This window comes from Calypte anna, chromosome 23, assembly GCF_003957555.1.
Source record: "Calypte anna isolate BGI_N300 chromosome 23, bCalAnn1_v1.p, whole genome shotgun sequence".
Classification (NCBI taxonomy): Eukaryota; Metazoa; Chordata; class Aves; order Apodiformes; family Trochilidae; genus Calypte; species Calypte anna.
Window position 1 is genome coordinate 4,919,077 of NC_044268.1, and position 138,820 is coordinate 5,057,896.

The 138,820-nt window shown below is 52.2% G+C and overlaps 3 protein-coding genes across 9 annotated transcripts; 1 reads left to right on the forward strand and 2 right to left on the reverse strand.

Moving 5' to 3' along the window:
• Positions 1 to 4,634: 4,634 nt before the first annotated feature.
• SRSF4 (serine and arginine rich splicing factor 4) lies at positions 4,635 to 15,780 on the reverse strand. 2 transcript variants are annotated; one of them, XM_030464515.1, is made up of 6 exons: positions 15,553 to 15,780; positions 10,277 to 10,419; positions 9,234 to 9,346; positions 7,358 to 7,572; positions 6,432 to 6,515; positions 4,635 to 6,083 (listed from the first exon to the last, which is right to left on the reverse strand). In XM_030464515.1, the coding sequence occupies exons 1-6, from the start codon at positions 15,657 to 15,659 to the stop codon at positions 5,300 to 5,302; spliced, it is 1,446 nt and encodes a 481-aa protein (XP_030320375.1). In that variant the 5' UTR covers positions 15,660 to 15,780; the 3' UTR covers positions 4,635 to 5,299. The 2 variants fall into 2 exon arrangements, with proteins under 2 accessions (XP_030320375.1, XP_030320376.1); XM_030464516.1 differs by having other exon boundaries at positions 10,358 to 10,419; positions 15,553 to 15,747.
• Positions 15,781 to 17,642: 1,862 nt separating this feature from the next.
• Positions 17,643 to 24,988, reverse strand: MECR (mitochondrial trans-2-enoyl-CoA reductase). 3 transcript variants are annotated; one of them, XM_030464529.1, is made up of 10 exons: positions 24,658 to 24,988; positions 23,667 to 23,764; positions 23,412 to 23,543; positions 21,390 to 21,533; positions 21,199 to 21,301; positions 20,856 to 20,958; positions 20,498 to 20,571; positions 19,986 to 20,046; positions 19,512 to 19,584; positions 17,643 to 18,789 (listed from the first exon to the last, which is right to left on the reverse strand). In XM_030464529.1, exons 1-10 carry the CDS (start codon positions 24,789 to 24,791, stop codon positions 18,626 to 18,628), a joined length of 1,086 nt encoding a protein of 361 aa, XP_030320389.1. In that variant the 5' UTR covers positions 24,792 to 24,988; the 3' UTR covers positions 17,643 to 18,625. The 3 variants fall into 3 exon arrangements, with proteins under 3 accessions (XP_030320389.1, XP_030320391.1, XP_030320390.1); XM_030464531.1 differs by having other exon boundaries at positions 24,759 to 24,847; XM_030464530.1 differs by lacking the exon at positions 23,412 to 23,543 and having other exon boundaries at positions 24,658 to 24,849.
• A 7,663-nt stretch (positions 24,989 to 32,651) lies between these two features.
• On the forward strand, positions 32,652 to 87,914 carry PTPRU (protein tyrosine phosphatase receptor type U). 4 transcript variants are annotated; one of them, XM_030464401.1, is made up of 31 exons: positions 32,673 to 32,753; positions 35,918 to 36,041; positions 45,028 to 45,156; positions 49,976 to 50,247; positions 50,700 to 50,781; positions 51,396 to 51,511; positions 52,283 to 52,457; positions 53,081 to 53,374; positions 53,682 to 53,990; positions 56,030 to 56,139; positions 56,850 to 57,051; positions 57,654 to 57,756; positions 57,868 to 58,141; positions 59,759 to 59,795; positions 60,047 to 60,185; positions 63,124 to 63,281; positions 65,522 to 65,712; positions 66,835 to 66,907; positions 67,771 to 67,847; positions 69,107 to 69,143; positions 69,497 to 69,594; positions 69,684 to 69,800; positions 70,273 to 70,427; positions 71,866 to 72,001; positions 72,119 to 72,268; positions 72,414 to 72,587; positions 73,239 to 73,379; positions 78,862 to 78,987; positions 81,096 to 81,253; positions 82,383 to 82,518; positions 84,712 to 87,914. In XM_030464401.1, exons 2-31 carry the CDS (start codon positions 35,960 to 35,962, stop codon positions 84,772 to 84,774), a joined length of 4,314 nt encoding a protein of 1,437 aa, XP_030320261.1. In that variant the 5' UTR covers positions 32,673 to 32,753; positions 35,918 to 35,959; the 3' UTR covers positions 84,775 to 87,914. The 4 variants fall into 4 exon arrangements, with proteins under 4 accessions (XP_030320262.1, XP_030320261.1, XP_030320260.1 ...); XM_030464400.1 differs by lacking the exon at positions 32,673 to 32,753 and adding an exon at positions 35,337 to 35,355; XM_030464402.1 differs by lacking the exon at positions 35,918 to 36,041 and having other exon boundaries at positions 32,652 to 32,753.
• Positions 87,915 to 138,820: the final 50,906 nt, after the last annotated feature.

Here is a 138,820-nt window from a genome sequence, read left to right on the forward strand (position 1 = left end):
GGGATGGGGACAGGGATGGCACTGGGACAGGTGTGGAGCGGGACAGGGATGGGGATGGGGACAGGGATGGCACTGGGACAGGGATGGAGCGGGACAGACTGGCACGGAGACAGGGAGGCAGCGGGATGAGCATGGGATGGGGCTGGGGTTGGGATGGCAATGGGACAGGTGAGCAATGGGATGGGATGGGATGAGAATGGGAAAAGGTGACAATGGGACAGGGTGACAGTGGGACAGGGAGAAAAGGGGACAGGGTGAGAATGGGATAGGGGAACAACGGGACAGACAGGCACTGGGATGAGGGTGACACTAGGACAAGATTGAACTGGGACAGGCACTGGGAGAGGGAGGCACTGGGAGAGGGATGAACTGGACCACGGGGTGGGGATTAACTGGGAGACCTGGTGCTGCTCTGTGACCCAACTGGGAGGGAGCCCGGACACATCCCTGGGACATGGATGAAGATTTAGGGAATGGTGCTGGGAATCGCTGTCCCCTGGCATCCACCTAACGCTGACCGCCCCTCCCTGGTGATGAATACAAAAGCTTTCCCCCTCTGTTAAGCTTGTTTTTCTTCTCATGATGTTATTTTCCTTTGTATTTGGATTTTGAAACAACAAAAGGAGAGGTGGTGAATTTTTTTAATGACACTTTGGGGTTTGTCGGGTTTTTTTGAGGTTTTTTTGTGATGGTGAAGTGAGGAAGGAGCACACACGGGCCCCAAGCTGTGACAACTCAAAGGGAATGGGGTTTCAAGAAAAATAATAAATGTGATTTGAAATGGCTCATTTGAAATACACATCATAATATTCTTCATCCCTTGAGTAAGGCACATAAAATACCCATCTTTAGAATCAGAACACGAGTACATTTCTCACCTCATCGGTGGCAGCGAGTTCCAGATAAACCCCTGGTTCTGCAGAGCTTTCCAGATGATGTTTAGGCACTCACTGGGCCTGGATTTATGGGGACAGTGAGAAGCCAGGGGTTTGCAAATAACTATCTACATTTATTCAGACTTGTATTTTGCTTTTAAATGCAGTAATTGCAATTCTGTTGCGAGGTACCTGTTTCAGAGCCTCTCACACTTTTATCTCACTGCTCTGCTTTCAGAACAGAACCTGCCCTCTGCCACACCAATTCCTCTTTTCCCTCAGAACTCACCTAAAAGTTGCATTTCTTCCATGAGACAGGTTCCCTGGCCCTGAATCAAATTTTAGGACTCTTTTCCAGTGCATCTGGGTGAATATCTCCATCCTAAAGCTGACTTCTCTCTTGTATTTCTCTAATCAAATAGAAACATTGGCTTGGAAATATTGCACAGCTCTTGCAGACTTTCCACTGCTTCTTCCTGACCATGCAATATTGTTGTTGTCATTATTATTATTATTATTATTATTATTATTATTATTATTATTATTATTATTGTGTTGTCAGCAGACAGAACCAAGTCATTATTTCCATCCTACAAGTAGGGAAACTGAGGCACGCTCTGCCAGGCTGAAGTTTCACGTTGTGCCCACCCCTCCAAGGCACCTGGGATTGTGCAGCAGAAGCAGAAGATGAAACGGGAGTGTTGGTGTTCCCAGTTTTTCCCTGCTTTCCAGGCGTGCCTCTGCTGCCCTTTTCTCTTGAACAAAACCCTGAGCGAGGGCAGCACCAGGAAAGAAAAAATCAGAATCGTAGAATGGGCTGGGTTGGAAGGGACCTCTGGGACCATCAAGTCCAACCCTGGGTTTTGCAGAAGACCCTCTCTGACAGGAGGCCAAAGTCTTACTGCAGTTGTAGTGCTTCCCATTGGGTGCTCAAGGTGCTTCCTTCAATACTTCAGTGATCTTTTACAGAGCTGTCTCCACAGGGATAAACCAAATCCTGACACAGAAGCAGAGACTTGGGCACACAGGTGCTGGGCTACAGCTCTCACATGTCATTATTTATTATTTTCTTTTAAATCAAAACTTGGGTTTGTGGTTTTTTTTTTTTTTCTACCCCTTGATAATTAGCCCTCAAAAATGAATCACCTGCTTTGAAAAGGGCAGGAACAAAAGCTGGAAACTCCTAATGAATTGTATCAAAAAGCTCCACTAACAACACCCTGTTTGCTCACAAAATCCTCCCTGCAGAGCTGGGGCTGGCTCTGCACCTTCAGCACCAGCTCAAAAGGTGTTTAGGGAAGAATTGTTTTACCCAAAGGGCTCCCTACAACTGCTCTCACTTCATTAGGGGCAGTTTTGGCAGCCAGACAGCAAAAGCCAGAGTCACTTTTTAAAAACTCAGCCTAGACTGTATCATTTGCAGATTTTCTTAAAGGTATTTTTCAGCTCATTATCCCCTATTAGCAAACATCTTGCCTGGCCTGGTTTGCTTCTGTATTAAGATTAAGCAGCAAAAGGGATTAGAAATGTTATTATGAGAGCCTAAGATGTTAAAGCACTAAATTATATAGCTGAAAAAAAGGCTTTTCCTTCGAAAAGAAATTAAATATCACTTCTGCAGTGCTTTCTCCTGCTGCTTTAGTAATATGACATTTGATAAAGTCTGAGCCACTCACCAACTCTACGGAAATATTTTGTGTTGAAAGCAACTCTTATCATCTATCAGCCTTTCATCTTTCTAATACTGCACTACAAGTTTCAAATGATCAAATTATCCAGACTTCCTTCCAGCTCTGAAGTTAACTTCTAGCTGCCAGAACTGCTGGCAGAAGCATTGTTAGCAGTTGGAAATTTGCTCAAGTTTTTGATGAAACCAGCACTAAGCTTTTTTGTTCTCCAGACCAAGTAAGAACTCTCAAAATATGTTTTGCCTTTTATTTCTCAGAGCAGGGCTGGCTGGGCAAGGTGCTGAGGGGAGCAGTTCTTACCCAAAGCACCCGAGCAACAACAGAGTTGGTGGAAAGCTCAGCCCGAGCAGTTTGCTCATGGCCCAAGTCTGAAATTGGGATATTACTCAGGAATATCCACAAAACTCCTGCTGGAAGCTGCCTGCCTTCCTCCCCACCTCCATGGGGACATGGCAGTGCTGGGACATTCCATTTTTCCAAGCTCAGAGCTCCTCAGGAACACATCCTGCCCTTTTCTGTTTCTTTAGAGAGGTTTCCCCCAGGTGCTGATCACCGAATCATAGAATTGGCTGGGTTGGAAGGGACCTCAGAGCTCATCAAGTCCAACCCTTGATCCACTCCCCCCGTGGTTCCCAGCCCATGGCACTCAGTGCCACATCCAGGCTCTTTGGAAAGATCTCCAGACATGGAGAATCCACTACTTCCCTGGGCAGCCCATTCCAATGCCTGATCACCCTCTCCAGAAAGAAATTCTTTCTCATCTCCAACCTAAACCTCCCCTGGCACAACTTGAGACCCTGCCCTCTTGTCTTGCTGAGAGTTGCCTGGGAAAAGAGCCCAACCCCCCCCTGGCTCCAACCTCCTTTCAGGGAGTTGGAGAGAGTGATGAGGTCTCCCCTGAGCCTCCTCTTCTCCAGCCTCAACACCCCCAGCTCCCTCAGCCCTTCCTCACAGCAATTCTGCTGGATCCCTTCACAGCCTCCTTGCTCTTCCCTGGACCTGCTCCAGCACCTCAATCTCCTTCCTGAGCTGAGGGGCCCAGAACTGGACACAGGACTCAAGCTGTGGCCTCACCAGAGCTGAGCACAGGGGCAGATGTTTTATTAGGAGGAAAAACTCTTGGAAAAGGTGCTGAGATGAGGCAAGCTGAGGATGCAGCCTCAAGTCCCTGTTGCTCTGCTTGTAACTGAAGAAGCCAGACTGGGAAATGGGTGCTGGGGACTTGGGGTGAGATGGCAGAACCCTCCTGGGCACTGCAAGTTCAGAGCAGACAGGATTTGTGTCCAGCAACCCCCTTCTTCCAGGAGAGAGTCTGACATGAACTGAAACTTCAGTCTGTGACTGAAAATCCCCAAGCTCCAATTCCCCCCACAACCACTGCCTGCTACACAGAGCTGCAGGAGCCTGGAACATCCTCATCCTGCCTGGCTCAGCCCCTCCTGGGGAGCCCGTCCTGAAATCCCAACCTGCCAGTCAGGGACTATGAAATCAGAGCAGTACCCAGCTTCTGCTGAGTGTGCCAGACCAGAAAAACACATCTGTAAAACCCTGGTGCTTTCTTTCCCCTTCAGTTCCCAAAGGGACTGGAAGAAAAGGAAACGACTGAACCTGCACGCTGCAGATGAAGAAGGGAAGGTCAGGAGGATTTGTTCCCTGCCAGCCACACTTAACCTCCAGCACCAGCTGTGCATGGTGTGAAACACTGTGGGACAAACAACAATTTACAGGTGACTGGAGTGGAGCAAGGGAAACAGATGAAAAATTTTCTTCCCTGGCTTCTGGAAGCTGAAGCTTCATTTACCCAGAGCGTGATCAGGCTTGCAACCCTCCTAGTGCTTCTCCTTCATCTTCCTGTACTCTCTTTATTGCATTGTTAAAGCACCTAAAAAGTCAGTGTTTCTAGAGAAATGAGTTAGTTTAGTTGGATTGTATTCAATAATTTACAAGAGTGTACATTTAATATTAAGTGGCTTTCCAAGACAAGAACCCATTCTCTGCCAGGAACTCTGCTTACACTGATGGATGTGAACCAGTGACAACCCCAACAAGACTCCATGGAACCACCACCAAGTGTCATCAAGCAAAAATAGTCTTTATTCAAATTTCATGGAAACAGGAATCACTGTACTTTGCAAGACAGGGAAAATAAAATAAAAAAATTTAATATAAAACAAGGATATTGTCACAATAACAGAATATGGAAGTAGACTTCTTTTCCCTACAGATTACTGCAAGTACCATTTTTTTTTTTCCTTTTGACTGTGCTATTCATGACTTTGTAAGTCCAAAAAAAAAAAAAAAAAAAAAGAAACAAAAGTAGTATGAAACTTAAGACTTAGCACTTCCACTAAATGGCATACATCAAAGGGCATCAATTCAAGGGCAAAGACTGCTGAAGCCATCATACCTACCTATCAGTCATCACTGCAGTCTCATAAACCCACCAAGGCACAGTGCTCATTCTCTGCCAGGCTCTTCCTGGAAAACAGGGCAATTTTGGAGCTCTGGGAAGAGTTATATTTAAAGAGAGCCTTTTGAAAAGATAGAAAATGAGCTGAGCAGCCTTGCACCAGCGAGCACTGCAGGGAGGGAGCACTGCAGCTCCCAGTGACAGACCTACCATCAGGGTTGCCAAAAATATACAGCATCCACATGGTTTCTACTTCACTGCTGCTACAACTACTAAACACGTACAAAAGGACTTTTCCAACCACTCCAAGTGTGGGTGCAGCAAGGTTAGGATCTGGAGTGAGACCTTGACCGTGATCTGGAGTGTGACCTAGAGGCAGACCTAGATCTAGACTTGGAATGGGACCTCGGCTTCGAAAGGGATTTGGACCTGGAGCGAGAACCTGATTTGACGTTTGGTTTCAATTTAGAAGTGGACCTAGACCTGGAGCGAGATGCTCGTCGTGTGGCTGCATTCTCACCCTCGCCTTTTCCCTCCTTTTTGTCAGGATCTGATTTGAGATGCCCCTTTTCTTTGGAGGCTGATCTCGACCGTTCATGGCTCTCCTTCCTTTTCTTCTTGCCACTGGCTTTGCTGTCCCTCTTGCTGCGCCTCTTGCTCCTCGCGCTCTTGCTGCGGCTCCTGCTTCTACTTCTGCTCTCATCCCTGCTTCTCTTCCTGCTTTTCCTCTTATCCTTACTGCGGCTCCTGCTCCTGCTCTCATCCCTGCTCCTGCTCCTGCTTCTAGCCTTGCTAATGCTCTTCTCCCTGTCTTTGCTTCTACTCTTCTCCTTGCTCCTACTCCTCACGCTCTCCCTCGTCTCTCCCCTGTCCTTACTCCCACTCCTGCTCCTACTCCTTTCCTTGCTGTGGCTCCTACTCTTTCCTTTCTCATCACTGTTATGGAGAGCACCTTCAGATTTATCTTTACTTTTGTTCCGGGATTTCTCTGCACTCCTGCTGCGGCTCCTACTTTTCTCCTCTTTACTTGGAGTCCTGCTTTTCTCTTTTTGGCCTCTGCTACGGCTCTTGCTTCGACTACAGCTCTTGCTTCTGGAACGGGACACAGACCTGGAAGCACAAAAGCAACACTTCAGTGCAGCTTGGATTCAACCAGCACTTGAATACTGCACATAATATCATAGAATCATAGAACTGGCTGGGTTGGAAGGGACCTCAGAGATCATCAAGTCCAACCCTTGATCCACTCCTGCTGCAGTTCCCAGCCCATGGCACTCAGTGCCACATCCAGGCTCTTTGGAAATATCTCCAGACACGGAGAATCCACTACTTCCCTGGGCAGCCCATTGCAACGCTGGGAAAAATATGGCAGGGAAAAAAAGAAACCCAAACTGTGCTCCTATTGCAAACAGTAGGAGGGTGCTTCTTATTTAAGTGGGTGGCCCCCCCAAGACATACCTGGATCTTGATCTGCTCTTGGAGCGACTGCTACTGGCACTGTGGCTCCTGCTCTTATGAGAATGTCTGCTGCGAGAGCGAGACCTGGAACAGATCAACCAGGTCACTGTCAGCAGGTCCCACAGACAGCCTCTGAGCCCCTTGTCCCCCCCAAGAGGAAAACCCCACAGTACCAAACCAGCTTCCAAGCAGCCGGATGGTGAGCGTTACACAAGTCACTATCAGAGAACCCTCCTCCCCACCACTCATCCCCTGCTGCTGAAGTGAACAGAGTTCCCCATCTGGAAGAAAAGGTGTGGCCTTATTGATTTAAGACAAGGAAGTGAGAATCACTTTCCCAAAGCAAGCTAGAGACTGAATGCAGTGAGACACTTGAATAAAGCTTTGACTTCAGGCTTTGATTTCATGGTCAAGCTGTTCAATGAACAGTTTGCCTGAGATTTCTTGCAACAAGTTCAGAATGGAAAGGGGCAAAGACTCAGTGCTGTGTGCTGAAGCAGCTCTCTCAGTCACACAACCAATGAAGCAAATCCCTGGGAAACAGGGAAGGGGTGGGGGTTTCCATGCTGAGGAAGAACTGTTAGTACCAGGGCTTACAGCTGAACATGGTGTTCAGAGACAAAGTGTTAAAAGCACCTTCAGCTCATCCACAGCTCCACCTGCCACACAGCCCTCTCCTGCAAGCCAGCAAGGACTCGGGACTGGATGGAGCTGGGACAGCTGAAGGCTGCTGGGTGTTGAGCTGGCAGATGGAGACACGTCTGAACAGAGACTTCATTTCCCTTGGTTACTCTCAGGTAACTAATACAATCTCAAAACCTAGACTTCTTTAGAACTCTGAGTACTTCCAAGGTGGTTTGGAACCTGCTGCATGTTCATGGAATTCATGGATTCAGGCTGAGCTGCAGTGCAGACATCAGACATACCTGGAGTGGCTTCGGCTCCTGGAATAAGAGCGGCGCCGTCTGGATCCAGGTCTGTCTTCCACTAATCTGATCTTTCTGCCATTTACTTCTGTCCCGTCCAGCTTTTCAAGGGCTCTTTTCATGTCAGAATAGGATTTGAACTCAATCACACCTTCGTTTTTCCTTCCTTTGTGTGCATCTGCATATGTCACTTCCCCTGCCTGACGCATATAATCCTAGAGGGAGAGGACAGAATAACCATTGCCTGGAATCCAGTGGCAGGCTCCCAGGCTGACCCTGCTCACTTCTGCAACAGTGCTCACTTGACCTCTTCTGATCACACAGATGTCAGCAAGGGTTTGAACCAAAGAGCATTTGCAGTGCTAACACCAAGATTTCTGAGCAAGCCAATTAATGCACTACGATTTCACAGAGTTTGTGCTGTCAGAACCAAGATGGGGTTGATGGGTTTTGAGCCAAAGGATAATTTAATGTCTCCCACCTCAAGTCTAACAATAGCAAATATGCTCTGGACAATGGGAAGTTTCAAATAAAGAAATAAAATGCTTGCTCTCTAAATCACGTTTTAGATAAACTTAAAGGTCAAATATGAGGGGCAAGAAGACCACAGGCAAGCAGATTTCCCTATCCTCCACCTAGGTAGCATCTCATTCTGCTGGAGGAAACCCCCACACAAATAAAAACTCCATTCATTTTTCCACTTCATGCTTCCTGGCTTTGCTGTTTCAATCACTAAACACCTCTGTTTAGCAGGGAGTGCCATTCCTGCCTGATTTCCAGCAAGCTGTCAGACAGGGCCACCTTCCAGCCAAAGATAGAGATGGGGCACAGAACTCCAGCCCAGTCTGTTTCCACCCCAGAACCCCCATCTCAAGCACTCTGACACAAAAAACCATTCAAAAGAAGCAATGTGTCCACTGGAGGATTAATCATGCCATGCTCTGCTTACAGTTTTTAACACCAGAAGCAGAGACAAGGTCCTGCTGGGGTGAAGCATTAACAACAAAAGACATCTGAAGAATCTCAGTATGTACCTGAACTAGTGTCCCAGACTCAATTACAGACCAGTTTCTACTACGTCAAAGTTTGTTTAGAACAAGTTTTACACATCCTTAAAAGAGAAAGTGTTCCCGTAAGAACAAGTGGTTTTAACCATTGCTGCTAAATCTGATGAGGAAACACTCTCTTTTTGTGCCTACTGATGGGATTCTGCTCCCTGTCCTGCCCTCCCCCAGCCATGATGCAGATAAATCATGGGGCAACACTTCACCTCCAGCCTACTGGGAGATCCTGTGGGCTCCGTGGTGTTACCCAGCACTTCCACTGCAGAGAATCACCTTCTACTCCTTCAGACTTTGAGAAAATACTAGCTTGTGGCAAAGGTTTTGCATGGTTGCTCATGCTGGAAGCATCCTTTCCTTGAAAATCTTTTTTAAAACAGCTTTACACAGTGTGGAGATTCTTAACAGAGACAATGCTATCGTTTGGAAATAGCTCTAGCACCTGACAAGCTGATGCCTAAAATCCAAAGTGCCAAGGGTGAACCTCTCTGTCTCCAGCCCATCCTCCCACTGCTTTGATTAAAGATAAGATAAACCACATCTGCACGTGCTGGTGGTTTGTGTTCAGTAAACCAAGGTATTCTCTGAGTCACAGCGAGTCTGCAGGTGCAGCTCCCAGGGTCACATTAATTTCATTTGTGCAAATACACTTCCAGAGTGACTTAATGTGTGCTTCAATCCCCAAATCTGTATGCAGACAACAAGCTGAGCTGAGAACACAGCTGGACGGAGCTTTCCCCTTGCTGAAAAGGAAGCTGACTATTTTTTTTTTACCCCTTGTGCTCTTTAAAAGGGTAAAGAAAGGGGCCTCATACCTTAAGATCTTGCCAACTGCAGCGGCTTGACAAATTTTCCACAATCAATCTGTATTCTGTACGGGTGGGAGGACCATACTTATCTCTTCCACTTCTTCTATAACCATATCCACCTTGAGGAGGTGACAAGCAGACAGCAGAACTTCAACCAGAGAAATGGAGCCCTCGTTCTACAGCCCACACCAAAACTCCTCTGCCCCACACATCCCCGCAGACATCCCAAGCTCACCCACCCACCCACCCACCCCCCCTTTGTCCAAACTCCATCCCCCTTGGGTCAAATGTTACAAAGATCCAAAGCATGATTAAATAAATAAATAAATATAAATAAACAAATTGACTACGAGCACGTAATTAAAGCAGAGCACATAATTAGAGTTACGCCAGGACCAACATGCAATTAAATTTACGTTAATTTTTAAGGGTTTGAAAGCAGAAATGGAACGAAGCCGGTTGACTAATGTTACTTACATTGCTTAAAGGTTTTCTGAATATCTGATAGGAATAAAGCTTTTCAGGCACCTATTTCAGATTAATCTCATCTGTCTCTAACCCTTGGGGTCCTCACCACCCAGGTCTAATGGGGAAAGGTAGCGGTCGTCACATGGCTTCCTTTTGGGTCAGCCAAGGGCCACAAAGGTCAAAGAGCCACTCATGGAAAGGCAAATGGAACGGGCAGTCATCTTAGCCTCAAAGGACTCTTTCAATTAAAACATTGAGGTCTTTGTTAAATCTATGTTCAACAGCACATTGGAAATAAACCATTCAAATAGTTCAACGAAACGATGATCATAAAAACGGTACAAGAAACGGCGTTTATTCATTTATCAGTTAAAAATAGTTTAATACAACAAACAAATCGAGAAATAGATCAACGGTTACATTTACAGTTACAGAACACTACTCACAACTTCACAGCATTTTCTTAGTTAAAATTACTTTTTAAAAGAATAATAAAGGAATTAAAAAAAAAAATAAATAAAATGAGCAAAAGGTGTTTTATTGGAAAGAAATGACAGATCCAAATGCATGGTAGTGCTTACTGCGGCCAGAACCGTAACTGCTGTCGCGCCGGGGGCCTCGGGCATGCTCAACGATCACTCTCTCCCCACAAAGATCTTTACCATTGAGCTCATAAACAGCATCATCTGCATCTCGCAGATCATCAAACTCAACAAAGCCATACCTGGAGAGGGAGAGAGAGACAAAAAGAAAAAGAAAAAAAGAAGAGTTGTCCAGAGAACTGAAGGTGGGTCAGAGCCGCTCGGAGCACTGCCCTGTAGGAAAACATCAGCTACAAGCTCCTGAAGCCACCTAAAGGTTGAAGGGCACCAGCACTACCCCACTGGAAGTGCTGCTATCCCATAAATAATCCATAGGCTCAACAGCTGCCATGGCACGTGACAGCTATGGCAGGGTCTGTGTGCCAGGGATCAGGAGTTCTCCTGGGTTTTGAGGAGCTCGGGTTCATTCCTGGTTCTCTTACGGAGCTACTTGAACTCCTACACTTTGAGTGGAACTATTTGTTCACTGCTGTAAACCCTGCATGGAAGCCCAACAAGAAAGAAAAGACAAAGGCAGGTTAGGAAAAGGGATTTTGCTCTCATCAGGCTCATTTTAGTTTTGACTGTGGGCAGTACTGAGGGTTTGGGTAAGAAAGGCAACGTGCTCGAGCAACAGGACGGACATTCCAGCTGCTGAGATACCTGCAGCTTCTCACACACTGCTGAAAAAAGTGATGCCCACTCTATTTTCCATATCTCAGCATGCTTGAGAGCATGGAGAGTCCAAACCTTCTTAAGGAACTTGAGAAAATGCAGCAAGAAGGAGCAAATTCCTTGGGCAAATCAAGAGCACACCATGCAGGTGGAGAACAGATGAAGTTTTGTGTTTGCAAACAGCTGCTGCACCAGCCTGGCTCAAGAATTGGTGGTCATGGGCAGATCAAGCACAAGAGAAAGGATACAAATAGGGAAGAAAAAAAAAAAAGCAAAAAAAAAAGCTTAATATTAGCATTCCAATGAAGATTTCAGCACTGGTTTCCTATAAGCAAACCCAAACACAACAGAGATAAAAGCCTGCAAACCACTGTTTGCCTGGGAAGTTAAAGGCAGAGCTTGGAGTTTAATCTTCAGGGGTGCCCCAGACATCAGAGCCAACGTGAGGCTGCTGCACTTAAACCTCATGGGCCAGAGATCCCAACAGACCCAGGGTTTTAAATAATTCTTACAGCTGGTGCTCGGGGCCAAGCCAGGGATTTGCTTATGGATGGGAAGCAAACTCACAGCAGCACTGAAGTAAAACTCATCCCTGCCAATTTCTAACCTGGACAGTTAAACAACTATTTAGCCTGGTTTTAAAACACCAAAAGTTGTGTGTTTGCCCACTATCCCTACAGGCCAGGGGGACAGGACAAAAAGCAGAATGCTGTTTATTGGCATTCAAAGTCCACCTGATGTTGAAATGACTTCTTCTGTCACCTGCCAAGAGCAGATCCAGGCTCCAGAGTCCCCCCCAGCAATCACCAGGGATGCTGCAGCCCTGGGCATCTTCTCAGCTGTGATACAGAATCATAGAATCCTAGAATAGGCTGGGTTGGAAGGGACCTCAGAGCTCATCAAGTCCAACCCTTGATCCACTCCCCCCGTGGTTCCCAGCCCATGGCACTCAGTGCCACATCCAGGCTCTTTGGAAAGATCTCCAGACACGGAGAATCCACTACTTCCCTGGGCAGCCCATTCCAATGCCTGATCACCCTCTCCAGAAAGAAATTCTTTCTCATCTCCAACCTAAACCTCCCTGGCACAACTTGAGACCCTGCCCTCTTGTCTTGCTGAGAGTTGCCTGGGAAAAGAGCCCAACCCCCCCCTGGCTCCAACCTCCTTTCAGGGAGTTGGAGAGAGTGATGAGGTCTCCCCTGAGCCTCCTCTTCTCCAGCCTCAACACCCCCAGCTCCCTCAGCCCTTCCTCACAGGAATTCTGCTGGATCCCTTCACAGCCTCCTTGCTCTTCTCTGGACCTGCTCCAGCACCTCAAGCTCCTTCCTGAGGGGCTGAGGGGCCCAGAACTGGACACAGGACTCAAGCTGTGGCCTCCCCAGGGCTGAGCACAGGGGCAGAATCCCTTCCCTGGACCTGCTGGCCACGCTGTTCCTGAGCCAGCCCAGGATGCCATTGGCCTTCTTGGCTACCTGGGCATGGGGGCCACTGGCCTTCTTGGCTACCTTGGTTACCTACATCTGTAGGCAAACACATCGTCATCCTGACCCTGGGGCTGAGCAAGTGTGGGAGTGCTGGTGTTTGAAATAACCCAGGACAACAATGCCCTGAGACAAAAACATTGGCTTCCTCTGTTGGGTTACTTTGTTTTTAAGGTTTCTGTACCAGCAGGTCCAGCTTGGCTGGGTGAGAGCCCCTGTCCCCAGGTCTCAGGAATAACTCCAGACACCACCAAGCAAGGCAGCTGCTTTCTCATTCGAGTGCTGTAGCTGCAGGGAAGGAAGGAGCAGGATTGATTCACAGCAATCGAAGCAATCACAGTCATTACAAAACGATTCCAACTGCAACTTTCTTCCCTTCAATTCCAAAACCAGAGCAAGCCAGCTCCAACCTGTAAATGAGACCTCACCCTCAGAGCAATTACACACAGAGGGAAGTGCCTGGTGGGCACCAGCACTTTCCAGACAATAAATGCAGGGACTTTGAAGCTGGACTAACAAAGAAGTATCTGAACTGGATCAGAACACAGCATTGAGCTGGTTCCTCCCCAAAGTGCACCCAGGAGCTGGTGGGGGGCACTCGGGGTCTCACCCCCCACCCCAAGCACCTTGCAGCTCCAACACTCATGGAAATTTGCTCCCAAGATGGTCCAACAGCACCAGGACCTTTATGGCCAAAGTGGGACAGAAAGCATTTACCCTTTTTCTCCTCTCAGCCCAAAAGGGAATGCTCATTCTTTTCCCTGTGCTGTTTGTCTTTCTTATCTGGGAATATGTAAAGTGCAAGTAGCCCTGGAGTGAGATACTGCTCTGACAGAAGAGGTGGAAGCAAGTTACAAAAAGAAACTTCTGTTCTTTAAGACAAACAAGCAAGCTCAGACAAACCCTGAAATTACCTGCATTACCAAAAATCATACCCCACATCATTCCTGTGAAAGTAGCACTGACCCTCCTCTTAAATATGTATTAATATTGCACCCGATCAGCTAAAACCATGAATCAAAAGCTTTCTGAAGCAGAGTTTTACACCTCAGAAAGCTCTCACTGCTGACACAGCCTTAACTACAGCAATCTGAACCTGCTGGGATATGACAGTAGTGCAGGTAAATCTTCTTTTAAATGTCTACTATTACTACTTCATATGTGGCATAAAAATGCTTACTAAAAATGTCAATGCAATTTACTTCAGCTAATGTGAACCTACACCATTTTCTGGTCATATCAGAAACCAGAAAGAGCTGCAGAAATATCTTCTTATCCCAAGCAATTCCAATAGACTGAAGCTCCTAAAAGGTGGGGGGTTTGTTTGGTCAACGTCAGTTCTTTCACCCAGCCAAGTTGTCTGTGTTGGTTGCCCAACAAAAAGTGATTGGATTTCCCTGAGCCTTTCCCACCAAGTGAAGTTCATGCCCATGAACTGCAAAGGGCAGGGAAAAACAATCAAATTGGTCTCACCACATAGTGGTAGATGATGGTAAGGTGGCCTCCTAATGAACTGCTCTTTAATTCCAGTGGATTTATGGATGTTTTTTCCCCCTTTGCTTATGTTAGGATAAATAAGGTGAGATTTTAATTTCTTTTTGCTTTAAAGATGTTCATTTGTGCTAGAAGTCCAGAGATGCTCAGTGACACTTACCATTAGTCCAGAAACTTAAAGGAATCTCTACCAAATCATAGGTTTAAATGTTCATATACTGAAATCCAGTTATTTTCTGAGGCTGTAGCTTCAGCAACTCATTTAAATGTTTTGTTTCAAGTTCCTGAAGCTGCTTGTCCTTGATAAGGTGTTCCCAGCCTGGCTGCTGCCTCCTCCAAGCAGGAGGGGTGGGCATCACCTGGCTGGGAGCAGCACAGATCACAAAGCATCCAGAAGTTATCTTTTAGGAGCTGGATGTGTGGCATTCTTTATTCCAAATGAAACTGGAGCCCAGAATCAGTTCTTTGGGTGTTTTCTCCTCTGCAGCTGCTCAGCTCACTGCCTGCTTGCCCTGACCTTGCTCACCCAGAGAGGCTGGAGCAGCAAGAGGTGCAGTGAGCTGGTTTTGACAACATCTGTCCAGACAAAGCAGTTGTGCAATCTGAAATTCAGGGAGCTGCCAAACCATCAGCTTGGTTGTGCTTGAGAGGAGAGCCAGGTGAGAGCTGAGCAGCTCTCTCTTTGTTGGGAACCAGCAAAGCAGCTGCTGAATCCACCCCACAGCTGCTGATCATAGAATCCTAGAATGGGCTGGGTTGGAAGGGACCTCAGAGATCATCACTAAAAGATTCCAACACTCCTGAAGCTTTAAGGGTTGGGGGACACCCCCCTCCCCCTTAAAATAACAATTTGTTTTCTTTGGGAAAATCCATACTTGAATGTCCTGGTGGAGCAGGATCCAAACCCTGGAGAGGCAGCTGGTGGGACAGCAGAGGTGAGAACACAGGGGGGGCCTCTGGGGGGGCTGAGGACACTGCCTGTCACCACCCTGCAAAGGGGGCTCTGCCCCCCGCAATGGGGTGCTTTAGTAGGGTTTTTTTGGGGGTACATCCTGGCTCACCCTTAGGTGCTCAGCTTGGGGTGTGGAGAGGACACCCCCCCCCCCACAGAGGGTGCACCCACCCCCCATCCAGCACCCCAACAACTGACGCCGAGGCCCAAGCATCCTGTCCCGTCCCCGTTGCCATAGAAACCCATCCCAGGCATCCCATCCCAGCAGGATGGGGCCGTGACCCGTCCCCCTCCCGGTACCACAGCGACCCAGACACCCCCCCCAGCCCACCTCGTGTCCCCCCCTTCCCGTTGCCAGGGGAACCCCGGCACCCATCCCCCCATCCCATAGAGGCCCAGGCATCCTGCCCCCCGTTCCCATAGCAACCCAGGCGTCCTGACCCCCCCTCCCGTTCCATAGCAACCCAGGCGTCCTCCCCCCCCCCTTCCCCACACAGGCCCAGGCGCCCTCCCCCCCCCTCCCGGCCCGGCCCGGGCCTCCTCCCCCCCCCCCATCACCTCAGAGCCGCCCGGGGGGAACCCCTCAGAGCCGGTGGTGATGGGGAAGGGGAGGAAAGGGTCAGAAAGTGCCGGTCCGGTTCGGTTCGGTTCGGTTCGGCCCGGTGGGCGCTCACCCGTTCTTGAGATCCACCTCCAGGATCTTGCCGTAGCCCTTGAAGAACCGCTCCACGTCGCGCTCCCGCGCTTGGTAGCTGAGGCGGCCGATGTAGACCCGCGGCATGGCGCCCCGAGAGGCACCGGGGGGAAGGGGGTGAGGGGGGGGGGGGAAAGGTTCGGGGTTCGGTTCGGCCCGGGCCGGGCCGGGCCAAGGGGAGGGGGCGGCCCGCGAGGGGCGGGGCTGAACCGGCGGCGGAAAGGGGCGGGGCGGGGGCGGCGTGACGTCACGGCGCGGGGAAGAGCGGAGTGGGGGTGACGTCATAAACAAACCCCGCCCCCTCCACACCGGGCCTCGCGCCTCTTAAAGGGGCCGCGGCTGAGGGGATGGGGGGGGCATCTTCCTCTTCCTCCTCCTCCTCCTCCTCCTCCTCCTCCTCCTCCTCCTCCTCCTCTTCTTCTTCCTCTTCTTCTTCTTCTTCCTCTTCTTCTTCCTCTTCTTCTTCCTCTTCTTCTTCCTCTTCCTCTTCTTCTTCTTCTTCTTCTTCTTCTTCCTCTTCTTCTTCCTCTTCTCTTCCTCTTCTCTTCCTCTTCCTTCTTCTTCTTCTTCTTCTTCTTCTTCTTTTCTTCTTCTTCTTCTTTCTTCTTCTTCTTCTTCTTCTTCTATTCTTCTTCTTCTTCTTCTTCTTCTTCTTCTTCTTCTTCTTCTTCCTCTTCTTCTTCTTCTTCTTCCTTCTTCTTCTTCTTCTTCTTCTGCTTCTTCTTTCTTCTTCCTTCTCTTCTTCTTCTTCTTCTTTCTTCTTCTTCCTCTTCTTCTTCTCTTCTTCCTTCTCTCCTTCTTTCTTCTTCTTCTCTTCTTCCTCTTCTTCCTTTTCTTCTTCCTTTTCTTCTTCTTCTTCTTCTTCCTTCTTCTTCTTCTTCTTCTTCTTTCTTCTTCTTCTCTTGTTCTTCTTCTTCTTCCTTCTTCTTCTTCTTCTTCTTCTTCTTCTCTTCTTCTTCTTCTTCTTCTTTCTTCTTCTTCTTCTTCTTCTTCTTCTTCTTCTTCTTCTTCTTCTTTTCTTCTTCTTCTTCTTCTTCTTCTTTCTTTCTTCTTCTTCTTCTTCTTCTTTCTTTTTCTTCTTCCTTCTTCTTCTTCTTCTTCTTCTTCTTCTTCTTCTTCTTCTTCTTCTTCTTCTTCTTCTTTCTTCTTCTTCTTCTTCTTCTTCTTCTTCTTCTTCTTCTTCTTCTTCCTTCTCTTCCTCTTCCTCTTCCTCTTCTTCTTCTTCTTCCTCTTCCTCTTCCTCTTCTTCTTCCTCTTCTTCCTCTTCTTCCTCTTCTTCCTCTTCTTCCTCTTCTTCCTCTTCTTCCTCTTCCTCTTCTTCCTCTTCCTCTCCCTCCTCTTCCTATAATAAGTCCCCCTCAGCCACCTCTCCAGCTCCCTCTCCAGAACATTCCAAGCCTCCAGCCCCCCCACCCAGCTCCGTGTCCATCCACAACCTGACTCAGAGCTGCTTCCTGGCTCCAGATCATGGAAGTGACCCCAAAAATGGAAGTGGCCCCAACACAGCCCTGGGGACACCACTGGTCCTGCAGGTGACTCCATCCACAACCCTTTGGCCTCAGCCTGGCTTTTTACCCAGCAAAACTCACAACTGGCCAAGCCCTGAGCAGCCAGGTTGTCCAAATCCCACCCCAAGTTGTCCCAAATCGATGGATTTGCTGCCCTTGTCTCTGCTGTCTAATAGGGTTGAGTGGCCAGCACTGCACTGAAATGGCTTTTGAATGGACTTCTGGCTTTTGTCCCCAGCCCTGCTGCCCTCAGGAACAGCTCCCACTGCAGTAACTGGGAGGAACAAAGTGTTTGTGTGCCTTGGGAAAGAGATTTGGGGTAAGAAATGCTACTTTTGGTGTCTGCTGAGCCAGCCCCACCTCCCTTACAGTCACCCAAACCCACGCCCATCCTGCAGCTGCTTTTAGCAGGACACAAACTTCTGCCATGAGATTTTAATTTAAGCTTCACAAGGTGGAAAATCCCCAGGACTGAGGACAGGGAGAGGGCTGGGCTGCCCAGGGTGTTTGGTTTACCCCCTCCCTGCCACCCACCCCAGTCCCAAGTGAGCACAGGAAGAGCTGTTGGCACATCTTAAAAAAATAACTGTGTGTGTATTAAACATTGATTTCCAAGAGGTTCTCATCACAATCAGCAGTGGCAGCAGGAACAGCAGCAGAACTGAGTTCAAGTATTCAATTCAGGTATTGCAATAAGCACCCCCTGCTCTGCCCCCAGGCTGGTGCCTCCTGTCCCCACCTCCAATGCCACCACCCCAGAGCTGTCCCCAAGGGGACAATGACACCTGTGGTGTCTTACAGCTCCTGCTGGTGTGGCCCTTGGTAACTTGGCTTTTTTTGTTTTTTTGCTGTTTAAACTCATTTTTGAGATGGAGTGATGCCAAGGGCTAGAAAATCCCTTTGTACCTTTGTCCCCCAGCCTGCACAGGTGTCCCCTGTCCCTGTCCTCCTCCCAGCACTGCACGGGCTGGGGAGGGAAAAATGAAAAAAAAAATAATAGAAAAAAAATTACATTTGATTCTTTGCAGTGCAATGTGGGGATTGTCCCAACCTGTGCACTTGGCTGCTGAACATGGAGGAGGGGACAGGGAGGTGGCTCAGGCTGCAGGAGGTTTGTGCTGGCTGGGAGGGCAGTGACCAGCCCTGTGCTGCTCTGCAGACAACCTACAAGCAGCCAAAAATCACCTGGAGGGGCAGCAGGCAGCAGAACAACACTGGGAGCTGCTAAGCCAGGCAGGAGGAGGTGGTGCAGCTCCCCCCAGACACAAAACCTTGCACCCAAACTCACCCCAGCTAAAGCACGAGGGCAGCCTCCCTCCAGAAGCAATTTCACACACTGCCATCCCTGCAGGGGCTTGCAAACCCTTCAGTGGACACCCAAAGGTTTTAAAAAAAAAAAAAAAAATTTAAAATTAACTCTCTGGAGTTTTTTTTACCTCCCCCCCCTCTCTAAGCATCTCCCATCTGCAGAAACAGCAGCGAGGGAGAGCTTGGCCGTGGTAGAGCAGCTCAGGGCTGAGCCCATTGCCAGGCAGGAGCTGCTGGTCAGAGGAGGAGGATCTGCTTGGAGGAGATGAAGGGCTTCATGGCAGCTTCCAGGGCTGCCTGATAATCCTGGAGAGGAACCTCAGTGCAGGCTGGAGCAGTGAGCTGCCCTCTGCGGATCAGCTGGCACAGGGAGTCCATCATGCTGGTCAGGGCTGCTGGGTCTGCAAGGGAAGAATCACAGAATCATGGAGTGTTTCAGGCATCAAGGGACCCCAAAGCTCCCCCAGTGCCACCCCTGCCATGGTCAGGGACACCTCCCCCAGCCCAGGGTGCTCCAAGCCCCATCCAACCTTGGACACTGCCAGGAATGGGGCAGCCACAGCTTCTGGGGGAACCTGGGGCTCAGCACCCTCACCCCAAAGAATTTCTTCCTTATGTCCATCCTCAGTTTCCCCTCTGCCAGTTTAAAGCCATCACCTCTTGTCCCATCCGTCCAGGCCCCTGTCCCAAGTCCCTCCCCAGCTTTCCTGGAGCCCCTTCAGGCACTGGAAGGTGCTCTGAGGTCTCCCCATTGCTCCCCTCTCTTCTCCAGGCTGAACACCCCCAACTCTCAGCCTGGCTCCAGAGCTGCTCCAAGGAGAGAGCTCTCACCACTGCCCTTCCCAGGCCATGCCAGGGCCACCACCCATGGCAAACACTCACCTGAAGCCACAGAGTGTCCCTGGGACACCAGGGTGCCCTGTGCTCCAAGCTCAGACACTTGGGATGGAGCAAGGTGCCACACCATGGTCCCTGCCCAAGCCACACTGCCCAGCACCTGCAGTTCAGCTGCCCTGAGGACTCTCAGCACTCATGACACAAATAAGAGCAAAGAGGACAGCACCAGAATGGTGGTGGTTTGGCTCCTGCTCCCATGCCAACCCTCAGCACCCACTGGGCTCACCCTGTGCATGGTCCTTCCTCCACTGGGTCATCCAGAACCCCCGGAGCCTCACGTCCCGGAAGATGAAGGCACTCTGTGGGAAGAGGGAGCAGTGCTGGGACCCCTGTGTCCCCTCCCCATGTGGCAGAGGATGGCAAGGAGACTCCCCATTGCTTTGTCTGTGCTCCCACTTGTGGGTCAGGGGACAGTGGGGTGTGGGGATGTGACTCCCAGGTGTGGAGTCAGGGTGGGTTTGATGCTTGGGACCTGCAGCCCAAATCCTCCATAAGTCAAGCCAAGAGACTGCTCTGGGATGCAGAGCAGCTCATCCCATAACAGACCCCAGGGCTTAAATAAAAAGAAGGTTGGAGGCTCTCAGGGTGCAGGCAGGGAGAGCCAAGCTCTGGGAGAGCCAAGCCCTGGGGACAGGGACATCCCCAGTGGAGCACGGGGGACAATGCCCCAAGGGGAACCAAGAGCATCCCCAGAACTCACCACAGGCACCATCACAGGCTGCTTTGCCATCCCCCCATAGGTGACCATGGTCCCTTTGGGCCTGCAGAAGGAAGGGGGTAGCTGGGGATGTGGCTGCCAACCACACAGCTTTGGCCCTGCAACTTCTGCCCCCACCATGCCCAAGCTCAGTGCTGTACCCAACCCCAGCGTGGCACCAGGGGGGCTGTTCTGACACCAAGTCACCCCTCAGACCCCACCTCCCAGAGCTCCCCTCGTGCTCCCACACCCCGTTAGCTGAATTTGCAATTAAATACATCAGCTGCACCAAGCCAGGACCAGGGGGACCTTCAGAGCTGCATCTCAGCTGCCTCCAGCCCCTGGCAGAGCTTGGGACAGGCAGTGCTGATGGGTCAACTTGAAGTCACTTCTTCCCCGCTCAACCCTGCTCTCCAAAACTTCATCTCCAGCCATCTCTTGCTCTGCAGGGCCTCTGAAGGTCCCTCTGATGCTGTCCCCAAGCCCATGCCCAAGCCAGCCCCAGCCAAACTTACTGCAGGTGCCTCAGCATCTCCGTTGTGCTTTTGCCTCCGACGCAGTTCAGGGCAAGCCGAGGCTTTGGGATGCTCTGCAAGAGTTTATTGAGAAGGTCCCCAAACTTTAGGGCCCCTTTAGAGGACCCTGATTCTTGAGGGAGCAACTGCCTTAAGCTCAACATTTACCTGCAGGCAGCTAAGAGCCAAAGAGCTAAAACTCTGTGATCTCTTGTAGCAAAAGCCTTCAAGTTCTGGGGCTAAATCCTGATCTAGAGAGAGCTTTGTCCTTCCCACCATCCCTGCACTTTCCTCTGCAGTTGCTGAGCTGCAGGGATGGCCCTGGATGGGCTCTCCAGTGGGATCAGCATGGAGGTACCTTAAATAAATCTTTCATCTCTGGCTTTCTCAGCATCTCCTCTGTGATGACGTGGTCTGCACCCAAGGCCATCAGCGTCTCCACCAGCTTTGGGAGATCAGGTCTGAGGGAGGAGTAAAAAAATAAATGAACACCATGAGCCAGAAAGCAGAGTGTCACCTTCTCCACCCTGCTGGGGGGACAACAGGACAGAGCCTGCAGGAGCAACCAGAAGAAAGTCCTGGGATGGGTGGGCAGGATGATCATCAGCTCCAGCTCCCAAACCTCCTGCCAAACTCCAGCCCACACCCAGGGCATCTCCCACCCCCCCAGGAGACCTTCTCCTCTCCCAGGTGGGACCTACCTGTCCCTCACCACGTTGATGGTCTTGATGCCAGAGGCTTTGGCAATCTGGATGACAGCCTGGCCCACGCCGCTGTTGGCTGCGTTCTGGATGATGGAGTCACCTGGAGAGAGAGACAAACCCAGGCTTTTCCCTGCAGAACCCAGCAGCAAACCCCACCTGGGATTTCTTCCCAGCAGGCAGGGCCATACCTGGGGCCAGGCTCTCGAAGTCGCTCAGCATGCGGAACGCCGTGCAGGGGTTGACACTCAGGGTGGCAGCACACAGCACTGGGATGTCCCTGGGCACTTTCAGCAGCATCTCCTCAGGAAACACTCCCCGAGTCCTCCAGGTCCCTGGGGTACCAGCAGGATGGCAGGAAGGGGGGCAAGGCAAGGAAAATGGGATGAGAGCTCAAGCCACGCCATAGCCTGAGTGCTGGGGGCAGCTGCACTGCCACTGAGATCCTGGGGAGTGAATGAGGGGGTTTCTTCTATATGGGTACGGCCAAAACATGGCAAGAGGCCAGGGATGGATCCCCTGCTGCCTGCTGAGCAGTCTCAGCAATCAATATCAACAGAAAAATCTAATCATTTCCCAGAGGGATAATGGGGCTGGAGCTGCCTGGATGCAGGGAGTGTGTGCAGAGCTAATGGGAACACTGCCCACACCAGGGACCAGCCCATACATCCAAACCCCATTCAGTCAGATTCACTCCCTCTATATTTTTATATCCAATTTAAACCCCTGTCACCCATTTACTGTTTGGTTTTTTAGTTCCAATGTTTAAAAATATCACTTTTGGAACTTAACTAGATGGCTTTCCTCCTTCCATTAAGCTAAAAAGCTTTTTAAGAAGAAACAGGCAAAGAACAAGCTATTGCACTAAACCCAGAACTGACAATTTTTTCTGGCCATTGGCACTTTGGAGAAGCACAAGAGACATTTGTTAGAAAAGAAATTCCCCTGCTTTCCTGTCAAAGCACTATTAAGGAGAAAACTGTAATGAGATAGAACTGTGACCTTGCCTGGGTTAAATGCTTCATCCTGGGTCCTGAAAAAACCTCTAAGGAGATGGCAGCAAATGTGGTTGTTTCCAGATTGCTGCAATGCTTTCCAAGAGTGCAGAAACCCAAGAATAAAGTTTTGCTCTATGCTACAGAAAAGTAGATTATTTCTAAACTCAAGTTTTACACAAGCAATGGCACAGCTAGAGCTGCTCTGGGCTTTTGCATTGCTTGTGTCCCCTCTCCCAGAGCCCTCCTGCATCTGCAGAGGACCAGCAGCAGGGAACCCCAGAGTCATCGTGGTTGGAAAGGACCCTCAGGATCATTGAGTCCAACCACCAGGTCTCCAGCACCTTCTCCACATCACTGCTTGGGGCTGGGCATCAGGTTCTGAGCTTGTTTTAAGGAAAAATGAAACCCGAACCCAACATTAAAACTAAAAATACAGGACAGAAAAGAGTAATCCTGAGACTGTAAGAAACGAAGATGCCTTCGTGCAGCTCCAGTGGTTTTCCTGATGCTTCTTGCCTGAGACAATCCAGCCCATTAGACCTATGATGATGCTAACACAGCACTAAGTGGGTTCCAACTGCTGCTTCCCTCACCTGAAACCTTCCCTAATGGAGCTTTTATTCATTTATTTTTTTATTTGAAGTCCTATCTGACTAGATGTAATCGCTGTAACTGGAAGAGGCCCATGGCTTTACCCAGACCCTGCAAAGCTTTGGAGAGGAGCAGATGAGCTCCAGGACCCCCCCAGATCCCCCCCACCCTCTCCCAAAGGAGGGGAAGCACATCCCTGGGTTCACTCCATCCACACTTCAGCATCTCCTGGGGGGCTTCAGCATCCCCAAAATCCCCTGGGAAGGGAGATGCTCTGGAAGTGAGGGGTGCAGAGGAGGACCCAGTGACTGCTCCAGGCCCTGGCGGTACTGGGGGTGCTGGGGGTACTGGGAGTGCTGGGGATAGTGAGGGTACTGGGAGTACTGGGGGTGATGGGAGTGCTAAGGGTGCTGGGGGTGCTGGGGGTACTGGGGGTGCTGGGAGTACTGGGGGTACTGGGGGTGCTGGGTGTGCTGGGGGTGCTGGGGGTACTGGGGATAGTGGGGGTGCTGGGGGTGCTGGGAGTACTGGGGGTGCTGGGGGTGCTGGGAGCACTGGGGATGCTGGGGATACTGGGAATACTGGAGGTGCTGGGGGCACTGGGGATACTGGGGGTGCACTCACCGAGGCCGGTGCTCGCCGGGATGACCCAGTCCCCAGGTTTCAGAGCCACCACGTGCTGCCCAACCTCCAGCACCTCCCCGACCCCTTCATTCCCTCCCACAGCTGGAAGTGGGGAGAGGATGGGATAGGTGCCTGCAGGGAAGCTGGAGGTGAGTGGAGGAGCCCAGCAGGACCCAAACCTCCATCCAAAGCCTCCCAGACATCCCAGCAGGAGCCTCCAGGAGGATGAAGGTGCAGGGGAGCTGGGTGGGTTACCTTGGATCACGTTGATGTCAGCAGGATTAATGGGGGCTGCCAACATCTTGACATGGACATCAGAGCCCCCCAGCTTGGCTTCCTCGAGGTCCTTTAGTCTGAATAAGGGCCAAAAAGAAGTCTCTTCAGTAAAAGAACAGTAAAAAAACATCAGTAAAGAAGCAGCAGTAGAGGCTGGGCTGACACCTTCTGCACCTGGGTTTGAAGCTGGGAGGAGAGTGCCCAGTGTCACTTCTGACACTTCAAATAAACCCCTTGGGCTCAGAGCCACTTGCTCAGGTTTACACCACACTAAAAACTCAGGTTTACATCAGGCAGACAGGTTTGGGATGGTGGCTGCTAAAAGCCTGACAGCATCCAAGCAAAGCCACGCTCACAACTCTCAATAAATCAGCAACTTGCACAAAAAACTGAGGTTTTCCCCCATTTCAGCCAGCCCGGGGGCTTGGGGCTGATCCTGCCCTGCTTTAACCTAACTGGGGATATTTTGAGCAATCTGCAAAAAGGATCCACAGGACCGGCCCTGCACAAGGATTGGGGTGAGGGCAGGAGACCTGGGGAGCTGTCTTGGGCTCTGGATGCACCCCCACCCCATTCCTGCACCCCCTGCAATGCATCCCTATTTTTACCCCCACCCTACTACTGCACTCCCTTCGCTGCACCCCAGCACAGCCCTCACCCCATTCCTGCACCCCAATATTTGCCCCATCCCCTCCTGCACCTCCTCTCAGCACACCCCAGCCCAGCCCCCCCACCCCATTCCTGCACCCCAAGTTTTGCCCCCCCTATAGCTTCACCCCTTACTCCCATATACTCCACACCGCCCCCCGCCCCTTTTCTGCACCCCCTTTTTCCTGCACCCTCATTTTCCCCCCCACCCCTGCACCCCCTTTCAACGCACCCCAGCACAGCCCCCCCATTCCCGCACCCCCATATTGCACCGCACCCCAACAACCCGCACCCTATCCCCGCACCCCCTTTCCTCCCTTACTGCACCACCGCCGAGGGCTCCCCGTGCTGCCCATACACCAGACCCCGGGGGGGGCTCCGCGCTGTGCCCGAACGCGAACGCGTTTTTGGGGGGTTCCGCACCCCGCGCAGCACCCATCCTGCCGCCCGATGCATTCGGATCGCTTCGGCGCCGATCGGTGACCTTCGGCCCAGTTCGGCTCCTCTCGGCACCGCTCGGTGACCTTCGGCCCGGTTCGGCGTCTCTCGGTATCGCTCGGTGACGTTCGGCCCGGTTCGGCGTCTCTCGGTAACGTTCGGCCCTGTTCGGCGCCTCTCGGCACCGCTCGGCTGCGTGACGAAGGCAGCATCGCCCCGCCCGGGTCGTTCCCTCCTGATGGCGGCGGCAGTGGGGGGGGGGGGGTTTGGGTCTCTCGGTGTTACCGGGTGTGGGGTCTGGCTGTAGGGCTGGTGTATCCCAACACTACGGAAAGTGTGTCTGTTAAAAATAATAAAAAATTAAATTATTAAATGTGTGAGTGTCATGCCAGCTCCCGGAGCCCAGCCAGCCAGGCGGCACAGCCTGAGGACCTGGGCAGTGGTTTCTGGATCTCGGTGTGGGGTGCTGAGAGGTTTTTGGGGATAAAACCCCCTTTTCTCTGATTTAACAAGGCTGTGGGGACCACGCGTGTCTGCTGTGGGCAGGGGCAGCTGGGCACAGGATGGGTGCTTAACACAGGGAGGGGGAAAAAAAGGGGGAAAAGAATTCGTAATAGTCATTTAATTTATTGTTTAATTACCTTGAAGGAAAGGTCTCGTTTATTGTTCCAATTAAAGCTGATCAGACCGGAGGGAGGGAAGCGGAGGTGCCCGGAGGCTGCTCGGTCACTGCAGAGCAAACTGCAAAGTTTTAAAGTAATTTCTGCTTTCTGGGGGAGGTTGAACATCACCCAGGGGTGTCAGGAGCTGCTGGGGCAGTCCCAGGTTGGTGATCACCCTGCTCTTTGGTAGAACCATGGAATGGGTTGGGTTGGAAGGGACCTCAGAGATCATCAAGTCCAACCCTTGATCCACTCCCCCCGTGGTTCCCAGCCCATGGCACTCAGTGCCACATCCAGGCTCTTCCTAAAAACCTCCAGGGATGGAGAATCCACCCCCTCCCTGGGCATTCCAGTGTCTGATCACCCTCGCTGCTAAGAATCCTTTCCTAATATCCAACCTAAACCTCCCCTGGCAGAGCTTCAGCTCTGCCAGGGGAGGTTTAGGTTGGATATTAGGAAAAAATTCTTTAGTCTGTGCCCCCTTATCCCACTGATACCTCCCCGACCCCCCCCTGGCTCCAACCTCCTTTCAGGGAGTTGCAGAGAGTGATGAGGTCTCCCCTGAGCCTCCTCTTCTCCAGCCTCAACACCCCCAGCTCCCTCAGCCTCTCCTCACAGGATCTCTGCTGGATCCCTTCACCAGCCTATGGGGCTTGCAATGGGAAAATGACAGCTGAGCTCCTCCTGAGCTTCATAAAAACCAAGTGGTAGGGATGAGTCCAGCCTTGGGACCTTGCAAGGGACACAAGAGGACGGGACAGTGGCTGTGGTGACCAGGGAAAAAGAGGGAGAAGTGGGATGGTGCATCCCTTCCCCCAGGGGCTGGTTCTAAGCATCCCTTCTTCTGCCTAAAAAAAAAAGAGGATCCTTTTGCAGATAGTTTTACAAGCCTTGTCCTGTTGGTGCATCCCAGCCCTGAGATCCCAGCCCAGCATCCCAACCCAATCCATTTGGGGGGTAGGAGGATATTTGGGTCTCCAGCAGGTCCAGCAGTGCTCAGACCACATCTGGCTGCCAAGATGTGACACCGAGCACCACCCAAAAGAAAAATCCCATTAGAGCAAGATCTCCAGTCTCCACTTGCTTAATTACTCCTAGGAGAAGCAGACACATCTTCAATTTCCCCACCAAAAAGGAAAAAAGGCAATAGATTATTATTCTCTTTAATTAAAAAGCATGTCGATCTTGTAAGCAGTTAATTAATAATTCCACATTAACTTGATTAAGTGCCAGGACAACTCGGCACACAGGAGGCTCCTGGTGAAGCCTTGTAATCCAGGGGGACAAATCCTCTGTCCCCACCAGTTTTTGAGGTTTTAAGGATAAAATCCCAGCAAAATGTCACCGTGGGGTCACCCCGGTCTCTCCACCCATTGCCCCCATCACACCCAGCTCCAGGCCAGGGTGTCCCCACGTCTGCAAGTCCAAACCCCCCTTCTTGGCTGCATTTTTGCTTTCCAGCCATGAACAAGTAGCAGTAAGATTAATCAATGGCTGTGATAAATCATAGCTCATTAACAAGAACAAGGTTTTAAGGCAGAGGGGAGCAGAGAGCATCATTCCTTCCCTCTGGCCAGAGCACACATCACTGAGCTGGGTGCTCAGCAATCACCTCCCCTTCCTCTTCTCCCCACGCACTCCAAAACCCTCAGGTCCAAAGTGGGTTTTCAGGCATCTCACAAAAAAAAGGAAAAAAAAAAAAAAAAAGGAAAGAAAAGAAAGGTTTTTTAAAAGAAATGCAATTTCAGGAGATGAAGTAGTCATTAATCACAAGGAAATTGTGCTTGTTACAGGAGAAACATTAACAAAATAATCATAAAATTGTCTGCCAGCCCTGATTTGCCAATGCCTGAATTCAGAAGGGGATGGAGAGGTTCCTCGTTAGGGTGCTGTAATTAGTAATTAACCCATTGCCAGGCACCCGTGGGCACCCGTGTCTCACCAGCAGCACCAGCACCCTCCTCCCTGCCCCAAGCCACCCCACCACGGGAAAAAATAAGCCCAGTGGGAAGCTCCTGCTTTGGAGGCTGTTAAATCCCCATCATTCCCAAATCACAGGATTTTCCTCCTGTGATCAGATTCAAACGTTGATTTAAAGCAGACAGACGTGCCGGGGGCAGCTGCAGCTTCCTGAAGTTCCTTCCCAGAGGAAAAGATGCTGCTGGGATGTGCAGGGATGATCCAAGGGCTGGAGCAGCTCTGGAGCCAGACTGGGAGAGTTAGGGGTTTTCATCCTGGAGAAGAGAAGGTTCTGGGGAGACCTTGGAGCACCTTCCAGTGCCTGAAGGGGCTCCAGGAAAGCTGGGGAGGGACTTGGGACAAGGGCCTGGAGGGATGGGATGAGGGGTTATGGCTTTAAACTGGCAGAGAGGAGTTGTAAAAATGGATTAGAAATAATATTAAATAAATGCTGGGCACAATGTTGTCCCCTCTTTTCCTTCCAGTTGGATTTGAAAGGAGTGGGAAGGTGGGGTTCATGCCCTGCTCCACACTCAGGCTCCAGCCTCTCAGCACTGAGAGGTGATGATGAGAAATCTGAGCAATATCCAACCCAGGTCTGCAGATAAAGAGCTTTTGTGATTTGGGATGTGATCAGAGCCCCAACACATTCCAGCAGATCCACAGCCCCCCTCCTGCAACACAAAACCCTGGAGGTGATCCTGGAGGAGGGGGCATGGAGAGATTGGGTATAGATCTGCTTGGGTTGAGTGCCTTTATTCTTATATTTTTTTGCTTCTTCTTATTATTAATTCTTTTTTTTAATCGTGGTCATTTCATTGCAATGTTCAGGGATGGCCAAATCCACACAGCCAGGACAGGAGCTGCTCTGGGTTAGGTGCTGAGCAGACAGACAGATGGATGGTGCAGGGTGCTCTGGAATCATAGAATCATAGAATCATAGAATAGGCTGGGTTGGAAGGGACCTCAGAGATCATAGAGTCCAACCCTTGATCAACTACCCCCACAGTCACTAGACCATGGCACTGAGTGCCACATCGAGTCGCTTTTTAAATGTCTCCAGGGACGAAGAGTCCACCACCTCCCCAGGCAGCCCGTTCCAATGTCTGATCACCCTTTCCGTGAAAAAATTCTTTCTAATAGCCAATCTGAACTTCCCCTGGCACAATTTAAGACCCTGCCCTCTTGTCTTTTTGAGAGTTGCCTGGGAAAAGAGACCAACCCCTGCCTGGCTCCAACCTCCTTTCAGGTAGTTGTAGAGAGTGATGAGGTCTCCCCTGAGCCTCCTCTTCTTCAGGCTGAACAGCCCCAGCTCCCTCAGCCTCTCCTCATAGGATCTGTGTTCGAGTCCCTTCACCAGCTTGGTTGCCCTCCTTTGGACCTGTTCAAGGACCTCAATATCCTTCTTGAACTGAGGGGCCCAAAACTGAACACAGTACTCAAGGTGTGGCCTTACCAGCGCTGAGTACAGGGGCAGAATCACCTCCTTGGACCTGCTGGTGACGCTGTTTCTGATACATGCCAGGATGCCATTGGCCTTCTTGGCCACCTGGGCACACTGCTGGCTCATGTTCAGCTTCCTGTCAATCCAGACTCCCAGGTCCCTTTCTGCCTGGCTGCTCTCCAACCACTCTGTCCCCAGCTTGTAGCGCTGCATAGGGTTGTTGTGGCCAAAGTGGAGGACCCGGTACTTGGCCTTGTTGAAGCTCATCCCATTGGAGTCAGCCCATCTCTCCAGTCTGTCCAGGTCCCTCTGCAGAGCCCTCCTGCCTTCCAGCTGATCAACACTTCTCCCCAGCTTGGTGTCATCGGCAAACTTGCTGATGATGGACTCAATCCCCTCATCCAAGTCATCAATGAAGATATTGAATATTTGATTTCTCAAAATCCCAGGAGCAGTTGGGATGCTGCCTGCAAATCTGAGGAGATGTTGTGCAGCTCACAGGGAGTGCTTGAAAAGCTCCTTCTGAGAGGGAGAACAACTTTTCCCCTCACCATCCGTGGCTGGGCTGAAAAAAAACCCTCCAGTTTTCTGCCTGGCTCTGGTCCTCAAACTCAGCATCTGGGGCTGCTCTGCCCCGGAGAGCTCAAACCCCCCCAGCCTGTTGGAGCAGCACCAGGGTAAGGATTTATCTCTGGGTGCTGGGTGCTGCCCTTTGGCCTTCCCAATTCTGCACGGAGAAACCCCAGCACGGCCTGGGAGGTGTGTGGGGTCAGATCTCCAGTAACATCTCCTGACATTTTCCTGGTTTTTTTTTTCCCTGCAGGAACACTTGTTTGTTCCTTGCGTTGGACAAGACTGGGGAGGTTGATTTGGATGAAGATACAGAAGTTATTTCATCCTTTCAGGCTGGGATAACTCATCTAATAGCCCCATTACATCCGGCCACGGCACCGTCTGACCGCTCGGGGCTGGAGGGGTGGGAGGAGAGCTGAGGGATGAGATAATTTATTTTGTCTGTTAGGAAAGAAAAAGGCATTTTGGCATTAGGAAAAGGCAGGTGATTCGGGGAAAATAGCTTATGAGAGAGGGCAAAGTGGGTGAGGGTGGAGGGATAAAACAAGTGGGATGGGGGGGAAGAGGGAGAGAGATTGGTGAAAAGGGGGGGGAATAAAAGCAGAAGATAAAAATGTAGGGGGTGAAATTGCCTAAATTTTAGTGCAGGCTGCTGAGGGTTGTGTCCCTATAGCTCTGCAAGAGCTGTTTGCTGTGGGGAGGGCACTGCTGGGAGCAATGCCCTGGGGGTTTGATGGGCAGAAATGGGGGGTTACTGTGCTGACAGAGAAAATCAGCATTCTACAGAGAAATTAAAAACTGAAGGGTTTCAGTGTGGAAAGAGCCCTGGTCGGGGTGGAGGTGTGCATCCAGCTGGTTGGGGTGAGGGTGGTGGGTGCTGGTGGGGCTGGGGCTGCAGGGAGAGGGTGCATGGAGGAGATGAGGGGGGATGCATGGAGGGGACACAGGAAAGGGACCCAGGGGGATATGGAGATGCCTGGATGGACAGAGGGGATGCAGGAATGCATGGAAGGGATGCAGAGAGGGGCTGTGTGCATGGGTGGAGGGGCAATAACTGCTTCAAGAATTCCCCTAAATTGGGTCTTAAAAATCCTAGTAATCCCCTCAATATTCCCCAACAATTACCCCCAAATCTGGAGGAAAAAAAAAATAAATTTCCCTCGATATTCCCCAAGAACTGCCTCAAAATGTGCAATAAACCCCCTCCAGTATTCCCTCCATCATCCCTTCCTTCTTCCCAATTTTCACCCCACGCGGGGCTGGGTGACCCCCGCACGGCTCATGCCGGGAAAGCTGCTGTTTGTTAAAGCTCCCCCATCCCCCTCTTCTCCCCGAACCTCTGGAAAAACATTTTCCTCCAGGAATCATCCGGAGAGGATGTGGGGAACAAGGCTCCTTTCATCCCCTCTGGCACCGCGGGGCACACGCGGGGGCTGCCAGCGCCTTGGGCACCCACGGCCCCACTCGGGCAAGGGCTGGGTGGAGATTTCCCCCTTTTTCCACCCATTTTTTTTCTTTCTGGGGGGGTTTTCTCCCTTCTCTCTCCCTCCTTCCCACCCCAGGGTTTGGTGGCTGTGCTGGGTGTCACTGAAGTCCCCTGTCACCGTCTCACCGTTCCAGGCTGAGCATCGTGTCCCTGTCCCTTGGGGACACCCAGCAGGACACGGCAGAGGACGGAGAGGGGGTGTCTGGGGGTCTAAGGCCCCCCCAGGGTGGCAGGGGTCCCTGTCCCCAAGGAGCAGCAGGACCTTTATCCCCAGATAAAGATATGCCCCAATTCTGCCTCGGGCACAGCCCCGATGTTGGGGGCTGGAGGACCCCCCCAGGGAGCCCCCCCCCCGAGATGGGTGTCACCCCCTTGCTCAGCTCTGTGAGGTGCGGGAGCAGCACAGGGTGAGGGACACCCCCCCCATCCCGGCACCCCCTACCCAGCTTCCTCCCAGTGGACTCCCCCCTGCCTGGGGACACCCCAGGGTCGTGCTTGGTGGGATCCTCCCAGATGAGGACCCCCAGAGGGTCGTGCTTGGTGGGGACCCCCCCGGGCACCCCCAGAATGGTGCTTTGTGGGACCCTCCTGCTGGGGACCCCAAGGGTCATGCTTGGTGGGACCCTCCCCACCTAAGGACCCCCCAGGGTCATCCTTGATGGGAACCCCCCCACCTGAGGACCCCCCACCCCCTAAAGCTTTGCACCCTTTGCAAGCAGAGACCCCCAACTCCCTCCCACAGCTGAGGACCCCCCTGCAGCCGGGACCCCCCCTGTGCAACCGGATCCTCCCTCTGCAGCCGCGCACCCCTCCGCAACGGGCCCCCCCGTGTTACCGGCATCCCATAGAGCCCCCCCCCTCGCAACGGGACCCTCCTGTAGCCCCCCCCGTCGCAGCGGGCCCCCCCTACAGCCCCCCGTCCGCAATGGGACTCCCCGTGCTACCAGCACCCCCATAGAGCCTCCCCTTCGCAACAGGGCCCCTCTACAGCCCCCCATTTGCAACGGGACCCCCCATGCTACCGGCACCCCCATAGAGCCCCCCCTTCTCAACGGGACCCCCCTGTAGCCCCCCACCCCCCTCGCAACGGGACCCCCCTACAGCCCCCGTCCGCAACGGGACGCCCCTGCACTCTCCCATCCGCAACGGGACCCCCCGTGCTACCGGCACCCCCATTAATACCATCCTTGGCAACGGGACCCCCCCTACAGCCCCCCCTCTGCAACGGGACCCTCCTGCAGCCCCCCCCACTTCGTGTCGGTAGCACGGAGGGACCCCCCGACAGCCCCCCATCCGCAACGGGACCCCCCCGTGCTACCGACACCCCCATACAGCCCCTCACCTCTCCATAACCCCCCCCCTCCCCTCCGTTCCCCTGCCCCCCCCATGGGGTATTGGGGGGAGAGGGGGGGGGCGGTGCCGGTGCTGCGGGTGCTCCCGGGGCCGGCAGGGGGCGCTCTCTGCCCGCGCGGGGCCGCGGCGGGGCCCTGCCGGTGCTGACGTCACGGCGGAGCGAGCCGCCGCCGCGCGGCCGCCGGTATTTGAGGCGCGGGGCGGGCGCGCGTGCCCCGCTGTGCCGCCGCCTCCGAAACCGCGGGGCCGAACCGCGGGGCCCGAACCCCCGGGGCCGAACCGCGGGGCCCAACCCCCGGGGCCGAACCCCCGGGGCCCGCAGGCGGCGGCTTCCCCCCCGGCCCCCATCCCGGCCCCGCCGCGCCCCCCACTTCTCCCCCCTCCCTAGCTCCCCCCCCTCCCGCCCCCTTTTTTCCGCCCCGGCCGCACCATGCGAAGCGCCCGGGCGCTGCTGCTCGCCCTCGCCCTTCGGGTTTACGCTCTGGACACCGAAACCCCCGCCGGTAAGAACGGAGCGGGAGCACTGGGTGCGGGATGGGTGCGGGGGGTGTGTGTGTTGCTCGCTGTCTCGGAGCTTGAGAACGCCGGGCGGGGATGGGGCACAGCCGGGGCTCCGGGACCCCCGGGTGCTGCCGCCCGTCCCGCTGCCGGAGCTGCCTCCGGGCCTCGGGTGCGGGACACCGGAGCTCCCCGGAGCTCGCTGGCAGGCGGAGGGGATCGGTGGCACCCTCGTAGCCCGCGGCTGCACGGCGGGAGGTGAGCTCCGTGGTGTCCGATCGCTCCCCGGTACCGGGGCCGCCTCCTCCGCACCCCCCCTCCCGCTGCACCCCCGGGAAGGGAAAGTTCCCCCCCGGAGGAGCCCTGCCCGGTGCCGGGGATGGAGCAGCCCGGGCTCCGCCGAGGACGGGCGGGGGGAGCCCTGTGCAGCCCCGGGCGGGGGGCGGCGGGACCCGCACCGTTTGTTGGTAACCCGGGGAGGGGTCCCGGAGGTCCGGGGGGGGTGTGGGGGGTGGGTTTGGGGACCCTTCGGGGATAACAGGTGGTGGCCGAGGCCCCGCTCCGGTTACCGCTTCCCCTGGCTCGGTGTCACGGGGATGTAATTTGAGTTTTGCGCGATCGTTTTTTACATTTATTTAATTTTTTTTCCCGTACTTTTCCCCCTCCCGTCCAGCTCTTTAGCGGCTCCTCCAACCCACCCCTCCCTGGGCCTGACCCTGCAGGCGGGGGCTGGGGAAGGGGTGAAGGCAGAGGGGGGGTGCAGGGGACACCCCACACCCCCCAGGGCTCCGACCCCCCCGGCAGACAGGAGCGGGGTTGGGTGCTGCGGAATGGGGGGAATTTGGGGCTCCCGAGGTGCTGCCTGGGGCCGTGAGAGGTTTTTGCAGGGGAAACTGAGGCTCGGGGGAGGAGGGTGCCGGTCCTTGCTCCACAGGACCTTGGTGCTGCAGCCTCTCGGGTGATGCTTTGTGCTCTGGGGTGGTTTTGGTGGTTTATTATTTTAGCCTTGAAAATGAAGCAACTCTCCCTGTGCTGGTGTTTGGGGTTTTTTGGGTTGTTGTTGTGGTTTTTTTTTTTTTTTTTTTTTTTGAGAAGGGGGGGCAGTGGCCTTTCTGCAAAAATCAAAACAGAGTGGGACCCAAAAGCAGCAGAAAACAAACCAAGGCGGCTCCATTTGGAGGGGGAGACAGCCTGGAGCAGAGGAGGCTCTGCAGAGGTCCTGGAATGGGGGGGAGGATGGGGAGGGAATGGGTTTGCCTTGTGCTGGGGCAGCTGGAGGGGGGAGAGCCGTGTGCTGGGCTGGGGGGGGAGATGCTGCACGGGGTGAAGGAGGCAGCAGGGAAACTGAGGCACGCAGCTGGTGAGGAATTCCGAGCCCTCTGCTTAGGGGAAGGGGCTTCTGCACCCCCTCTGCGTGTTGGGATGGGGGGGTCTTGGGCTGTGCTGCTCCCCGGTCCTGGGCTCTGTGTGGCTTTGGGATGGGGGCAGCGGTGACCCGGCGGTGGAGTCGGGATGGGGGGCTTTATGGGGACCCCCCCCCTCGCTCTCTAGCAGACCCTTTCCTCTCCCTGGCTTTCCGTCCCTGCCAGATGACAACTGCAAAGGGTAGGGTTGAACCCGGTGTAAATCAGGAGCATGTTTACTCCAGCGTTTCTCCTGGTAGCTGCAGGGTGGGCTCAGCTCTGCCGTGGAGCTTGGGGAGGGGCGAGAGGGTGGGCTGGGGGTGAGGGTTCTGCTTCCAGCTCTGTCCCCCCCCTTCCCCACCATCTCTGTCCCCCTCCCCACCAGCTGCTTTTCACACTCATTCTGGTGTTTACTCCTCCTGGTGTGGCTCAGCCAGCTCTGGAGGGGACATTGGCTGTCGGGACACACACACACACACACACATCCCCTGGCTTCTCCTGGGGGGGTTTGGAAGCTGGTGAGAAATACTTAAGCCCATCTGCATATGTGCTTGGGGTCCCTGGAGAGACCCCAGAGCCACTGCTGGGAACAGCCAGCACCCTGTGTCGGGGGGTGTTGGGCAGGTGGGTGGTTTTCTCTCCCCTCCTTTGCCAGGAAGGGGTGTAGTGTGATCCTTCCCACGAGTGGGGAAACTGAGGCATGGCATGCCTGGGACGGGCTGAGCTGGGTGAGGAGCTGAGTGCCCCTCCAAACCCTCTGGTCTGTCCCTTGTGTGGTGTCTGCTGGCTGTGACAGGGACCTAAGAGTTGTCACCAGGGTGGTTTGGCAGCCCAGCCTTTCCTCCTTTTTTTTTTTGGGAATAAACCACGGAGCCTTTTTCCTTGCTGGGAGCCTCTGGCCGGGCCCCAGGACACGCTCAGCTCCCTCCTTCCCTTCCCCAGCTAGGAAAAGAAGACAGTTCTGCTCCCATTTAGTGCATCCCTGCACCCCCAAACTTCCCCCATTCCTTGCTCTCCAGGTGTTCCCCAGGCTCTGTGTTGTCCCCACCCCCCTTTTTCTCCTCCCAGGCTGTTTTGTGCCAGGGGACACACGCGTTGGCACTACGTGGCACTCCTGCCACCCAATCTGTGTGCACTTGGCTCTGACTTCGTTAGCAGCAATTAAACAAATAAAATATTTGGCTCTGGAGCTTCCTCCCGGGAGGTTGGTGCCACCGGGGAGAGGGTTGGGGTGTGTGACATCTCTGCTGGCACTTGGCTTGGTTTGGGGGTGGTGGGTGCTGGTGGTGTTGGTTGGGGGTCACCTGAGGGTCCTGTCACCCCCTCCCCTTCCTGCACAGCCCTGGCAGGAGGTGACACAGGGGTGACCCCGAGGTGGCTGGCTGTTGTTTTGGCCAAGTGAATGGGAATGTGGAGCAGACGCCGTCCCCAGGGCTGGGATTGGGGTGGGGGAATGGGACAAATCCTCCTGGCGTCCCCCTGGCTGGCAGGGCAGCGTCCCCAGCCGTGGGGGGTCGGGGTCTGTGTGGGTCTGAGCCTCCTGGGGGCTCTTTTGTGCTCTCTGGGTTCCTGATCCTGCTCTCCCCAGCCCTTTGCTGGGTGTTTATTTCCTCCCACTTGGCTGCCTCTGGGCTCACCCATGCCAGGGAATTTTTTTCCTCCCCACCCTGCCTTTACCAAGCACACAAACCATACAGGACATTACATTTTCCTTGCCAGATTATTTCACTTTTGGATTTATTTTTTTTTTTCCTCTCCTGCACCAGGGGAGAGTCTTTTTCTCTTCCTTGCTTCTTCCTGAGAGTGCCATGGCCTTTCCCAGAGCTCCCAGGCAGTGCAGTCCCCACCAGGATCCTGTGCTGGGATGCTGCAGAAAATCCCACTCACCAGGTGGGTTTCCTGCTCCCTTGGCTCCTCCTGTGGCCCTTCTCCATGCCTTGGAACATAGTGGATCTTCACTGAATTTAGGGATGCTCCTGTGAGTGATGCTGATGCTCCTGGATGGTCCTGTCCCTCCTGGATGGTCCTGTCCCTCTGGCTCTGGATCTGCAGCTCCATGGTGTCTGTTCCTCCTCCCACCCATGACTTGTAGTTGTATTTGCTTCTTTTTTGCCCTCTTCTCCTTGCTCCAAAACTCCTATTCCCTGTTTTTTTTTCCTCCTGGTGCTTGGACCTGCCCTGGCTTGGGGAGCAGGGCTGCTGGTGAGTCACCTTCTGGCCAGCTCCACACATTTTTCCCTTTGTTATCCAAACTAAGACAAACCAGCCCCATTCCAGCTTCCCTGCCAGAGCTTTCCCAAAGCAAAGCCAGCAGGATCAGGGCCCCCGGGGAGCAAAGATTCCTCCTGAAAGACAAAGGCAGATGCTGGTTGGTGGCTTTGACCCCTGCCCTGGCAGTGACAGCCTCCCTGCTGCCTGTTGATGTTGGTTTTCCCCCTGACTGCACCCGGGATGGAGTTTTTCCATGGAGCACAACCCATCTGTGCTCTTTTCAGAGCCCTGAGCACCCCGAAGCACCCTGGAAGAAGCTTTTTTTTGGGGTGCAGCCCCCCTGGGATTTGCTCTTGGCTTTCAGCAGCCGTGCAGGGGTTAAGCACAGAGGGCTGGGCAGGCAGAAGCAATCCCTGCTTGGTGCTGAGAGGTAGGAAAGGCTCTGGAGAGCCTTAGTGACACAGCCCTGCCATCTGCCTGCTCAAACCTCCATAAATAAGCTTTTTAATAATCTATTATTAACATGCACTGTAATTGTCTTATTAGACATGTCTGGGAACCTTTAGTGACTGCGTGATTAAATGTCAAGATTCCCAAACCTCCTCTTCTCCTTTATGACAACAGCTTGGGATTTGTTTTGCACTTTCCTGGGATCCTATTCTTCTGTTCCAGGCTGGAGACCCCCCCCTCCTCTTTGTACACTGGGGAAACTGAGGCTTTCTGCTCTGGATTCCCAGGAATTTGTCCTCTGGAGTTAATTTGCCTCCTTGTTGGCAGCCTTAACTCACCCAAGTCCTGATGCTGGAGCTTTTTCTGCTGCCTGGCAGAGCTGCTCTTGGTCAGGATGGATGTGGGTGGGTGTTGGGGTGGGGGATAGAGGGGTGCCAGCCTGCTCTGTCCCACCTTCCCTGGATTAGGGGGATCCTGGAGACATGGGACCTGCTTTTCCTCACTGGATGAAGAGCATCTTGGAGGAGGAGGGCTGGGGAGTGCACCCTGTGAGGACCCCTCTGTGAGCATTGCACCCTGGCTGCAGGTGTGGGGTGTAAATGGGCTGCAGAGCCAGAGCAACTCTGAGTATTTTTTTGGGGGCATTTACTACTTTTTATTTATTTTTTTTTTTTAATTTGGCTGGAAAAACCGTGTAGAGTCACCCAGTCACCCACCCTGGGGTAGCTGCAGCTTTGATCTCCTGGATTCTTCCCCCCCCTTCCCCCATGTGGGTCAGTCCTTTCTCAGCATCATTAAGTTCAGCAGGGATGCAGCAGTTGGGGACACTGAGTTCAGACACTGATGTGTCTTAACGAGGCCACTGTCCCCCTGGCCACTCCTGGGTGGCTGCAGATGACCCTGTGTGGGGATGAGCTGTGGCAGCAGCCCCTGGGTGCTTGAGCCTGGGGTGCTGCCTCCTGCTCTGTGGGGACCTGCAGCCTAATTAGCCCAATTAGCCCAGCTGAGGAGCAAGAGGGGGAGAGCTCTGGTCCAGCAGGCTTCACCCTGCAGTTGGGCCATCAGCTGCTGCTGGAGTGGCTGGATGTCCCCAGGAGAGGGGATGAGGTTCTTGCAGCCCAGCAGGTCCCTGGGGTGGGGGGCTCTGCTGTGTGTGCTGCCTGGGGCTGACAGGAGATGGTGGCCATGGCTGCTCCTCCCATGGGCCAAAGGGGATGGAGCATCACAGGGGTTGTTCATGGAGGGCAAGGCAGGAGGAGGGATGGGTGATGGACAGACTGCACTTCTGGCTTGATTTGGAGGGGTCTGTGGAGCTGCTGTGGGTTTGAGGGTGCTCTGCAAGGGGCTGCAGGCCACTTCCTGTCCCATGCTGCATGGGACCTGGTGCCTCAGTTTCCCCTGGATCTGAGCCAGAGGGTTCAGCAGCAGGGATCTTAAATCCTGTCAGCAAGTCCAGGCAGATCTGCTCCAGGATGGAGTCACCTCCAAAGTCCTTTCCCTGCCACTGGGGACCCATCCTGGGGCATGGCACCCTTGTGTGCTGGGTGCTGGGTGATGCCAGGCTCCTGACCCCTGGGCAGCACCTCCCTGCCCATCAGCAGAGACTTTGGTGCCCTCTGTGGTTTGCAGGATGGGTGAGTGCTCTGCCCATCACCTCCAGCTGCTGCATTTGGCTCAGGGATTGGCCAAGGTGGGGGATCCTTGGTCACCCCAAAATCCTTGCTGGTTTATCTGGCTCTGCTTGAGTGGTGATGGGGCACCCGATGGAGGTGGGTTGCTGGGATTTTCCAGTGTGGTTTTCTTTTGGGGAAAGAGCAGCTTGAAAGGGGGATTTCTACAGCCTTCCCAGTGCCAGGGCAGGCTCAGGTCTCTCCTGAGTGATGAGGTTGTGTTGGGGGCTTGGTTGCTGCCCAGCTAGGTCTTTTCCCAAGGACTCTCCCACTTCTGCTTGTTTTTCACCATATTTTCTGCTGTCTGCTGAGTGATTATGCCCCATTGATTTTCCACAGCCAGCAATCACCTTGCTTTCCTTGGGCTGTAACAATAGCAGCCTAAAGCAGTGCATCTCTGTGCTGGCCCATGCCTGTTTTTCATTACTTGAACTTTTGATTTAGGCACCAGCCTGGGGTCCTGCTGCTCTGCTCTGAAGAGCATCTCCTGGGGCAAGGAGCCATCTCCTGCCCTTCCATCCTCTGGGAAGGCTGAGCTCTCCTGTTTGGTGGCTGCAGCCAGCTGGAAATGGGAGCTGGGAGCTGGCTGGGGTGGAGGGTGTGCAAGGTGCTGCTGCACACCATGCTGGGGGGGTCTCTTCTTTGACCACCCATGAGTTCCATCAAAATTTCCAGGTATTGCTGTTTAGTGCAGTCCCAGAGGTTTCCAGTGCAGTCCCAGAGGTTTCCAGTGCAGTCCCAGAGGTTTCCAGTGCAGTCCCAGAGGTTTCCAGTGCAATGTGGTTGCACCCTGGTCTGCAGGAGGAAGAAAAAAAAATACAGGTGGGGAAGAAATGACCCTGGGTGGATCTCTAGGAAGAGTTTAAGATGACAGAGGAGTGGGGTCCTCTGTGTTGAGAGCAGATCTGAGGGGGGCTAGAGGAGGCACAAAGGGGCCCCTGCTGCCAGCAAGGGAGGGGAGGAATGAAAAGCAATAAACAAGCTGGTGGGAAAAGGCATCCTCAGGCTCTGGATTTACAACTTGCTGTCCTGAAGCAGCAGCTGCTTTTCTACCCAGTGTCTGCCCGCAGCCAGGGGACCTGATCAGCCTGGTTAAAAGAGGTTTGAGCCTCTGGGAGTTCTGGGGAGCACTGGGGTGCTGGTGGGAGATGCTGGGTGAGTTTGGAGCTCCTGGTTTTTGCCTTGACCTGGGGAGATGGATGGATGGATGGATGGGTGGGTGCTCGTGCCAGAACTGCCCGTGGTTGTCTGTGCCCAGCTTGGGCACTGGGAGAGCCCCCTGAGCCCAGTGTGGGGACTGGGAGAGCTCCTCAAAGCCATGACACAAACTCCCTGGGCATGGGGCTCCTTTTCATTCCCCAAATGGATGTTTCTGTCAGTGCCTTTATCCTCCTGCTGATCCAGTTTGGCTGAGCCCGTGCACCCCAGCCCGTGGTGATGGGTTTTGCCCACAACACCACCTTTAAACCTCACTGTCAGCCTCCCTATGTTGCTTTTCCTGGTGCAGCAGGAGGAGGAAAACCATCATCCTGGATTTTCCATTGCACTGAGACATGCTCCTGCTCTGCCCAGACCTTCCTCCCTGCTCTTCTTCCTCTTGCTCTTATTTTCCCAAGGGCTGGGGACCATGCAGCCTGGTTGCTGGCTGGTGTTGCCACGTGAGGGCTCTTTGGCAATGCAAACAGCTCTGAAAGGCCACAAATAACCCTCTGGAGCTGCCTCCTCAATCCCCCTTGGTGCTGGCCTGCTCTCCATCCCAGCAGGATTTAGCCCATCCCTGCAGGGAAGTGGTACCCAGAGTGTGAAGGGCTGCTGGGGGCAGGGGGGAGATGGGCTTGAGGCTTTCCCCCACCTTTATCCCCTGCAAAATGGGGTTGGTTTGGAAAAACTGCTCTTTCCTCTGCTCCCTGGAGCTGGTGTCAGCCCCCCAGGGCTGTGGGGCTGCTGTGTCCTGGGCAGGGGCAGGGAGCATCCCCCTGTCCTTCGGTCCCCAGAGCACCTGGGGGGGCCTGGTCTGGGTCCATGGAGCTGTGGGGTCCTCATGGGAATACAGGAGCTAGGGAGCCAGAAACAAGCTGAGTTTTTTTTTTCCTCCTTTTTTTTTCCAATTGATTTTTTTTAATTTTACATTTTTTACCTTTTTTCCCCCCAAGGTGCCATGTGGCTCCGTGTGGCACAGTCAGCAATCAATAACAACAGGATGGAGGTTTCCAAAGGTCTGCTTTGTTTTTCTTAGGGAGTCAAAGAGGAAGCCCGGGCTGTGTTAATTAATTGATGGTTAATTATTCAAACACTTGTGTATCAGGTTAGTGGCCTCCTGCCCAGGACCTTCAGGTTTCTGTGCTGCAGAACCTCTCCCAACCTGAGTGAAAAGAAGAGGAATGGTGCTGGTGCTTTCCCTGGGAGCAGCACTGGCTGGATCCAGGCTTTTTGTTTGGGAATGTCAAGGTTTAACCAGGAGAGAGGACTGGGAGGGGATGTTAAATCCACGTGGGCACAAAACCTCCTGGCTTGTGCCCCTCAGCATCCCTGCACCCACGTTGGGCCCTTCTCCCCTTTCTAGGGGCTACTTTGGGGTTGGGAAGGGTGGGAAGCTGCAGTTCCCAGCTGGATGTGGCCTGAGGAAGGACTCTGGCAAGATGAATAAATTCCATTTTGCTTTTAAATGTCTCTGCACCTGGTCCTTGCCCAAGCACAAGCTGACCCCATGGCATTGCAAACCCTTTCCAGTTGTATTTTCCCACTTGGATTTGCTGCCCCCAAGCCTGGGGCTGCCTGTAGCACCTCCACAGCTCCCAGTTCCCCCAGTTTCCCCCAGTCCTCCTGCCCAGGCTCCCATAGGAGCTCCTAGGGTTGGAGCTGAGCTGCAGGAGGAGGTTTAACACCTCCGTGGGGATCTGCAGGTAAAAAAAAAACCCATAAAGGGTTTTTAACAGGCCAGGAGCAAAATGGGAGATGGATGTTTTCTGTAGTTGCTGGTAGACTGATATTGTTCTCCTAGTCCTGTGCTTTCCTAACACCGAGGTTATCAGGAATAAGTGACTTATTATGCAAATCCTCTGTCTTAATATCTGGCTGCTCTCTCCCTGGAATTGCACTGGCTAAAACCCCACGCATTACTGGAGCTGCTAATGTTTACACATTAGCTTCTTTGGCTAATATGCAAGGCTTCAAGTTGCAAATTGATGTTTCTTACAGCTGAGCAAATTATTTTTCTATTAAATGCAATATTTAAAATGATTTGGAGAAGCAAAACAAACTACTGGTAAGAATGTTAATGGAGCTGCTTTCCATATTCTTCTAATCAGCTTTTATCGGGGCCAGGAAATAATTTTTTTTTTTTTTTTTTTTAATATTTCTATTTTGCAGAAGTGGGGGAGCAGGGAGGGTGTTTGTCATCTCCTCTGTGGAATGAAAAAAAAACCCCAAACCCTTTGCAGGTGCCTGCTGCATTTGTGCCCTGGGCTCTGTTTGGGGGGATTTAGAGTTTGGGACCAGAGGAGGTGACCCTGGAGGTGTTGGGTGTGGAGCTGAGGGGGTGCCCTGTTTGATTTGGGGTCTGCATGGCTGCAGGACCCCCAGGTGAGTCCCATAGCCCTGGGTTATATCCCCTCTCTGGGGGTCTGAGCCCCCCAGGGATGGAAATGGGATTTCTGATCCCTTTTACCCAGTAACAACCTCACCCAGGAGCTTGTGCTGGGGATGTACAGGATCTGGCTGGTTAATAAATACATCTGATTAGAGATGAGCTGCAGTGTCTGGTCCCTATCTCCCACCTCTGCTGGTGCCTGCAGGAAGGCAGCTCCCAGCCCCAGCCTTTCCTTCCCAGGGCACCTTCCTGTGGGAGGTGTGAAGGAAATCACCTGGAAATAGAAATGGCTTCTGAACAGCAGCCTGGCTCTGGGAGGTGGGAGCAGCACCCTGACCTCCTCTGCATCCTGCATCCCAGCAAACCCCAGCAGCTCCCTGGGTTTTCCACCCTCCCCAGGGGATGCTGCTGGGATGCTCCTCTTGGAGGACTTTGCCAGAGCTCCCACGTGCCTCAGTTTCCCCGTTTGCAGCAGTGGCATCAACCATTTGTGCTAAAACCATCCTGTGAGCCTGGAGTGATGGGACAAGGGGTGATGGCTTTAAAGTGGCAGAGGGGAGATTGGGGTGGGACATGAGGAAGGAATTCTTTGGGGTGAGGGTGCTGAGCCCCAGGTTCCCCCAGAAGCTGTGGCTGCCCCATCCCTGGCAGTGTCCAAGGTTGGATGGGGCTTGGAGCATCCTGGGCTGGGGGAGGTGTCCCTGACCATGGCAGGGGGGGCACTGGGGGAGCTTTGGGGTCCTTTCCAACCCAAACCACTTTGGGATTCTTTGTTTTTCCCCCTGCAGATACAAAGCACAGATCTGGCAGTGGGATGGGCAGTGGGTGGGGGGGAAGGCAGAACAATAAACTTGTTCCAGGAGGGAGAAGGATTGTCCTGGGCAATCTGAGCACACACAGAGGATCTGCTCAGCTTTTGGGGTCCAGGGCTTGGCTCCTGGGGGCTGTGGAACCAGGCTGGGCCTGATGGGGTTGTGGGGAAACTGAGGCACGGGACTGATGGGGTGTGAGTGGTGGAGACACAGCCCTGGAGGAGGGGGTTGTGTCTCCCCAGGTGGTGTTAGCAGCTTGGAGTGATTTATTTGGGGCTCTTTTTCCTTGGGAAATGGGGTTTGGCCAACCCCAGGGGCTGTTGTCTCCACTCTGCTTCCTCAGAACAAAAATAAAAACCCCAACACTGGGAACAAATTTCTCCCTCCCAGAATATCCCATTGCAGCAGCTTCTGGAGAGAAAAACTTGGGCTTTCCCCCTGCCCTTCCCCCTTCCTTGAGATCACTTGGCACTTCATTTCTGACACTTGGTTTCTTATAAATCTATTTTTTTTTCCTTTCCCTTTCCTTCCTGGAGAATTTGGACGGATTCTTTGCTTTTTCTCCCACAAGGAAGTGCAGCCAAGTTTCAAACCCTCTAAAATCCAACGTGTCTGGTGGTGAGCAGCACAGGAGCTGTGCAGGGACACAACCAGACACCCCATTTCAGGGAGGGTTTAGTGGGACCTGTGAGCTCTGGGTGCCTCCAGGCCAGGGAGTAGGAGAGAATTTGCATTTATTTTTATTTAAAGAAGTTTCCTGTGGTTCTGGGAGGAAAAAAAAAAACCCAAACCATGATCATGGAGCTGGAGTGCATCTTGGTGCTTTTGAAAAATGAGTGTGAAGTTGTAGGAGAAGCCCTAAATCTGTTTTTACATCTGAAAGAATTGGGGATAATAATTTTCTGAGCTTTTGCATTTCCCAGTTTTTTTATTTCCCAGTTTTTGGACTTTGAGTTTGCCCAAGTCAGGGGTCTGAGCATCCCTCCCCAGGGGGAAGCACAAACCCCTCGGCAGCAGCGGGGCCCTTCACTGGCAAATCCTTTGGGGTGGGGGGAATTACTGAGGTAATTTGGGGATAAAATGGGAAAAATAACAGAAGGAATAATCCCCCTGCCTGGCTCTGCTTTCATGCTGGCCCTTTAGGGGATATTTCCTTTGTTGCTCCTGCTTGCTCAGGGGTTTGCTTGACCTCATCAGCCCAGGGGCTCCCATTAGTTAGCTCTGGGGCCCCTGGGAGGGGTAATCCTGGGATTAATGGGATAATGGGATGGGGGTAACCAACCCACCCTGGGCGGCCCCAGAGGCAAAGCCAGCCCCAGAGCTTTGGGGGGGGGGCTGGATGGTGGGATACTGGGGATACGGGGGGCTGGATGTGGGATGGAGGGGGTGGGTTCAGTGTGGGATGTGGCTGGAGCTTGGGTATAGGATATGGGGTTCTGGATGTGGGATGGGGGGGTTGGGTGTGGGATGCAAGGGGAACCTGGGTGCAGGATGGAGTTGGAGCTGGATGTGGGATTTGGGGGTTCAGTGTGGGCTTTTTGCAAAGGATAAATCCCAACCCCCCCCCCTTCCCTCTGTGATAAAGACCAGAGCTGGGCAGTGCCAGCTGGGGGTGCAGGAGGTCTCTGGTGGGGTCTGTGTGTGTGTGGGGGGGCACAGAGCATCCTGGCAGGAATTTGGGGCAGGGGGGATCTGTTGGGGTCTCTGTGTTTTTTGGGGGGGATCACACAGCATCCTGGGATGAATTTGGGGCAGGGGGGGGTGTCTAACGGGGTCTCTGTGTTTGTGTGTGGGGCACACAGCATCCTGTGAGAGATTTGGGGTGGGGGGTGTGTGTCTGATGAGGTCTCTGTGTTTTGGGGAGGGGGGCACAGAGCATCCTGGGAGGAATTTGGGGGGTGTGGGGGGTCTGACAGGGTCTGTGTGTTTTAGGGGGGGGGGGGCACACAGCATCCTGTCAGAGATTTGGGCCAGGGAGGTTTCTGATGGGGTCTGTGTGTTTTGGGGGGGGGGCACAGAGCATTCTGGCAGGGATTTGGGACAGCGGGGGTTCTGATGGGGTCTGTGTGTTTTAGGGGTGTCACACAGCATCCTGGCAGGGATTTGGGGCAGGGGGGGGTCTGATGGGGTCTCTGTGTCCACAGGTGGCTGCACTTTTGAGGAGGAGGGGGACCCGAAGCTGTGTGAGTACAGCCAGGGCCAGGACGATGACTTCGGGTGGGAGCTGCTCCGCAGTCACACCGTGCCACACCTGACAGCTGACCTGCCCCACGGTGAGTCCCCTCTGGCCCCACGGACCCCCAGGAACCCCCTCCTGGATCCTGGGATGGACCCCAGGGCTCCCCCTGCTCCCTCCCCCTGCTCCCATCCCCACAGTCGGGACCTCTCCGGGGTTGTGTGTGCAGGGGGTGCTGTGATGCCCTTGGGGTGTGATGAGCTGTGTCAGTCCCCAGCTCAGCTGCAGTGCCCACCAGCAAGGTGTGATGAGCTGTGTCAGTCCTCAGGACAGTAGGACAGAATGTTTTGGGGCCCTGAGGAGTCCTGTGTCACTTGGGGTCCTGCAGGGACCCTGCTGCTGGAGAGAGGGGGGGGGTTTCAACAGCCCAACAGGGATGTGGGAGGTGGCTCTGGGCACCTCTGAGCCCTGTGCTGCTGCCATGGGGGATTTAACCCTGTGCCACCCCAGCTGTGTATTTTTGGGGTGGAAAGTCAAGGTTTGCCACTTTCTTGATGCTTTTCCAAATAATTGCTTTAAACTGAATTATCCCAATTCGTGTGTGTCCTGCAGGGGGGTTCCAGGGCAGTGATGGATGATTCCAGGGGATGCAGAGCTGGGGATTGAGCTGGCTCACAACCAGGGGTCTGAAACCTGTGATTACTTGGGTTTTCTGCTTCATTTTCAGCTGAAATGTTAAATTTGCAGCAAACTGCCTGAGTTTAGAGCTTGGGGGCTGAAGGGGTGGGGGGGATGGGGCTGCTCTCTCTGCTTTGGAAGATACCCAGGGGGTATCAAGAGAGAAGGGGATTAAACTTGCTGTTGGAGGGATCAGAGGCTGGCTGGGAGAGTTGGAGGTATTCAGCCTGGAAGAGGGAAGAGGAAGAGGAAGAGGAAGAGGAAGAGGAAGAGAAAAGAAGAGGAAGAGAAGAGGAAGGAAGAGATGCAACGCAACAGGGAGACCTCAGAGCACCTTCCAGTGCCTGAAGGGGCTCCAGGAAAGCTGGGGAGGGACTTAGGACAAGGGGCTGGAGGGATGGGACCAAAGGTGCAGGGAATCACTTCGCTTTGAAGCACCCAGCAGGTGCAGGGACCCCGTTTTTGGGCCGTTTCACCCTGGAACATTTCAGGAGGCTCCTGCAGCCCCAGTTCCCCCCCAGCAGCTTGGTGGATGAAGAGTATTTCACAGCACCAGGGCCTCTCTGGGGAGCACTTTCCGAAGGAGTCTCGTGGTCTCAGATTAAAATGAGTTTTTATTGGAGTGCAGCCAGCTGCAAGGAGTGTAGGATTTATTGGAGCGGGTGCTGGCTGCTGGCCACCCACCTCTACCTCTGCTGCCTCCTGCTTTTGCCTTTCTTGTTTGCTTTGTGTGGGTTCCAACCCCCCATCTCTTCCCACTTTGACTGTCTCCCTCTTTCACTTAAAGACAACACCATGGCTGCTTCTCTCCCACAGATGGGGCTCTCCCATGTTGCAGGCATGATTATTTTCCTGTTGCCTTTCTCCCTTCTTCCCCCTTCTTTCCCCCCTTCTTTCCCCCCTTCTTTCCCCCTTCTTTCCCCCCTTCTTTCCCCCTTCTTTCCCCCTTCTTTCCCCCCTTCTTTCCCCCCTTCTTTCCCCCCTTCTTTCCCCCTTCTTGCTCCCCTTCTTGCTCCCCTTCTTGCCCCCCTTCTTCTCCCCCTTCTTCTCCCCCTTCTCCCCCTTCTTCTCCCCCTTCTTCTCCCCCTTCTTCTCCCCCTTCTTCTCCCCCTTCTTCTCCCCCTTCTTCTCCCCCTTCTTGCTCCCCTTCTTGCTCCCCTTCTTGCTCCCCTTCTTGCTCCCCTTCTTGCTCCCCTTCTTGCTCCCCTTCTTGCTCCCCTTCTTGCTCCCCTTCTTCTCCCCTTCTTCTCCCCCTTCTTCTCCCCCTTCTTCTCCCCCTTCTTCTCCCCCTTCTTCTCCCCCTTCTTCTCCCCTTTGCCTTTTCCCCCTTTGCCTTTCCCACCTTCTTGTCACCCCGTGCACTGGTGGGATCACCCAGACAGGGCTGTGCTGCCATTTTATTGAGGTGCATTAAAGAAACAAACAAAATAAATCACTGGAAACCAAAAATAACTACAGCAAAAAGCAACCCAGGGGCTGCTGAGGGATTTTGTCACCCCTGGCCACCTCTCTGCTGGTACCAGGACATTGTGCTGAGGGATGCTCTGGGGCAGGATGCTGCATCCCAGGGTGGGGACAAGGATCTCTGCTTCTCCTGCATTAAAAATCCCCAACCCATACACTGGGCTTGAAGCTGAAACTGGGACCAATCCTTTAGGGGGGAGGAGGAGGATATAATTAGCACAAAATCAGGAGGTGGGAGTTTGGTTCTTCCAGTGCAGCAACACTGGGAAGGAAATGCATGGGCAGATTGTCACCTGCTTGTGTCTGTGATCCTGGCTGCCCTGAATGGGAATTCTTTTAAAAATACCTTGTCAGTGGTTTAATTTGAGTCTTGGTCTCTTTAGTTTGCTCCTCTGGCTTTTTGTTTTTAAAGGGCAGGGAGGGCTGAGGGTCTCTGTGAGGAGAGGCTGGCAGATGGGGTGGGTGGAGGTGGCTTTTGGGAAATGTCCCCTGGCACGGGGTGGGATGGTGTTTGCTCCCTGTGCTGCTGTGACCTGGACCAAATGGAGCAGGTCCTGTTAGGGCAGAAGTAATTGTGCTGGGGGAGATGAGAGAGGAATAATAATAATAATAATAATAATAATAATAATGATAATAATAATAAAAGGAATATGGACACAGTGCCTTTCCTTCTGTCACTGAAATGTGGCTGTGCTTGATTCTGAGGAAATAAATGGTTAGTGTTTTATTTCACCCTACATGTCTGCCCAGGAACTCTGAGTGGCTCTGCAAATCAGGGAAAATTTTTGCTTTTTAGTGATTTTTCTTTTTTTCCCAGCCCAGCCCCAAGGGATGCCCTGAGGTACCCAGCACTGTGTCTTCCCAGGAGATGCTGTGACCTCCTGGGTGTGTTGGGGTCCCCCAGGTGCAGTTCCCAAATTCTGGGGGGGTGTGTGGCTGTACCCCACAAACCACATCCCCCACCCCTCCCTTCATGAGGAATTTCTTGGTGCCACTTCCTGGGAATCAACAGGAGGGAAGTGTGTGAATTCATTGAAATTAACTGGTGGTGAAAGCTATTAATAATTAATGCCTACTGTCAGGAAAACAAGGGGAGACTTGAACAAATGGCCCAGCCTTGTTACTTACAGATTCTGTTGTTATTAAAATGGAAGGGATATTAACAATCCCCTTGCCTTTGGCCAGGGGGGAGGGTTTGGTGGGGCAGCCTCACATCCATCCCCTGTCCCAGCCCCTTGGCTGTGCTGGATGGCTCTGGGAGACTCCTGGGGATGGGGAATGCAGGGCAGGAAAGGACCCTGATTCCAGCATCCCAGGGATCCCTGATTCCAGCATCCCAGGGTCCCTGATTCCAGCATCCCTGGGTCCCTGGTTCCAGCATCCCAGGGATCCCTGGTTCCAGCATCCCAGGGGTCCCTGATTCCAGCATCCCAGGGTCCCTGATTCCAGCATCCCTGGGTCCCTGGTTCCAGCATCCCATGGTCCCTGGTTCCAATATGCCAGGGTCACTGGTTCCAGCATCCCTGGGTCCCTGGTTCCAATATGCCAGGGTCTCTGGTTCCAGCATCCTGGGGGTCTCTGGTTCCAGCATCCTGGGGGAGCTTTGCTGCTGCTCATTAAGCTGAGGACCACGTTCTCCCCATGGAAGCACCTGCTGAGCAGGGTTTAAACTCAGTGACAACTGCCTGGTAAATGATAGGAGGTGATGGGAATAGGAATGAGGGGGCTGGAAGGGGAGCATGGAGGCAGCTGGAGCTGGGAGCATTCAGAGGAAGCAGGTGGGGAGGCTTGGGTGGCTTTGGAGCTGTCACTGATCCCAGTGTCTTGCTTATCCTGGAGGCAGGAGGTCTGATCATTCCCTCCTCAGCCAGCAGCCAGGTTTCAGTGTCCTGCTGCTGCCCAGACAGGAATCTGACACTGACTCCATCCCGGGTCCCTTGTTCCCATCCTGCCTGTCCCCACAGGCTGCTTTCATTCACATCTTCTACTGCTGCATCCAGGTTTTGAAAAAGCCAGGAGTTTGTGGGGCCTGACACGGGACAGGAGAACTGGTGACTTCATTTTGAGTGAATACTTGGCTTGCAAATTTGAGCCATTCAGTAGGTCAGGTCTTATCCCATTCCCAGCATTTAATAAGTGTTGGAATTTCACTGAAAAGCTGTAAGGTGAAATGTGTTCAGCTGAGCACTGCAGGAGAGAGCCTCCAGAGCCTTCAAGCTGAAAAGCCACTGGGTTTCTCTAGTTTTAGATAGTTCACAGTGACCTTTTGCTGAGTAAATCACTGGGAAGTGTCTCAGCCACCTAATATTTAAATTGGGGAATTTGATGCCTTCTCGGATTGATGTTTCACTGTTTAGTGCACACCCAGTGGGATCTGAGCATCACTGCTGGGTCATGGGCACCTTTGCAATCCCACACACTCCATCCTCTCCATCCCCTACCTGCAAGAAAGCTGGGGAGGGACTTCTGACAAGGTCCTGGAGTAATGGCACAAGGGGGGATGGCTTTAAAGTGGCAGAGGGGAGACTGAGGTTGGACATGAGCAAAGGAATTCTTTGGGGTGAGGGTGCTGAGCCCCAGGTTCCCCCAGAAGCTGTGGCTGCCCCATCCCTGGCAGTGTTGAAGGTTGGATGGGGCTTGGAGCACCCTGGGGGGTGGGAGGTGTCCCTGACCATGGCAGGGGTGGCACTAGGTGATGTTTAAGGACCTTTCCCACCCAAACCACTCTGGGAGGGCAGTTCCTCCATGCTCTCCCCTCTTCTCCTTCACTCCAGGCTCCTACCTGATGGTCAACTCCTCTCAGCACTCCCCAGGACAGAAAGCTCACCTGCTCTTCCAGGCTCTGAGTGAGAATGACACCCACTGCCTGCAGTTCAGTTACTTCATGTACAGCAGGGATGGGCACAGCCCTGGCACTCTCCGTGCCTACGTGCGGGTGCCGGGGGCTCCCTCGGGCAGCGCCGTCTGGAACGCCTCGGGCTCCCACGGCCGCCAGTGGCACCAGGCAGAGCTGGCAGTCAGCTTGTTCTGGCCCAGTGAGTACCAGGTGAGCCCCAGCAGAACCTCCCTTTGTGTGCCTCAGACTGCCCTTGGCATGGCCTGGACCCCCTCTTCCCTTTGCATCAGCCGGATTCCCCCTTGCGTGGCCCCAAACCTCTCCCAGCTGTGTCTGGCTCAGAACCTCATGTTGCACAACCTGGACCCCTCCCCTCTTCCTTTTCATGGCTGGGACACCCCCACCCCATCCTCTGCATCACCTGCACCCCCCCAGCCTCCCCTTTGCACAGCTTGAACCCCCAGCCCCTCTGCATGGCCCAGACCTCACCCCTCCCTGCATGGCTGGGACACCCACCTCCCTTTGTATAGCCCCAACCTCCCCCTCTGCATGGCCTGGACAGAACCCCCTCTGCTTTGCATGGCCCAGCCCCACCCTAGGCATGTCCTACCCCCTCCATGGCATTGCCCCAAGCCACGGGTGACCCCTCTCTGGTGTCACAGGTCCTCTTCGAGGCAGTGATCTCCAGTGAGCGCCGGGGCTACCTGGGCTTGGATGACATTTTGCTCCTGAACTACCCATGCTGTGAGTGTCAGGATGGGACCCAAGGGGGGGGTGAGGGGGTGCTGAGCTGGGCTGGGCAGGGGGTTGAGATGGTGCCTATTGGGATGGTCCTTTGGGGGAAGCTGCTGGAGTAAAGCATGGTGGTAACTGGGTGTGCTGGTGGAGCTCCATCTCCTGGGTCCTTCTGGAGCTCCTTTTTCCATTCTCATCTCTACCAGTTCCAAACCCACCTTGGGTTCATAGAACTTCAGAGAAGTGGGGACTGGTGGGGACCTGAAATCCCAAACTGTTCCAACATGTTTGAAATCCCAACGTGTCCCATCTCCTCTTTGTTCCAGGCTTAGGGAAGGGGTAGGAGATCAGTCCCCCTCTGTCAACCCCATAGCCTGGACTGTGGGGTGCTGGAGGGGCAAGGGCTGCGTCCCACCCCTGGAACTCTGGCTGATTTCATGGGGTTTGGAAGAAATGCCTTTATCCAGGATGGGGACTGTGCCCATCTGGAGCTCAGCTCCAGCCCTGGCATCCCGGATGGCTTTGTGGGATTTTAGGCTGTGGTGGGACTTTTGCAGCAATGCCACAGCGGGTCCCTGTGAAGATCAGCTTCTTTGTCACCTCTTGCTTGTGTCCCCTGGCAGCAAAAGCCCCTCATTTCTCCCGCCTGGGTGACGTGGAGGTGAATGCAGGGCAGAATGCCACCTTCCAGTGTGTGGCTGCTGGCAAGGCAGCTGAGGCTGAGCACTTCCTGATGCAGGTGAGCAGCTGCAGGACTGACACCAACATCTCCACCTTCAACCCCTGCATTGTCCCCCTGTGCTCAGCCCTGGGGAGGCCACAGCTTGAGTCCTGTGTCCAGTTCTGGGCCCCTCAGCCCCTCAGGAAGGAGATTGAGGTGCTGGAGCAGGTCCAGAGAAGAGCAAGGAGGCTGTGAAGGGATCCAGCAGAATTCCTGTGAGGAAGGGCTGAGGGAGCTGGGGGTGTTGAGGCTGGAGAAGAGGAGGCTCAGGGGAGACCTCATCACTCTCTGCAACTCCCTGAAAGGAGGTTGGAGCCAGGGGGGGTTGGGCTCTTTCCCAGGCAACTCTCAGCAAGACAAGAGGGCAGGGTCTCAAGTTGTGCCAGGGGAGGTTTAGGTTGGAGATGAGAAAGAATTTCTTTCTGGAGAGGGTGATCAGGCATTGGAATGGGCTGCCCAGGGAAGTAGTGGATTCTCCGTGTCTGGAGATCTTTCCAAAGAGCCTGGATGTGGCACTGAGTGCCATGGGCTGGGAACCACGGGGGGAGTGGATCAAGGGTTGGACTTGATGATCTCTGAGGTCCCTTCCAACCCAGCCCATTCTATGATTCTATGATTGCTTCTACAACACCCCTGGGCCTCCTCTTGGGGAGGTGACAGCGCTGGGCAGTGGGGACAAGGGCAACCACCCCCCTTGTTTGAAGGAGGCATTATTTGGGGACATGTTTGGTGGCTCTGGACGTCAGGGCTGGGCCTCCTGGTGACATCTTGTCTCTTCCTGTGGGGCAGAGGCTGAGTGGTGAGATGATCCCTGCTGCCTCTGTGAAGCACATCAGCCACCGACGCTTCCTGGCCACCTTCCAGCTGGATGAGGTGTCCAAGGAGGAGCAGGACCTGTACCGCTGTGTCACTCAGTCCACACGGGGCTCAGGTGTCTCCAACTTTGCTGAGCTCATTGTCAAAGGTGAGTGGCTGTTGCCCACTGGGTTTCCTGGGCTTTGGATGGGCTCTTTCTGCTCTGCTCTTTGTAGAGGAGAAGGAAGGTGGGACTCTGGGGCTGGTGGGATGCTGGGGCTGGTGGGACTCTGGGGCTGGTGGGACTCTGGGGCTGGTGGGATGCTGGGGGTGGTGGAGTTGCAGTTTCTCACTGGGAATGAGTTGCTACACACAAAGGGTTCAACATAAAACCAGGGAACTCCCTTTCCTGCTGGCCTCAGATCATTTATGTTTGGTTGCAGGAGGTGGGAATTAATTAATGAGGGTGAAGCAGTGCAGCACCATGCTGCCAGTGTACCTTATAAAGATAATTAAGGTTTGATCAGCTGTTGGAGTGATGGAGTTCAAAGGCTGGATTGTGCCTTCCCATACTTTGGTGTCAATCCCTAAGTGCTTTGGGAGGGAGGGGGGATCCCAGTCTGTCCTGTGTCCTGCATCCCTCAGGTGATGGGTTTGGTTGAGAAGAGATGCTGGGAATGTCTTGACTGTAATTACTAAAATAGAGCAGGATGTGGGCTGCAGGGCTGGGGATGCTGTGAAGCTGTTTCTGGAGGGGGATGCTCCACCTGCCCCTTCTCTGCTCTCTTCCAGATCCCCCCACACCCATTGCACCCCCTCAGCTGCTCCGGGCTGGCTCCACCTACCTCATCATCCAACTCAACACCAACTCCATCACTGGGGATGGCCCCATCGTGCGCAAGGAGATCGAGTACCGCATGACCTCGGGGCCCTGGTCAGAGGTCCACGCAGTCAACATGCAGACCTACAAACTCTGGCACTTGGATCCAGACACAGAGTATGAGATCAGTGTCCTGCTCACCCGCCCTGGGGAGGGGGGCACTGGCAAACCAGGACCACCCCTCATCAGTCGCACCAAGTGTGCAGGTGGGTCCCAGGCCAAAGCCTCCATCTCCCCTCTTCCAATTGAAAACCCTCGTCCCCTCACTCCATGCCTGTGCCCAAAGTCCCTCCTCAGCTTTCCTGGAACCCCTTCAGGCACTGGAAGGTGCTCTAAGGTCTCCTTGGATCCTTCTCTTCTCCAGGCTGAACACCCCCAACTCTCCAAGCCTGGCTCCAGAGCTGCTCCAGCCCTTGGATCATCTTTGTGGCCTCCTCTGGAGGTCCATACCACATAAACCATGAGGTATTTTGCTCCATCACTCATCCCTCCCCATCTCTCTTCTTCCCCCAGAGCCCATGCGGGCCCCCAAGGGTTTGGCTTTCTCAGAGATCCAGTCCAGGCAGCTGACCTTGCAGTGGGAGCCTCTGGGCTACAACCTGACCCGCTGTCACACCTACACTGTCTCTCTCTGCTACCGCTATTTCGTGGGCATCGGGCACAACCAAACCTTCCGGGAGTGCGTCAAGATGGAGAGGAACACCAACCACTACACCATCAAAAACCTCCTGCCCTACAAGAACATCCATGTCAAGCTCATCCTCTCCAACCCCGAGGGGCGGAAGGAAGGCAAGGAGCTGGTCTTCCAGACGGATGAGGATGGTGAGTCTGCTCAGGAGGTGCTTTGTCCCGTGGATTCCTGGATATCTGCCCATGGATACTGTGGATGTTCCTTAGGGATCTGGGCCAGCACCTTCTGCCTGGCTGGAGGGAGGTGATGAGGGCCCCAGCTCCTAGTGCTGGGGCATGAGCAGCCACCCATGCAATTAAGCCAAAGCTCGTTAATGGTAGGACCATTAACTGGGGTTTATTTTGGGGCATCCACTGGTGCAGTGCTGGCTGTCTAGGGGGTGGGTGCAAAGATGCTCACCCCCCTCCCAAGGGGAAAATCCTGATTTTGGGGTTAGAAACCCCATCTCTGGAGCATTAATAACTGGGCTAAACTATAGAACTCGTTAAGAGCATCCCCCTGTGGACCCTGGGCAAAGTCCTGCTGGGTGCCTGGGCAGAGAAGAGGGTGACAGGGCCAGAGGTTGCCCAGCTGGTGTTGAGGTGGCCCCGTATAGATCTGGGGAAGGTCTTTGACCCACAGGTGAAGATTTTGGACTCTATCTGCATGAAACCATGAGACTTGATCCCAGGGACATGTGGAAGTACCATCACAGCTTGTTTGTGTGTGCAGGGAGCTGGTTTTCCTTCTATGCAAGCAGATAAATAGATATAAATAGATACAAATGCCTGAAAAAATATATCATATATATGGTGAAGGGGTATGCAGACACCTGGGGGTTGTTCTCTCCCTCTGCTGGCCTCATCCTGCTGCATGCACAAGGCACACACTGCCTGTACCTATATAAATGTACATTAAAATGCATAGGTTATGGGTATAAAAATTATATATCTATAGGTATGCACATTCCTGCCCTAAAGGTTCCTGTAATTCTCTACAAATTCAATAAGTGCCTGGTGCATACGTGTAGGACACGGTGCCTCTGATTGAATTAACTTGTAAATCAAGTGGAAATGGTGTTTGCACAGTGGGGAGCACACAGGAGGTGATCCCTCTGCCTTGTGGTTGGATCTGAGCAAACGCTGCTGCCAAAATTAAAACAGAGAGGGAAGAGCAGAGAGCACTCTGCAGGGGAAGGGGGGTGAGTTTTGGGTGTTCAGCCCCACTGTGGGGGGGGATGCTGAGGGTCATTGCTTCTCCTGGCCTTCTCACCAAGTCCCTTGGAGCAGGAAATCCATGGGAAGGAGGCAGTGTTGGTCCTGGGACTGCTGAGCTGGTGGTGGTTGGGTGGGTGGGAGCTGATGTGGAAGGTTGGGGAACCTCAGGTGTGGGGCAGATGAGGATTTGCCTCCTGGCAATGGACTCCTGAGGATGTCAGGGAGTGGCAGGACTTGGGGGGGATGGAGTCTAACTTGAAGTTTAGGTAGATTTAGATTGGAAGTTGGGAAGAAGTTCTTCCCCATGAGGGTGGTGAGACCCTGGCACAGGTTGCCCAGAGAGGTGGTGGGAGCCCCATCCATCCCTGGAAGTTTCTAAGGTCAGGCTGGATGGGGCTCTGAGCAACCTGAGCTGGTGGGAGGGGTCCCTGCTCATGGGAGGTTGGAACTGGGTGAGCTTAAAGGTCCCTTCCAACCCTGGAAATTCTATTCTATGTTCTTGTTTGTTGGGGGAACACCAGCAGCATCTCCAGAAGGTGCTGGTGGCTGCGGAAGGATTTGGGTTGTAAGAGAAAAGGGTATTTCTTTTTCCTTTCCCCTCCCTGGTGAGCTCTGCTGGTGACAACACAGGGGCTGGCTGTCCTGCTGGCAGAGATTGGGTGTGATGGCAGGAGAGGTGCCTGCAGGGTTTGTGTTGTGGCACGGGCACCTTCCCACCACAACAAAGTGTCCCCAGTGGGTCTGGGAGCGTGGCAGGAGCTGCATCTTCCTAGGGAGCAGCAGCACTCTGAGGAGCATCTCCCTGGGGAGCCACCAACCTGTGTCTGATGCCACATGCCCAGGGCAGAGGGGACACAGGTGGCTTTGTGGTGAGGCAGAGCTGCTGCAGCCTCCAGGAGCCATTTCCCAGAGGGTTTCTCCTCCCACTTGAGTTTCTTGCCACATCTGAGCACATCTCCTTTTTCCCTCCCCAGTGCCTGGTGGCATTGCCTCCGAGTCCCTCACCTTCACCCCACTGGAGGACATGATATTCCTGAAGTGGGAGGAACCAGTGGAACCCAATGGGCTCATCACACAGTACGAGGTACGTGCTGGGTGGCTGCAGCACCCAAAGGGTCCTGGAGGGAATGGGGACCTGGGGTAGGCACTGCTGTGGGTCACAGGGACTCAACCAGGGGGTTCTTACTTTTCTGAGTCCTTCGTTTGGAGCACAGCCCCAGCCCATGTTCATCTGCCTGGAGCAGGGTCTGTCCCTGCTGGGGGTCCTGATTTAGGGTCACTGATGCCATCCAGAAACAGCTTTTCCAGTCAGCCCTGCTCCTGATTAGTTTGGAGAAGAGGAGGCTCAGGGGAGACCTCATCACTCTCTCCAACTCCCTGAAAGGAGGTTGGAGCCAGGAGGGGGTCGGGCTCCTCTCCCAGGCAGCTCTCAGTAAGACAAGAGGCCATGGGCTTAAGCTCTGCCAGGTTTAGGTTGGATATTAGGAAGGAATTCTTTACAGAGAGGGTGATCAGACATTGGAATGGGCTGCCCAGGGAGGGGGTGGATTCTCCATCCCTGGAGGTTTTTAAGAAGAGGCTGAATGTGGCACTGAGTGCCATGGGCTGGGAACCACGGGGGGAGTGGATCAAGGACTCAGAGCTCCTTTCCATCCTGGCTGATTCTAATTCACCCCCAAAACCTCCCACCTTCCAGGCTGCCCCTCTGCCCATCCCCTCCCCTGAATCTTAACCATTTCTCTGCCAAGATCTGGGTTCTCTCTCCCTTTGCCAACCCCTGTCCTGTCCCTGCAGATCAGCTACCAGAGCATCGAGTCCTCTGACCCAGCAGTCAACGTGCCGGGCCCGCGCCGCACCGTCTCCAAACTCCGCAACGAGACCTACCACGTCTTCTCCAACCTCCACCCTGGCACCACCTACCTCTTCTCAGTCCGGGCCCGCACTGGCAAGGGCTTTGGCCAGACTGCACTCACCGAGATCACCACCAACATCTCAGGTAGGTTCTCCTGGGCTCCAGGCGTGGGGCTTCTCCTCCCCACATCTATGTGCCGGCAGTGCCAGAGCCTCCCCGACGCTCCTCTGGATTTTGGTGACTGTTATTAGTGGTGGTAGCTGTGCCCTGTGCCCCCCAGGCAGCTCTCAAACCCGTCAGCCTGATGCTGTCTGAGCCATCAGTGTGCAATCGAGTGATTAATTGGGCTTGTTAATTAACCTCCTAGGACTTGGTGGCTCTTTGCTCGTGTCTGTGGCATCGCTGTTAACCACGGCAAAGTGGCTGAGATGAGTCCTCGGGGGGACCCTGGGCCCCAGCAGCTGCTTGTGGTGGCTTGGGGACCATGAGGCTGTGCTGGGCATGGGGGGGGACCCCCAGCTTGGTCTGGGGGTGCTGCTGAACTGGCTTGGGTGTGCTTCTACTCTGGGGTGGGACTTTTGAGACCTGAAGGGTTCTTTCTTTCCAATAATCCACATCACACCAGTCAAAGATGCTGTAGGTGGGGCTGCTCATGCCTCAGTTTCCCCCCTGAGGGTCCAGCCAATTCTGAACAAATCCCTGGGGACTAGGACTCAATCACCCACTCTACCCTGTCCCCTTTGCAGCTCCCACCTTTGACTATGGGGACATGCCATCCCCACTGGGCGAGTCAGAGAGCACCATCACCGTGCTGCTGCGGCCAGCGCAGGGCAGAGGGGCTCCCATCAGGTAGGTTGGGGTGAGACCCCCCACAAGCAGGGGTGGGTGGCAGGATTGGGCAACAAGGGAAGAGCAGAATCATCCTTTTCCTGGAGCTAACCCACACGTCATCCTCACCAGCACCTACCAGGTCATCGTAGAAGAAGAGCGGCCCAAGAAGCTGAAGCGGGAGCTGGGGGGACAGGAGTGCTTCCCGGTGCCACTCACCTTTGATGATGCTGTGTCCCGGGGCTCTGTTCACTATTTTGGGGCAGAGCTGCCTGCCAGCAGCCTCACTGAAGCCAAACCCTTCACCGTGGGAGACAACCAGACCTACAGTGGTTACTGGAACCCACCACTGGAGCCCAAGAAGGCGTATCTCATCTACTTCCAAGCCATGAGCAACCTCAAAGGGGTGAGTAGCTGGGGGATCCCGTTCCATCTGGTAAGGTGCTCAAGGGCCTGCTTGGAGGGTTAGAAAAAAATGGACTTGTTTTAAACCCCCTTGGGAGATAACCCTCAGTGTCCTGCTTGGGGGGAGCAGATCCTCTGGGCCACCCTATGGGACACTGGGATCATGGATGGGTGTCCCCCTCCTTCCTCCCAGGGCTGTGCCTGTCCCTCTCCTGTTTCCAGTGCTAGGGCTGATGGCTTCCAACCTCCACCACCCTATGTGGTGCCAGCCAGGACCCCAACCAGCACCAGCATGGGGGAAACCACATTCCCAGGGTCAATCCTGGGGTGGAAAAGGACCCTTTGGGCATCAGGAGCTGAGACAGTGGCTGCTCCAGAGAGCTCCTGGGAAGCTTCTGAGTTCCTGGCCTGCCTTCTCCTGCCTGCTGCTGCCTGTTCTCCCAGAAAGCTGTCACATCCCCACTCCACCACCAGCCCTGGCATCCTTGGGCTGATTTCCTCCAAGTGGGACCAGGACCCTTCATGGCTTCACCTGCTCCATCCCATCCAGGAGAGGATGAGCTGTGGAAGAGATGCAGCAGGCCCAGGGCAGCATCCTCCTCGCCCTGCACGGCTCCATCTTGCCAGGAAGGTGTTGGGTTTTGGAGCCTTTCCTCCACTCCAGGATTGTTCACATCTCGTTGGGTTGTAGTTATGGATGGGGAGGAACTTTGCTCTGGCTTGCCTGGACATTGCTGGATAATAACTGGTGGCTGAACCTGGTTTATAGCTTCCCTGCTGGGAGGCACTGGAGTTATCCTGCCTGTCAGACGTTGCGGAAAAAACTGGATCCCAGCTTGGGGTTTGTTTTTTTTGTGGGTTTCGTGCCAGATGGAGCAGGAAGCAGGACAAGCAGGAGCTTCTGACCATGAGGGAAATGGTGCTGGAGCCAGTCCTGCCCCAGGAATGTTACGAGGACAGGTCTTGATCCAAGGGTGGATGGAACAGTGTTGCCAGCACTGGTGTCCTGAGGGGCTGGAGAATGCTGAAGGAGGAAGGCAGTCCTGCCAAAACTGGTGCTTTTTATTTTGCAACAGAAATTGGATCCATGGGAAGATGGAATATTTTAGCTGAACCCATCCCTTAAAATGCAAATGGAAAAAAAAAAAAACAACGAACTGAGCTGAAAGCCCTCACAGCAACCTTGGCAGCAGGCACAGAAGGACTGGAAAATTTTGATTGGTGGGAAAAAAACCCACAAACTCCATGAAGCTCTGAAGGATGTCCTGGGAATGTTTTAGCCACAGTCAGTGATGTGCTGGTGACCTGCAGCTTGATGGGTCTGCTGGGTCTCTCCTTTGATGCTCCTTTGCCATCCCCTCTGTGCCAGGAGCAGTGGTCTTGGCTGGTTTTGGGGACACTGGGGACACTTCAATCAGCAGCATCCCTTGGTGTGCATGTCCTCAGGAGCTCCCTTGGCTCAGCAGTGGGTCCTGCAGCACAAAATCATCTACGGACTCCCTCAGTTTGGGTGTCAAAGCACCAATGGACCAGCCTGGGGTCCCCCCAGCCTTGCAAGGAGTGAGGAGCAGAGCCCTGGGATGCTCACCCCACACTGATTCCTCTTTTTCCTCCGTAGGAAACGCGGCTGAACTGCGTCCGGATCGCCCGCAAAGGTGAGAGGACTTTGCTGTCTGGGTTTTTTCCTCATGGTCGAGTTTTTCCTCTTGGTGCCACCAGGAGAGGGACTTGCCCAGGGTCACAGTGTGGCACAGCAGAGCCCCGTGGCATCCCAGTGGAATCAAATGTGTTTGAGGAGCAATGTGCATCCCAGGGGACAAAATCCCCAAGGTTTCGTATCTGATGTTGCCAACCACCCTGGAGCTGAACGCTGATTCCCTCCTGCTTGTCCTTATCCCCCTGGCAGCTGCCTGCAAAGAGAGCAAACGTCCCCTGGAGGTGTCACAGCACTCAGAGGAGATGGGCCTGATCCTGGGGATCTGTGCTGGAGGACTCATAGTCCTGATCATCCTCCTGGGAGCCATCATCGTCGTCATTCGGAAAGGGTAAGGAGTCCTGGTGTCACCTCTGATCCCTCCATCCATCCCCTCCTCCCAGCTCAGCCCTTCCCCATCCCTCCAGCACTAACTGGGTGTTACTGGTGGTGAGACTGCTGCTCTGGGCAGACTCCAAACCCTCCCTCCAGCTGTGGCTCCATGAGCTCGTGCATCCCACTGTGTATTCATGGGACACTGTGACACAGGGCAAAGCAAGAGGCACAGGGGACCAGGGAGACAAATTAGATGACAACAAGGGGGGTGTGGGATCAGTCTGGGGGTCACCAGAGGTACCAGGGGACCCTCAAGGGAGGTGTGTGATCAGTTTGGGGGTCTCCAGAAGTTCAAAGGTTCCTGGGACAACCCAGAAGGATGGGAGCAGTTTGGGGGATCTCCAGAGGTTTCTGGGCAACCCCAAACTCTTCCCACCCCCACTGGGGAGGTCCCCATGCTCCCCAGCTCAGTGGCCAGGGAGCTGGCATGGATGTGGCTGTTTGCTTCTGCTTGGGAAGCTTGGGGTGGGGTGGGAAGGAGGAGGGTGAGGGCTTTTGGGGACACTCATGCCCAGGAGCTGCCACTGCTTTTCACTCGGGTGCAGTGTCCTGGAAAGCAGCTTCTGGCCATGAGGGGCTGGAAGCAGCTCTGAGCTGGGGGGGTCTCTGAAAGCAGGGGGGTGAAAAGGAACAATAAAATGCTTTCCTCATGCAGGGATGATGGGAGGAAAGCATGTTAACAGCCAGGGGGGAGAGAAAAATAGCAGAGCACTGCCTGGGCCTGTGTAAATCTGGAGATGTCTTTATGGCTCCCTTTGTCCCTGAAAGCGTTGGTGCTGATGTAGGGACAAGCAGGGCTGTGGCATCCCTGCCCACTGGTGCTTTGGGACCATTTAATCTGACATCAGATCTGCCTCCGATGGAGTAAATGCCGTGGTGCTGATGTGGTTTTGGGAGTGGTGGTGGTGGGATGGTGGGTAGGAAGTGTTCCTGTTGCCCGTGCAAGGCAGGAGGAGGAGCAGCAGCTTTGTTTCAGCATCCCCAGGGTGAACCTGTCAAAGGATAAACCAGAGCCACAAATCAGACCCGGTGCTGAGGGCTCTGAATTTGGGGCTGTCAGGAAGCTGGGACAAGCCCATAAATCTCATTTTGCCATTGGAAAGACACTGAGGTGATGGAATGGAAAGGCACCACCAGAAAATGTTCACCTCCAAGAAGTGGTGCACTGGAAATGAGATGTCCTGACCCCGTTTTCCCTACTCCCCAGGGGATCTTTTATTTTGGTTTATTTTGGTTTATTTTGGTTATTCAGTGTTTAAAATTGTAGAATAACCCCTTGGGTGAGGGTGCTGTGGGCACCCCACTGCTGGTGCAGGGATTGTGGTCACCCTGCAAGCTCTGCCATCAGGATACCAGCTCCTACCCAGAGTAAATAACCTACAGATGCACAAGGGGAGCCAGATTCTTTCCAGTGCATTTAATTTTCCTGCAGCTGAGTTGCCCCAGCACCTCCCTTCCCTATTCAAGAGAAAAGCTGCTTATGCAATTTCTGGTGTTCTCTTTGTTTGCATGCTTGCCAGGAGGAACTACTATTCTTATTCCTATTACCCGTAAGTAATTGTCATTCTCTCTCTCCACTCTTCCTCCCAGCCACCCCCTCACCCCGGCTGCTCCAACAACTCCATTTCTCTGCCAAGTACATTTTAAGGGCCTCTGGCTTGGGGAAGATAATGCAGCTGAGCTTGTTAAAAGACCAGAGGCAGCATAAAGGGGAAGGGTCAGACACTCCGGGTTGAATTCTGGATCTTGGTAGTGTTTTGGGGGGGTTGGGACACAGCCAGCATGGGCTCCTGTCTCCTGTTCATCCCTCCCCTGGTTTAATCCCTTCTCTGGTTTCTTGGGAGCCTGATGCTGTTGCTCAAACACACTCAATCAGTTTTTTTTCTTAAACGTCTTGAATTTGGGGCTATGAGGCTCTGTCCCACTTGAGAGCTCCTGGGCCCATCTTTGTTAGGTGTCCAATGAGGACCTTGCAATGGGGGGGAGAAAGCCTCCCCAGTGGGTGCAGACAGGGGGTCTTGGGATGGATTTGGCCCCTTGGTATGGTTTTAGACTCATGGAGTGGTTTGGGTTGGAAGAAACCTTTTAAAAGTTGTCTTGTTCCAATCCCATGGGCAGGGACACCTCCCCCAGCCCAGGGTGCTCCAAGCCCCATCCAGCCTTGGACACTGCCAGGGATGGGGCAGCCACAGCTTCTGGGGCAACCTGGGGCTCAGCACCCTCACCCCAAAGAATTTCTTCCTGAGATCTCATCTCAATCTCCCCTCTACCATTTCAAAGACATCACCTCTTGTCTCATCTCTCAAGGCCCTTTTCCAAAGTCCCTCCCCAGCTTTCCTGGAGCCCCTTTCAGGCACTGGAAGGTGCTCTAAGGTCTCCCTGGATCCTTCTCATCTTCAGGCTGAACAACTCCAACTCCCTCAACCTTTCCTTATAGGGAGCAGGCATCCATCCCTCTCATCATTTTTGTGACTTCCTCTGGCCCTGCTCCAGCAGCTCCATGTCTGCTTCTCACACTGTGCAGCACAGTGGTGCCCATGGTGAGCTGGATGGTCCCTGTTGGAGTGAAGTGGGGTAATGCCTGGAGAAATGGGACTGGGGGAGAGCTCGGACTGCCCTCTGCAATGTCCCACAGAGAGCCTTTGCTTGTTCCAGGAACACTTCTGGCTTTTCAATCCATGGGACAGGAGGACACACTGAGCATGAACACCTGCAGCCAGGGGTGACCTACGTGGGGCTACGAGTGGCTGAGAGGGTTGGGGAACCTCAGAGGGAAATCATCCCTCCCGCTGCCCAAACCCACCCAAGCTGCCTAGTGTTTTTTGGAGGAGTCTTACAGCCCCGTCAGGTCTGCCCTGCTGACCTGGGCTTCTTCTCTTCTCCCCTCCCTGCAGAAAACCAGTCAACATGACCAAGGCCACCATCAACTACCGCCAGGAGAAGACTCACATGATGAGTGCCATCGACCGGAGCTTCACCGACCAGAGCACGCTGCAGGAGGACGAGCGCCTGGGGCTCTCCTTCATGGACACCCACAACTACAGCAACAGAGGTAAGGCTGGGGACCCCTCCACCCACAGAGAGGCTCCTCAGTAATCCTTCAATATTTAGAAAAGGCTGGGGAGCCCTCCACCCATCCTCAATAATCCTTCAGTATTTAGGAAAGGTTGGGGAGCCCTCCACCCATCCTCAGTAATCCTTCAGTATTTAGAAACAGCTGAAATATTGATCCAAGCCTCAGTAGCTGTTATTGCATCTGTTGTAGCCTGATGTGTGTGGCATGTGTCAGGCTTCTCCCCGCCCTCCACAAACCTCTGAGGGCATTGATCCTCTTGGTGTCTGTAGGAGCTTTTATTATCATCGAGGCTTTGCTGAAGGAAAACCACTGGTGGGTGGCTTGGAGCTGGGTCTCAGTGTCTTGGAGATCTGGGATTGGGGCTTAAAGGGGGTTTGAGGCTGTTCATGGGCTCAAACACTGGATGCAGCCCCCTGAAGCTGGGTGAACCCCAATTCTTGGTCTTATGTTGCACCAGGAGAGGTTTAGGTGGGATATTAGAAGAAACTTCTTCCCTGAAAGGGTAATTAAAACGCTGCCTACGGAGGTGGTTGAGTCACCATCCCTGCAGGTGTTTCAGAGCCACGTAGAGGTGGTGCTGAGGGACAGTTTTGTGCTGTGGAATTGGGTTAGTGGTTGGACTTGATGATCTTAAAGATCTTTTCCAACCACAATAACTCTGTGGTTCTTGCTTTAGCCTGAGGTTGAAGGCTTTGCAGCAGCCTCCACCCAGCCCCCCTGGCGCTGCTGTCTTCTCCACAGCCCTGGGCTTTGGAGGGTTAAAGAACCACCACGTCGACATCAGAGAGAGACTGATAATTTAACACCCACTGGAGGATGCATCTCAGTGCTGATTTAGTTGTAAAATAACTCCTCGGATGCCCCAGATTCAACCATATGCTAATAACATCTGTTACAGCAACTTCAAGATGCTGCTTACCCGGGGCTCTCCTGCCCGCCTGTGCCATTCAGTGCTTCCCCAGCATTGTCTGCCAGATAATAGGAGCCCAGAGGGCAAACTGTTCCTCCTCTTAATCCATCCAGCTAGGTGTAGGGTTTTTCAGTTCCTCTCCTTGAAATGCTCAAAGGCCGTGGGGGGGGGTCACTGGGCAGATCTGGGGCTTCTCCTTGGGTCCTTTAAGGAAGGGGCTGTGGGGCTCTACGCTGCTCCCACCTTCTTGCTTCCTCTGCTGCTGGCATCTCCCCATCCTTCTCCTTGGCAGGAGCTTGGGCTTTGCCCCAGCTGGGGGCAAGCAAATAAGGAGAGGATGGAGGAAATGGCCTGAAGTTACACCAGGGAAGCTTTAGAGTACCTGTGAGGAAGAATTTCCTTACTGAAAGAGTAGACAGGCACTGGAAGGAGCTGCCCAGGGAGGTGTTGGAGTCACCATCCCTGGAGGTGTTCAAAACCCACTTCAGGACATGCTCTAGTGAGCATGCTGGGTTTTTTCTGGGTTGGTGGTTGGACTCAGTGATCTTAGAGGTCTTTCCAACCCTTACAGCTCTGTGATTCTGCTTGCAGAGGTTGGAGCATTGTCTCCTTGGGGGCTGCAGTTCCAGTTGCAGACCCTGCTCTGTGCATCAGCTGCACCCATATAGCACCCATGCTGCACCCATGCTTCATGGGCAGCCAGGAGGTGCAGGCAGGAGGTGAGGGGTTTGTGCAAACCCAAATTTCTGTGTCTGATGTAAGGCCTTGCCCTGAGAAAGGCAGGGGAGGGCTTAGCCTGGCTCTGCTGGTGGCTACACAGCCAAGGCATCAGCCAGGTGAGTGTGGCATGAACTCCTATGAGCTCCCTCTCTGTTAGGGCCAGGAGTAGGGTGCTGGGATCTACCCATGAGGAAATGTTAAGCTGGGCTGGAGACTTGGGGAATGGGATTTTTCAAACCAGGATTTGGTGAGTACTTGGGTTCATAGCTCTTACTCCTCTGGATGGGAGTTAATTACTCCCATCAATGAGAACGGAGCTTATTAACTCCCTTCAGGTCTTGCCTGCTGATTTCTAGGAGATCTGCTGTAGTCCTAAAAGTTGGCTTTGTTGTGTCAGAAGAGCTGCAGAGCATGAGGTGGAGATCTGGACCACTTGTGGTCCCCACAGAGAGACTGCAGCACCAGCATCTCCCGGGGGTGTTTCCAGGCGCCTCTCATCCCTCCTGAGTGGGGGTGAGGAGGTGATGGGGATGAGGTCCACGGCTCTGCTCCCCTGATGATCCCATTTCTCCCTCTCCTTCCACAGGTGACCAACGCAGCAGTGTGGTCAATGAGTCCAGCAGCCTCCTGGGGGGCTCCCCCCGCCGCCAGTGTGGCCGCAAAGGGTCCCCGTATCACACTGGGCAGCTCCATCCTGCTGTGAGGGTGGCAGATCTCCTCCAGCACATCAATCAGATGAAGACAGCAGAAGGCTATGGCTTCAAGCAAGAGTATGAGGTGAGAACATCTTGGTTGAGAGCACCTTGTGCCGGGAGGATGGACGAGGTGGGACCTGTGCGCAAGGGGAAGATGCTCCAGACCTGGAGCTGGAGCTCACGGGCATTGGCAGCACCTGGGGTCAAATTCCTGATCCTGGCAGCCCAGGATTTAATTGTCAGCTTCAACAGGTCCCTAAAAATAGCCAGCCCAGACCCACCTTTCCTGTCTGCAGTGTCCCATCCCACCTCTCCTGCAAGGATCAGGGATACTTCTCCCTTTCTCAAGTCCTCCTGGGCACCATGATGTCCTGTGCTGTCCAACCACTTGTTCTGTGACAAGCATGACCATAACCAAAGGGCAAAGCAAATCCTCTGCAATCCAGCAGCTCCCAAGCCCAGGAAGACCCTGGGGAGAGGAGGCAGGAGATGGAAAGTTGGCCTTGTTGTGTCCATCCCACCTCGTTGGGCTGGAGGTTGGGTAACAGAATGTGCTCTTCTGCCTGTCTCAGCCACAGTGTGCCCAGTGAGCTTGATTCCCAACTCCATGGCATCCCATGGGCCTGGTTGAAATTTCCCAGTGAAATTCCTGTTTAATGCTTAGTAGTTTCAAGTGCAGGAGCTTTTTCTTTTTTATAATTCCCCCCTCTTCCTTACATGTATTGAACAAACCAGGGCTTGCTATAATCATTAGTGCTCCTTGAAAAGCTGCTGTATGTTCTTGGAACTAGTCATTTGAAAGCACTCAGATATTATGGGAGGGGAGAAAACATGTAATTTCCTTCCACTTTCCTCCTTTTACACCAGTCTGTGACTGTTACTGTTATTACACACAAACCTGTTCTGTGCTGGGGAGAGAAAGGAGCTGGGGAGGTTTAGAAGTTAAAAAAAAGGACCACAACCAACCCTGAAAAAAATCCCCAAACCAGGCAGCCTGTAATTTTCTGGGAAAATGGGGCATTTTGTAGCTGCAACAGAGGTGTGTAGCTGGCAGAGCTTGCTACAGGCATGGCCCAGGGGCTGCAGGACCCAGGGATTGGGATGGAGGGATCAACCTGTCTGCCCTGCTCCCCAGGGAGGTGGTGGGGCTGGGAGGGACTCCACAGGATGGCCTGGGGTCCTGATGTCCACCCTTTCCTTACAGAGTTTCTTTGAGGGCTGGGATGCTTCAAAGAAGAAAGACAAGACCAAAGGGAGACAGGATCACGTGTCAACATGTGAGTGCCTTTAGCTTAGACTCCCTGGACAGCTTGAACAACCTTCTAAAGGGCTTTTGGGGATTGGTTTGGTAGGTGTCTGGTTCATGGCAATTAATAAACTGGTGGGATTTGGTTGGACAAGGGAAGCAGAAAGGTCCTTGCAGGATCCTGAGAGCTCCTGGAAGGCTTCAGCTGCTGGAGCAAGTGGGAGGGATGGATCTGGGCCAGTGCTGACCTGTGGAGCTGGATAACTCTTGCTGACAGGACATCTTGAGGTGCTTTCAAACTGATGATGCCATCACCATGATGTTCTAGGGTGTGCCAGAAAGCCCCAGATAACCTGGAGTGTGTTTTCTTGTATAAATATAAGAGAAACTGCAGCCCTGCCCCAGGGAGCTTCTGGGGTGGATGCACAGGATGACACAAGGAGGTTAAATGCTGAGTTTTTAGGGTAGAAGGTTGGGGAAAGGCTTGACCCCAGTTTTGGGTGGATGCTCACCAGGTCCTTTAGGGTTGGTGATACCAAACTCTGGTGCTCTCCACTTCCCATGCAGCTCCATCCCTTCCACTCCAGCACCTTCCAGGACCCCAGATGGACACCAGAGCTCTTCACTGCTCTGCCTGGGTTGTGCCCATCCTGATGCCCTGCCAAGGCAGTTGCAAGGTGTTGCAGGGTGTCTTGTGTCTTTGGCAGAGCTCAGGATGATGCCAGGCTGCAAGCCATGGGCTCACGTGCTCCTGAATGCATCCCACCTCCCTGCATTTTGCAGATTCTTGGTGCAAAATGATTGCAGAGGGAGCCCTGGGACACGCAGCAGGGTGACACCCTGTCCCCTTGCTCCCTCTGGGTGCTGATTGTCCCCTGTCCCCTTGCTCTCCAGATGACCGTCACCGAGTGAAGCTGCACCCGCTGCTGGGGGACCCCAACTCAGACTACATCAATGCCAACTACATCGATGTAAGTGGGGATGGTGGCTGTCCCTGTGGGGACTGGACCTTCCTAGGGACCTCGTGAGCTGTCCCCAAAGCTGGGACAGCCCAGGACAGGCTGAGCTGTGTGGCCCTGGGACACACTTGCCTGGTTTATTGATGTTCACCAGTGATGCTTGCTGCCTCTCTCCCTGCTCTGCTCCCCTCTGTTCCTCCTTTTTCCTCCCCTTCTCCATCCTTTCTTCTTGCCATGCCTGCTCTTGTGGCCATGGTTCTCTGTCCTCCCTGGATGGAGGATGTGGAGGTTGAGGGAGCCCAGGGACCCGTTTGGGGCTCACACTGGGATACCTCTGAGATCCTGCATGTCTGGGCAGAGCTTGGCCCTGGTGTCCTCTAAATCTGATGTCCCCTAAGGATGATGTTCCCTGTCACCTCCAGCCATGCCCACACCAGGAGAAGTGCAGGAAGGCTCTGTCAGACACAGGGCCTGAGCATCTCCTGGAAGCAGCAGCTGTTCCCTCCTGCCTGGAGGACACCATCAGGCTTGATGCCATGGTGATGGGTTCCCTGCCCCTCAGCAGCAACCCTTGGCTTGTCCCCTGTCCCCGTGTGTCCTTTCTCCTCTGTGGCTCTCCCTGACCTGCTCTAACCTGTCTCTCAAGCTGTGCCTCACTAATGTCTCTGATCTTTTTCTCTCAAACGTGTGTCCCAACGGGATCATTAAGATTCGGATTAACCGAGAAGTAAGTAGAAGCTTCTCCTCTCCCTCCTCCTCTCTCCTCCATCTCCTCTCAGGTGTTGTGCCAGCCAGTGTGGCTTTAAAATATCTTTCAGGAGAGGCAGGATGGGGAAAGATGTGGATAAACTTGGGTTGAATCCAAGGAAGGTGAACATGAGGTCTTGGTGGCATGTCCTCCCTGGAGTGATGGGGAGCAGGGACCAGGTGCTCAGAGAAGGGGTTGGATTCAACCCCCAGTGGATGGAGAAGTCTTTGTCACCTTCATGTGGCTGAAGCTACAGCCAAGGGATGGGACACTGGGTCCCTGGTGCCTTTGGCAGTGGCTTTGCTGAGACATTCTCTTTGGGCTGTCACATCTCCTTAACAGTTGGGAATGATCCAATAAGTGTCTGGGGTGTTGGAAGGCAGCACTGTGTGGCTGCTGCAGGATGGGATGGTGGCCAGGACCTGGTCCCGCAGATGTGGGCAGTTGTGACCAGTTGGTTTTATGGGGCTGTGCCCCAGTGTGTCCCCCTGACTTGAGACTCATATCTTGGCTTCCCTTTCAGGGCTACCACAGGTCCAACCACTTCATAGCCACCCAAGGTGAGTCCCCATCCCTCCAGCTCCTGATTTAGCAGCTGGGTTTTGTTTCCAGTGGGATGTAACCTCACGTGGGCAAGGAAGGGAAGGATTGGGACAATCTGTGGCTAAACAATGTGGTAGCAACATCTGAGCAGCTCCTTCCCCTTCTGCCCCACGTGTCCCTGGGGAAAGAGGGGACTTAAAGTGCTGTGGGGGTGTTGGTGTGGCAGAAGCAGGAAGGGAACGTGGGGGCATCGCAGTGCTGCCTGTCCATCCCTGGTGGCCTTCCCTCTCCATCCCTGGTGGACCTTCCCTCTCCATCCCTTCTGGACCTTCCCTCCCCATCCCTGGTGGACCTTCCCTCCATCCCACAGGGCCCAAGCAGGAGATGGTGTATGACTTCTGGCGCATGGTGTGGCAGGAGCACTGTTCCAGCATCGTGATGATCACCAAGCTGGTGGAGGTGGGCCGGGTAAGGACCCCATCCTGTCCCTCTCCATCCAGGCTCTGCCAGATGCCTCCTCTGCTGCAGTGAAACCCCATCCTGTCCTCTCCTTGCAGGTGAAATGCTCCAAATACTGGCCAGATGACTCTGAGATGTATGGGGACATCAAGATCACCCTGGTGAGGTCAGAGACCTTGGCTGAGTACGCCGTCCGCACCTTCGCTCTGGAGAGGGTAAGGTCCCACTCCTGCCACCTCTCCTGCCCAACCCTGCCCTTGCCTTGGCCACCTCTGCCCATCACTGGATTGGCGTTTACCAATTCTCTAGTGATTTACCCCACTGTGGGGTTTTCACCCCTGACTGAGGCACAGGTCATTACTCTCCATGGAGCTGGTGCCCTGGAGCTGGTACCCTTCAGCGACAGGAACGTGAAATTGTTGTTTCTTTGTAAGAGTAAGCAGCAGAGGTGCTCTTGGAATGAGACCCAACTGCTGCCTCCTCCTCCTCTGCTGGTTTTTAAACCTCTTGCAGAGAGGAGGAAGGGGCTTTGAGGCTGTTGAATTGGCCATCTGCTGTGTGGCCCATCGGGCTGGATGCTGAACTGGCAAAACCCACAGATTCCCAAGGGAAACTGAGTGCTCTGGTGCCTTGGGCAGGATACTGCTCCCTGTGCACCCTCCCTCCCATCTCACCCTTCCCTTCCAGCGGGGCTACTCTGCCCGACATGAGGTGAAACAGTTCCACTTCACCTCCTGGCCTGAGCACGGGGTCCCCTACCACGCCACGGGGCTCTTGGCGTTCATCCGCAGGGTGAAGGCGTCCACGCCGCCCGACGCCGGCCCCATCGTCATCCACTGCAGGTATGGGTGTGCCTGGGGACAGAGCTGGCTGCAGGGGGGAGCATCCCCTCTGGGATGGGCTTTGGGAGGGCTATAGGTGGCTCCCAGGGTGGGCAGCACTCTGTGTCTTGGGTGGGTGCTGAACCTTTGGCTCTGAATGCTGACAGCTCTGAATATGCAGCAGAGAGGTAAAAAAAAAATAAATATATGAATGGGTTCCTAGCAAGGGAAGGCACCAGAGCTGATGGTGTGGGGTTGGATGGCCCTCTGTGGTGGCATTCAGCTGTAAAATGTCATCCCTGGGCTGGTGGCAGCAGGGATGGGGGGGTGCAGCTGGGCTAGGGGGGCAAGCAGGGAGCAGCACTTTTTGGAGGCTGTTCAGCACCCTTTGCACAGCTCTGTCCCCATGTGCAAGGGTGACACAGGGAGACAGAGAGCTCAGCTGCTGTCTGGTGAGTGTCACAAGGTTGAGTTTGGTCAAAGGGAGAGGTGGGGAGGGACAGCAGGACAGCCCTGTCCCCAGGGGTCCCCACAGGGCTGTCCCCATGGGGCTCAGCCATCGAGACACTGAAGTTGTCACACTGAAGTTGTGAGGACACCAGTGGCACATCTGAGCAGGAGCAGTGGCTTTCTGTCCCCTGAGCAGGCATCCCTACGCAGTGGGTTAATGGCTCTTCCTCTGCTGGGCAAACAAGGAGGAGCTGATGAGCAGGAGGGAGGTTTTTTTATTTGATTTGATTTCTCCCTGTCAATTGCCTCATCAGTATTCATCACCAGCAACAGCCAGTGTGATTAGTGCCCCTAGCCTGTAATCACTGATAATCACAAGTGATTCATCAGCCCCAGAAATTAGTATTGCACTGGAAAAGATTTTTTTGTAGGAAAGGAGGTGGGGGGAAGCAGCTCTGTTCCTGATCTGTTAGTAGGTCTTTGACTGCAAGTGCAACCATGCCAGGATTTAGGATAGCTCTGTGATGGGATGTGGTGTTCCAGGCATCCTGCTGGGCATTCCTTAACCCAAGGGTTTCCCCTGGGGGAATTCAGACCCCTGTGTGCCAGGGCTACCTCCTTGCACTCTTGGGGCTCAGTGCTGAGCATCCTCCTTGGCCCTTTTGAGATGAGATCCTGGGGGTCTGTTGACAATCAGATGGTTTTGCTGCTGATTTGTTACAAAAAGTGTGTGTTTTCCTGAACCTTAGACATGGGTGCCCACTCTCCCACCCACTGCCTAACCATCACTCACCCCCTAGGCTTCTGCAGGGCTGTATGTGGGGAGGGTGATGGAGCAAAACCGGGCTGTGGTTATGGAGCTTTTTGAGGTCCTGGACCTCCTGGCTGCCCCCACATCTTTGGGCAGGGGCTGTGAGCTGTTGCTTGGTGCCAGCCTGTGCCTGGGGCTCTGTGTGGGTGTTGTGCAGACTGGGGAAGTCTTTGCTGTGTTTTCCTCCCCCATCCCCAGTGCTGGCACAGGGAGGACTGGCTGCTACATCGTCCTGGATGTTATGTTGGATATGGCTGAGTGTGAGGGCGTCGTGGACATCTACAACTGTGTGAAGACCTTGTGCTCACGGAGGATCAACATGATCCAGACAGAGGTGAGAGGGTGCCAGGGACACCCGGGGACACGCTTGGGACGTGTGGGGACACGTGGGGCTGCTGTCCCCAGCGGGACGCAGTGGCTCAGCCCTCTCCCCTTGCCTTGCCCCAAAAAGGAGCAATATGTCTTCATCCATGATGCCATCCTGGAAGCCTGCCTGTGTGGGGAGACCAGCATCCCTGCCAGTGAGTTCAAGCCCACCTACAAGGAGATGGTGAGGATAGAGCCGCAGAGCAACTCCTCACAGCTGCGGGAGGAGTTTCAGGTGGGCGTCCCCAAAACCTCCGCGTCCCTCTCCCCGCAGCACCCCTTTGCTCCTCATCCTCCTGGAGCCCACCACTGCTGGGACCAGCAGGCTCTGGCAGGGGTGCAGGCAGGAAGGGAGCTAAGGGGACAAGGTGTACCCGCAGACCCTGAACTCAGTGACTCCCCACCTGGATGTGGAGGAGTGCAGCATCGCCCTCCTGCCCCGCAACCGGGAGAAGAACCGCAGCATGGACGTCCTGCCGCCCGACAGATGCCTTCCCTTCCTCATCTCCGTGGATGGAGACAGCAACAACTACATCAACGCGGCCTTAACTGATGTGAGTGGGGATGTGGGGAGGGAATGGGCTGGTTTGGGTTGTCCCAGGCAGCTTTTCACCTCCAAACTCCACTTGGGTTGGGTTTATGACCTCGTTTTCCGCAAGGACACAAAGGTGCCTGGCAGCCCTGGCTGTGGGTGGAGAGAGAGAAGGCTGGAGATGTTGGGATGCTCTGGGTGATGCTTTCACTCAGGGCTGACGTGCAGAGCTGAGGGCTGGGGCCATCTGGCAGCCATGGCTTCTGCTTGTTCTTGCCTCAAGGGTGACACCTTTTTTGTAGGATCATAAAATAATGGGATGGTTTGGGCTGGAGAGGCCCTTAAAGATCATCTACTCCCAACTCCTCTGCACGGGTAGGGACACCTCCACTAGCCCAAGTTTTTCCAAGCCCCCCAGTTATTTGTGTGACACACCTTTCCCTGCAGGAGCCTAGAGCAGGGAGTAGGTGCTATCACCTCCCCAGGGCAGGGATCCCAGACCTGTGGCTGTGGCTTCTCCCCAGCACCAGGACCAAGCGTAGGGAGACCCAGGCTGTGCCAGGGGGCCCAGATCCCTTTGGTGGCACTGTCTTCTGGTTGCACTGCTTGTTTGGACTTTGACAGGGGTGGCTTCAGCCGTGTCCTTAAAGGTTCTCATCTTCCTCCTCTGCAGAGCTACACCAGGAGTGCTGCCTTCATTGTCACCCTGCACCCTCTGCAGAACACGACCGCCGACTTCTGGCGCTTGGTCTACGACTACGGCTGCACCTCGATCGTCATGCTCAACCAGCTCAACCAGTCCAACTCTGCCTGGGTGAGTGCTACTGCCCTGGGGACCCTTGCCCCTGCCATCCTTGTCCTGTTCTGTCCCCACCACCCCAGCAGCGCTGCAGCTCCTGCCTTGTGTGCTCAGCTCTGCAAGGGGAGACGGGACCGGCTGCGGTGCTCAACCTGTGAGCACAGGAGCAGCTGGAACCAAAGCTGTGGTTAGGAGCAAACCAGCTGGGCTTTGTGGTGTTGTGTTGGTGTTGCTTTACTCTACCATAACCTTTGTGGATGCCCTGAGATGATGAGAGGTTAACAAGTACAACCATATTGTTATAAAGAACTGATTTTTATCTTCCTTCCTCCAAAGGGCAAACTGAGGCTTGGGGGGGATTTTTTGGTGGCCTGTGAAGGCTGCTTTATCAATCAGCAAAGTGACTGTGCCGTGGGTTTTATGGGGTGATGGGATGTGCAGATCTGCCAGCCTGGGGGACAGGGTGTCCCCAGTCACCTGGGGGAGAGGAGACAGAAGCCAGGGAGCAGGGAGCCATGCTCAGCCTCACCCTGTTTTGCTTTCCCAGTGCATGTTCCCCAGGGAATGCCTGGAGTGCTCCTGTTGCCACCAGAGTGGATGAAAAAGTCCACTACATGTCCGTAATGTTAATTCAATGAAGAATCTTATTGGATTTTTACATAAAATTAACATTATAGACTCTTAATGGATGTCTGGAGAAGACTTCATTAGCTGACTTATTTTAGGAGTTGAGATGTTAGGAGGTGTAAATCACTGTGGGATGGAGGCTGGGCAGGAGGAGGAGGCCAAGTCCTCTCTCTGCAGCCCCTGCTCAGAGCTGGGGGAGGAGACGGAATGGACTCCCCCAGGACTGTGAGAGGTGGGTTTGACGTGAGTGGCCCTGGGTGCTGGTGCAGCTCCTGGGGTAGCCCCAGGTTGGCTTTTGGCTGGGTTTGCTGAAGGCAGTGCTGGGGCTGTCCTGGGCTGGAGCCAAACCCTCCATGTCTTTGAAGACCCCCCCAGCCTCAGGTGTGGACTGGGATTGCAGGGACAAGAGAAGGCAGCTGGAGATTTCTTCTTGAGAACAACAAACATTTTATTGTTACTTATGTCCAAACTTTTTATTGTTACTTATCTCCCCACTAGCAGAGCATCTCCCCACTAACAGAGCACCTCTATACTAACAGAACATCTCTGCTGTTCACCCCCAGCCCCCTAAACATTTTATTGTGACTTATCTCTATACTAACAGAATAACAGAACCTTCTACCTCAGGCCCCTTCCTGACACCCCTAGGGACCTGCTGTTCACCCCCAGCCCTGGCAGCAGCCATACTGGTCCCACAGGAGGAGGTTGGGCACTGGTTGGGAGCTGGGACTTGGCTGTGCCATAGCCCAAGCCTGGGCAGGGCAGAAGCTGGTGCTGGGGTAGGCATGGTCAGCCAGAGGGCACAGAATGGTGCCAGGTGCTGGTGCAGGTGTACAGAGGCCACGTTTGTTTACCCTGATTAAAATGCGAGGGGTCCCCTGGCAATTATGGGACTGTGTGGGGTAGGAGGTGGGACACAGATTAGTGAAGCTTTGGGTGGAGTAAGTGCTGCCTCCTGGGTTCTGTGGTGCCAGTCTGGTCTGGAAAACCTTCTTCTCCACAGCTCGTGCCATGGGCTGAGCATTAGGTGGTCTCCTCTTGGGCACTCTTGTCCTCCCTTCCACTCTTTCATCTTCTCTTCCACTCTTCCGTGCTCTCTTGCACTCTTGCATCTTCTCTTGCACTCCTTCATTTCCTCTTGCAGTCTTCTCTCTTCTTTTGCATTCCACCTTCATGCTGGGGGCTGGTGGGGATGGAGCTGGGACTCTATCTCCTGCCTCAGCTCTTGGTCTTATCAGTTTGAGTAACCTGGGCTTATCTCTCTGAAAAAAGGGGTTGCAGTAGAAGAGCAGCTACAAAAGACAAAGGAGAGAGGTTTGTTGCCATCATTACAAGGAGAAAGACAGAGGCCCCATAACTAAGCATCAGCAAGGACAAACATGAGTATTAGAAAGGACACTCCAGGGCATTTTAAACCTCAATTTTAGGCTGAATAAAAAACATCAGGAGAGAGTTTTGTTAAGTAAAAGCCACCCTTATGTTTCAGCATCTGGGAGCAGAGAAGTGTAGTGTTTTCAAAAGCCTAAAAACTGATGGAAAGACCCAAATACCACAAGTTTTCAGCCACTTCAGCATGGAACAAAGATGTCAGGAATAATGCTGATGTGTATCTTGTCAGCATTCAGCAGATGCCAGGGGAAGATTAACCTTTTGGTGCAGCCAGATAAAGAGCAAGCATCACAGTATCATGGGCCTACCCTCCTGTTTCACAGATCCACAGTAAGCAGAAATAACTAAAATCTCTTTGATCAACATTTCTGCTTCTCCAGAATCCTGTGTTGTGCATTCCCAAAAATGACCCACGAGACAGGCTGTTTGCTCCCACCCCCATCTCAGGCCTTTCAAAAGCTTCTTTTATCTGAATGTGAGCCTCTTCCCCACTGTCCCAAGGGTCCTTTCATGTGCTGAGGAGCTGCCATACCTTGTCCAGATTGTGCACTTGTGCTGCTCTCAGCATTATGGTGCTGATGTTCCCTTTGGTTCTGTAGAATCCGTGGAGCTCAAGTTGGTAAATGAAGTCCCTCATGGTCTCAGTTCTGAGCACCCTCACGTTTTCCCTCCACGCCAGCACTTCCTGTTCAAAGAGTTCTTCTGAAATGATGATCATCTTCCCATCATCATCCCACCAGACTGACTGGTAGAAAGGGTTCTCCACAATCTTCCAGAGCTTCCTGAGGAAGCAGTAGGTTGGAGACTTGGTGATGTCGTAGGTGTCCCAGAAATGGTAGCCCATGATGGGGTCCCACGTTTCATCAGGGAGACCTTGAAGGGTGCTTTCATCTGGAGGTGGGATGAAGGGAGCACCCAAAGTTGCTCCTGTGTCACCTGAATGATCAGCAGACATGGAAGCTTCCTGCTGCTCTGGCTTCCCTGCTTTGGAAGCCCAGTTTGCTGCTGGTGAAATGGGCTCCACTTCTGTTTTCACAGCTTGCCACCAGTTTCTCTCCATGAGCCTTTCCCCTGCCAGCCTGCTCAGTCCTGTTGGTCAGTGGAATGTTGTGCCAGCTGCTTGGAATGTTTGCCAGGATCACCGGGACACCCCTGTTGCATCACCGTGACATCAACCTGGTGCCCATCAGCTGGCAAGAGGAAGTGGTAGACAGGAGGAATGACTGGAAATCCCTGGTTTCTTTTCATGGAGAGAGCTCTTTGGAGCCAAGAAGTGAATTTAACTGTCTTTGTTCTTGGTGTGCCCTGCTGGGACAGAACTGTGTCCCCTTGCCCTTGGGAGTTGGTGCCCAGGGAGGCATCAGAGTGCCCCAGACCTGAAGTTTCTCCCTTGGGCACCTTCCCAGAGATTTCACCTCAGCAAATAGATTCTGCATCTGAAATAAACTGGTGCTCTGCACCAGTTGTCAGGTTCCTTTGCTTTTTCTCTGCTACAGCACCTTTAGAACCCAAATCAGGAAACTCAGTGATGTTCTCTGAAGCTTTTCTCAGCTCTCAGCCTGCTCCTCGGAGTTGGAGGCTGCAGGGACAGTGACTTCCCACTGGTGTGCAGTGTTTTGAGGGACCCTTTGCTCCAGGTGAATCTGCTGCAGCCTGATGGACCTGGTTCTGGGATGCTGGAGGAGCTGGCAGAGGTTATGGCAGGAACCTTCTTCATCATGTCCCAAAGGTCCTGGGAGTCTGTCCCATCCCTTGTTCCTTGGGAGCAGAGCCCGACCCCCCCTGGCTCCAACCTCCTCTCAGGGGGTTGCAGAGAGCCACAAGGTCTCCCCTCAGCCTCCTCTGCTCCAGAACCAGCACCCCCAGGGCCCTCAGCTGCTCCCGGGCAGATTTCTGCTCCAGACCCTTCCCCAGCTCCATTCCCTTCTCTGGACATGACAATCCCTGTGCCTCGTGTTGCCCCAGCCTGGCCAAGGACAGATGGATGTAGGACTTGATGTTCCCTCCTGCATTTTTCACCTCGATTGACATTTACCCTCAGATACCTGCAGGGGTCCAAGTGCCCTTCAAGGCCCCAGCCCTGCAGCCATGCCACCAACTTTCCTGTCTCCTCCACTGCCACCATCCAGCCCCTCCAGACATCAGTGCTGTAGGGAAAGAAGCAACAAAACAGATTTTCTTTCTTTTTTTTCAGGCTCTCCTTTCCTTCCATGGGCCAGAAATGCTCCTCAGCCTGGCAGGAGCTGCCTGCTCCTGTGCCATCCTCCCCCAGGTCCCCAGCCCCAGTGGAGGCAACAGGGGCTGTGCCATTTTTCTTCATTATCCAATGCCTCTTTGTCTGGATGTCTGTTCTTTAGGGATGTGTGTGTGACAATATTGAGCTGGATCTTAAATGTTTACCAGTTTAAGCCCAACAAGTAATAAATCAACCTCTACAGCAGGCAGTGCTGAAAGGTGACTTGGAGGGTACATCCCTCGCTTGAACTGCCTCTTGCCAAAGGAAGTTTTAATATCCAAATTATAGCTCCAAGTCCAGAAGGCTTGGAGATCCTGGAGATTTATAGCCCCTATTAATAACCAATTATTTCTCCAACACATTTGCCATGCAGTTAGGCCCAAGCTGTTAGATGGCCCGAAATGCTGAATGTCCTGTTAAAGTGTGCTGACAAACATCATCTATTTGGTGTCAGTGCTGGTTTCCCAACTGTCACAGAGTGAAAACATTCCCACTGGTGCCCCTTGGACCGAGCCATCCATCAGTGCTGTGCTGAGCACATCAGGGGGAGCAGGAGTTGCTCCCCAGCCCTTTCCCAGCCTGCAGGTTGGGGTGGCTTTGACTTGAAGGGGTGTCCTGGCCATGAGAAGAGGATGTCTTGTCCCATGTTGGTGTTGCAGGTGGTGGCAGAGCTGCTTCTGAAGCAGAAGTGGGGTTTGACAGCAGACTTGGAGCACCCAACCCTTCCTCCTGCCAAGGCTGGGACCACCCTGTGCCCCCCTAGCCCAGCAGTGCTCCCCACCAGGAGCATCACCCGTTGTGTTTGTGCCCCATCCTGATGGTTGGAGATGGTCTGGTGCTTGCAGATCTCCAGGAATGCCCCATCCTGATGGTTGGAGATGGTCTGGTGGTTGTCCTGCTCATCAAACATCTGAAATGGGGTGGATGAAGCCCTCCAGAGCTGGGAATCTCCCTACTCCATCTGATCCCCTGTGTGTGCAGCAGGGAGAGGGCTACAAGGGTGCCAGGGAGTGGACAGAACTGCTGGGCTTTGATTCCTCAGCAAGTTGAAGCCACCAGCAATGTACCACGGGTCCTGCATCAACTAAGAGCATCGTGGCCCTGCTGTCCCCTCCTGGGACCTCCCCCCACATGTCCCTCTTGGTTTCTAGCGCCAACATCCCCATTCCACTCAACTTTCTGCCCTTTCCCTGTGTGCCAGTGCCTGTCCCTGCTCACAACCAGCTGTCTCTCTTCTCTCCACAGCCCTGTCTCCAGTACTGGCCTGAGCCTGGGCTCCAGCAGTACGGCCCCATGGAGGTGGAATACGTGTCCGGAGCGGCGGATGAGGACATCGTGTCCCGTCTGTTCCGAGTCCAGAACATCACCCGGGTGAGGGGCTCTCCTCTGGCTTCCTGACAGCTCAGGGTGGGCAGGGAGGGCTTGATGTTTGTCTGGGGGTGTGTGTGCCCAGGTGCCTCCCAGTGCAGAGCTCTGGGTTGGGTGCAGGGGATGGATCGGTTTTGTTAGCTGCTGCCTTGAGAGAGGCCTGGGGCATCACCAGGAGCTTTTTTAATGCCTTTAATGCTTTTTTTAATGACTCATTTTTTTAATGAGTCAGGACCTTCTTTGGAGGGCAAAAGGGTGATGTGAGTCCTAAAGCTTGATGCAGTCCTAAAGCTTGGCATTGCCCAGATGAGTGACTCTGTATAAACCGAGCGGTGCTGTAGATGCTGGTGTCTCCTTCACCCTAATCCAGAGGATGCACCCCCAGCTCTTGTCCTGCCAGAGAGGAGCCTGTAAAGTTGCAGTTGGCTCCATCCAACCTCTCTGGAGTTTGCAGCTCTTTGCAAGATTTTAGATAACTCTGAGGGAAGTCCTAACTCATCCTTCCTGGAAGTCCATCTCTGCCCTGCCACACGTGTATCACAGGATGGAGACTCCCAGCACAGGACCAGCAGAGCCTTTTTCCTGCAGGGTGAGAAGATGCAGCCAGGTTTTCACCTGTTGTCCTTGTCTCCCTGATGCTTGGCTGGGTCAGCTCACCTTTAAATGAAGAGAAACTCAGTGGAATGGGGGACAGGGACTGTGACAAGCAGCCCGTGTGGGTGCAGAACTGTGGGTGGAAAAGAAAAGCTAATTTAACTGCAGAAGCCAGGCTGGAGAGGTGGCATCCCTGAGGTCTTTAAATCTCCTGAGGTTGCCAAGAGGCTGAGGCTGATGTCCCAGTGGAGAACATGGGGCAGATGGGAGTTAGGGAGCTTGGAATGGAGGAGGTGCCTTGGCTGAGGGCCTGGCTGGGAAGGGTGCTTCAGCGTGGGAGCTGAGTCAGAGAAGATAAATCCTCATTATCTGGGCTCTTAACACAAAAAGGGTTTTGGTTCATGCTCCCCGTGGGAGCAGCTGTCATTTCCTGGGTGTCAGCACAAAATCCTCCACCAACTGTGCTTTGCTCTCAGGTGGTAGAATGCACCCTGTGCTAAATTAAAATGCAGCGTGATTGAAATCTCTGGATTGAAGAAAAGGTTTCCCCCCAGGAGCAGATTGCTGGAGGAGCCCTGGGAAATGCAAGGGGCTGCTGCTTGCCAAGCCTTGCCAGCTGGAGGGGAGCTGGGTGTCAGGGGTGTCACAAGTCCTCCAGAGCCAGTCAGAGCTTTCACCTAGGCTGTCAGAGGAGTTTTCTCCTGTTTTAACTCCACTTATTTGTTTGATCTTCTGCTTCTGCCCTCCTGACTTCCAGTCTGGGAGGCCCTGCAGAGCCCCAGGAATGCCCCATCCTTATGGTTGGAGATAGTCTGGTGCTTGTCCTGCTCATCAAGCATCTGAAAAGGGGTGGATGAAGCCCTCCAGAGCTGGGGATCCCCCATCTCCATCTGATCCCCTCTATCTCCTCTGCTGCCTGCTCCTCACACACGTGCCTGGATCCCTGAGGTCCATCTGGAGTGTGTGACCCATGGTTTCATCCCATCGAGTGCTCCTGAGGACTTCAAAGCAAGAGCCTGACATCATCCTGGCTAAACCCTGGCTTCGTTTAGCTGTGTGGATGTAATCCTCCTCCTTGGAGCCTGCTAACCAGATTAGGTTTCAAAACTAACCAGATTACCAGGGTATTAAGGGGCACTTCCACCCCTCCTACCTCCAGGGCTGGCAGCTTCTCCTCAGCCTCCTGATTGACACTGAACACAGCAAAACACATCCCCTGGGACCTTCTGCATGACAAGGACATTGTTGGAGAAGCCTTGGAGAGGCTCAGGGGTCTGGGGGTAGGTTTGGGGAGATGGATGCTGTGAGTTAGGGGAAACCATGTCAGTGGAGCTGCCTCGGGTGGGATGGGGTCAGAGCAGGAGGAGAGAGCAGAACCATCCGTCTTGAAGCAGCAGGAAAGGGTTTTCCTCTCTTCTTCTATTATGTGACCAACCTCTCTTCTCCTCCGTCAGAGCTCCAGTGGGTGCAAACAAGGGCAGCCCCTGGGTTGAAGCTGATGCAGTTTGTTTTTCTAGTTGCAGGAGGGGCACCTGATGGTCCGACACTTCCAGTACCTGCGGTGGTCGGCTTATCGAGACACCCCAGACTCCAAGAAATCCTTCCTGCACCTCCTGGCCCAAGTGGAGAGGTGGCAGAAGGAGAGTGGTGATGGCAGGACTGTGGTGCACTGCCTGTGAGTCTCAATGGGAGAGGAGCAGGCTCTGGGGTAGGGGGGGGAAATGCCACCAGCTCATTTGTCCACAGTTTTGGCTGGAAATCCTCTAAATGACCCTTCTTTGGGGTGACTTGGTGCCCAGATGGTGCTGCCTCTCCCACAACAACAGTTTTGGGGGAGGCACCTTGTGGTCACCATGTCAAACCTCCTCCATGAGGTGGATGCTCAGTGGGAGGGACACTGGGGGTGCAGTGAGGCTCAGCAGAGGTCCCAGTTCTGTCACCACATCCTATGTGTGGAACAGGCTCCAAAGGGACATGGCAGGAGCTGTGCAGCTCCCATCACCTGCTTCTCATGGAGGTGGACACGCTCTCCATCCCCCTCTTCCTTCACACAGACACCCACAACACGTTCCTGGGGTGGGACCTGGCACGCTGGCAGATTGCTAGAGACAGCAGGAGAGCCTTTAATCAAAAATTAATTACAGCCTCGTCCATCTTCATTAGCTGAAGGATAATTTGAGAACATGCTTTATCAAACATGGGCATTGTGGGCTCTTTTCCTTTCCCTGCTGGGATCAGCTGTGATGGTGGTGTGGCATGGTTTCAGCCTAGGGTGGAGGGACATAGCCAGGAATGTCCCATCCTGGTGGCTGGAGAAGGTCTAGTGCTTGCAGAACTCCAGGAATAGCCCATCCTGATGGCTGGAGATGGTCTGGTGCTTGCAGAACTCCAGGAATAGCCCATCCTGACCTCTGTGCTGGGTGGAACATGGGATGGTTCCTCTGCCCAGTGCTACCCAAGAGGTCATTGGCCCAGAGTCACCCTGCAGATGGGAGGAGAGAGGCAGACAGACAAAGGGGATATCCCCAGGTCCATGGCAGGGCTGGAAACTGATCCCCTGTGTTTCAGATCCAGCCCCAATGGTCCTTGAAGGTGTTTTCTTCCTTGGCTGTGGCTTCTGTGAGGACCAGAGGGCAGGATCACACCTTGCCACCATGCTGGGTTCCCGTGGTTTGGGGGGAACTGTGGGATTTGATCCTGTGCTCTGGGACATCTCCTGGGATGCAGAGAGAGAAAAACCAGGGGAATAGGAGGATGCTCTCCTGCCACTTTCTTACTCCTGACACTTGTGTTTCTCCCACCAGGAACGGAGGTGGCCGGAGTGGCACCTTCTGTGCCTCCACCATGATCCTGGAGATGATCAAATGTCACAACATGGCAGATGTTTTCTATGCTGCAAAGACCCTCCGAAACTACAAACCAAATATGGTGGAGACCTTGGTAAGCACCAACCACCCACCAGCAGCTGCCCTGGCAAAGGAGGGGAGGTGCTGGGGGATGCTCAGCTCCTGAAAAACCTTTCCCATCCCACATCCTGCTTGGCACGATGGAGACCCTGCTGCAGAACGTGCCTGGGGAAGCATGGTGAGCTGGGGGGACAGTGCTGAGACAGCTCTGAAAAGCAGCCTCAGGCTTGCCTTCATCTCACTGTGCCAGTGTGCCCTTGGCATCAGTGCTGGGCTTGTCAGAAATCCTTCCCAGGAGTGGTAAGGCAGGTTTGACATTAATTCATGGGATGTAATTGCAGTTCTTCAGAGGGTTTGCAGTGCCTGGAGCAGCTTTGAGGTGGAGTCAAAGTCCTGTTGGAAACCTCCAAGGGAACTGTGTTTTGAGTGGAATTAATTGGTGGATAAGCTGCTGGGGGCAGTGGTGGAGCCACGTTTCCTGATGTGGGAGGCTGGAAAAGTCTCTGCCCTGTTTCAGACCCTGGAGAACAGGGTGGGGATGAGGCAGGCACGTGTCCCTCCCCCTGGTGAAGGAGTCCAGGTGCCTGATAATATTTAAAAAGCAAGTGAGCTGGAAATGTTTACCCCGTTTGGATTATAAAACCCCTCAATTGCAAAATGAAATGGTTTCGAGGAGGGGATGTGATTTGCATTAGGGATGAAAGTGGAGGAGAAGGTGAGGGAGGGGACAGGGAGCAGAGAGAGGGATGCAGCTAATGGAGGGATGATGTGACGAGCATGAAGCCACCAGACCCATTGGGCTAAATTGCAAAGGTATTAAAAAAGGCAAAAAAAAAAGCAACATTTCACATCAGGACACAAACATCCTCCGGCCTCAGATGAACCTGAAGTGTCTATTCTGGGAGTCCCAATCTACTGGAGTCACTGGGAGGCTGGAGCCTTGCCCAGTGTAAAGAGCCACAGCCCAGTGGAGAGCAGCCGGCGTGAGGCAGTTCCCTGCTGCCCCTGCATCTTCCCCTCTGTTTGCCTGGGGGGGTTATTTTTATATGATGATAAATGGAAAGCAATCCCTTTTCTTAATCCAAAAAGCATTACATGCTTTTCATCTAAGCTGTTGCAGCTTTGAAGCCCTTCTCCCCCCTGCTGCCAGCTCCCCCCTGGGGTCCCCGAGCAGCTGCCCACCCCCGTGGGGGACAGCAGGAGTTCTGTGCTGGTGCTCAGGCTGCTGATGAGGATTTTGGGTGATGAGCTCTCTCTCCTTTCTCTCCCTGTATCACTCAGGATGCTTCCATGATTCAAGGTCAGGTTGGATGGGGCTTGGAGCAACCTGGGCTGGTGGGAAGTGTCCCTGCCCATGGCAGGGGGGTTGAAACTGGGTGAGCTTGAAGGTCCCTTCCAACCCAAACCATTCTGTGTTTCTGTGGTGTCCCAGTGCTCACAGCACCATCAGAAAGCTGATTTTTGTGGTTTTTTTTTTTTTTTTTTTCACCACTCTGGCTGGTTTTGTCTGTCAGATGCTTGGGGGAAAATCATCTCCTGGGAATGGGCACTTCCAAGGTGTGAGCTCCTCCTGTGTAGTTTTCTGTGCTGTGAGATGCACAAGGACAGGGAAGTACAAGAGCAGGTGACATGAAGAGGAACAAGGATGGACAAGGCTGTCTTTGCAAGCCCAGTTTCAGTGATTTTTTTTTCTATAAACCCAGGAGCCAGCCATGCTGTGCTTTGCCTTCCTGCAGCTGGACAGGAGCAAAGTGTGGGAGGGTGCAGATCCCATCTGTAGCTGTCTCAGGAAGGGGAAGGGATGGGACAATGAACCTGGTCCTGCTACAGGCTGGGAGAAGAGCTTTCCCACCCACACCCTTGGCTCCAGCCTGGCCATTGCAGGTGGGTCAGACTTTGACCTGAGCACCAAAAGTATTCATTTGATTGGCATTAAATGTTGGATTTTTCCAGAAGTCAGAGCTCCTGGGAGTTCTGTTTATTCCTCTCCCCCTACACAAAGCAAACTCCCGGACTGGGAGGGCTGGAAAATGGCATTTTTGTATCTACAGCAGGAGGATTTGTGGTGAGGAATGTCCTGGCAGCCAGGACTGGGTCTCTCCAGACAGGAGATGCAGCCGAAGCCACGAGAGTTGCCTGGACACGCTCCCCCTGCCTTGATCAGGGATAGCTTTGGGAAGCAGTTTACTTGGGATCATAACATCTTTTTTCTCCTCTCTCCAACCAGGAGCAGTATCATTTCTGCTATGACATAGCACTGGAATATCTGGAGTCCCTGGAGACCAGATAGCACCTGGCCAGGAGGGCTTGCCAAGGGCTCTGCCAACCGCGCCTTTCGCGCTCGGACGTTGCGTTCGTGCTGAAGGTGAGGAGGGGAAACAGCGAAGGACCCGAGGAGGAAACCCATCAGATGAGGAAAAAGGAAAGGACGTGGGGATGTGGTGACCACTCCCCATCTTTCACCCTCCACTCTCCATCTTCCCACCCCAAACGTGTCCCCGTGGCCCAAGGTCGGATGCCACAACTCGTCCCGTCCCTGCGTCGCGGCGGTGGGGTCGGTGTCTGCAGGATGTGGCCCCGTGGTGCTTCCTGGGCATCTCCAAAGCAGTTGGAGAGGAGACCAGGGAGGGGAGGAGCTGAACAGAAGGAGCCAAGGCCGTTTCCCAGCAGAGAAGGATGGATATTTGGAGAAGAGATCTTCTTTTTTAATTACCCGTGGAGTTGAAGCTGCTCTTCTGAGGAGCCCAGATGGCTGCTGGCAGGTTTTGCCCTTGATGGGGGACGTGCTCTGAGCCAGAGCAAAGGTTCTGAAAGGAGCTCTTCAGTTTCTGCCTCTTTGCATCATGAGTTCAATCTTCATTTTCTTTAGTTCTGTGAGTTGCAGCCCTTTGTATATCCAGCCCTGGACAGAAGCAGGGATGTGGAATGGTGGTGGGAGGTGGAGGGTGCTGAGCATGGCCATGTTCCTCTGCAGGGAACAACCCTGCAGGCATTTCTGCAAAGCTTTTCAAGCAGTGGTCTTCCTCCATCTCTACGTTGTCTTCTTCATTTGTAGCAATTAATTCCTGCTGGGCTGACCCACAGACACCAGCCCTGGGGCTGGTTTTAAGCCTTCCCTTGTGAGTCCCTGTGTGTGAGCCACCTTTGGTAGCCAGAAACCCTCAAAGTTTGGGTCCATCCCTTGTTGCCTCCTGGGTGGCTCTCTCAGGCAGTTGTCCATTGATGCAGCTTGGCTTTTGCTGGGCTTGGTGAGGTTTGGTGGTGGGGTTGGTGTGGGGTGAGCCCTGAGCCATGGCAGGGCTGTGGGGCTGGGCAAGGGGAGGTCCCCACCCCCCTGGTGCCACTTGGGACAAGTGTATGGGGACAGGGATTGAAGGTGCCTGGTACTTCTTGGCTTCGTCCTGCTCTGGTGGGGTGTGAGATGTCACTTTTGTTCTGATCTTGTGGTAATTCCAGGGGTTTCTGCTCTAAGGGGGAGAGCCTGGCTGTAAGGAAGCTGTAGTCGGGGTTTTCATTCCCCCCAAATGTCCTCAAGGAGGTGCAACCAGAGGGCTGGCAGGGCTGGGATCTGCTGTAGGGACTTGAGGAACCAAGAGGAGGTTGCTTCTGTCTTCAGGGCTAGAAAGAACTCTTCACAGCCATTTTTTGGGATGTGAAACTGTCCTGCATAGGCTGGAGGTTGCCTGTGAGTAGCCCCATCCATCATGTGTCCCCCACATCCATCATATATGTCCCCCCCATCCATCATGTGTCTTCCCATCCATCATCTGTCCCCCCCATCCATCATGCTCCCTTCATCCATCATCTGTCCCCCCATCCATCATGCTCCCCTCATCCATCATGTCCCTCCTATTTTCATGGTGTCCCCCCCATTCTTTGTGTCCCTTCCCATCACCCCTCCTGCTCTTTGTCCCCACCATTCTCCCCATGGCAGGGGCAGCCTCTTGACTGCCCAGAGGTTGGAGATCCATGGCACAACCCCAAGCTTTGGAAGATGCCATTTGACCAAACCAATCTGCAGCACGAAGGCCCCAGAGCCCCAAGGGCTGAGTCCTGGATGAGCAAGCCCAGGAGATGCTTCCATCCAACTTCCAAGGGTGGAGGGGAGCAACAAGATCAACCTCTGCCCCCTCCCCACCTTGGGGAATGTCCCACCCAGGGGTGGGGATGGGCATCTCAGCATCATCAGAAAGTTTTGCTTCCCTGGCTGCTCACCCAGTAACTCAGAGGGCCTGACAAGGGCTCTAAACCTCATCCTGCTTTGTTTCCATCCCTGCTCCCTCCCCCTGCTCTGTGCCCACACTGTCTGTGTGACCAAATAGTCCTTTTACCCTCCCCAGAGTCTCCAGAATGGTCCAGTTACACCAGTACTGGGTAACACCAGTGACTGGTGACACCAACACTCCCAGTGAGTCTTGACCTGGAATAAATCCCTGTCCTTTTCCCATTCCCATCTTTCCATAGACATGTCCCCACTGTCCCACGGTGCCTCAGGGAAGGTGCTGAGTGATGGGTGCAGAGAGGTCCCAGGGTGCAGAAATTGGTTGGTTTTGGATGAAAAGGGCTGAGCTGAACCTCTGAAATTCCCAAGGATGGGATGGTGGGGGTGTCAGTCAGCCCTGGGATTGGGGGGGGATGGAGGGATGATCCTGCTTCATCCCAGACCTGCCAGGAGCCTGAGCCACCTCCATCCATCCTCACTTCAGCATCCTTCACAGGTAAAGTGTTGCTAGAAGGACAAATCATAAAAAAAAAAAAGAAAATTAGGACCCCATTTAGTCCTCATGAGACAGCAGAGGCTGGAGGAGGTGTATATATGCTTTAAAAGTGAGATATTTTTCTTTTTATATCTCCTTGCTGGATGTCTCTGGGTTTTTAGGGCATCTCTTCTGGAAGGCCAGACTTTGAAATCAAAAGTGCTATAAAAACCAAGTGAGCTCCCAACTCCTACTGAGATGATGTGAGGCAAGGACATCCTGTACATAGAAATATATATAGAAATATCTATATAAAAATATAAATACTGTTCTTAAGATGGATAATGTTTCTTGGTATTACAGACTGGAGTGGTGCTTTTTTTGTTCCTTTCTTTCTTTTTAATAAAAACAACACACACACAAATTAAAACCCAAGAAAACACCAAATTGGAACAGTTTGGGCTATATGCAAAAAAAGTGACCCCAAAAGGGACTGGTACCACGAGGCTGCTCCACTATGGAGAGGGAAAGTGTGCTGGGACTGAAGGAGGGATGGGAAGGAGGGAGACATCTGATGGGGATTGTTCCACACACATCCAGCTGTTGTGAACTGGTTTGGCTTTGGTTTATTTTTTGTTTCGTTTTGGGTTTTTTTTTAAATTTTATTATTATTATTTTTGGCTTTCTTTCCTTTTAAGAAAATCAGCTGCATAAATAAATGTTCCAAATTTGTGATGGCCTCTGGGTTTCTTTGGCTGGCTCTAGAGCAGGAGCTGTAACAAAGGGAGCCCTAATGCAGTCCCCACCAGGTAGGTTGTAGAAAACCCCTCTCTTCTCAGCTGTAATTTGCTTTTTCAAGGGTATTTTGGGGGATGCAGAAGAGATGGGGTTGTCTGCTGCCTTCAGAACTTTGCTGTGTGTGGTGTCCTCCTAACAACATCTTGGTCTGGGTAAGAATTGGAGGTTGGATACCCACAAAAGTCCTTCTTGGATTGTCCCAAAAAGGCCACCAGTACCTTGGCTGGTGTCAGCACTGGGGTGGCCAGCACAGGGCAGGGATTGTCCCCCCTGGGCTGAGGCTGCACCTCCAATCCTGGGGTCAGGTTTTGGGTGTGAAATTAGACATTGAGGGGATGGAGGGTGTTCAGGGAAGGGGAATGGAGCTGGGGAAGGGGCTGGAGAGCAAGGAGAAGGGGATGGAGAGTAAGGAGAGGGTTTGGAGAAGTTGTGAGGAGCATCTGAGGGTCCTGGGGTGTTAATCCTGGGGCAGAGGGTTGTTACTCATGGCTTCTCTGTGATCTTTGATGAATTATTAAGAAGTTCTACTGAACATTTGTTTCATTTTTCCCCATAAACTTTTCCCAAGAAAAGGAGGCTGAGGGGAGACCTTGTGGCTCTCTGCAACCCCCTGAGAGGAGGTTGGAGCCAGGGGGGGTCGGGCTCTGCTCCCAAGGAACAAGGGATGGGACAAGAGGAACTTTGGGCACAACTCAAGTGGTGCCAGGGGAGGTTTAGGTTGGAGCTGGGGAAGAATTTCTGCCTGGAAAGGGTTGTCAGGGCCTGGCCCAGGCTGCCCAGGGCAGGACTGGAGTCCCCATCATCCCTGGAGGGGTTTCAGAGAAACCCCTGGAGATGTGGGGATGAGGGACATGGGGTGGGGGTGGCCTTGGTCAGCATTGGGGTCATGGTTGGACTTGATAGTTTTAAAGGTTTTTCCCAACCAAAACCATTCTTTGAGTTTATAACTTCTGATAGAATTTTTCCATTGCTGCAGAAGGTGCAGAGGAAGAGGAAACTTCCAGTGCATTTCCCAGCTGGAAAATGAAACCCAATTGTTAAGAAAAACCTGGAGTAGAAAGCTGCTGTGTTGTCTTCAGCCATTTATTTATTACCAAAGCAGCCTTGGGTTTAATGTCTTGTGATATTAAACATTTCCAGTAACACTTGAGCCTGAACTGAATGGAGACCAAGGAAGGAAAAATCTAATTGACTTGTCAGGACTGTTTCATCTTTCATTAAGGTTCCTAAAGAAGGCAGTAATTACATTTTACCAATAAATAGTGAGAAGGGGGACAATGCAAATTAAAATCAAGAACTGGTACAAAGCCTCAGGGCTGTGGGGTCAGCTCTTGGCTTTAGGGGGGAGCTGGGTGTCCCCAAGCCCCATGTGGTGTGGGGCTGGTCTGAACCTCCTGTGGGGTGGAGGATTTGGGGTTCTTTGGGGACATTGGGAAGGGGCTCCACACACACCAGAGCTGCAGTCCCCATTCCATCAGCTTGTCCCTGTTCCTTCCCCTTCCCAGGTCTGGTGGTGATTTCTCTGCAAAAAAAAACCCACAAAAACCAAACAAACCCAAACCAGCTTTGACACCAAACCAAGCTGGAAAGCTCAGTCTCTCAATAGGGAGAGAAAGGAGTTTGCTGCAAGATTCCTGCTGTGTGGACCTGAGTCCAGGGATGGCCACCAGCTTGGTGGCTTCTCCATTCAAAGCCTCCTTGAGTGTCCTTGCTGCCAGGTCCTGCTGGAGCTTCTGCTCTTCCCAAGCTCTATTGCAGCCACAGCTTGCTGGGCACTGGCTCTCACCAGCTCTGATGATGGAAAAAATCCTTTTCCCTTGGTTTTATGGATGCCAGCAGCTGGGCTGGGAGGAAGAAAGAAGCAGCAGCTCCCTGGGGATTGGTGAGTGACCTCTGCTCTGCCCCATGAAGGTGACAAAGCAGCCCCTTCCCTTGGGGACAAGGGGGGCCGTGGGCTTTGGTGGCTCTCTGGGAAGTGGGTGGCATCACTTCACTTCCTTCCTTCATCCCTGCAACATCTGGAAGTGGCTTGGACAACCCAGGAGCACCAGCAGGGAACCAGCAGCATCCTGGGGCAGGACCAACGCTCTGGAGGTGACACTGAGGGATGGATATGGGCTTGTGAGTGGCTGCCAAACACTGGAGCAGCTTCTGCCACCCCCAGAAGGTAGGAGAGGGTGCAGGCAGCTGCACCATGGCCTCTGGAGCCAGACTCGAGAGGAGAAGGATCCAGGGAGACCTTAGGGCACCTTCCAGTGCCTTAAGGGGCCCCAGGAAAGCTGGGGAGGGACTTGGGACAAGGGGCTGGAGGGATGGGATGGGGGGGGGATGGATTTAAACTGGCAGAGGGGAGACTGAGGTTGGAGATGAGGCAAAAATTCTTTGGGGTGAGGGTGCTGAGCCCCAGGTTCCCCCAGAAGCTGTGGCTGCCCCATCCCTGGCAGTGTCCAAGGTTGGATGGGGCTTGGAGCACCCTGGGCTGGGGGAGGTGTCCCTGACCATGGGACTGGGATGAGATGAGCTTTAAGGTTCCTTCCAACCCAAAGCATTTTGTGATTTTATGATGGAGGAGGAGCCCCAAACCAGCTGGTGTTCCACTTGAGGTCCTCACACTGCCATGGGGAGCCCTCCAGAGAGGAACAAAAGGACAAATCCCTTCTGCTGCAGCTTATTAAAAGCAGACATTTCTGTTTTAAGCCCAGGGTGATGCCTGCTGCCCCGGGGATGCTGAGAGCAGCCAGGTCCCTGCCAGAGCTTCACATCCTCACCGAGCAGCAGCTGCAGGAGCCAGAGCCTGGAGGAGGAGGAGGGTGAGAGCCTTTGCCTTGGTGTTTCCCCCACCCCATCTGCTCTTCTGGTTACCCTGGGGCTGCCTCAACCCCCCCAGCTGGGATTCCCCACTGGAAAAAGCTTTGCTGGGAAAGCTTCCCTCATCTCCTGGGCAGCAAAGAGCAGCTGGGGCTTGGAACAGAAGCAGAAAGCAGGAATGATGCAGGCTCAGAGCTGATTTTCTGGGGTGTTACAGACCCAACACATTCCCCTCCTGCTGACATTTCCCTGAAGTTTGGACTTTGCAGGAGAAAAATCAGCAAACCAGTTCTGAAACTGAACCTTTTCTAATAAAAAAACCCCAAATCCTCTGGGGAGGAAATGTGAGTCAGTCCCAGCATTGCTTGGATAATGATTTGGGAAGATGCCCATGGAGCATCCCTGAGTGGGAATACCTGGTGGGAATACCCCTCTGCAGGGGTGCCCATGGCACTTCTGGGGTTGGAGAGCCCAGTCCAAGGCTGTGCCAAGCTCCCCATGGCCATCCATGGGCACAGACACCACAATTCCCTGGAGAATTCCCATCCCTCCCGTGCTGCAAATGCTGCAGGGTAATTTATTTAAGTAGCCTTAATGGTGCTGTAATCTATATGCTGAGAGTGTCACCTCTAAATGCTCCCTCAAAAAGGCTCAATGGGAAGAATTTGTGTTTCAAAATAAATATTTCCTCACGGTGTGCAAAATATCTAATCATGTATTTATCCTTAAGTACTTCCAAAAGTCAACATAATTATTCCAGTCCCATTAAGTTTAATTTGCAGTAAATTATGCATTTAGCTTTAAGTTGAGGTTGCTGGTTAGAGTCAAGATAAAGCTTTTGCTATTTATGAAGCAGTGTTTCAACGGGGAGCTAAAATACAAATGGTTGGACAAGAAAATCCTGCTCAGGGAGTTTGGGAAGAATTTTGAATAGGGAGACTTAGCAAAAAAAATAATAATAATAATCTGTGGAGTCAGTGTCTGGTGGCAGCTGTTTAAAGCACTCAGTTAACTAACATGAACTCCCCAGTAGCTGATGGGGCTTGGGCTGCCAAAAGGATTTTCCTCTGGCTAGAAAATTCAGTGGTTTTCACAGGATGTGGCTTTGAAAAAACAAATTAATCACTTTGTTTTCCTCTTGGTGTCGTTTCTTTGAGGTTTACAGGACAGGGAAGGCGTTTCCACTGGGAGAGGCTGAGCAGCTTTTATCTGGGATTTATCTGAGGTCTTGGATGTCCCTGCAGATTAACAGCAGCACAGAATTGATCCTTCCTCAGCAGCCCAAAGCCCTTGGAGTCAGTAGAAAACCTCTGATAGTGCTCAACTTGCCCTTCTGTGGTTGCTGGATCCTTATCTCCCTCTTCTGGATCCTTATCTCCATGGCCTGGATCCTTATCTTCATGTTCTGGATCCTTATCTCCCTCTTCTGGATCCTTATCTCCCTGTTCTGGACCCTTATCTCCATGGCCTGGATCCCTATCTCCCTGTTCTGGATCCCTATCTCCATCTCCTGGATCCCTATCTTCTCTCTTAGGGGCAGCCAAGAGCTGAACACTCCCCAAATCACCAAGAATTCAGGAAAATGAGGATGCAGGGGGTTACAGCAGGGTGGGACCATCCCTGAACCTCAGGAGAGGGTGAGCTGGGCCCCCCAGGATGCTGCTGGACCCAAGGTGTGGTGCCCAGAGCAGCTGTGGCTTGAGGTGACTTTGGGGATACTTGGGGATATTTTCCCTGCCCCAGGGATGTTGGTTGGTGAGTGCTGGGTTGGAACTGGATGATCTTTAGGGTCCATTCCACCCCAAACCCCACCTGGGATCCTGTGAAGCTCCTCAAGGACACAGCCCCAGCCCCTGGGTGTTCCAGGTGATGCTGGGCTGCAATGCCAGGGCAGGAGCTGACTCCCTGATCATCTTCCCCTTTTGCCTTTCTCTTTCCCAAGAGCTTCTGGAGACCTTTGGGAGACACAGGAGATGTCTGCAAGGTTAAGAAGGCTCAGTGGCTAAACTCACCAGGAAGGTTTGCAGTAATTTACAGCTGTAGGCAGCAAATGCTCCTCAGAGGGGGAAGGGAAATGCGATTTAAGGGAACAGAAATAAATAAGGAGCTGGAGCAGCTAACACTCCTTGATTTAATCCCCAGCCCATAACAAAGATTTATTCTGTTATCTGACAGTTTGATCACTCGAGGAATCCCATAGGTCAACGTGTATCTTGCTGCTATCATCTCTGGGCTCTTTCCACCAAGATGCACAGGGCAGATTTGTTAAAGAGATGAACCAGAGAGGGGTGGCAGATGGGACAGTAACAGTGGGGACTTCCAGAGACCTTTGTCATGGAGATAACCTGAGTGATGCTTCTGCAACCCCACCTCTGCCACTTGGTCCACAGGATGGAAACCTTGTGGGGTTCCAGGAGAGCTTGAACCTCAACTGCTTGGAATCAACCTCAGAACCTCAATCCTACCTGGAAACAGGGAATAAAAAGAAGAAGAGCAGCTGGGATGGGGGGAGGATCAGTGAAGATGGAGCAGGTCCTGCCCAGCACCCTCTGCCACAGGCTGGTTCCATGCTAGGGATGCAGATGGATGGGGCAGAGCTGGAGTCACCCATCACGGGGCTGACAATGTGGGGTTGTTTGGTCAGAAACCCTCCAGCCTGCCTCCACTTGGCTTTCCTCAGCAAATCCCCCATCTCTCAGTGCTCCCCTTCTTCCTGCCTGGGAATGGCACCAAAAAGCCATGGAGAAATTCTCCTACACACTCGGGCAGGGAGCCACTGAGCCATATTGCAGAGGGAAACAGCCTGGACCAGCAAACAGCCAGAACACAGCTCCACAAACAGACACAAACAAACAGACTCCCATCCCCAGGAGGTCCAACACAGCCCTGCAAGCAGAGGCTGTCACAAGCCTTGGAGACACAGAAATCCCCAGGCAGGGGTTTTTTTACCCCCCTGGAGAATAAATCTTCTGGAGGAGGATTGAGGGAGCTGGGAATGTTTGGTTTGAGGAAGAGGAGGCTGAGGGGAGACTTCATCACTCTGGAAGCACCTGGAGGAGGTTGGTGCTGGGCTCTTCTCACAGATAATCAGTGACAGAAGAGGGAATGGACTCAAGCTGCAGCAGGGCAGATTTAGACTGGACATTGGGAACAAGCTTTTCACAGACAGAGGGGTCAGACCCTGGAACAGGCTGCCCAGGGGGGTGGTGGAGTCCCCATCCCTGGGTGTGTTTCAGGGTTGTTTGGATGTGGTGTTGGGGGATGTGGTTTAGGGAGAACTTTGTAGAGCAGGGATGATGGTTGGACTCCATGGTCCCAAGGGGCTTTTTTCCAACCTGAAAGATTCTATGAGCTTTTTTGAAACCTTCCCTATGAAAAGCTGCTCTGGGGTGGAGTTGTCACTTCTCCTGGAGCTGTGGCCCAGCACCTGAGCACCTCTTGGCCAAGGGAGAGGATTGGGCTGTGTGGGAGGGAAGCAGCTGGCCAGGAAGCTGCAGTGCCAGGAGGTGCCTGGGCACTCACCCAGAGCTGGGATTTCCTGCTGAGCACCTGACTGGAGTCCAAGGAAATGAAATTATTTCTCCAAATCCAAGGCCTGGGCTGTTCCTCTTTGAGACCTCTCTGCCCATGCCAAGGAACAGCTTGGTAGGGATGTCTTTGCCTGCATCCCTGCTGCATCCCTGCCTGCATCCCTGCCTGTATCCCTGCTGCATCACTGCCTGCATCCCTGCTGCATCCCTGCTGCATCCCTGCCTGCTTTGCCTGGGATGTGTGTGGGGTTCAGCTCTGGGTCAGGCTCTGTCCCACCACCTCTTGATGCTGCCCTGAGCAGGAAACATCTGTGGTGTGCAGGAGCTGGGAGGCCATCACCCCAGGTGTCCAACAGCAGAAAACCAACTCAAGAGGAGAGAAGAAAGACAAGGTGGGCACAGCATGGTACCTGTGACTGTGGCTGCCCCATCCCTGGCAGTGTCCAAGGTTGGATGGGGCTTGGAGCACCCTGGGCTGGGGGAGGTGTCCCTGACCATGGCAGGGGTGGCACTGGGGGGGCTTTGAGGTCCCTTCCAACCCAACCCAATCCATGACTCTGTGATGAGTTGCTGAGCCCCATCCCCATGGATCCACCTCCATCCATCCTCAGGCTCTGGCCTCCTCCCCTTCCTTTCTGTCACCTCTCTCTGGTCCCCATGGGGAGGTGTCTGATGTGTCCCTCACCTGGCTCAAAGTCTCTCCCCATTCATCTCCCTGTCAGCTGCTCTTTGGGTTCCATGAGTTTCCCAGCCTCTTCCCACAGGTTCCTCCATCCAAGCCCAGCCATAGGAGTCCTGCTGTGCCTGAGATACACCTGGGGGATCCCTCCTTCTCTGCCTGTGTTTTGGGGTCTTGGCTGCCCAGCTGGGGGTTGAACATGGGTTCACACATCCACACTTTCCCATTTCTTTCCTTACCTTGACATCACGGGATGAAATTAAACTGCATCAAATTTCTGCTGTCAGGAGAAGGGAAAAAAAAAATGTAAAAAATGGCCAAGGTTGTTGGACCATGGAATAATCTTCCAGGGGAAATGAGGGGAACTTTATTACTTCAGTCATTTACATCTGGGCTGGACAGAATTACCAGGAAAAAAGCAATGCTGGGAGAAATGCTGTAAATAGGAGAGAGTAAACCTGGGGGAGTTTTGCACTGGAAGGTGCCTGACCTTGGCTTTGCTGCTTCTAAATCCTGAGATATCAGGAGACACAAGTGGGAAACCCATTGGAAACCCATTCCAGGGGAAGGTCAGAGTCCTTGGGTGCTCAGGTACCAAGGTGTTTAAAGAAAGCCAAAGCTGATGGGCTCTGGCAGCTTGCCTGTGAGTTAACCAGGCTTGGGGGGATTCAGCCTTTATTTTTTTTGAAAACCAGTGGTTGGGAGCTTGCTTTCAGCTGCTGATATTTATTGCTGCTCTCAGGGTTGCTTTCAGGCTCTCCTCTCTTCCAGCCACAGCACTGGGGCTGCCCAGCCTTGAACCATCCCAACCCCCTGGGGTTTTCCCTCCAAGCTTTTCTCTCCTTGTCCTTATCCATGATAAGGACAAGTGTTCCAGTGTCCCTGGGACACAGCTCCTCAGGAAGGAAGCATTTTCTGAGCCCCAGGGATGGGGATGGAGCAGCTGGATGCTGCTGCCTCTCTCCTTTCTCAGGGTTTTTCCTCTCTTTGCAGGCACAGGGCTGGCATGGGGATGGGTGGCTCTGTCCCAGCTCCTGCTGCTGCCTCTCTGCAGTCACTGCCTTGGGTTTCTTCTTGGAAGGAAACTCCTGGGGTGTCCCTCTGCAGCATTATCCCATCTCCTGATGCCTCATGGCAGGAATCTAGGAGCTGCGTCTACAGGAGATGTCAGGAGCCTGAGATGTTCTGGAGTCTGGGTACCTGCATCTCCTCAGGAAGCTGCTCCCCAGGATGGTCAGGAAGAGCTGGATTCCAACCTCTGTGTATGTGGACACCATGTGCTACTCTTACCCCAGGTATGGATTTTCTGCTGTATTTTAAAAAATTCTTTTAATGGAAATGGGGTGGCTCTGATTCCACTGCTGCAGAAATGGGTCTCTAAGCTTTGAGCTCCCTGGGTCCCAGGGATGCTGGAAACACTTCTGAGTGCTTGACCCCAGGGATTGTGCCTGTGAGGTGGAGGATTTCCCTGACTCCTCATCCAAGGGAGTTCAGAGCAAAGCAAACAAATTATTGCATTAACACAAGGAGGTGTTGAGGGCTGAGGTGAGCAGGGGAAAGAGCTCCCCAGCTGCAAAGAAGATGGGAAAGCAGAGCTCAGCAAACTTTCCATGGAAACCACATCTTAGGGTGGAAAAACCCCATCAATGTTCTCAAGCAAAGGCCGGTGAGCAATGGAAAGGGTGATGGGAACTACCTTGTGCCAGGGGTGAGAGATGGAGTTTGGTCCAACTTGAGGGATGAGTGGATACTGGGACAGCTGCTGCTGTCTTCCCAGTGACAACATCTCCAGGTGTCCCCAGGGCAGGTTTCAGAGTATTCTGGAGCCACCTTATCACAGATTCCTCCTCCTCCCAGCCCAGGACCTCAGTGGGGAGGAGGTGATGAAGATGAGGGCAGAACATGGAACCAAAAGCCCAGAGGCACCAAGCTCTGGGTCCATGCCTGGTGGTTGCTGCTGTTTCCAGGGCAATCCCTGCTGTCAGCCCTGGGAGCCTCTGTTATCTCCAGGCTTTACATGTGTTGGTGTCATCAGGCTGGTAGGAGAGACAGAGCTGATCTGATTAAGAGGCAGCTCAGCTCCTTGCCTGCTCTTGGCAGGCTTGGAACAAATTAGGAGCTCAAATCAGGTTTATCTGGCAGTGTAGGCACAGCAAATGTTTCCTATCACAGGAGGCTTCATTTGGTCCTCTCGCCTTCCCTCCTCTTTTTTTCAATATCTTTTTTCTTCTTTAATCCTGAGTATCTGACTTTTCTGGGGACTGATCTTTCCCATCTCTCTTGCCTCCACCAAAGGAGAGTCAATTTTCCTTCCAGCTCCATGAAAAAGCTTGTAATAAAACCTGAGCAGCCCAGAGCTAGTTGGTAGCATTAAATTCATCAGCTATGGGAAGATGAGTCAAGGAGGGCTTCTTAATGCAGTTTAGTTTCTGGATTGTTATTATCTGGGCTCTTCTCATTGACCAGAAGAGGTTCAGCTCCAGAGGGACTGCCACAACCTTGTCCTCACCACAGGGGATGTTTGCAGGAGCAGAGCTGGTGGATCCCTGGATGTTAAACAATGGAATTGCCTCTTCTGTTGTGTTGGGAGATGGGGAGGGATTGAAATGAAAGGGCAAGAGGCTGGAAAGAAAAATAGAGATGTTTGTGGGTGTGAGAGCATCAGGCCTGGGAGAAAGTAAGGCAGCAAAAGAGAGGAGGTGATCCCCCAGGGAACCCTAAACTTGCAAATAAAATAATATGGAGAAGCTCCCAGAAATGGGCTGAAGCAAAAGAACATCAACAAAGGATATGGAGGTCCTGGAGCAGGTCCAAAGGAGGTCAGCCAGGCTGGTGAAAGGACTTGAGCACAGACCCTATGAGGAGAGGCTGAGAGAGCTGAGGGTGTTGAGGCTGGAGAAGAGGAGGCTCAGGGGAGACCTCATCACTCTCTGCAACTCCCTGAAAGGAGGTTGGAGCCAGGGGGGGTTGGGCTCTTTTCCCAGGCAACTCTCAGCAAGACAAGAGGGCAGGGTCTCAAGTTGTGCCAGAGGAGGTTTAGGTTGGAGATAAGAAAGAATTTCTTTCTGGAGAGGGTGATCAGGCATTGGAATGGGCTGCCCAGGGAAGTAGTGGATTCTCCGTGTCTGGAGATCTTTCCAAAGAGCCTGGATGTGGCACTGAGTGCCATGGGCTGGGAACTGCAGCAGGAGTGGATCAAGGGTTGGACTTGATGATCTCTGAGGTCCCTTCCAACCCAGCCAATTCTATGATTCTATGATTCTATGATTCTATGATTCTATGAACAGCACAAAAGACTTCAGGAGAGCTTTGCCTTGGCTGGGGGATCCAGCAGATCCACCAATCCCACAACCATTTCCCTTGACCAACCAACAACTCCACCAGGCTGGGGTGGGAAGAACCAACCAGATTTCTGGCTGGTGCTCAGAAATCCCTGGATATGGATAAAGAAAAAGGGAACAATCCTCCGGGCAGGTTCTGTTCCTCTGCCATTGGGCATGGCCTGAACTCCCCAGCATCCCCTGGGGATGCTTCTGATCCAGGTCCTGGGGAAATCACCTCCTGGTACCCCCCCTGGGATGCTGCAGGAGCAGCAGCCAACAGAGATGGGGCAGAGGAACCATGGCCCAGGGCAGGAACTGGGCCACCCAGTACAAGACAGAGGCAAAACCTTCTGTTCTGCACCCACATTGCAGGAGGTCCCCGAGGAGCTGGCAGAGGAGCCCTCGAGCTGATTCCTGCTCTTGGAATCACTCCCGTGCTGGCTGCCTTCATCCAGCAGAAATTCATCCAGCCAAGGTCTCTTCCCATCCCCCAGTGTGAGCTCCCAGGTTCCCAAAGGGGCTCCTCCTACCTGCCAAAGGGTTTTGGGGTTATTTTGGTGATTATTCCCAGTGTCTGAGTGCAGGGAGGCAGAGGCTCCAGCACACAGAACCTTTCCCTGACTCCAGGCAGGCAGAGGATGGGTTCAGAGCTCTGGGAGGGTCCCATGCAGAGCCCTGGGGCAGGTGGACAAATATTGTAAAAAAAACTTTTCTGGAGAGCTTTCTCAGCAGCTCTGATGGAAGCCAAACATCTCCAGGTGGTCAGGACAGGGCAGAACCATGGCTGGGGGCAGAACTCTTCTTATTCCTCTCCCTCTCTGGTTGCTCTCTTATTGAGGTTTCCTCTGCAGCAGCTTTAATCAGATTTACTCAGGAAACTCCTCTGTGCAGACCCAACCAATGCACACCCAAGTTATTTAATGGCAGAGGGGGTTGTGGCCCCACTGGTTGGATGCAGAGACTGGGACTGACTCTTCTTGGCTGCTCCCAGGAGTGGCTGGCAAGGCAATTGCTGCTCTGGAGTGAAGGAAAGCAGAAGAAATAATTTGAAATATCCTTGTGCCACATGTGCTTTATTCTGAGGAGCAGGAACCCCCCACCCCCCAGTGAAATACTGAATTTTAAGGGAGATGCAAACAAGTACAAATGAAAAATGTCTCTGATCATAAAGAAAGCATTTGCTGGAATTAAAATGGAATGCATTACTGTCCAGGCTGATGACAGAAATGTCAGCAGAGCTATGGAAGGGGAGGCTGACTACTTAGGTGATCAGATACATTTATTGTTTTCTTTCCATTAATGCCAGTGGCAGCAGTAGAGGAAAAAAATATCCAATTGCCTGACAACACTTCAGAAGTGAATTAAGTCCAATCCTTGCAGTGTTCTCCTTTAGCTTCTGGCTCAGCAGGAATGGGGACTTGAATGGACTCACAGCCAGAGGGACAGGGGAAGAGAGGAAATAATTTCCCTGAGCAGAAATAATGTAGATAATGCCATAATTATCATTAAAAGGACAAGTGAAGCTGCTCTGGCCCTGGAAGCAATCAGTGCCACCCCTTCTCCAGCTGAATTGGCATTTGTTGGGCTTTATTGCATTTGATGTGTGTCTGTGTTTCACCTCCTCAACCAGGTCAGGACCAGGGGTGTGTTAATTCTGTCTGGTGGCATTTCTGTGTTTTGGGAACTGCTCCTGTGGCTGCCTGAGCATCCTGCAGGATCCATCCCAATGGATCCAGTCTGGAGACTCTGACCAAGGAACCAACCTCATCCAGAGCCTCCTGGAGTTCATGAAAAGCATCTGCTGACCCAAGTGGGCTTTGGGACAAGGCTGGTGTGTAGGCAAACACCCAGGTTGGTGATGCAAACCCCAGCTGGAGGTATGGGAGTGCTCAGTGCCCTCCTGCTGGCCAGGGCTGATGTTCTGGGGGAAGTTCAAGCCCAGCCAGGCTGCAGGGAACTCGTTCTGGGGGAACTGTCAGCCTTGGTTTACACAGGTAATGGGGAAGGGTGAGGGGAAGGCTCTGGAAATGTGCTGTGAGGATGCTCAGGGCCTGCAGGGCTCCATCAGAGAGGTTGGAAAAGTGGCACCAGAATCACAGAATCACTGAGGTTGGGAAGGAGCTCTGAGATCATCAATTCCAGCTCATCACCCAACACCACCACATCAGCCTTTCCTTAAACACCTCCAGGGCTGGGATCTCCACCACTTCAGACTTTTTTTTTTTTTTTTTAAAGCTCCAGGACAGATTTCCAGGTTGGAGCACCTAAGGCTGGGACCATAAGCCCTGGGACACCCAACTCCTGCATGGTTCATCTGAGTAAGGTCTGTATCCTCCTGCAGAACCTCCCTGTCCTCTTGTTTCCTATGGGATCCCACAGCCAGAGCTCCAGAAGGTCTTGGGGTTGATGAACTGGAGCTCAAACACTTGGGCTTGCTGGTGAGGGCTGTTCCCTGGTGTTCCCACCTGCCTGGCCATGATGGAGATTTGGCTGTAATAATCCAAGAGAAGGCAGCTGGGATTCCTCCCCTGCTCCAAGGCACCAAACCCCCCCTAAGCTGCAGAGCTCACAAATCCCCTTGTTTGCCCAGATTGAGATGGAGGTGGCTGCAGGACAGCATCACCTCCTCCTGCCCTTGCCTGGCTGGAGTTTCCTGCCCAGCACAGGGAATTTGGGATGAAGGATGGAGCAGGTAGTCCTGGTGTGGATGGAGAGGTGCTCATGAGCTTGGCTGTGAAGCTTGGGTCAGGAATGAAGCACTCAGGATGTTCTCAGCTTCTTGAGTGGGGTTTGCAGCAGAGCCCTGGCCCTTGTCACCCCATGCTCCTCTTCTGGCAGGCACCAGGCAGTTAATTCACTTTTTTTTTTTTTTTTCCCCTCCAAGCAGGAGAAAGCCCAGAGGTAAAATAAATAAATAAATAACGAAATAAACCCACAACCAAATCGCTGTGATTTCAGTCAATTAAACCAAAGCCTGCAGGGTCTGTTGCTTTGGGGTTTATTTTGATTTATTTTATTATTATGTATTTAATTTTATATTTTTGTAAATGAGTCTTGCAGGGTCTTGGAGCCCTCCCTGTGGGGAGTGACAATCACAATCCACTGCCTCTCCTCTCCCTGGGCTGCCTCTCCACAGGAGCTCAAGAAATCTTAACACCCCATCAAAAGGTAATTACATTCTGACACACTGCTTGGAGACCTTGAGAGCTGGGGGGAGAGGAGAGCAGCTTGCATAATGCCTTGAAAATAACACCAAGCAAGCACCAAAAGTACCAGGAAGGAGGGAAGGAGTTACAATGGGATTTCTACTTGAAGTTTACTCCAGGGTGTAGCTGTGAGGTCTGATCCTGCACCTTGTGGTTGCTTTCAACCCTTGCTGCCTTTTTTTTGGGTTTATTTTGAAGGGAAAGCCCCCCCCCAACCCCAAGCCTTCCTTGGGTCTCTTTCTACCCATGGGATCATCACAAGAGCCAAGGGGGGGGGTTGTCATCTTTGTGTCCCCTGGGAACCCCTCTGGGTCCCGATAAACAAAGGGGTGACCCCTGCCATGAGAAGGGAGAGCTGTGGGCAGGATGAGGAGCCCAGAGGGATCTGCCCAGGGCTGTTCTCTGCAAAGGGTAAAGGCTGGAAGAGAGGTTTTGGAAAGAGAGGTTTTGGAAAGTGTCCCTTGGTCTTGTCAGCTCCTTCTTGTGTCCTCCCCAAGGCATTTGGTGGTGGCTGCCAGAACTGAGATGATGGATTTAACCCTGGGGCTGGAGGTGGAGGCATGAGAAGGAACCAATTTCAGTTGAAAGAGGGGAGATGAGATCTCAGGAAGAAATTCTTTGGGGTGAGGGTGCTGAGCCCCAGGTTCCCCCAGAAGCTGTGGCTGCCCCATCCCTGGCAGTGTCCAAGGTTGGATGGGGCTTGGAGCACCCTGGGTGTCCCTGCCCATGGCAGGGGGTGGATTGGGTCATCCTTGAGGTCCCTGCAGTGGAAACCAATCTGGGATTCTAAATTCTATAAAAAATGGGAATGCCTTGGATTTTTCTGGCTTTTTCCTGGCCTGCAGCACTGTGACCTGATCCAGCCCTAAAACGTGCTGAGGGGTGACAGGGTCCTGCCAGTTTGTGCCTTTCCCCTGGGAAAAGGGAGGTTCACCAAGCAAACACCCCCCAAAAATAATGCAACTCAAAGGAATGGAGAATCCTGACTGTTCCAGGGACACCCAACCTCAGCCTGGAGGTGTCACACACCTTGTGTCAGATTCTCTGTGCAGGTTCTTGGCTGGGCTGAGGAGCACAGCAGGAGAGCTGGGGCTGAGCAGGCAGCAAATTAACTGCAACATCATTAGCTAATAATTTAGAAGATGCCATGTACTTTGGCAAGACACCTTTATTAATAGAAGATGCCCTCTGTCCACTGCCTACTTACATTGCTGCTTTCCCAGGGACCTCATGTGATGCTTCCCTTCTTAGTGACCTTCACAAAAGAGACAAAACCACTCCTCCTTTCCCTTCATTTTTATAAATGACTTTTTTTTTTTTCCCTTTCTGCTCTGCAAGAGTTTTTTTCTTCTGGATATAAAATGCTTCAGGCTCCAGTTTCCTTCTCTAAATCAGGATTAGCTCCCTGGGTCTGACTTGCATTGCAGAAGCTTCTGGGCAGCTCAAGGGAGATGCCAGAGTGGCTTTGGTGACCTTGTCCCTTGGGTTTGGTGACCTTGTCCTTTGGGTTTGGTGACCTTGTCCCTTGGGTTTGGTGACCTTGTCCTTTCGGTTTGGTGACCTTGTCCTTTGGGTTTGGTGGCCTTGTCCCTTGGGTTTGGTGTCCTTGTCCCTTGGGTTTGGTGACCTTGTCCTTTGGGTTTGGTGGCCTTGTCCCTTGGGTTTGGTGACCTTGTCCCTTGGGTTTGGTGGCCTTGTCTCCTGAGTCTGAGGAAGCATTTCTTTCCTGGGCGGGTAGGGAGGCATTGGAAGGGGCTGCCCAGGGAGGAGGTGGAATCCCCATCCTTGGAAGTGTTTAAAACTTGTAGATGTGGCACTTCAGGTCCTGTTCTAGTGGGGGATGCAGATATTGAGATATATTTTTTTTGTATTTGGGGGTGGGTGGGGGGATGTTGTCCGTGGTGATCTTTGGGGTCTTTTCCAGCTGTGACAATTCTGTGATGCTTGGGAGTGGTGACCTGAGAAGTCTTTTCCAAGCACGATGATCCTGTGATCCCTTGTGGGATGTTTGCTCCTGGAAAAGCACATGAGGAGCTCTGGGGTGTGAGGGGAAGAGGTTAGAAAGGCAGAGGAGGGGGTGGCAGGGATGCACCAAAGCAGGGATTTAAGGAGAAAAGGGATTTAAGGAGGAAAGTGAAGATTTCAGCTTTCCTGGGCTGCAGTTTTGTCTCCTCCATGTGGAATTCTCCTCTCTGTCATGGGGCAGCTTTTGACTTGAGGGTTTTCCCAGCCAGGAAAGATCCTGGGTTTTGCAGAAAGCCCTTTTGCATTTACCAACCCTTGTCACTTGGTGGGAAATTATTTTGTCAGCTGTGTGAACATGGAGGTCTGGGATGGTGGCAGGAATCAACCTGAATCCAAAAGCCAGGGAGATGATGTGGGGAAAGCAGATGCTGAATCAGAAATGACCAAGGGAGTGAATACTCTGGCAATAGGAAGGTGACATTTATATTTTGCCACTCACCTAAAACATTTCCAAACAGTGTCAGACCCCCAGATTTCTACATTTTTTTTTAAATATTATTTTTTTATAGCTGTGCCAGTCTGATTGTCCTGCTCCATGAGGGCTGATTTTCATGAGAAGATGGAGAGGAGAACCACAAGCAATTCTCTCCCTCCAAGTTCTGCCTTGCAAATTACTGCCAATCAGCAGAGAAAGCTTTGCTGGGGGATTGATGATGCTGAGAGGCTCAGAACTGGAACCCCAGCAGTGATTTGGAGAGAGCTTGGAAATTGCTTATGATCTCATGGTGTCAGGTGTCTCATTTCTAATAAATAAATCCCGAAAATGCACCCCAGACGATTTCTGTCAGATACAGAGAGTCATCAGCTGGAAAGCTCCCTTGGAGTTTGGTATTTTAGGTCAGCAAGCTTTAACATATTGGAAACTGCAGGGAGATAAATATCAAGGAGTCTGAGTCAGAGCTGTGGTGTACTGAAGATATTCAGTTGTTCATATGGGGCTTTTGGGTCAGTCTGGAGATGAATAAATGAAGTGCAGAACCAGAGGAATAAAAGGACAAAAAAGGGGAAAAAAAAGAAAAGAAAAAGGAAAAAACCCCACAAACAAACAAACAAACTCTCTCCAAATTTCCCATAAAATTAAAAAACCTTCCAGTTGTTTCTTGCCATGAATATCAGAGAGCTGCAGGGAGCACTCCTGGAAAGGGAAGGGCTGGTTGGGAGCAGCAGAAATGGAAATGTTGAAATCCCCCTTTGTTCCCTAAGGGTTTGCAGGGTTGGAGATGGAACAGAAATGCTGCTGGAAGCCCTGAGCATCTCAGCATCAAATCTCAGCAGTTCCCACCCTTGTTCATTTGTAGGAAAAAAACCAAACCAAACCAAACTACCACGGGAGAAAAAAACAACCCAAAGAGATTTACAGAATTCTGCACATCCCAGGGAAGAGGGAATGGGGACTGCTCAGCCCCTTGGGCTCTGCCAGGGCTGATAAGTGTGGCTCAAAAACATCTAGAGAGCAAATCCTTGGGATGGAAGGCTCAGGGATGGGCCTGGAGCCTCTGGACCGAAGCTGCTGCTGGAGCTCAGTCCTCTGACATCAGCACCAACATCCCCAGCAGAGAATTTGCTTCCCAGAATTATTCCAAGCAGTGGTTTAATGAGTGATTCTGGATAATGAGGGTGCAGAGAGGGAGGAATTGGGAATTGTTTGCTGTCAACAGAAGAGGAGGAATGAAGGGATTTAGCGTGTGAATTCTGTCTGTGAATCACTCACTCCATCAAAAAAAAAAAAAAAAAAGGAATTCCTCTAATTCCTCTTCCTCCAGCCCCCTACCTTACCCCAGATGAGGTCTGCAGCCTCTGTTGTGCCATGGTTTGGGTGGCCTGGTTGTGTCCCCACCAGCTCCTGGGGGTGTGGAATTGCTGCTGAACCCCAGTGCTGGAGGGGAGGTTGAACCCAAAGCGTGGGGGAGAAGGATACCAGAAGTGTGGAATCCTGGAATGCTTCTAGAGGAGACATAAACAACTGGAAAGGCCATTCCCAGAGTCCAACCTGGTGCTGTTACACCAGGAATGGGAGGAGATTCCATCAGCAAGGGATATTAGAGCAGGGGTTTGGTGTCTCTCTGCTCCTGAGCATCCTTTTGGCAGCAGGAAGGGAAACGCCGATGGAAAGGGGCTGAGGGAGGGAGAAAAAAGAGGATTTTGGGGAAGGAGGGTGGGATGGGGAAGGCCAGAGGGTTGGTTTTGGCTGCTGTCTCCGTGGTGTGTGTGCTTCAACAGAAAAACTTAGTGAGAAGTTGGGCAGGGATGGGTTGAGCCTCTGGAGCCAGCTCCTTGGGAAGGGGAAAGGGCAGCACCAACCCTGGTGCCTTCAGTGCTGAACCTGCAGTTAACAGCATCCACCTGGTTTTCCTTGGAGATGGATTTGCTCCCAGATTGGGGCTGGGAAGGTGATCTAGGGAGTGGATAAATGGTCAGGAGGAGTCTGTGTTTGTCTTCCCTGCATCACTATGCAAACCTGCATTGATTCAGCCAAGGATGCCACTTAATACCCCGTGGAACACCCACACAAGGGCTTTTAAGGGTGTTCACTGAATTGGTTGGAAACCTCAACTAGAAAGTGGTGTAATTTCCTGGAAGAGGCAAGATCTTGCTCTCATTTTCATAAAATAAGAGTGCTAAAATTGAGCCAATTTCTTAAGAAGCTAAGCCTGTAATGTAAGCTGAGTTTTCCCTAAAGACACACACATTTTAGACTAAGAAATGAGACTAAGGAAAAAAACCAAAAGCAAACCACCCAATAAAAGCAGATCATCATCCATCACCTTCATTTATTTGTATCCTCACACTTTTCTTCAGATTTCCTCAGGGCTGGTCTCTGTATCAACATGGAGGGAGGTTTTGCTCCTGCCTCACAGCCCATACGGAGGAAAAGTCAAGGGGTGCAAAGGAGCAGGAGCAAGAAATAGCTCTGACATTGGTTTTTTCAGCATTCTGCATTTTTTTCCCCATGTATGGGCTGTGGAGGAGATGTGTGAAGAGCAGAGGTGGCTCCAGCACTGGGATTCCTCCTGCTGAGTAAATAAAGAGCAACAGAAATTCACCCATCATTAATTCAGAGAGCTGGGGAGTGCTGGGTCTTGGTTTTGTTGAGTACAAGGCCCTCTCCTGCCTGGTAACAAATAGTGGGAGAGGTGTTTTGCTGCTCCTTGGTGACTCCTGGCTGGTGTTGGATGAATAAGTCAGTTTATGGTGGGAGAAAATGTTCCAAAGGGGGAAGTGTTGTTACTAAGTGGTTATTGATCTTAGGAGATGCTGCAGAAAATTCCGTGTCTGAGGGATCACTGCTGCTTCCCAGTTCCCTTTTGATGTTGTCCTGGGTCAGTGGGAGGATCTTGTGGGGTGGGGAATAAACCCTGGGAAATGAAGTTTCATGAGAGTTCTCCATGAGGGGAGACAAGTGAAGAGGTTTGGTTTGGTTTGTTTGGTTTGGTTTGGTTTGGTTTGGTTTGGTGGTCCCCAGGCTGGAAAAGTTTCTAGTTAGAAAGAGGAGGCTCTGGGGTGACCTTATAGAGAATCCCAAGATGTGAAGGGGGAGCACAGGGAAGCTGGGGAAGGGCTTTTTACAGGGATGTGTGGTGAGAAGAGGAGGGGAAATGGTTTCAGACTTAAAACAGGGAGATTTGGGTTGGACATGAGGAAAAATTCTTCCCTGTGAGGATGGTGAGATGCTGGCCCAGAGAAGCTGTGGCTGCCCCATCCCTGGCAGTGTCCAAGGTTGGATGGGGCTTGAAGCACCCTGGGCTGGGGGAGGTGTCCCTGACCATGGCAGGGGGATGGAACTGGATGATTTTTCCAACTCAAACAAGTCTGGGATTCCAGGTAAGCCCCATGGTGAAAGGATTCATTCCAGATGAGTGTGTGTGAGCAGGGCCAGGAGAGGAGGATGCTGACAGGCAGGTCCAGGCACCAGTTTTGCACTGAAATTTCTCCATCCTTAGGAAACCCGTGGGAATGATGGATGCCTTGATGGGTCCTTTTCTCCCTCCCTTCCACCCTTCTGGATCAGTGAGCCCCAGGATTTTGTGCTGTTTCCTCAGGGCTCTGGAGGCTTTTGCTGGGATTGCAGTGAGGAGAAGGGGCTGCACTTCTCCTGCCTGCAGAGCCAAGGCTGAACCCCCAGATGTCTTTCATTAAACATCTCCAGAACGAGCTGTTCAGGAGGCAAGATGTATTCAGATGCTATCAATATTTCATCAAGCCATAATAGATGTTATCATAGATCCTCCATCCAGTATTTATTGCACTGACACATCACACCAGGGCTCTCCAGCCCCCTCCCCTGCCTGTGCCCCCAGCTCCCCATCAGGGTACCACAGGGTGTACACGAGGTGCAAAGCTTAATGCCACAATAAATTCCAAGGGGTTGGGAGTTGTTCCTTCAGGCACCTTCAGGCCTGACAATAATGAAACAAATCTGTTTGCAGGAGACATTTTTATGGGAGGCTTTCAAAGGCAGTTGGCTCAGTGTAAATCTCGGGGTTGAAGCCATTAGAAAGGGTTTAAGCTGCAGACACAGAGGGCTGTGTCTCCAAGTCTGGGAGTGTTGGGAAGCAAAGCCCTAAAATTAGCAGCGTGGAAAATAGGAATCCTTTTGGGACTCTGCTGCAAGGATAACACAGGTAGGAGAGAGCTGAGCACATCCAGAGCTGGACCCTTCCCTCCCTGCTGAGCTTTCTGGGCACCTGGGGTGTTGGCAGGGAAAGGATTGGACCTGGAGGATTTATTGTTGGGCTTTGCAAAGGAATCTAATGGATGAAAGTTTATGGGCAGTGTGGCTCAGGAGGGCAGGACCCTGGCCAGGATAATCCTGTCTGCCCTCAGAGCCCATCAGTCCCAGGGAGGCAGCTGTCCCCTTCTGCACTTAAAGTGGTCAAAGGTATAAGGAAAGTTATAAGGGGCACTTGGCTGGGCAGCCCAGGAGCAGGTGGAGCCATCCCAAATCAACAGGGTGCAGATGATATATATAATATATAGATGATATATATAAATGAGGTTTGGGATTGGCTTCCAAATGCAGTCCTAAAAGGAGATTCCATATCCAACAGCTTTGTTTCTCGGGAAGACCCTGAACTGCTGGTCCTGCCCTTAGCCCAATGGGACAAGGGAAAAAGAAAAAAAAAGAGAGAAAAAGTTGCTAAGTCCTCCTTGATAAGTGTTGAATGTGACAGAAAGGCCAGGGAAGAACAGCAGCCCCTGGAGATACAGAACCTGAGCTTTGCTGCAGCCCTGGCTCAAGGAAACACCAATTTTGGGGAGGGTCAAATCTCAGACCATTCACTGAGATCCATCTGAGGCCACCTCAAGGTTAGAGAAGTTGGGGTCCCCTTCTAGTCCTAGGTGGAGGCACCTCTGTAGTGAAATGAGGCAACCAGGTGCCACTAATTGCCAGGGAGTGAGCATGAGCTTGTGTCAAGCCCACCTGTGCCTAATTAGGGTTATTGGCCCCCTGGTCCTGCTCATGCGCAGTGGGGACCCACCCTAATTAGGCACAGGTGGGCTTGACACAAGCTCATGCTCACTCCCTGGCAATTAGTGGCACCTGGTTGCCTCATTTCACTACACACCTCCAGGAGGATGAGGTGGTTGTTGTACCCCAGATATCCCTTGGAGTGGGATGGATCCCCCCAGGACAAGACCTGAACCTCTCTGCTGAGGTGGAAATCCTAAAGGGTCAGGTTGGAAGGGACCTCAAGGATCCTCTGGTCCAACCCCTCTCATGTTATTGCTGATGTGGGGTGTCCCAGCACCCTGCTTGAGACTTCAAACTTTCCAAAGTGGGGGAATCCACCACTTCCCCTGGGAGGTGACTCTGCTGGATGGTTTACTTAAACCAGGTAATTCCTCTCTGCCTAAAGCTGGGGAAAGAAGCCCAGCTGTGGAGCCAGGGAAAGCAGAGACTGATTTCAGGATGGGATGTAAAGGTTGGCTCAGAAAAGCCCTGGGGCCACACTAGGTCACTGATGAGCAACTTGGGATCCTCCCTGGGAAGGTTTTGTTACCCCTGGACTTGGCCCAGTACCCAGAGTTCCATAAGGGTGTGGAAATACTGGAGGGGATTCAAAGAAAAGCCAGGAAAAAAAAAAAAAAAAAGTCTAATGAATAGGAAATCACAGCCTTTTGGAGAGCAAATCAAGGAGTGAGATCTGCTTAATTTAGCAAGGAGAGGGTAATAGCTGCCTTCCTCCTGCAGGGAGGAGGGACAGGGATGTTGGAGAGCTTCACATCCCGGTGGGAAGAGCTGCAGCAGCACCAGGGCTGGATGGGCTGGGCAGGACAGCCCAGGAGCAGGGTGATGGGCTCAGCAAGGAGGGAAAGGGTTTGGTTGTGTTGCTGAATTCCCCACCACGGGATGATTTGAAAGCAATAACCCAAACCCATCTTTTCCTTTTTTCCTTTTTCCTTTTTTTTTTCCTTTTTTTTTTTTTTTTTAAGTTTGTGGAGCTTCCCTAAGTCTAAAAAGATCTTTTTTATTATTTCTTTTTCTTGTTAGAAATGGCATTTGAAGGTAAAGAGGCTCATCCCAAGACAAACATCTTCCAAATGTTCTCATTGACCAAGACAATCTGACATTTTTCTCTATGGAGAAGAACAGCTCGGGCCACACCATCTTCTTTCCAACAGGAAGAGCTTCCTTTTCCTCAGCTCTGTTCCTAAACATGTCCAGGAAAAAGGAAAGGAAAAAGGAAAGGAAAAAAAATGAAAAAGGAAAATGGGAAAGGAAAAATAAAAGGAAAAAAAGAAAAAAAGGAAAGAAAAATGAAAAAGGAAAGGAAAGAAAAACAGGAAAAATGGAAAGGAAAGGAAATGGAAAAAGAAAGGAAAAGGGAAAAGGAAAAGGGGAAAGGAAAAGGAAAAAAATGGAAAGAAAAACAAAAGGAAACAAAAGAAAAGGAAAGGAAAATGGAAAATGAAAGGAAAGAAAAAGGAAAGGAAAAGGAAAAAGGAAATAAAAGGAAAAGGAAAAAGGGAAAGGAAAGGAAAAAGTAAAGGAAAGGAAGGGGAAAAGGATAGGATAAAGGAAAGGAAAGGGAAATGGGAAAGGGAAAAGGAAAGGGAAAGAGGAGGGGAAAGGGAAGGAAAGGGGAAAGAAGAAAGGAGAAAAGAGAAAGGAGAAAGAAGTTAGAGGTAAACTCTCCTTTTTGTCCCTCCTTCAGCTCAACTGGAAGCTCTTCAAAGTTTCTCCTGTCCTTGAGTTGAATCATTACTCTTCAGCTAAGTGATGCTTGAGCCTTTGATTAAAATTGCTGGGGAGCATTTCTGCATGATTAAAGAGAGATAACAAAATAAAAGGAAGAGGACTTTACACCATTATTATGGCAAATAAGTGCAATTCCCAACCTGAGAGCTGCATCAACTTGTCTAATGGAATAAATGCTTCCCCTGCTGGAAATGTGTCAAGGAGGCTTCAAGATGTCAGCCTTCCCTTTCTAAAGGCTTTGAGGCTTGATGGGATGAGGAGCTGGAAGGTGAGGAAGGTGACACTGCCCCATATCACAAAGGTATGGATATGGTCTTGGGGGTGGCTCCCAAACTCCAGAGCTGCCAAACTCCATCCCCAAGCACCATGGACCAGGCTGGGAGAGTTGGAGGTGTTCAGCCTGGAGAAGAGAAGGATCCAGGGAGACCTTGGAGCACCTTCCAGTGCCTGAAGGGGCTCCAGGAAAGCTGGGGAGGGACTTGGGACAAGGGCCTGGAGGGATGGGATGAGGGGGAATGGCTTTAAAGTGGCAGAGGGGGGATTGAGGTTGGACATGAGGAAGAAATTGTTTGGGGTGAGGGTGCTGAGCCCCAGGTTCCCCCAGAAGCTGTGGCTGCCCCATCCCTGGCAGTGTTGAAGGTTGGATGGGGCTTGGAGCACCCTGGGCTAGGGGAGGTGTCCCTGACCATGGCTTGAGGGTTGGAATGAGATGAGCTTTAAGGTCCCTTCCAACCCAAACCAGTCTAGGATTCCATGATGCCAGAAGAAGAAACCTGGGGGAAAGTCCAAGGGTGGCTCTGGGCTCCAGGAGGGGCAGGTTGGGGCTGCAAAACACCTGAACATCCAAAGGTTTGGCCAAGTCAGAGCCACCAGCTCCTTGCAGGGAGGCTCTGGGGTACACAGCAGGGAAACACCTCTGTCTAACAACAAAAAAACCCCCTCATTTCCACTCTTAGCCTAACAAGAGTAGTTGCACCTCATTTACACCCTGCTCAGCCACAGCAGGAGCAGAAATGCTGAATTCTCCTCTGGAGGTGTTTAGAGAAGCAGGATTGGGCATTAATCTTTTGACACAGTCTTCCTGAGAGCCACGTTTTTCAGATTTGCTTGGTTGGGAAAACTTCTGAGAAAAACCTGGGTGGAAATTCTGCTCGTGAGATGGTGGCTGGGACCAGAACTCCCTGCTCAGGATGCTGCTGCTGCAGCAGCTTCAGTGGTTTCTGCCAAGAGTTTCTTCTTGGGGGTTTCCTTTGATGGGAGAACATGGGCTGACTGTTCCTCCTTTCACCTTCAAGCTCTTGGTTTGATCACAGCGGTGAAGAAAAAGGGGAGACACTGAACAAGCCCCAGTTTTGGAGTGGGACTGAACCCCCCTTGCCCTGCTCTTTTTGTAGTGGGTCTGAGAGTGATGGGGGGACTTGGATGGAAGCAAATGAGATGTCTACATCATAGGATGGTTTTCAGGCATTAAATTATTTTCTTCAATTATTAACTTACTCAGTTCAATACCACCTGGGTACCAGACTCCAGCTGGGTGCTGTGTTTGCCATGGAAGGGTCTCCTTAGTGCAGTACCCACTGGCCCAGGAACAGAGGAATTCCTCTCCAAGCCAAAACCCCATGTGGTGTGCTTTTAAAAGCAATTAAACCCCAAACACCAACTGCTCAGAAAGTGGCTGTGCTTTGGCATTGATGTGTCCCCCTTTCCCTATTTCCTTGTGGTTTTCCAGCTTCCCCTCTCCGAGGCCTCTTTGCCCTCCACAAGAAGCAGCGATCTGGCTTCAGGTCCTGGGGCTCTCAACTTTTTCCTCTCCTTCTCCAGTCTGGAGGTGATTTATGGTGCCTGGTGAGGCAAAACCAGTGGGAGCTCCCCGGGATGGAGACAGCTTCCCAGTTTGCCAAAAGTTGGAGCCAAATGCACCCAGTGATGCCAGATGGTTGTTGCCTTCCCTGTCGTGGCGGCTCTCCGAGCAGATGGATGCTGGATAAACATTTCCCAACTGTGGTCTTATTATTGATGCAATTACTATTAATACTGTTTGTAAGGATTCCAGTTACACAAACACAGCACTGTAATGATGAACACAAAGCTTACTCGGCGTGATTACTGCTCTAATAATTAATGATGTCTATCAGGAACACTGCTGTTACAGCTCACGGTGCCAGGGCAGCACATCTTGATTTCCCAAGGAAAGGAGGAGTTGGGAAAGGGCCCAGGGAAAAGCAGAGCCCAGGGAAAGCTGTAGGAGTTGGAAAGGGTGCCCAGCTTCAGAAAAAAAAGTGTCACAGGAGACAGAAACCTGGGGACACTGATGAAGTGTGGCTCTGCAGAGCTGCAGTTGGGGCTGTGGGTGTTTTCAGGCCTTGGGGCTCTGCTCCAGCTCTCTCTGAAAAAGGCTTTGCAGCTTTTTATGCTCTGACTTCAGCGTGGCTGGGCTAGACCAGCCTGAAGGGATGGTTTGGGCTCTCGTGCCAAAGATAAAGCATGAAGCGAGGGGTCTCAGAGCTGCTCCTTCCCTGCCCTCTCACTTCGACTCTGTCTCAGCTGCTGTGAAACCTCCCATCAATCTGTGCCTCCATCTGTCACCTCTGTTCTTATGGAGTTCTTTTTGGGGGGCCAGGGCTTGGCTGGGTGTCTGTGTGCAGCTCCTGGCTCAATGGGGGTGCTGAGTCTACCCAGGACCTCCAGATGCTGTAATGATGATTGGAGATCCTGGTTGGAGCTCAGGGCTTGGTGATGCTCCAGGAGCAGGATTTGTCTGGCCTCACCTGACACTTGGAGGTGTGTTGGAGTCAGAGCTGGTTTCCAAGCCCAGTTATTACCTTCAAGCTGACTGCAGCATGAGATAATTTGTTGTTGTTGCTTTTTTTCCTCTCCACGAGGCTTACAGAGAGAGAGCTGAAGGTGTGGAAGTTTCAGTGCTTCATTTGTGCACAGCTTGGGGTGGATGAGACTCATCTGAAGCTGGGGTTTGAAAGCTGGGCCTGTTTTCTCCTTAAGGTGTAAAATTCCAGAAAATAACTCCTTTTGCTGTCAAACAGCATTAAAAAAAAAAGCAAGCAGGTCTTTAAAGTACCTTCTTGCCCAGCATGCCATGTGGTGCCATGTCCTCTGGAGCCCCAGGAGATGGAGAGGACCAAGCACAGGATTGACAGGGGACATCCCCTCAATGCCATTGCTTTGGGGACAGTCCCCAAGAGAGGGGCTGAGCTGCCAGCCCTGGAGATAACCAGATAACCAGAGATAACTAGAAGTTGACTGGACAAGGTCCTGAGCTAAGGTTGAAGCTGGAAGTTCCTCTGAGAGCTAGGGCAGACCTCCAGAGAGCCCTTCAACCCCAAGTGATTTTGTGATCTTCTGACATATGTAATTAACAAAAAATAATATTATTATTTTTGTTGTTGTATCCATCTGAATCTTAAGGCATTTATATACCTAAAAATATATATATATATATATAAGTTCAGGTGTAACTCTTTCTGCTCCAACAGACCTCTCTGGAAAACCCAGGCAAGGCTCTGGATGCCTTCAGACAACCTTTCCCATCCATATCTGTTCCCAGGGCTTTGTTAATGTGCATTGATTATATTCCAAGGAGTTCACTGCATTCTTAGAAGGTCATTTAGGGATTTATTGGGCTGGCTGAGAGTTGAGGCATTGCCTTGACCCACTTGGGTTCTGCCTGAGCCTGGTGCCCAAGCTCAGGAGGATCCAGCCCTGAGCCCTCCCAGGGAACTTCATTTGGAAGGCTCAAAAATGGCTTAAACAGAGCTTGTTACGGCACATCCCTGCCTAAGGGTAGAGAGGAATCACCTCATTTCCTCTTCCACCCTCCTTAATCAGAGATAATAATAGGATAGCAAGAGGAATTCAGCCCAGCTGCTGCTGAGGGAACAAACCAGGCAGTGCCAGCACCTCCCAGCTCCAGGGATGGGGGATGGGGGATAAGGGATGAGGGATGGGGGATGAGGGATGGTTCACTGAAGGATTTTCATTACAGATCAATGGGACTTGGCTGCCTGCCCTCCCATCACAAATGTGAACGTTTCTCTTTAGATCCAGACGATTACTGGTGAGAGGTGTTGGCAGGTTCCCTTCCAGCAGAAAGGGGATGCTGGAGATTTTCTTAGAATTTAGGATTTGGCTTAACCTGAATCATGGGATGGGCCAGCAGCCAAGAAGAATGTAAAAGCTTCTTGGAAGGAGCATGCACGGTTTTGTAGGGCTTTTATTAATATTTTTTTTTTCCCTTTAACAGTGCATCACTGCAGGGGCATGCTGGGGTTTCTGCCTGAGAGTCAGAGTAATATTAGGAATAATAATGATACTAATAGTAATAACAACAAGAGTGGTTGGACACTGGGATGCTCTCTGGCAGGTTGGTTCCTCCCAGCCCACAGGTCAAGCTCTGAAGTTTGGCTCCCAGTCTGCCATCTCCCAGGGGTTGTCCTCAAAGCTCAGCTCCACTCTGGCATCTCCAAAGCTTTTGCATTCAGCCTTTTCCTGGCCCTGGAGGATGGGGGTCCCCCCAATTCCTCCTCACCAAGCTGTGCCAGGGAATCAGGAGAACTTGGGAAGACTGGGAAGGCTCAGGTGAGTCCAGCACTGGTTATGGAACATTGGGATGGCTCCTCCTTCCCATGCCAGCCCTGTTTTGGTGGCAGATCTGCTGTAATCAGACCCATTTAGGGGCTGCTCTCATTTACCTCGCTTGGCTACAGCTCCTGTAATCCACACAGGGAGTCTGGAAGTTCTCCTGCTTTGCCACTCCAAAAATGCACATTTTTCTACTGGCTTTCTGTAAAAAAAAAAAACCTGAAATTTCCAGTGCCTGAAGGGGCTGCAGGAAAGCTGGGGAGAGACTTCTGACATGGGCATGGAGGGATGGGGTGATGGAGGGGCTGTGTTGTGCAAATAGAGGGGAATGGTTTCAAACAGAAAGAGGGGAGATTGAGGGAGATATTAGGAGGAAATTGTTTGGGGTGAGGGTGCTGAGCCCCAGGTTGCCCCAGAAGCTGTGGCTGCCCCATCCCTGGCAGTGTCCAAGGTTGGATGGGGCTTGGAGCACCCTGGGCTGGGGGAGGTGTCCCTGCCCATGGCAGGGGTGGCATTGGGGGGCTTTGGGGTCCTTTCCAACCCAAACCATTCCATGACTGTATGATTTCTTCAAAATATCTTCCCCCCTGTATCAGTATCACTTTTGTTGGGTTTTTTTTTCCTTCAGGAACGTAAGAATGAAGTATTTCCCTCTAGGCTGATGTTAAATGTTTTGTCTGAGTTGCCACAAGTGAAGCTTTCTGGGTAAAACTGTCACCTGGAATGTTTCTGACAGGAAAATCAGAATGGCTTGAGTCAAAGTATTTTGCAAATTCATGTTGGAATTGTGACAGTGAACAAAGAAACCTCCGCACAGCACGTGGGGTTCTGCCTTTCAACAGTTTTAAACTGAAATGAGCCTTAATTCAGACTTTTTCTCTTTTTTTTTTTTCTTTTTTTTACACAATGCCTTTTCATTAAAAGTGAGAAAAAAAAATTAATCATCTAAAAAAAGAATTTAATCATCTAAAGAATAGATTTTTATTCCTATCAGAATGGTTTTCACCTCATTGTTTGTGTTGCAGCCCAGTGAGAACTTGGGTGGTTTTGTGACCCACAGGAGATGCTCAGGACCATGATGGATCATTTCTCCTCTGGGGCTCAGCCTGTCCCACAGCTTTCCCAGGCTGAATGGCAGCACCAGCAGAGGCAGATTGATGTCTTGCTGCCCAAACAAACTCTTCTGACATACCTGAATGGAAACTGCACAGGTTTGGCCATGTTTTCTAGTTTTTTTCCCCTGCACATTTTGAATTATTTGCCCTCACCTGGGATAAGCAAATGTCAAAACTGCAGTGGTGGATTTTTTGTCTCTGATGCTGCACAGATTTGCTCCCTGGTGTCCCCCAGGCTTGACAGGTTGGGTGCACTTGGAGCTGCAGCATCCCTCCTGGCTCCCAGCTGCTCCCAGGAAAGTGAATCCTGGTGCAAACCCATCAGAAGGTTGGGATGAGGAGCTGGACAGGTCTTTGGGTGGCTCTGGCTTGAGTTGGTCCAACCCCAGCATAGGGTGGGCATGAAAGCCCCCAGCTCCCCCCCCCCCAAGGGCAGTGTGGACTCGTTCCTTCCAAAGAAACTTTTAATACATTTGCCTCTGTCCCCCAGTTAAAGGGGGGAATGGGGTGAAATCCACTCCATGGCCTCCAGTTTCCCAAATTCATTTCTTCTCTGAGGCAGCTGTGGGCAGAGAACTTCCTGACCTGGATTTCCCCTCTCCTTTGGCTGGGGAGTTTCACTCTGCTGGTGGCTGCCTCCATCCATCCATCCATCTATCCATCCATCCATCCATCCAGGCAAATGTTATTTGTGGAGCTGGGCTCCCATCTCAGCTTCTAAATCAAGCTGTTGGCAGGTGTGGAGGAAGAGGAATGAGCAGCCCCAGGACCATTAATGCTGGCATGGGAGTTAATGAGTCCTAAAGAAACCCTGGAGCTCACTGCCTGCTTGGCAGAAGGGACCTGCTCATACCAGGGGTCTATTGAACTCCATCCTTTCTCCTCCTCTTTTGGAAGTTACTTAATATTTTATGAACATCTCTAGGGCAAGGCATTAGCTTCCTTCTCCACGCCAGCCCTTGATAACTCACTTGCCATTTTTATTGTGCATTAAATGTTTTATGAGGGTGATTGGGAAGCCCTGAGAGGTGCTCCCAGTGCATCCTGCCTCCATGGCTCCTCCACATGGTGACAGCCAAGCAGTGGGAAGTGTTGCTCAGAAGTCACCTCTTCACCCTGACATCTCAAAGTCTGTCCCCTGTGCAAACAGAGGGGAAGGGTTTCATGTTGAAAAAGGGGAGGTTGAGGGAGATATTAGGAAGAAATTGTTTGGGGTGAGGGTGCTGAGCCCCAGGGTGCCCCCAGAAGCTGTGGCTGCCCCATCCCTGGCAGTGTTGAAGGTTGGATGGGGCTTGGAGCACCCTGGTCTGGGGGAGGTGTCCCTGACCATGGCAGGGGGGGCACTGGGTGGGATTTGAGGTCCCTTCCAACCCAAACCAGTCTGGGATTCTAAATGCAGCTCTGGGGAGAAGCCTGGGTTGGCTCCAGTGAGGGGCAGGGATAGGCAGGGGGGATGTGATGTGAGCTGGGAGCTCCTGTTTGCTCAGGAAATCTTTTCCATCCCAGAGGCAGCAGGAATGGGGAGGATGGATGCACCCAGCAGCTCCTTCTGGCACATCCAAACCCACCCCAGCCAGGGCAGAGCTGCACTGGGGTCCCTGTGGTTTCTCTGGTTCCTCCCAAATGACCCCTAAACTGTCAGTGATGTGACAGAGAGGGACAAAGGGGGTTCTGGATGTGACCTCTCTGTCTGCCAGGTTCTTCTGGCCCTCTGCAGGAGTCCTGGTTTTGCTGCTGCTTCATCCTGGGGGTGGGGATGATGCAGTGGGCTCTGCTTTGGAATTACAGCTGGGGGGACAGGGTTGGAGGGGGTGTGAATGGACCAAATGCAACCACCTTCTGCCTTCAGTGCTGGAAAATAACTCGTTGGGTTGTTGATGTCTCTCCTTGACTTTGCTTTCCAGCATGGCAAGCAGGAGGAGGTGGGAAAGAGAAGCTCCAGAAGAACACTAAGAAAACATGGAAAGGCAGAGGCTGATTGTTAAAATACATAAACAGAGGTATTCACACTGGAAATGTCATTCTGAGGGTTACTGGTTTGCTATTTTTAACACTGTGTACCCCAGCCCATCTCCCTTTGCTTCCCTGAGCACTCACCAAAGTCCCTGGATCCTGCAGGGATGGGTCCCAGCCCCCATCTTCTGGGCTTTGCCTCCCTGGGGATGCTGTACCCTGAGTTTGGCAGAATGGAGCATTCAGCACTAAAGGGGCTGTGAGCACAGCCGGGCTCCTCTGAAGTTTCTTGAGAGGGACCCCAGCTGCTCATTGGAGCTGACAAAACCTTCCCCAGCAGCTCCAGGGAGACACAAGTTTGAAATCTTAATTAAAAAGCAGAACCCTGGGTTTCATGCCAGGCTGATATTGTGGCTCTCTTCCCTTTATGGACAATTCTTATGCAAGCTCCTACTGTGGCTGTGGAATTGCTAATTTAAAGGAAGCTCCAGCTTTGTGCAGCATGGAGCCTGTGTCAGCAGTGTGGAACACCAGGAGAAGGGAGGTGTGTGCCCTTCCCTTCCCTTCCCTTCCCTTCCCTTCCCTTCCCTTCCCTTCCCTTCCCTTCCCTTCCCTTCCCTTCCCTTCCCTTCCCTTCCCTTCCCTTCCCTTCCCTTCCCTTCCCTTCCCTTCCCTTCCCTTCCCTTCCCTTCCCTTCCCTTCCCTTCCCTTCCCTTCCCTTCCCTTCCCTTCCCTTCCCTTCCCTTCCCTTCCCTTCCCTTCCCTTCCCTTCCCTTCCCTTCCCTTCCCTTCCCTTCCCTTCCTCAGGAACTTGCCTGTTTCTTTCTCCCAACCTTTCCTTTCCCATCATCTGCTTCAGGAACCACCCAAAAGAAGATCATCTCCACCTGGGCTGTGTGGAGAGAGCTCCAAGAAAATAAAGCATCCCCACTCAGCGCTGAAACTGGGTTTGTTTGTGGCCAAGGAGTGAGGAGGTTGGCATCAGCTCAAGGTATCAAAGAGATGAATTCTCCTTTGGGAATTTGCAGGGGGGAGAGGACAGAGTTTTTTTGACAAATGAAGGCTGAGGGGAGACCTGATCGTGGCCTTCTAGTGCCTTAAAAGTACAAGAAATCTGGGGAGGGACTCTTGAGGATCTTGGGTGGTGGCAGGACATGGGGGAATGGATTAAACCTCAAGGTAGGTAGATTTAGATTGGAAGTTAGGAAGAAGTTCTTGCTCATGAGGGTGGTGAGACACTGGCACAGGTTGCCCAGAGAGGTGGTGGGAGCCCCATCCATCCCTGGGAGTTTCTGAGGTCAGGCTGGATGGGGCTCTGAGCAACCTGAGCTGGTGGGAAGGGTCCCTGCCCATGGCAAGGGACTTGGAACTGGATGAGCTTAAAGGTCCCTTCCAACCCAACCCATCCCATGATTTCTGAGAGCTGGGATGGAGATTTTGTTATGTTTTGCTATTTCTTGTCCCATCCTGGTTGGAGCTGGATGCTCCCAGCCCAAATATTTCCATCCAGCTGTAAGGATACAGCCCATGGACTGGGTGCTCCCAGTTGGTCAGGGGGACCCAGGGTAATTTGAGCATCTCCAGGCTGCAAAAAGAGTGAGGAGAGAGGCACAGGCTGGTGTCAGGGACTTGTGCAGACAGTTTCCAGCTAGAACAGGCCAGGGGTGAAGGAGGTTGATGGATGAGTCTATCATCTCAGGGAAGCAAGGACTGCATCTGCCTTAGGGCATGGATGTAAATGAGCCCCTAATGGATTCTGCTCCTAAAACTGCCCAGGACTGCAGAAATAGCTGTATCCCTTAGAAGCTGGGAAGGGGGACAGAGTTAAGCTGGTAGGAAGGGATGATGGAGCCCTGAAGGGGTCAGGGTGGGAAGGAAACCTCAGCTGAAGGAGCTTGGGTCAGCCTGAGAGATGCTGAGAGTGTTTAGGAACTGTTAAATGGGAGATCTGGACATCTCCCTCCCTCCTTCCCTCCCTCCATCCATATCTCCCTCTATCCCTCCCTTCTTCCCAAACTCTGCCTGCTTGCATTGCTGCTGCAATATAATAGAACAATATTATATGAAGATTATTAATAATAATTAATAATAATAGAGCTTGGAGAGACCTGGTCTAGTGGGAGTTGTCCCTGCCCATGGCAGGAGGGTGAACTGGATGATATTTAAGACAAATAATGATATTGAGCCAAATAATAAATCCTAATGAGCCAAACCCCAACATTCACCAGGGAAAAGCCCCTTTGGTTTGCAGGTCACAGGGATGACCCTGGGCTTTGTACAAGGTCTGGCAGACATTCCCTTGCAAGGAACCTTTTTTAATCTGCCAGATGATTTCATTCCTGTTTCCTTTCATCATTTTTATGGCCTCACAGCCCCCCCTGGGTCTCAATGGGAGGTGGGGAACCCAACTCAGGCTCCTCCGTGAGCACCCAGGTCATCCCTGTTAACTCCTGGTGCCATAATAACAACAAGCAAAAGGAATTAATTAATTGTTAGAGGAGAAAAAAGCTTGGAAATACCTGGGAATGGTGCTGCAATCAAATAAGGGCTGTGCCAAAAGAAAGCAGGATCTCTTTTTCTCTTTCACAGCTACATCCCCACCTAGGGCTGCATTTCAGGCTCAAGGAAGGACTCATATTAATACAGCTCAGAGTTATTCTAAAATGTTTTCCATCCTTCACAGCTTGCTCTAAATATTTGAGTAAGCACAAAGTGGATTTCTTCCCTCCTCCCTCCCTTAAAATGAGGCAGAAGGTGATAAAAAGCCTGGTTTGCCCCACAAGGAATGAACCTTTTTATAGCTTATTGGGAACCAAGCTAAACATCTCAATTAGCTGATGGTGTGGAGCAGCTGCTTGTTTATGGGGTGATAACTCCAGGCAGATAGAAACAAACTCAGTGGGTAAATGGCCGTGGTAGTTATCAAATATGGATTTATCCAAGGTTAATAGGGAACACCAGCAGCTCAGGATGAACACCAGGTAAAGGCTGGAGCTCAGCAAGGGCACCAGCAGTACTGGGTCCAGTTCTGGGGTGCCCAGCACCAGAAGGACCTGGAGCTGTTGGGGGGAATCCATGGGAGGCCCTGGAGATGGTGGTGGGGTTGGAGTAGCTCTGGAGCCAGGCTGAGGGACCTGGGGGATGTTCAGCCTGGAGGTTTTTATCCTGGTGCTTTGCAGGGCAGGAGATGTTGGATGGGCAGAAGTGCCCTGACCAGGGGGAGATCTCAGAGAAATGTGATGTGTCCAAGGACCACCTGAGCCAGGAGCCTTCCAGGGGCAAGAAACCTCCTCATGGGAGGTGAGGAACCCACCCCAGCTTCTGATTTGCTGTCTAAGATTCTTGGCAGAAGTTTGCATGAAGTCCCCAGGAACTGGTCTGGAATATCTCCCCTTCTCCAAAGGCTCCCAGGCCCAGGCAGGGAAGCAGAAAATCCACCCCATGGAGCACTTTTTAGCCCCAAGCCATTCCAGGCTCTGGTCTCTATTTCCTTCCCATCACTCCGAGGCCATCTTCATGGGGAAAATCTGAAAGAAGCAAATTAGGATTGGTGTGACAGGGAGGAGAGCTCCGAGTCGGAGGAGCTGAATGGAATGATAAATCCCAGCACTTAAACCACGTAATGAATTTTCCTGGAGATTTGTCTCAGTGTAAAGAGAGAGAAAGGGAGGGGCTGGGGAGGGGGGGAAGGATGAATTTCACCTCCAGGTTTGCAGAAGGGTTGCAGGCAGAGTGAGAAGGGTGAAGCTGAAGAGTTCCTGCCTGCAGCACACCCGAGCTCCCCTTCCTTAAAGGGCTGGGGTGCAATTTTCAAGGAGATGTCGAATCATCTTCACCTCCATTGGCATTCAGTCTGAAAACATTATTTTGTCCAAGGAGCCTGGAGAACTAACGTGTTCCAGGAGTAAAGCTGCAGCTAAATATAGAAAAGAGGATATTTATTTTGTTTTGCATTACAACAAAAATGGTTTTGTGCCTTGAATGACTTTTTTTTTGGGGGGGGGGAGGGTTGGAAAAGCTTTTTCCATTGATTTGTTGGGTGACTTTGGATAAATCACTGTCCATCTCAGTGCTTATTTCTCCTTCCCTCTCCAAACTTTTCATGTATTTCAGTTTTCAAGGTCTTCAGGGTAGGCACCAGTCCTTCTGTGTCCTTCACAGCCTATTGCAACCTTCCTTCCCAGAAACACATATTTAATGAATGACAGCCCAAAATATTGCTGCTGTTCCTCTAAAAGATGCACTCTGAGACACGAGCAGTCCTGTCCAGGGGTGCATTTTGAAGTCTGCAAACTGGAGAGCTCAGTCCAGTTCCAAGGAGGCTCTACCTGGAGTAGAAAACCAGGCAGGGAACCTGAGACCAACCCTGGGGAGCTCCTGGCAGGATGGAGAATCTCAGTTCCCCACTTTCAAACCCCCAAAACCCAGGGGTTGGGTAGAATCCAGGCTGTCCCCTTACTAGCACCTCCCTCTCTCTTTTCCACCCCTGAATATTGACTGACCCCCTGTTTTTCCTTTGAAAAAAAAAGTCTTTTAAATAAGAGAGGCCCAAAGGACAAATCCCTGCAGGCTGCCTCCCGTGGGAGTGGAGCTCAGGGCCTGAGCAAATCCCCACTTGGAAAAACCCATCAAAAACTGATATTCCCCCAGGTGAGACATGATCCTTCCTCTGTGCTCAGCTCAGGTTCTCTCATTTCACTGCTGGTTTTGAGCAGCACCAGGGGGGTGAATGTCCTGGCCATGCCCATCCAGGGGGGCTGTGCAGATCCAGCAGGTTTTTTGTCCAGCCTGAAGCAGAGAAAGCTCTGGGGGGACCTAGAGTGGCCTCCCAACACCTAAAGGGGTCTGCAGGAAAGCTGGGGAGGGGCTTTCTGCAAGGGCTTGTGGTGAGAGGATCGGGGGGAAGGGTTTTTAACTGGAAGGGGGAAAACTGAGGTTAGAGGTTAGGAGGGAATTCTTTGGTGTGAGGGTGGGGAGATGCTGGAACAGGTTGTCCAGGGAAGCTGTGGAAGCTCCATCCCTGGGAGCATTCCAGACCAAGTTGGATGGGGCTTGGAGCAATCTGATGTAGTGGGAGATGTCCCTGCCCACACAGGGGGGTTGGAACTGGATGAGCTTTAAGGTCCCTTCCAACTTGTACCATTCTATGATTTTAAAGGATGTTAAAGGAAGCCTGAGGATTCACTGCAAAAAACCATGTTTTTCATCTTAAAAAAAAAAAAAAAAGGAAAAAGAGACTGATTGATTCAAATGAACCCCCTGGGGCCACTGATCCAACATCACCTGGCTCTGTGTTGCAAAAAAAAAGGAGAGATTTTGAAGCATCCTTTGAGCTTCAGGGGACCCCATCCCTCCCAGCAGCCTTGGGCACTCACCTCCCTCTCCATCCTTCTTCTCAACAACTCCTCCAAGTCCATCCCTCTGCTCCAGCCCTGGGCAATCAGGGATTTGGTGCACGAGGACCCTGAAAGGGGCTCCAGGAAATCTGGGGAGGGACTTGGGGCAAGGGCCTGGAGGGATGGGATGAGGGGAATGGTTTTAAAATGAAGGACAGGAGATTGAGATGAGATTTGAGGAAGAAATTCTTTGGGGTGAGGGTGCTGAGCCCCAGGTTCCCCCAGAAGCTGTGGCTGCCCCATCCCTGGCAGTGTTGAAGGTTGGATGGGGCTTGGAGCACCCTGGGCTGGGGGAGGTGTCCCTGAGCATGGCAGGGAGTGGGATTTGAGGTCCTTTCCCACCCAAACCATCCCAGGATTCTCTGATTTCCATCTGGGAACTGGAAACTTGGTTTTTGCACAGACTGAGCTGTGAGGCACGAAGTGGTTTTGGTGGGAGCTGAAATTTGCTGCTGTGGGCAGGCAAGAGGCAGCAGGACATGCAGGACTGAGGTGCCAATTACACTGCCTTGATTTGGGCTTTAGATTATGGAACTAAAATTAAATTTAAACTCTTTGCAGAAAGGTAATTTTTCCTAATCACTCACACTGCAGCACAGATCTCTACAACTTGATTACATTCTAATTAGATTAATTGGATGGAGAATAATTTCTTTCTCTGAGAAGATCAGCTACAAAAGACAGACAATTCTATAGACTCTGCAGGGGGAAAAAAATACAAAACAACCCCCCCCCCCCCCCCAACCCTCATTTAAAGCTTTAAAACCAAAGCACAAAATGCACAGTAATTAAATTGTTAAAGAATTTATGAGTGTTTCTGGGTGAGCTAGGGGTTGGGTTTTTTCCCCTTTCCCCCTTTCTCATCCTTTTCTCTCTCCTTCTCCCTCTTTTATTTTTTTCTCCTGACCATAAAACCAGTTGTGGAATTCCAATTCCTGCATTGATTTTTCGAGATAAAAATTTAAGAAACTCGAGTACCAAAAGGCTGTGCATGTGAAATGGATTTTATTTTGTCACAGGGGCAGAAAATATTGAACTCTATAATGCTGTGAGGTCTTTGGCCTGAATACTAATAATCATTACTTACCAGAAATGAACAGAAGCCCAGGAGGTTCAGCAGCTCCCAATTGGCTTTGGCATCCCAACAAAGGCAGTGAATGAGGGAGCAGGGACTCAGAGAGGGGTCCTGGGCTCAATTTCTCTGCCTGGATTAATATTACCAACCCGAGCTGCCCAGGAATTGGTGATCCTGTGAATTGGGCTCTTTTGAATTGATGCCCTGTGAATTGGAGTCCTGTCAATGGATGCCCTGGGAGCTGATGCTGGGTACATCTGGTACACGTGGTCCTTTCAAAACCTGCCACGTGCTCTACATGAGGAGGTTTTGTCCCTCATCATGTCCTCCCTGGCTGAGTTCATCTGCCCTGTGCTCAGCTGGGCAGAAATTCCAGCTGAGCTGGGAGAATTCAGCTCCATCACCTCAAAAATCTCTACCAACTCGTGGCACCCACCAGGGACAGGCACTGACCAGCCTGCTGGCTCTTCCTACCCCAGACTCTGAGTGGATTAAAGACGCTGAGACCCAGGAGGAAACCAGTTGGGGACTCATCCTTGAAGCTCTGATGTCTCAGCACCAGTCTGGGAGGTGTCAGGGCCCATTAATTCCTGGGAAGGGCACAGAGGCTCCTCAATTGCTCTCCTTTGCCTCATAAAAACCCATCTGTGATTAGATCTGAAAGGCAACCTTGCTGCTTGACCTTCCATACAACCAAGCAGGTCAATTAGAAGGGCACAAAAGGGACCAGATTTGTTCTGGTGACTCTGAGGTCAACGTTACTACTTCTCTGAACTGTCCTAGAAACCTGCTGAGGAAATAAATGTTCCTTCCTGCTACCCAATGAAGGAGCAAATGAGACCTTCCTGCAGCATCACTGCTCAAGGATAGACACAGTTTGGAGCCTTCTTCCTTTTCAGTTTCTTCCTTTCTTTGGCCACCAGCTGGCTGGCAGGTTGGTGCCTCCCCAGCTCAGCAGCTCTCAAGGTGCTGGGCTGCTTTGTGTTGGTGCTTTGGAGTTGGAAATATGGAAAGCAGCTGGGTGGAGCAGATTGGCCACCTCGAAGACCTAACAACCCCCAGGGATGATGAGAGGAGCTGGCAAAGCCAAAGCAAGAATTGGAATTAATAGCAAGAGATCTATGAAAGGCCTTAGCCACAGGTGGTACCATTTGTAATGCTTTATCTCAGGGAGTTCATGGCAGGGACAAGATATTTCTCCAAAACAAGTGGTAAGGGGATGGTTCATAGGTCAGAGAAGGTGGGGAGAAACTTGGCAGACTCAGAATTCCAAATCTCTGAGCTTTGGCTGGGGGTGAGGGATTTCAGCTCCCACTAAAACCACTTGGCCCTGGTGGGACATCTCCAGGAATGCCTTAGTTGAGCTGAAGAGGTGGCTTTGCTGTGCCCATCACCTGTGGTTTAATTCATGTGCTTGGTGTCCCCATCAGCTCTGTTTTGGGTTTGGTTCACACCCTGGAGTAGGGTCTGGATCCTGTCTGATGCCCTGGGATGGGAAGATGTGCTCCAGGAGCATCCCAGCCACATCCAGAACATGGGATAGAGCTGGGGCCAATCCAAAGCAGCCCCAAACCCACAGAATGTTGGTAGCCAAGGACACAAATCCTGCCTTTAGTTTTGAAGGGGACCTGTGGCTTTGAGGACCTTCCATCTCCAGAGAAGCTTCCAGGGGGTTTGCTGCACATCTGGGTGATGTTTCTCCACTCCATCTGCCTGGCCAGCCAAAAACCCTTCTGAAGAGGCAAAGTCCTGTGATTCTTTTCAGGAGTAAGTGGAGAAGCTAAGTGCACATCTATCTCCTGAGCTACAAGTGTTCAAAAGGCAGATTGGAGCTGCCAGAGGTTGGAGTGCTGGATTCACTGCCTCAGCTCTCTTGGCTGCAATTCCTGGGTAAGATTGAATGAAAAACATCAAGTTGAAGATGGGAAATCCATCCTCAGGGCCACAGAGGTGGAGCACACCTCTGGATCTCCAGGTCTGTAATATTTAAATCGATTCTCCCCCAGCCTGACTCAGGGTGAGGAAGGCAAAGCCTTCTTGGACAGCTGGGGGATGAAAAGCCAACCTCTAATCCTTAATGTCTCATTGGCACATTGTAAATTTGAGGTTATTCACAAGGTTTTGAACCTCCTGGTTGATGGCACAGCCTAAGCAGATCCTTTTCTGTTTCCTGATGCTTGTTAGGCTGGCTTGGAGAGAGTGGAAAGAACAGGGGGAAAAAAAAACCACCCAACAGATTTAGTTATTTCTTTTACAATATGCCCCTAAAAGGAGCCTCATAAAATATGAATTCCACTGAATGTGCTTGTTTCTAAATTCAGAACATGTGTCCAAGTGAATCTGGAGCTCAGGAAATGAAGGACAAAGTGCCTGGGATGGGAGATGTGCAGGCAGAGAGCTGCCCTCCCCCTGCCTGCACTGACCCCTCCAGCCCCCCCAGTATTTGGGCTGCTTTTCCCTAACTCTATCCCACCCAGGACACTTCATCCTTGCTGTGCATCCCCCCCCCTCAGCTCCTGGGCCTCAGCTTGCAATATTATATTGTAAATTTGCAATATTAGAAGTGCTCAGGGGAACAGGCTGATGCCTCATCCCAGGCATTTTCTCAGGGGTGCCCCTGGCTCCCTCATTTTCCAAGCCCCCTTCTCAGCCTCCAAAGAACCATTCCCACTTTTTTCAACTAGAGAAGAAAAAACAAAACAAAAGCAAAACCAAACCCCAGACCCCTAGAATTTCCTGCCCTGCCAAATGTTTCTGAGTTCTGCAAACCTCCTCTGCCAACCAGGCTGGGCTGGAAAGAGAAACTCTGAAATAACGTTTGCAAGAGGAGAGCTTGGCAGAGGAAATTGCTTTTGATCCCTGCAAATAATTCCCTTGGCAATTTGGGGGGAGGTTGTTGGTTTGTATTTTTTTTCTCCTTGTTGTTGTTGTTGTTTCCATTCCTGCCGTGTTAACTCTGTGTTTGTACTAATTAATTTCACCAGAATCAGCTCAGCTTGGGGAAGGGCAGAACCACTGCAAACCAGACAGTTCTTTTATTTTGCAAATACGAAGGCTGAAACAGGAACAGAGGTAAAGTTGTCCCAGAGGCAGGAGGGGAGGATCCAGCCTCCTCTGGGCACAAGTTTGGTTTCCCCATGCAGATATTGTCTGAAGTCCCAGCTTCCTCCTTGTGCCCAGGATTTAATTGCCCTCCAGGTCCATATTTTTCACACCCTCCTTTAATTTTCCTGGGTTCCAAGGTGAGATACAGTCTCACTGGGACTTTTTCCAGGGCAGCAGCAATTGTCACTCTCTGAGCTCATTTCTCTCCAGGGGGGGAACCACAGAGCAGAGAGCAGCCAGAACACCAGGGGACATTTACAGCACTGTGGAAATAAATTCCCCAGCAAGGTGTGAGAGGGGCTGGGAGCAGGGTGTTTCATCAGCCCCACATCAAGAAGCTGCAGAACCAGATTTTCATGGGAAAACTCCCCCAGGGCTGCTGGATCCCAATGGATGGGCTCCACTGATGATGCTCTGGGGTTTTGGGGTCCCTCGTGTACACCCAGCTTCCCCCTGTCTGGATGCAGAGATGCTGCTCTGCTCTTCCTGCTGATGGGTAACCTGGTCTTTAACTGGGGAGAGCAAACTTGGGGGGTTTCTAGCTTGCAGGCTCTGCTTCCCTCTGCTAAAAGTAAAGCAAAGGATGCACAGAATTTTAGGGGTAATGAAAAGGGCCAAAAACGTTTGCTCTTGGATGAGAGAAGCTGCAGGAAATGCTTAGCTGGGAGCTAGATGGATCAGGGGTTTTTGAGCACAGGAAGGCAGAGAAATATTAGGAGGTGAGATGGGCTGATAGGTCAGTCCAGGAGAATAGATAGATGGATGGATTAAAGAAAGATCCACTTAGCCATCCATCTATCTAGCTATTTATCCTCAGTCTTCATCTAGGAGAAGAGCTCAGTCCCAGTGATGGGAAATGTTTCAGGATTTAAGCAGTGAGATGGATAGGTGGAGGAACAGATGGATGGTTGAGTAGCTTTCCACCAATCCATCTCCATCCATCCTTACACCTAAATCTTTGTCTGATCTCATCAATACAAGCAGATAAATAGCTGGGAACCTAAGCAGGGGGAGAGGGAAAGAGAGAGAGAGAATTCAGGATAAAGATAAGAGCAAGAGGGTGTATTCATCCTTAGAAGGTGCCTGTGGATTGAAAAGGAAAGTGGAAGGGGTGTTTTGGGGGCATCCATGCCTGTCCTGCCCAGGGCTGCTGGTCACCTCCCCTCCCTCCCTGCTCACTCAGGCTCTGCCTTTGGAGAGAATTCATTTCAGAGGGGAGGAATTAAAATTAGAAGGTTTTTTTGGTTGGTTGGTTTGGTTTGTTTGGTTTTTTTTTTTTTTGCCTTGCCAGCTGCTGATGCCCCCTTTCCTCGAGCCTTCAAGAGAAGGTGACTGGGAAAGTCACTGCACTGGCTGTGTCTGTGCAGGGAACATTGGGTTTCAGAGCCTCTCAAATTGCAACATGAATCAAAGTGGACAGCTGGAGCCTTTGCATCCCTGTCCTCCTGCCTGCACACACACCAGGACCTGCTGTGTCCTGGGGATGTCTGTGACAACCCAGAGGTGACAGCTCCAGGAGCTGACCCCAGAGATGTGTCCATCTGTGAGGACAGCAGCTGGATGGCTTCTGGAAAGGAGGCAGATTCCCTCTGCTATGGAAGTGGTGGTCCAGGAGCTTTTAAATGGGGATTTTCCCAGTTTTTTAGAGAGGGGGAAACAGATGTAGAGATGTTCAGGAGCTGCTGTGCTGTGCCATCCATCACTGCAGCTCCCTGGAAGGAGAATGAGGGAGGAGGGGTTGGGCTCTGCTCCCAAGGAACAAGGATGGGACAAGAGGAACTTTTGGCACAACTCAAGTTGTGCCAGGGGAGGTTTAGGTTGGAGCTGGGGAAGAATTTCTCCCTGGAAAGGGTTGTCAGGGCCTGGCCCAGGCTGCCCAGGGCAGGGCTGGAGTCCCCATCATCCCTGGAGGGGTTTCAGAGCCCTGGAGATGTGGGGATGAGGGACATGGAGCAGTGCTGGAGGAAGGGTTGGATTTGATGTTCTTTTCCAACCCAAATGATTCTGTGATTCCCTTGATCTCCAGCAGACACCTCCAGCTCTTGGACCTCTTGGTTCTCTCCTCTTCCCAAACCCACACAAGGGACCCTGCTCCAAACTCCTGACACTTCACCACCCCAGCACCCTGAAGCCTTTCATTCCAGTGAGTGTTCTTGCTGCTCTCCCATCAGCACTGGGAGCTGCAGAGGAGCTGTTATTCCAGCAGAGATTTGAGTCCCTGCTTCCAGTGCCAAAATCACTAAGGGACTCGTCAGTGATATTTCAATAATAATGATCAGGATCAGCCAGCCAGCCAGGGGCTGGTGCTGAGCTCATAGGCAGGGACAAAATCCCTCCCTGCTAGGAAAAGATCTTGACCCCAAAATGGTTGGGTACCAGGAAATCTGTTTATTGGTTTAATGACCTTTGGCTGAAGTCATGAGCAAAAAAAAACCAGACAGGATGAGGCAGACAGAGGCAAAGCATCAAAGGGACATGTGCTGAGCTGAATTTATTCAATTCCACCGTTTCAGCCTCTGCTTTCCTATGTCCCAGTACCAAGCTTGCCAGTTCCTATCATAAGGACACTGGTTTGGTCCCTTGGTTGGATCCCACCAGAGGTTTTGTGCCCTGGGACCCCCCCTGACAGTCACCAGGTTGGGCAGGGGGTAAAGTGGGTGCTGCAATAAGGGATATTTTTGGTGTAAGGTGGGCAGGTGGGTGCTGCAATAGGGTTTCCTGGGTCTAAGTTGGGTAGGGGGTGATGCAGTGGAGTCTCTGGGGTGTAGGGTGGGTGATGCAGTGGGGTTCTTGGTTGTGGGGTGGGTGGGTGGGTGATGCAGGTGGGTTCTTGGGTGTCAGCTGCAGATGTTGTCCCCAGCTTTAGGGAACTCTGGGGACATTCCCCCACCTCGAGGGCACCATCCCCTGATGTGGAGTGGCTGGGGCTGCTGTGCTGGGTCCCCTGGATGCTTCGCCTTGGGATGGTGACTTGCAGGGAAAGAAAAACCAAACCAGAACCTCTCTGCTGGTGAGACACAGGCCTGTGATGAGGCACTTGCTTAGCATGGATGGAAGTCAACAGGGAGCCAAGCAGGGGGAGGATTTTCATGCCCATCCCTCTCTCAGTGCTACGGAAAGGGAAAGTTCATTGGTTGTCAATATTCCCCTGCTGGGCTAAAAGCTTAAGGAGCTGCTTTGCAGATGCCCACTGTGAGGAGCAGGCTATAAATGTTTCCAGAGAGCAGTGATACATCACAGCTCATGGTCCTTCCCACTGAGAAAGATTCCAGCCCCAGCTCCTTCCAGGGACACCCTCATGGACTGCAATCTCTTGGCAGCAGCACAATCACAGACGTATTGTTCCCAGGTACCAAATTGCCCACTGGTGAATTAATAGTGAGTGCCTTGCCCTTAGACAGCTCTTCCAGCTCTCAGCCTCAAAATAAATTAAAAAAAAAGAAAAAAAAAAAAAAAAGGGTGGTTAGCATCACCATCCCTATTTTCCCAGGAGGGAAACTGAGGCAGGGGCACTGCCAGTCCATAGAACCCTAGGATGTCAGGTTGGAAGGGACCTCAAGGATCATCTGGTCCAACTCTTCTGATATTATTGTTTATTTCAGATGTCTCAGCAACCCCTTGAGCTGGCCAAGCTGTTGTTGCTGGTCTGCCTGCCAGCTGACCACTGATATGGCCTTCCTGGTGAGATGCTGCCCCCAGCCATGGCTTTGGGAGTAGGAAACCTTTCAGCAGATGTTTGGTGTTTTTTCCTGAAGAAATGAAGCTCCAAAGCAGCCACAGGCACTGAGCACCTGCAGCTCTGCTCTCTAACCCCCTTGCTGCCTTTGGAACCTGTCAGAAACTGTCAAGCAAAAATCTGGCAGAGGAAGAGAGGTTCCTGATGGTTCTACCATGGTTCTACCATCTCCTGTCAAGAGTGGCTGAGCAGAGTCCCCAGAAAATGAGCTGGGAGGAGCTGGCAGCATCATCCTCTTCTCAGCTGGAGTGGGGCCATGGCTCAGGCTTGCAGGGAGGAGGACAGGGGGGACAAAGGACATGAAAAGTCTCCACCAGAACTGAGGGTCACCCCCATGACACTCATCTCCAGGAGCCCAGCCAACTCCTGGACTCTTTTTTTTTTCTTTTTTTCCCCCTGTTTTTATTTTTTTTCCCTGTTTTTATTTTCATGCCCCTGGGTAGGGAGGTGGAGGGGAACCCCTGCAAAACCCAGGCAAGGTGATGATCTTAGAGGTCTTTTCCAACTGTGATGATTCTGGGGTTCTCTGGAGGGTGGCAGAGGGAACCCAGGCACCAAATCCATCAGGAAAAAAGCCCAAGTTTGCTTCAGAGTAGCTGAGATGGGACAGAAACCCTTTTATCCCCCATTCTCAGCCCCTGTGACTGTCCTGCTATCCCCTCACCTGGAATTAGATCAGTTTTCTTTAGAGAACCTTGGATTTCATTGAACTGCTGGAGTTTATAGCAGCTCAGATGTTCTGGAGCTGCATGAGGAAAGCTCCAGAAGTTTATCTGAGTCCATTCCAAGTGATTTCACTGATGTATTCTGCAGTGGGTTTAGCAGGTGAGCTCTTCAGTGGAATCATCACTGTATGAAGCAGACCCAACCCAAAGCTGCTAAACAGGAGTTTAAAGAAATATCTCAGAGCTGCTCTTGAGATGGATGGGAGCAGACAGAATGGGTCTGTCAAGTTCTCCTTAGTCAAATCAAGCTGGAACTCATTAAATACAGCAAAATAATTCACTGAATAATTCACTCCAGTTGAATAGGAAAGGTTTGGAGAGCCTTGGGTTGTTTGATTGAAAACCAGCTTATTTTTAGGCTCCTGTGTATGATGTGACAACACAAAAAAAAAAAAAAGAGCTCTGTCACCTTGGTGTCAGGGGCCTTTTGTGGTGAAAGGTTCATTAAAGCTGCAACTTGCCAAATGCTGATGAGAAGAAGGCAGCACATTTGCTGGGGAGGGGAATTAACAGCAGCCCAGACTTGGGGACACTGGGGTTGGGGTTGGTTTTTGGAGCATTTGGCTGAGGGGCTTGGTCAGCTGGGACCTGCTGGGTCTCCATGGGTTGCATCGAGCCAGGCTTGGAGGGTCCCCACCCATCCCATGTTTTTCCTCAAGGCATCTCTGGGGTGGCTCCAGCATTCCCTGAGGACAAGGAAGGAAAAAGCCATTCCCTTTCTGTAGGAGTCTGAAGGCCAAACCTCAGATCTGGCCCTAAATCCTCCCTGCATTTTAGGAACCCATCACCAGTGGCCAGTCCAGCTCCTCCTCTCTGTGCCACCCTCCTCCTCCTCCTCCTTTAACCCCTTCCATGCCCCCCCTGAGGTGACTCCACAGCCATCTCTGGCATCACCGGGTGAAAGAAAAAGCTTTAAACAAAATACAATTTTCCAGTTCATTTCAGTTAATCACAGAGCCTGTGTTCTGCACTGATCTCCTCTGCAGCCCCCATGGAGAGGGGGCAGGGGCTGATTGGCATTCCATTACACCAGAGCTGAGCCATTCAGAATGAAAAAAAAAAACCAGCAAAAACAACCAACAAAACCCACAACCCAGGCTTGATGGAAAGATTTGATTCAGTTTTCAAGCTAGACTAATTCAGAACCCAGAGTGCTATAAATCAGAGCAAATGTTCTTTATAAAAAAAACACAGCCCCAGCCCCTGGGCAGCATCAGAGCTGGGATTTATGCCTGCAGCCCATGAAGCTGAAGGACAAGTGAGGAGAGCACGGGGCTGCCACTCATTACTGGGCTCCCATCTGCCCTACCAGCAACATGTTCTGCAGGCTCTGTGTCCAAGGGACATTTGGGGACATTGTTTTCCCTTCAGGCTGAGGGCACAGCTCACCCCTGCCCTCCTGTTGCTGTCTGCATGGACAGCACAGCCCTGGGGGCTGGGAGGGATGAAGCAGAGCAGATCCTTGGAGTGTCCCAGCCATGCAATCCAGGTCCTGGCCACAGCTTTCCAGGGCACAAAGCACTCACACCCAGCCACAAACCCAGCTGGGCTCTGAGGATGCTGCAGACCCACACCTGGCTGTGCCTTTCAGGGCTATCACAGGGGAATTTTCACTCCAGCTCTGCTGAAACCCTTGGGTTTTCCCTCTTGGCTGCACCACTTTATGCCCTGAAGAGTGTCCTGCTTGCAGAAAGCAGAGGAAAAACACCATTTCCCAACAACCTGGGAACATGGGAAGCAGCTTAGAGAAAGGTTGGTGGGTGGGAAATCTCCTCTGGGCAGCTCTGGGCTCCCAGGCTGGATGATGGATATCCAGCCATGAGCATGGAGCCTGGGTGGGAAGCACTGGGATCCCTCCAGCTCCAGCTGCACAGGGGAATCCAGGAGCTCCTCTGGGCATGGGGATGTTCACCCTGCTCTCCCTGGAACACTGCTGTGTGATGCCCTGGGAGATGGACACTGGGAACTGGACTCATCTAAAGCTGGGAAGTTGAGTTTTGATGAGAAATCTCCATCTTGAAGAGCTGACTAAGGAAGGGAACAGCCATGATTTGGGTGGAAAAAAGGTAAAAGAGCAAGTCCATAATTCAAAGGATGGAGCATCCTTTCCTGCAGAGGTCCTGCCTGACCCCCAGCATCTTCCTCCCCCAGTGCAGGAGCTGAGTTGCTGAGATACCAACTGGTTCCCCCAGGAGAGGGAGGATTTGCCTTAGGATTTCCCACCCCAAGCTGCAGCAGAACAAAGCAGCCCAGAAAATGCCCTAAATTTCTTCCCTTCCCCACAAACTTCCCCTTCTGATGGCAGCTCCAGCACTTTCACAGCCCAGCAGCCTTTTTACCCTTGGCACAAGGAGCTGCACTGAATCCCTGGTTTTGGGACTGTTTTTTTTTTGGGTTTTTTTGCTGGATTCCCCAGCAGACTTTGCTGCCTGGATCCTGCTATTTTTTACTTGCTTTCCAGTTCATAAAGTCTGGGGTGGAGCTGGGGGCTGTGAACATCTGGTGGCAATCTCCAGCTGATGGAGAAAAGGGCCCCATCTCTCAGGAACTGTCACTGACATTTTAAAAAGCCAAGTCTGAAATCCCCAAACAATTAAGAGGCTTTTTTTTAATTTATTTTTTTCCCTTCCATTCCCTCCCTATCTGAGGCATTGCACAGTCAAGGCACCAGCTGAGAGCTCCATGTTGATCCTGACAGGAAAAGCTCTGATTGATGAATAATGGAGCACCAGTAAAAGAGAACTTTCAGGTGGAGCCATCATAACTCAATCCAAACAGTAATATCAGGATCTTTCCTTGGAGGAGTCTAAGCAGCAGTTAAGTATTAAATAAAAAAGGTGACATTTTATTTTATTTTCCTTTGGCAGTTCTGCACCTCCTGATTCAAAGCAGCACAAGGTGGGAAGTGCCACCTTGGAGGGGGAAGGAAAGTGGAAATGCAAATTGATCTGTGCCCAGCCTGGGCTATCAAAGGGCTTGATGGGGAAGGGGAAGAGGAGAAGAGGTCTGGGGCACTCTGCTGCATTTCTGGACTGATTTACCACCTGGATTGGTGCCCTTTGACTTTCTGCTATCACTCAAATTGCTGGGCTTGTTGTAGAGAAAGAAGAAAAAAACCAAACAAAACAATGAAAGCTTCAAAAGCTTCTTGCTGGTTTAGTACATGTTTGAGGATGCCTTCTTTAAACACCCCAATAATTGGGATTCTGCCTTGGTCATCCCAAGCTGAACCAGAGATGAGAGCACTGGGAAGGTTGCCCAGGGAGTTGCCATCCCGACTGCACCAAAGCCACCCAGCAAAAAAAAAAAAACAAAAAAACCCCCAAATCCAACAAAACCCCCACAACCCAACCAACCCATGCACTCAATGCAAGGTTACAACCCAAGCATTTCAGTGGCAGGATTTAGGAAAACACCAGCAGAGCAAAACCTCCTAAAGCAAACACCTCCCTGCCTTTAGCAAAGGTCTCGGCACCTCCCGGGGCCAGCGGGTGAGAGAACCCCAGCAGAAAGCAGAGATTGAGTTGAGCTGCAGTCCAGGCTGTTTTTCCAAAGACTTTTCATCTGACCTGACCCCAGGAGCAGCTTTTGCTTCCATCCCTGGTTCTCTGGCAGCTGCCCCGGGGAAGGTTCATTAATTTTTAATTCATTAGTTAATTTTCCAGCCCCCCCTTTCACAGGAGAATATCTCACCCATTGGCTTCTCTTGGAGATAACTTCTCCTTTCAAAAGCAAAGGGTGGGATTTTGTGTTTCTGGTTGGTTTGGGGTTTTTTGTTTGGTTGGTTGTTGGTTTGTTTTGTTTTTCTAATGATTTGAAGCCTGCAGAATTTTTTGGAAGGGGTAGGGAGGAGCAGATAGGAGTGGAAAAACACATTGCAAGGCTTTTTCTCCTGTCCTGATAAGAGAACAGCACTAAATCATTTCCAAAAGAGCAAAGGTTAAGATAAGGCTCTGTGCTGCTCAGAAGTATCTCAGTAATTCCATTAGAGGCAGAAGTGGCAAAAAGCAACAGCTGAAATCAATTTTTCTGAGAGTTTAACATAATTTGGGGCTCAATGGAACTGGAAATGAAGAGGATTTTCTTCCCTAAGGAAAAAAGGATGCAAACAGTCAGCCTGAAGACATATGAGTTACAACCTCGTCCAAAGTTTGCCTGTCCATCATCCTTCCCTCCCTCCCTCCCTCCCTCCCTCCCTCCCTCCCTCCATCCATCCATCCATCATCCATCCATCCCTCCATCCATCCATCCATCCATCCATCCATCCATCCATCCATCCATCTGTAGAGACAAGATGAACCAGGTGCCTCGAATTGCCAGTGAGTGGGTGTGAGTCCACCTGTGCCTGATCAGGACAGGCCCCTATTGGGCATGAGCAAGACCAGGGGGCCAATAAAGGTGGGACACACACCCACAGAAGGCACCTCAGCTCGCTCTGGTGTGAGGCATGGAGAGGCCAGCAGCTCGTCGAGCCTCTGGAGCAAGAAAGGCTCTTCCTGCTACACTTCTACCCTGGAAGTGCTGTGTGGTGGCTGGAGTCCTGGAAGAGACCAGCAGCTTGTCGAGCTTCAGGAGCAAGAATGGCTCCTCCCACTACATCCATCCTCCATCATCCCTCCATCCATCCCTCCATCCATCCTTCCATCCACCCACCCACCCATCCATCCCTTCCTGCTGCTGGGTGAGCTCCTATCCATGGGCTCCAGCTCCTTGGATCCTCCCCCTGGAGCTGGAGCTGCTCTGCTGCCTGTGCTGTGGGTGGGATGGGCATCCCAAGGGTTTTCCTACCAAGGCTGGAAGTTGTTAAGCTTCTGACACAGTAGGATTTTTTGTTGTTGTTGTTTCTTTGTGGTTTTGCTGCTTCCATGAGCTCATCCTGCTGTATTTCATTGGGACCAAACAGAAAAATCCTTGGCTCTGGGTTGACATCCTATTTGTTTTTGAGGAGGATATTGTCTCAAAATGTTGACATCTTTCCAATGAAAATGAAAACTCTTGCTTAAGCTGTCTGCAAATCACTGTTCCCTTCTTTTTCCCAGGTCAGGTTCCCTCCATCCTCCACCTGATTCCCTCAGCCCAAGAAGGGAAATAACTGCTGTGCCCAAGGCTATTTCAGACTCACTTCATGGTGCACAAACCCACTTGCAAGTGGCTTAAATGGCTTAAGTGTCATTTAAGTGGCTTAAAAGGATGCCTCCTGTGCCTGATGTGTCAACACAGGTTTGCAGAAATCCTTATTTTCTTTCTTTCTTTTTTTTTTGGGGCGGGGGGGGATTTTCCAAGGTGTTACCCCAGCACAGAGAAGCCTCCTGGAAGTGTAAGGACTAGGACTGGTCCAGCATGGAGTGGAGTGAATGTTTTAAACCAAAACTTAATTTTTGGAGTTAGGTGGATCTGTTTGGGGGGGGTCAGAACCTGTGTAAAGGTGCTGGGTTATGGACTTTGGGATTTTCAGGTACCCATTGACATAGAGGAACTGGAAAAATAATATTTAGATCTTACTTTGAGGGCCACCTCAGCCCAGCATCCCCATGCAGAGGATGGGATGCTCATGGTTTTGAGATGCTGTTTTCTGCCCAGGTCCCTAAAGGCCACCAAACCAGAATATCCCATTGCTAACTGGTGTCCCCAGGCCTCTCAGGTTCCTCAGAGAATCGTTTTGGTTGGAAAAGACCCCTTAAGATGCTCAAGTGCAACCATTGACCCAGCACTGCCAAGGCCACCATAGGGGGAGTGAAGTTCTGTGCTGGCCAAGCCCGGAGCTCCTCCAGTTGTGTTTGCACCAAGCAGGTGCCCAAAAGCTGCTGCCTGATATTAATTGTTGCCAAAAATCAGGCAGCTGCCTGGATCAGATGTGCTTCAATGGCCCAAAGTCCCTGAGCTGCCCCTGCACCAGGTCTCCCAAAGGTTGTGGGGTCAGCCTGGCACCATCCATGGGGTCCTCCCAGCATCTCCAAGCAGCAGAGAGCAATTCCTAGCAGGAGGAGCTGGTGTCAGGCTGAGCTGCTTGGAGTGAGCTGCCCTTTGCAGGACCCCAGGCCTGACCTCCATTCCTTTCTTCTTGCAGGAGAAAGTGGGCTACACTATAAAAGAAGAAAAAAATCAGTCCAAATTGCTTATTAAAGAAAAAGCCTTGGAGCTGTTTTCCATTAAGTGCCACTTCTAAACAAGGCTCAGAGAAGGGGAAAAAAAAAAACCAAAATAACCTCAACAACCAAGGTCTGTAACCCCTGAAGATCCAGGCTGGAGATTCACCCTCTCCAGATCAACCTCTCCACCAACAGAGCCACCAGGAGGAGGTGCAGGTGGCAGCCACTGCTGCTCCTCAGGAACTCTGGAAAAACCCACCCAAAATGTAATCCTGAGAA

Coding starts and splice junctions, on each gene's coding strand:
- MECR (XM_030464529.1), bottom strand. CDS start 24,791: ATGCATCGGGCGGCAGGATGGGTGCTGCGCGGGGTGCGGAACCCCCCA. Junction 23,765..24,657: donor GAGCCCTCGGCGGTGGTGCA/GTAAGGGAGGAA, acceptor GCCCTTATTCAG/ACTAAAGGACCTCGAGGAAG. Junction 21,534..23,411: donor CCCGGCGAGCACCGGCCTCG/GTGAGTGCACCC, acceptor CTGGTACCCCAG/GGACCTGGAGGACTCGGGGA.
- SRSF4 (XM_030464515.1), bottom strand. CDS start 15,659: ATGCCGCGGGTCTACATCGGCCGCCTCAGCTACCAAGCGCGGGAGCGC. Junction 10,420..15,552: donor GAGGTGGATCTCAAGAACGG/GTGAGCGCCCAC, acceptor CTCCCTCTCCAG/GTATGGCTTTGTTGAGTTTG. Junction 6,084..6,431: donor AAGAGCAGATCAAGATCCAG/GTATGTCTTGGG, acceptor TTGTGCTTCCAG/GTCTGTGTCCCGTTCCAGAA.
- PTPRU (XM_030464401.1), top strand. CDS start 35,960: ATGGCCTTTCCCAGAGCTCCCAGGCAGTGCAGTCCCCACCAGGATCCT. Junction 45,157..49,975: donor GACAGCTGACCTGCCCCACG/GTGAGTCCCCTC, acceptor CCTTCACTCCAG/GCTCCTACCTGATGGTCAAC. Junction 69,595..69,683: donor AGCTGGTGGAGGTGGGCCGG/GTAAGGACCCCA, acceptor CTCTCCTTGCAG/GTGAAATGCTCCAAATACTG.